Genomic DNA, 144,179 nt, shown 5'->3' with positions numbered 1-144,179 from the left:
TATTACTGATACTGACTGACTAGTACTTTCCATGGCTTTATTAGAATATTGTATGTTTGGGCATGTTTGAACATGTCTTGTGTCTCTGTGGGTGTGTGAGTTATCACACAGGAAAAATACTATCAGTTTATTTATTTAACGACTTATTGCTGTGCAGTAAGTGATGGCTTTGCAGGATGGCTGGGCACGTTCCTGACAGACTCTGCTAATGGCTCTCGCACATGAGTTGCCCACAAGCAGATGTAGGAGAGATATCTGAAGTGCCATTCTTCTCTGCCTCCCTTCATGGTGGGATATGCCTAGGATCGAGTTGGTAACTCTTTCCACACCTCCTAACCTGCAAAATTAAAGATAAATTGCTAAATTCAGTGACCCTTTAACCAAGCGTGGCAACTTGAATATTAAAATGATATGAGTTGATTCCTAAGAAGGTCCTCTTGGAACTGACAGCCCGAGGTTTGGCAAATATTTAACAGTCTGGAAAGCTTGCTCTAAAGTATGATGAACCGGACAATGTTAAAATTGACTTTCAATTAAAGGAACATGCCGAGTGAATCAGGACAGCTGAGAATTGATGCTTCCCCTCATGACAGCTAAAGTTAGGAACACTTGCAAAAAACTAAAGTTAAAAGTAACATTTATTTATTAGTCACAAGTAAGGCTTACACTGCTTACACTGCAATGAAGTTACTGTGAAATTCCCCTAGTTGCCACAATCCAATGCCTATTCGGGCCAATGCACCTAACCAGCACGTCTTTCAGACTGTGAGAGGAAACTGGAGCGCCGGAGGAAACCCACACAGACACGGGGGAGAACATGCAAACTCCACACAGACAGCGACCCAAGCCGGGAATCGAACCTGGGACCCTGGTGCTGTGAGGCAGCAGTGCTAACCACTGTGTCACCATGTCACCCCTGGGGCAGTTACAGACGCAATTCTGCAGAACAATACGTCAGAAGTTTTTTTTAGTTCAGAATTGAATGTAGTAACTGGGGTCGTGATGAACTTTACAAGACTGCATGCTCTAAAAGCCAGGTTGGCGCGGTTGAGAAGCTTTTTCCAGGGCACAGCAGGTAAATACCAGTGTAGATTTGAGCCATCATCCTTTTTATTATTCATTCACAAGATGTAGGCATCACTGACAAGGCCAACATTTAATGCTCATCCCTAATGACCCTTGAGGAGATGGTGGTGAGCATTATCTTGAATATAACTGAATAGTTGGCTCGGCAATTTAAAAGGACAGTTAAGAGTCAATCACATTGTTGTGGATCTGGAGTCACATGTAGGCCAGACCAGGTAAGGAAGGCAGATTTCCTTCCCTAAAGAACATTAGTGAACTCTACATCTGAAATCTTACCTCCGTTCACGCCGGTGGGATTTTCCCATCCCGCTGCAATGAATGGAGATTTGACTGGCCGCCAAATTATCTGACTTCCTGCAGCGGGAGCGTGGCTTGAACGGCTGGTAAGACCGCGGCATACACCTTTACCGTGAACTCTACAAAGTAGAGCAAGATCATGAGATATTGCATCACCTTCTGAATTGATGTATATTGTGTCATTGGCTTAAGCATACAGTTAGAATTAACCCCTTATACTACATCTCCCTGTAGGGGAAGGAAAATTCCTAGTAAGGTAGAGAGGATTTTAAACATTTAGACATTGAGACACTGACAGAACTATCAGCATTAAGCTAAATGCCTTTTAAAACAGACTTATGAGCCAACAAGAAAGCAGTTTACATACATATGAAATGCACGGAGAGATTCAAACACGTGATTATGATTTTAAAACGCATATGCTGATATTGTGAATGCGTTCATGTATCTTCAAGAATCATTGTTCACTTTAGCCAAAGGCAGTTTGCTGCGAAGCATCATGGTAAAGGGCATAAGGGTAAAGCCATATTTTAAGTGAATGTTAAAGGCCTGGGAATGTGCAAGATTTATCAGAAGAGTTTCTAATTGTTAGAACATTTAGAAGACTTAATCAAATTTCATGAATAGAGTTTATTCACTGTCCAGACAAGATGGATGCATGCCCAGACGTGGAGTCATGTGCTAATCTGGTTTGGCAGTGACCTTTAGGGGAACTGATGGGCATGTTCATTTGAACTTTGAGCTAGCATCTGAGGTTACTAGGCAACACAGGAAGTGGGATCAGCCAAGACAGGAGTTAGCTTCCAGATTTTACAAACTAATAAACGCCAGAAGGTAAGGTGCAATTGGCTAAGGTATATGTCAGGTGTTATTAATGACTACTGTAAACTAAAGATGGTTGGTTCAAAGTTAAGGAAAGGAGGGAGAATTTGATAAGAAAAGTGTATAATTGATCTGTCTTGAACTATATACGTCAGAATTCATTGGAGAAGTCAGGTTTCTCCATGTCTGGAGAGGCCTAGAACTCTTTGGTGACTTCTCTGAGTGACCGCTGGTCAAATAAAGTTACATCTTTAAAACTGGGACACTGGCTTTCGTGAGTTTCGTAGTGTCTGAATTTCTGACATTACCTGGCCACCTCAGAAACCCCACCAAAACTCCCCCTGCAGTCTCTGATTCTCCCCATTATTCTACATCCTCCCACAAGTCTCTGATTCTCCCCATTATATTATATCTCCCCCCCGCAGTCTCTGAATCTCCCCATTACACAACATCTGCCCACAAGTCGCTGACTTCCATTTCTTTTTTTTACAGGGACAATGGCAGTGGCAGTTTCACTGGTCTACCCAAATGGGTCTTCAGCTCCTTTGGAGGAGATTGGGGTTTTGAGTCCTCCATGTGATCTCTCAGGCTCTGCTGAACAGAAGAAGAATTTGTAGGTGATTCTGGTTCACCAATCTGGTAGTCAGTTTTCTGGATCCCTTGATGAATGAATTATCTCTTGCCTGTTCATTTGGGTAGATGATTGTTTTGATTGTGTAGAAGGTTGCTTCCGTGTGGCAACTCATTCATATCTGTTCCATTTTTTTTGTATGTATCTGTTTGGATGAGATGTGGAGTCCATTCAACCTCTTGTTCATAGTGAGCTTGCTCTTGGATTGAAACTGGTTCACTGAGGTTGGGCACGTTGTGTGCTTTGTGGTGTTTGCCATTATTCCACATCAGGCTAAAACAATACTTGTCCTTTTTCTCCCTCACTTAGAAGGTCTGGGATTCCATGTATTGCAAATATTTCCTTCAGTCCTTCAGAGGTGTCACCCTGCAGTTGCTTGACTTTTAGCCATCTGGACTAATAGTCTACTATGACCAAGAACATTTCACCTCTGTGTTCAAAGAGGTCCACCCCATTGTCTTGATGGAGAGAGATGTGATATCAACGGTTTTCTTATCTGCTTACAATGAATAACAGAAGTTATACAGTTTGATAATATCTCTTCCAATTATTTTGAGAGATTTGGCCACCAAACAGAATATCTTGCACTGGCTTGACATTTACTGATGCCCAAATGTCATTGGTGCAATAGTTGTAGCATATCGAATTTTTGAACTCTCAGAATGACCACCCTGTTATCATAGCTACATTAATGACACTGAGGTGTCCCTGTCCCCACTGTTCATTATACTGTCTGAGACTGGAATTGTGTAGCATGTATCCTGGCCACTCTTTGCTGCAGTGCTCACTGACCTGAACATGTTCTTCATCAGATTTCTGTGCATCTCTGATTTCATTTTGTTGCTGAATTGTTGCTGTTAGACTGATGATTGTTGTCAATGTGAAGGTTTCCACCTCTTGAACAAAAGCTACATCATTCTGTTCAGATAGTGCATTTGGGATAAAGGATAAAGTATCTGCTGTAGTCTGCTGTTTGCCTGGAACATACTCTGGCTTTGCATCAAACCTCATCATTCTCAGTCTCATTGTACTCATGTTTGCTAATTCCTTAGAATTTAAGACTGTCATGATGAGCTTGTGGTTTGTCTCCATCTTGAAGTGGAGACCAAGAACATAACCTGTAAACTGTTCACAAGCCCACGCGAAGCTAATACTTCTTTCTCTGTCACTACATATCTCTGTTCAGTTTCTGTTGGTGAACAGGTCTACGCTTTCTATCCATCTGTATCTGAAAGTGCACAGTTCCCAGACCTGTGGAAGATGCACCTCCATCCATAGTAGTGAGTAGCTCTGGGTCATACTGAGCTAAAACACCAGGTGTATCAGCATCTCTTTGATGTTCTCAAATGAACTCTGTTGTGCTTCCCCCCAGCACCATGTATGTATTGTCTCATCGCAACCGCTGATGTCATGACTCATTAACAAAGGCTCAATTTGGGCAAAATCTCTTCACCTTGGCTTACCATACCCATGAATGTCCGGAGCTCTGTCATGTTGCAAGGAGCTGGAAACTCCCCGATTGCTCTTGTCTTCCGAGGATCAATGCTGACACCTCAATATGACCAAGGGACTTGATAGCCAACTGTGAGAATTTGAGTGTAAGTCCTCCTTCTTGTAGGCATTGCAGCAGAGCTCACAATCTCGTGTCATGTTCAGTGGATCAGAATATCATCCATATGACTCTATCCAATCCTTCTAGGATGCTTGATGTTGTTCTATGGAAGATTTTTGGCACTGATGAGATGCTGAAGGGTTTTCTGTTGAAACAAAACCTCCCAAAAGGAGTAATGAAAGCTGTGAGGAACTTTGATTTTTCATCTATGAGTGGTTGCTAAAAGACACTGTTTCCATCTAGCTTCTCATTTTTGTTAACATTCATCCATGAATGTCAAAGAATGAACTTTGTGTTCAACTACTTTGTTCAGTTGTGTAGTATCTACACAAATTCTGAGCGTCCATTGGATTTTGACACTGGGGGTTATGGGGATAGGTTGAACAGTGGGCCTGGGTAAGATGCTCTTTCAGAGAGTTGGTGCAGACCTGATGAGCTGAATGGCTTCTTCCTGCACTGTAGGGATTCTATGATTCTTTACCTCCCACAATATGTGTCTACATTTCCTGCTACCTCGGAAAAGCAGCCAGCATAATCAAGGACACACCCCAGCCATACTCTCTTCCACCATCTTCCATTGGGGAGAAGGTACAAAAGTCTGAGATCACGTACCAACCGACTCAAGAGCAGCTTCTTCCCTGCTACCATCAGACATTTGAATGGTCCTACCATATATTAAGTTGATCTTTCTCTACACCTTAGCTATGACTGTAACACTACATTCTGCACCCTCTCCTTCCATTCTCCCCTATGTACTCTATGAATGCTATGCTTTGTCTGTGTAGCACACAAGAAACAATATTTTTCACTGTGTACCGGTACATGTGACAATAATAAATCAAATCAAATCAAAGATGATGAAAACAGCATTCACCAAATTCTGGCAAACAAAATTGTATAGATGGTCAGTGACTGTTGTGTACCATATCAAGGCAATAATGGACCTTTAAAAAGTCTTCATATACTCCACTTAGACAAATGGCAGGCCTAAAGAGACTTTAATAAACTACAGTTTTGAAGATGCAAATGAAGACTTGTTAACTAATTAGTGTTTCTGTAATGTGTAACTAATTGTTAGAAAACCATAAGGCATACGCTGGAGGGGTGAGAAGAGAGAAAATACACACGCTGCTCCTATTACAGAAGCCTGAGAATCCTCAAGAAATTAATATTAATTTCACAGTAAGACATCATTGCTAGGATAACGCTGTCTCGTCTAACTCAAAATAAACATCAGGTTTAACAGTTTGTCTTTTAAAAAAAATTATTTTTTCAAGGTACCTCAGAGGATTATGTTTGAATTTTGAAACGTAGTCAATATGATTGACTCCTCTGGCTCGTGAGTATGCCATGAGGTTGCCTCTGGAGGCAGACATCTTAAGATCAGTTCAATAAATCTTCTCATAGCAACAGGAAATGAAGAAAACCACTGTCCTTATACATGAAACAGGGTGTATAGAGTGGATAAAAATAGATAATTGAATCCTGCAAAAGGAGCAGAGAAGATGCTGAACACCTCGGAACACGGAAAAGTACAAATCTCTAAAACTCTAAAACCAGTCATAGCTAGGCTGTCGAGAAAGATCTGCTGAACAAAGCACAAAAGGAAAGAGAAAAAGAACAAAGGTAGCGGTTGCAAGTTAAAGTGTATTTATTCGTGTCACGAGTAGGCCAACATTAACACTGCAATGAAGTTAGTGTGAAAATCCCCTAGTCACCACACTCTGGCGCCTATTCAGGTATACTGAGGGAGGATTTAGCATGGCCAATGCATCTAACCAAGCACATCTTTGGACTGTGGGAGGAAACCAGAGCACCCGGAGGAAACCCACGCAGACATGGGGAGACCTTGCAGACTCCCCAAGACAGTGACCCAAGCGGGAATTGAACACGGGTCCCTGGCACTGTGAGGCAGCGGTGCTAACCACTGTGCCACATTACTGAGTGAGTAAAAATGGCTGCAGTTAGTTTTCTATCCCCAAGTCTAGTTCAATTGAAAAAATGAAGCATGGCAAAACTGGCAGTTTTTCCACTTAAAGCGACAAAACGATGAGATTTCATCCGACTCAATTAACAAGTCAGATCCCATTTGGAGTATTGTGAGCAGTTTTGGGCTCCTTATCTAAGGAAGGATGTACTGCCTTTGAAAGGGTCCAGAGGAGGTTCACAAGAATGATCCCTGGAATGAAGAACTTGTCGTATGAGGAACAATTGAGGTCTTTGGGTCTGTTCTCGTTGGAGTTTAGAAGGATGAGGGGGGATCTTATTGAAACTTACAGGATACTGCGAGGCCTGGATAGAGTGGACGTGGAGAGGATGTTTCCACTAGTAGGAAAAACTAGAACTAGAGGGCACAACTGCAGACGAAAGGGACTATCCTTTAAAACAGAAATGAGAAGGAATTTCTTCAGCCAGAAAGTGGTGAATCTGTGGAACTCTTTGCCACAGAAAGCTGTGGAGGCCAGGTTATTGAGTGTCTTTAAGACAGAGATAGATAGGTTCCTGATTAATAAGGGGATCAGGGATTATGGGGAAAAGGCAGGAGAATGGGGATGAGAAAAATATCAGCCATGATTGAATGGCGGAGCAGACTCGATGGGCCGAGTGGCCTAATTCTGCTCCTATGTCTAAATTTGAACAGATAAGAACAGCTACACTCCTAGGGAAAGACTGCTGCAAGGTACAGGACACCTGGAGGATCTCTTGGTCTTATTTTGACACAAACCACTTAAGGAAAAGCTTGGTCAAAGAGATCAGCTTTAAGATCTGCCACAAAGCAGAAAAGAATGTCTTAGGGGAGGGAATTCCAGAGTTCAGGAACTCCACAGCTGAAAGAAAAGCTGCCAATCGTGGAGCAAATAAAATGACGAAGCCAGAATTGCAGGGGTACTGATATCTATGGTCTGTTGGACTTGAGGAGGTTTGAGATGCTGAGGGGAAAGACCAAAGCGGGGCTGGAAAACAAAAATGGGAATTTTAAAATTGAGGTTTTGAGGGACAGTATCTCGGTGTTCATTGAAGGTGTTGCTATCTCCTTTCCTTAAAAAGAAAACAAAGGCCTGGATGCCACCATATCCCCCTCCCCCCCACACCTCCACCAAAACCACCCCCCCCCCCCAACCCCCACCATCCCCCCGCCCCATGTGGCATGTTTTTCCATGGCGAAAGCAGCTCACCTCTGGCTGTTGGCAGAATTTTCCAGTCCCGCCTAAGTCAATGGCCATTTGCTTGCCGGCTTCGCTGCCAGGGAACGGGCCGTAGGGTATCACCTTCGATGGGACTGGAAGATCCCACTGGTGGGAAGGGTTGGAAAATCCCACCCAAAGCAGTAAAGTTATTTTTGTTGTCCCCCCCCCCCCCCCCCCGCCCCCCCCCCCCGCCCCACCCCCCACCCCCCCTCCAAAACGTCCATCCCAGAAACACATTTGTTTTTTTCTTTAGCCAGTGCTGGTGCCTTCAGCTTTACATTCTGTTACCGCATTGTGTAGCCATGTTGTTATCCTTCTCCAGGGACCAGTATCCTCGTTCAATAATTGTATTTTAGAAATACAGCAGGAATTTTAATTAGCAGAGCATGTTCAAGACATTGTATTACAATCAAGTGATTTCCTTTCTGGCATCAATTAATTTTCACCGTCACTGAGAGCTGGGTATTCAAACGAAGAATTTCTCACTATCTTCAGGGTACACTGATTTTCTAACTTTGCCAAGCAGGAGGTTTTATTACGGCACGCCCAGATCTTGAATGGAAGAGGACATTTCAGGCAGCGGTACTGATTCCTGGATTATGTATTCTCCTCTCTCAGTATTGCTGCTGTTTAGCTCGATGACCTTGCACCCACAGATTTAAACAGGAGAAAGTTCTAGATTTCCACTACTCTGTGTTACAATGTTTGTCATATGGGACTTGCAAATGAAAGGACTTGGGAATAATAGGAGCCCGTCCATGCATTATACTTACATCACTTCGATTTTGCTTCGCATCTGAACACTCGACAACACCACCAATGCTACTCTGCAGTTCCTGTCCTATATTTAGCACTGCACAGTGTGATTAATTATACCCATGCGGGCACTGTGCTTTGGCACCAGGTGCTTTGGTACCTTGGAGCCTAGTTTCATACTGCAGTTCGGTCGCAAAAGAAGGATTGATTGAAAATTTTTAAATGGTATTAGCCTTGTTATATGCTGTTACTGCTCATTCACTATTTACAGCTGTGTTATTCAAGAGCTCCAGTCACGTCTGCAGTTGTGTCTAAAAGACTGATGTATGATGCACTGTTGCAGTTTCTAGATTTTGCCGTTTTCCATTTTTCTGATCTCATTGTAGCGGAGAAGAGATCAGGAAGAGAAATGTCCCCACTGGATCCGATCTGTAAAATAAAACCAATTGTTTTGGTTCTTTCTAAGTACAAAGAACAAAGAAAATTACAGCACAGGAACAGGCCCTTCGGCCCTCCAAACCTGCACTGACCATGCTGCCCATCTGAACTAAAACCCCCTACCCTTCCGGGGACCATATCCCTCTGCATCACATTCGCATTGTTCTTGTCTTCAGGTAATCTTGCAACTCTTAGTGATGGGTTTAGGAAATTTCATGTTTTGTCAAGCTGCACTCTGCCCCTTCTCCCCTGACCTCCACCAAACCTACTCCTAGATCTGGACTTTTATTATCCTTTCACATAGTTAGTGCATTGTGTCAGTAATTTCCAGAAAGGCCTGATACTGTTGATGTTGGTAGCACCTTAGTTGCGGTATCCTCAATGACAGCGAGGGAAGCCTGATGTGAGAAAGTGGGATTAGTATAGAAACATAGAAGATAGGAGCAGGAGGAGGCCATTTGGCCCTTCGAGCCTGCTCCGCCATTCATTACAATCATGGCTGATCATTCAACTCAAGAGCCTAATCCTGTTTTTTCCCCATAACTTTTGATCCCATTCGCCCCAAGTGCTATATCCAGCCGCCTCTTGAATATATTCTGATTGCTTCACTGATTAATCCTAATCCAAGTGGATGAGAACCAAGACTTTGAAAGAATTGAAAATGCAGAGGCTGAGTATGAGGGCATGCATTTGGTTCCATTGAAAATAAGGAGCAAGGGTCGCTCTTCAAACTGGACAATGGGGCATTATTTAATTTAAATGGTGGCAGTCTATCCTTTTGATTGATTAAATTAAATTTAGTTTGTGGTTTTTTTAGTTTATCAAGAAGATAGTAGTTATCATGGAAGAGAGTGAACACTTAATACCAAGAGAATGGGGTGAGGCAGTGACATAACGGTAGTGTCGGTGGACAAGCAATCCAGAGACCCAGGGCAATGCTCTGGGGACCCGGGTTCGAATCCCACCATGGCAGATGGTGAAATTTGAATTCAATAAAAATCTGGAATTAAATTGTCTATTGAGGACCATGAAACCTTTGTCGATTGTTGTTAAAGACTTGGTTCACTAATGTCGTTTAGGAAAGGAAATCTGCCGTCCTTACCCAGTCTGGCCTACATGTGACTCCAGATCCACAGCCATGTGGTTGACTCTCAAATGCCCTCAGGGATGGGCAATAAATACTGGCCCAGCCAGTGGCACCTACGTCCCATGACAAAACAAAAAAATTGTTGTGAGGCGAGATTGTGCCGTTTTTAATGATTGCAGTCTGTCAGACTCATGAATGTTTTAAAGTTTATTTATTAGCATCACAAGTAGGCTGACATTTGCACATTCTCCCCATGTCTGCATGGGTTTCCTCTGGGTACTCCGGTTTCCTCCCACACTCCAAAGATGTGTAGGTTAGGCAGATTGGCCATGCTAAATTGCCCCTTAGTGTCAGGGAGATCAGCAGAGTAAATACACAGGGTTACAGGGATACGGCTTGGTGGGATAATTGTCGGTGTAGGCTTGATGGGCCAAATGGCCTCCTTCTGCACTGTAGGGATTTTAAGATCTTTATGATCTTACATTAACACTGCAATGAAGTTACTGTGAAAATCCCCTAGTCGCCACACTCTGGTGCCTGTTCGGGTACGCTGAGGGAGAATTTAGCACGACCAACGCACCTAACCAGCGCGTCTTTCAGACTGTGGGAGGAAACCAGAGCACCTGGAGGAAACCCATGCAGACACGGGGAGAATGTGCAGACTCCACACAGACAGTCACCCAAGCCGGGAATCGAACCCAGGTCCCTGGCGCTGTGAGGCAGCAGTGCCATTGTGCCACTCTGCTGCCCATATGTTGAATACAGTGTGCTGTGAGCTGTTGCTGGAACAGAGTTCTGCAGTTTAGGTTCAGGTCTCCTTTGCCTCTTCTTTCAATTTCACCCTGTTGCACTGTCGATGTCAAGTGCCTTCAACTGTTTCAGACTTGCTGTCTGGAAATCTCACCTTAAATCCTTAACTTTGCTACTCCTGTCCCCGGCTTCAGACGATTTTACAAAGCCAACCTTTCTGATTATGTTTTTGGTCATGTTCCCCAATTCTTTGTCTCCTCAGCATCTGTCTTTTTGCTCTATGATGGGCTTCACAATATTCACAATTTCATCTAAATGCAATTTGTGGTTGATGGTTGAATGTAAATGCTAATTTATTTCCAGACAAAATCAGCAATCTTTTATGGAACATGTACTCAGTGACTATTGAAATTGTTTTTAGTATGGGTATCAGAGTAACACTGGCTGGCTTAACAATACGATCCTTTGACTTAATTTTCTGCTGATTAAATTTTTTTGCCAGCAAATTGTCATTATGCAAAAGCTCTTAGTGCAGAAAAGAGTTCCAATTTTCTCTGGTCACACGTACACAGAGTTTAATATGCATGGTTCAAAGTACTGCAATGGGATTAGTGGTATGAAATAACCTGCATTGCAAGATAAAGAATGGTTCACTGTTGTAGCTTGTACCTCTTTCTAACAGACATAATAAATTCGATTTTCACAGAATCGGGGAGAGTCTGCAGACATTTAAAAGCGGTGCCCAGTTCGATTCCATGATTTCCAGCCCTACTCCTGATGTCCTCAGTTTTCCTCAAGATGGGATAAGGCTGGTGCCGGTCATGAGCGCACACCCTGCACTTCCCACCTGTCCAGTTCCATTGCGACAACAGGCATCTCCTAGTTCCCACAATCCTTTGAAGTGGGGACAGCTGTCCAAGGAGTTGTAGTTCATGGATCCTCCGAAATGTCGGGAACCATGGTCTGAGTGAGGGAACATTTTGAAAGGTATGTTCAAAAGATCTTACCGATGACTCTTCACCCACTCCTCATGGCCCATCATACCCTCTGTGCCAAGCCATACCCCCCTGCCCACGCCCTCCCCCAACATCACTCACATACTCCATGCTAATCAATGGCACATTCATCTCCATTGACTGAGTATGAACTCTACAGAACTAATGAACCCGATAGTAACAATGACATATCAAAAAACTTTAAAAAGACAGTTCTTACAGTTTCTTCAGAAAACTGCTTTTATTACAACCCTGTACAAGTGTCAATCAACCAGACCATTAAAATATCAACTGTAGAAATTGCAAGCACATCGCACCTCTTTATCTTGTTTACAAATAAATATTGAGAACTGGATCTAAGAGAAAATTCTGTCAATCAAACAAAGTTTTCCCTTGGGTGCAGCTGTTCCAACAGACTAATGGATGGCTTATCGCTGAGTCAGGAATATATTATGAGGTTTGGCAGAGAGCCCAGAAATCCATTAGCCTGTTGAAACCCAAAGGAACATATTGCTTGATTGACAGCGGAAAGAAGAGTGTTAAATAATAAGTTAGAAATAAAGTATAATGCTATTCTATAATGGCAGGCATTTTTTTTGAGAAATAAAATATAATGCTGTTCTATAATGACAAACATTTTTTTGTAGTCCTGTATAATGCATTATAGTTGATCTCCTGTGGAATAGTTATTGGAGAAACGAACATCTCCCTCAGGTGGGTAGGAAGTGCAAGAGCAAGAACCTGGAAATACTAGATGTGCAGGTTAGGTTGATTGGCCATGCTAAATTGACCCTAGTGTCAGAGGGATTAGCAGCATCAATATATGGGTATAGGGCCTAGGTGGGATTGTGATTGGTGGAGACTCGATGGACCGAATGGCCTCTTTCTGCACTGTAGGGATTCTATGACTTGGGCATCAGGAGCAGGTGTGATGGCCTGAAAGTGCTTGTGTTGATCGAGCAAATATATAGATATGCAAGTAAAGTGAGCAGATATGTAGGCTGGCGAACACTTAAGCTAGCATTACTGGTGATGAGAGTTCTTTGCAGCTGACCTAATCAGAGTGGTCCCAATTTCCCCACTTTGTGACTATGAACTCAGAAATCTTGATCCAGCCTCCATACCTCATTTGTGATCACAGTAGTATGTTCACGAACCACATTCGTTCTCAATTATTGAGTTGCGCTGTCCAAAAAATCCAAAGTTTTGTGTTGTATTTGGTGAAGTTGTTGTTATTTTGCCCTGATAGGATGGGCCTCCTCTGGCCATGCTCCTCCAAACTCAGCGCCGCCCATGAGGTTGGGAGGACTCCTGACACTGAAGGATATTGACAGCAGAGTTTATTGTAGCTGATGAAACTACACCCCCCACCTTCCCAGAGAAAACAAAGTATACCTGTAATCTGAAGAAATGTCATCCGGACTCCAAAACATTTACATTGTTTCTCTCTCCACAGATGCTACCAAATCTGTTTCGTTTTACCAGCACTTTCTGTTCTTATATTGAAGACGGCTATATAGGATTTACAGGTGTTTGGCCGAGAGTTCATTTTAAGTCTAGGAGTATAACTACAAAACCAGCCTAATGTAATCCGACCAATAATCTGTTTGGAGTAGAGAACCTCTGATATTCGGGTAAGCGTTCTCCAAGGCGGCCTTCACGACACACGACGGCGCAGAGTCGCTGAGCAGAAACTGATAGCCAAGTTCCGCACACATGAGGACGGCCTCAACCGGGATATTGGGTTCATGTCACACTATTTGTAACCCCCACAGCCTGCCTGGACCTGCAGAGTTTCACTGGCTATCCTGTCTGGAGACAATACACATCTTTTTAGCCTGTCTTGATGCTCTCTCCACTCACATTGTTTGTATCTGAAAGACTTGATTAGCTGTAAGTATTCGCATTCCAACCATTATTCATGTAAATTGAGTCTGTGTCTTTATATGCCCTGTTTGTGAACAGAATTCCCACTCACCTGAAGAAGGGGCTTGGGGCTCCGAAAGCTTGTGTGGCTTTTGCTACCAAATAAACCTGTTGGACTTTAACCTGGTGTTGTTAAACTTCTCACTGGAGTAGAGAAAGCAAGGATATTTCGCCAAAAATTGCAATGCTGCACTGAATTCTTCAATAGACAAATACCATGTTCATGATACTTGGTGAATTTAATAAGAAAACAATTGGACAGAACAGTAGGGATTGGTTGACTGGAAGTTAAATACTTAATATAATTGGTATTGTGTTGTGCATTAATGCTGCATACCATCTACTCTGTTAATTCTATAATTCTGTTAGAGCTCCTCATAGATTAAAGTGTGTTGTATGCATTACTTGTGATCTGTTTAAAGAGAAATAGGCAGTTCAAACAAACCAATGAAGCTCGTCAAGCAGCTGGTAACAGGATTACAGTTTTAAATGAATTCATTTCATAATTGACCATCAGCGGTACATTGTACCCAGGCTTCTGCCCAATGATACAGATGTGTTTCTTTTTTAACTAGGCAGCCATGACTCAGATCCAAGGCAACACGGCTGGAAGAGGGTTTAAAATTCTTGTCTGCATTTGTATCTTTCCTGAAGTTGTCAGGGGAATGACATGCCAGCTTTATCCTTCATGAATATCCCAGAGGAAACTGGGAAAAGCAAATTTAAACAACGCAATTTTCAGGATAATTACCACCAGATTCTTTAATTTAGCTACTGATTAATTATGCTGTTCCCACTGTCACTTTTTTTTTTGAAAAATAAATGACAACGAAATCCATGGTGGCAAAATATGTTTATGCATTGAAAGCAACAGATCAAAAAAATTAAACACTAATGCAAATATTAAAATCAGCCCAGCAAAACATAATGCCACTAAAATGGTGAAGGCTTCTGTCATTTTCTTTGTAGCCCCAATGCTGCGATTAGTTGGGTCAAAATCCCAGAATTCCAGCCCCCAGCCCCACCCTGAACACTGCAGCGGGAGCAGCGACAAGGGCCACAGTCAAGGGGAAGGTTCATTCCAGGGTCATTAGGATCATGAATGCAAGCTTACCCACTTCCTGAATCCAACAAAGGAATAAAAACAATAAAATTATCCCACTGGCCATCCACTCTTAAATTTGAACTTTACCCGTGTGCTGTAAATCTGGTTCAGATTTGTTATTGTATGATTCTTGCATCAGTAAATCTTTTAACAAATTTAAATTAGGGCTGGGGGTTTATCACTGTAAATGGCAGCTCCAGACTTTAGCACGCCATGGTGAGGGCTGGAATTCTAAAGTATGTACCTGCCACAACAAAAGAAGCAGAGCTATCACAGACCTGGATCTTTGGACAGGAGTTTTTGATCGCACCTGCCCCGAGACCGAAAATTCGCACCCGAGGTCAATGGACCTTTAAACGGTCAGTCAAATTGTCCGTCTCATTCATGACAATTCCTGCGGCGAGTGTGCGGGAAAATTTACCTGTTTGATTCTAATAATGTTTTCCAAACACTTGTGATGGTTAACATAGAAACATAGAAACTAAAAACAGGAGTAGGCCACTTGGTCCTTTGAATCTGCTCCGCCATTCATTACGATCATGGCTGATCATCAAAATCAATATCCTGATCTCACCTTGCCCCCATATCCCTCGATGCTTTTAGCTCCAAGAGCTATATCTAATTTCTTCTACTTTCTGTGGTAGTGAATTCCACGCATTCACCACCCTCTGGGTGAAGAAAGTTCTCCTCAGCTCAATCCTAAAAGGTTAACCCGTTATCCTCAAACTATGACCCCTAGTTCTGGGCTCCCCCACCATTGGGGACATTCTTTCTGAATCCACCCTGTCTAATCCTGTTAGAATTTTGTAAGTTTCTATGAGATCCCCTCTCACTCTTCTAAGTTCCAATGAATATAATCCTAATGGACTTAGTCTCTCCTCATATGATAGTCTAGCCATCCCAGGAATCAGTCTGGTAAACCTTCGCTGTGCTCCCTCTGTAGCAAGGACATTCTTCCTCAGATTAGGACACCAAAACTGCACACAATATTCCAGATATGACCTCATCAGTGCCCTATACAATTGCAGTAAAACGTCCCTATTCCTATACTCAAATCCTCAGTTAAAAGTTAAAAGAAAAGATTTTAACTGCATGGTGAATAGTAAAATGTTGAAGTTATTATTTTCACTTAATCGGTTTTGGTTTAATCACCACTGTCAGCAAAAATAGTGATGACATGAAAAAATCAGGGAAATCCAATAAATTGGAATGTTTCCTGCTGGTTATATATGTATTAAAAAAAGACTATTGGAAAATGTAAGCTGCTTAAAGCAGGGACAGTTTGGTTATGCTGATGGAGCTAGCATTTTTGAGATCTTGATGAGTCTGCCAACTCTGAAAACAGACGTTTACCTAAGGCAAGTTGGTAACAATGAGGAACATAACATAAAAGGGTTTTGAATAAGGGGTTAGAGCTTCAAAGGAAGACAAGTTGTGAACTTTGCATTTATACTCTAATGGTAGACTTACGAAAAGAAGGTATTTAGGTTTGACTTCTGAAGAGGTTAGTTCAGATAAGGGAAGAACAAAAGGGAAAAACTATATCAGGAGATGATTAAACCTATGCAAGGGTAGCTGTTTCAGACCTACTCCACAACGAGAATATCTGTATAACTCCCAGCAAGCCGTGTCTATAAAGCCTGCCTTGGAAACCAATTGTTTTTTTTTAACCTCAGAAGCAAACTCCAAAGAGATATAAACTGCCTGGTGTGGTAACTGTTACTAATTTTTTTGAAATATAGTTTTAAAAAATGTATAAGATTTTGTGGTATGCTCAGGGCGAATTAGCTCTATAGGTAATGAAATAAAACTGTTTGGAACTAGGTAAAGTTAGAGACACTGGGCCCAATTTTACCAACAATTTGCGCCAGTTTTCGGGCGCGAAATCGCGGTAAATTTGGGCGTCGGGCCTTTAACGCGATCTGCACCTGAATCCAAGCAAATCGCGACTTTACCGACACCCGATTCGGGCGTGGATCTGTCAGGTTTTTAGTTCCTGTGATTATAATTTTGACATTATCTTCCAAAGGGAATTCCTCTAATTCTGTGCAATGTCCAAATGAAAACAAGATGAAAGAAAGGATCCAAGGCTGCTCCAGAGGCAGATTAGCTGCACCCAACGTTGCCCATGCAAATCACATTCATAAGTAGGGGCACATCTGCCATGGAATGTGAGAGAAGAGTTGCCAATACAAACTTCTTTTCACTATGGTTGATTTCCCAGATTTGGTAATCTCCTTGAATCTTATTTCTAACCAAGTTCCACCACGGGGACAATTCTTCCAAGTTCACCACTTGACTCTGAACATTTGAGCAACTGGCTCATGGCTACAGGGACATCAACAATCCAGTTACAGATCACAAATGTATTATACAGGTCACTAATTGCTCACTAGGACACTGTAGTTTAATTACCTTTCCCATAGATAATTAGGCAGCACAAAGAAGATGCTACATTATTTTCAGTTTGCAAGATTCTCCCAAGTCCATCCTTCCCCCATCCTCCCCCCCCCCCTCTCTGCTCGCTCTGCTGTTTTTCTCTTTCCCGCCCGGGCGCGCTGCTTCAGATTTTTTTTCGAACTGCGCATGCGCAGTTCAGAGCTCCGATCGTTCTGGCAGCGCTAAGCCCCGCCCACTGCGCGGATCAGACTGGAACCGGCAAAAAGCGTATGGGCGCGCTGCAAAGAGGATTCCGTGCTCGGATCTGCATTATGCCCGGATCCGGCCCTTAGACTCCAAATGGTAAAATCGGGCCCACTGTTTATCGCAATAAAGGTACTTATAATTTAGTTTATTGTCATTCATTTTATTGCTTCGTAAATATTTATTTTATTTAAATCACCACAAAACATTTGGGGCATTATTCTCTAGATTTCAAAACTTTTCCTCACATTATATCAAATTGCAAAATACAGTTGACACAGTTGTTTCAATTTTCCCTTATGGGATTTAGAATTACCCAGTGTTTGCAATCGGCTATGTTCTTAACCCCACTAAGAGTCCTTCTGCAAAGTGGAAGCATACAAAATTCAACTGCAAATATTAAACTATTCTCCAACCTTAATATAATCCCTATTTTAAAGTATCCAAGTACTAAATCTATGGTATAAATGCATAACAGTGTAGTTGTGAGTTACTTATGAAGCAAGTGAACCTAGTATTGCTGATTATATAATATATACATTGTTACAATCCCAGTTGATGTTACTACTGGACGGGAAGGTCCTAGAATGGAACCCTGACTCAAAAGACCATGGGCGGGATTTTCCGGCCTTGCTCACCTTGAAAACGGAAAATCCCACCCGAGGTAAACAGAACTTTCCCTGGACCACCACTCCAATTCCTGTGGCTGACAGGAATGTAAAATTCCAGCCCATAACTTTTACTTTTTTTTAGAAAACATAGATGAACAGTCACAGGATTGCCAATCAGATTTTAACAACAAAGAAAATAAGATAAGTTTGATATTAAGCAATATTCCTTTACTCCCACCCACCTTCACAAACGTACACAGATTTTAATAACATAGGTCACAAAGTTTGCTTGGAACTGAAGAATCATCATGTATTTTCAGTACTATTTGATTAAAACAAATTCTTTTTTTCTTCCACTTCACATGCAGCTAAATTATGGATTGATGGTAATGTTCTTCCCTCTGGCTCCCAGTTCAAGTCCCACTCCAGGTCTTGATGGCCAAGGAAGATATATTCATAACACGGCCAAACAGAATCAGTCTGTAAATCCTTCCAATACACCTGTTGGCAGGTAGTAAGAGAGAGAAGCGAGTGTATGTGAGAGAGGTGAGAGTTTCCTGGTCAGCCATATTACAGAAGACAATGGCAAACCACTGCGATACTTTGCCAAGCATAATGGTGGACTAAACCATTGGAAGTCCATGGTTACCTGAGCCCACTTAGGCCATGGTGCCTGAAGGAGGAGGAGGAGGACATGTTAAAGGTTTAATGACAAGACCGCTGTCATCATAAAACCTCATGATAATTGGGGAATTGAGCCAAAAAGTTTAAAATATTCTATAGGGGGAAAAGACAAATTACATTGCAATTAGCTATTTACTGTCAACACATCTGAGGTTAAATCAATGCCTGCGGTCCTACCACATGCAGTCGTCAATGGTGATGGGTAATTAAATAACTCAGAGGTTCTGCGGTGTGTCTGGCCTTTTTAAGTGTGAAAAATGTGGTCCTTCCAGCTTGCCCAATAAAAGACTGCTTTCACAATGCGTAAGCCACTAATAGGCACACTAGTTAGCCCATCAGCAAACAATACAGTGAGAAGCCACTTCTAATTAAATGACCTGGAAAAGCAGCAAAGTCAGTCACTGGCAAAGACAGAGTGAAGGCGACTTCATAGTAATGTGACCAGCAGAGCAATGTAGGCTGCAGCCACTGGGCAGAGGGGAGGATGACTCAGAACCCTGGGCAAGGATCGGGGAACAGAGGTCAGGGTGATGAGCAAAGGCCGTGGGGTGGAAGTGGTGGCTGGGAACTGGGGTCGAGGTGTGTGCGTGTGTGCGCGCATGTGTGTGTGTGTAGTGAGTGCGTGTGTGTGTGTGGTGAATGCGTGTGTATGTGCGCGCGTGTGTGTGTATATGTGTGTGGTGAGTACGTGTGAGAGGCAACAAGAGATGATTATGTGTGAAAGAGAGAAGTGAGTGCCTGTGTGTGTGTCTGTGAGGGAGAAAGGTGTTTGTGTGAGAGAGGGAAGTGTGTGTATGTCTGTTATGAGAATCCAGCTCTCCAGCAGTGTGGAAGGGGATTCCTAACCAGCTAATGAGATTTCTGGGCAGAATGCAGTCTTTCAGAGTACAAGAAATCAGTAAGGAGTTAAATGATTCTTCGACCAGCTAACAGACAGTTTTACACATATGTGAATGTAGTAAGACAATAAAAACAGGCAGTTATGATTTCAAAACATATATGCTGATATTTTATGATATTTTAATGTATTTCAAATGCATTGTTCACTTTGGTCAAGCTAAGTTACCGAAAGGCATGGTGGTAAAAGTTACTAGTTTAAAGCCAAAGGTCTGGAACCTTGTTAATCAGCAGCAGTCTTATCGGGAGGATTCCATAAGGGAACGAATGTTGCAACTATAATAAATTCATACATTCACTGTCCAGACACAAGGATAGATATGTCCCTGGACGCAGGAACACATGTCTATTCAACTTGGCAGTAAGCCGATGGGAATGTCCACTTTGATCTGACGGTGGCGTCTGCCACTACCAGGTGACAGGGATGTAATTAGTGCCAAGAAGGGAGATTACATCCGGACTTAGAAGGATGAATAAAATATCACCATGGTATTAAGTACCATATGGTTGGCTGAGGTATGTGACAGAGATTTGTACTGATGGATCACTGTTAAATGAAATTGATTTTAAGCTAATGAAAGGCAGAATTATTGATTAGAAAAAACTATAATTGATCTGTTTTTGACTATGTATTTCAGATCTTTCGGAGAGGTTCTGTCGCTCTGTTCCGGAGCTATTTAACCCTTCGTGAGACTCCAATTGGCTGTACATTTGTACTGTCTTGTTCTATGTTTTATGTTTAATAAACTTTGTTACGTCTTTTGCACAAAGATATTTGCCTTGAGAGTTTTGAATTGTCTTCGTCAAAGACACAATTGGCCACCTTTTAAAATTTCCCCACAACAAGCTCCAGGTCACCAGGGGACCAAATTCGCATCTCAATATGTCAACATCTTCATGCACAAGTTTGAACAAGAACTCTCCACTGCACAGGACCTTCAACTGATGCTATACATCAGATACATCGATGACATTTTCTTCCTTTGGATTCACGGCGAAGAAAAGACTCACCTGATGAAGGAGTGACACTCAGAAAGCTCGTGATTTCAAATAAATCTGTTGGACTTTAACCTGGTGTTGTGAGACTTCTTACTGTGCCCACCCCAGTCCATCTCCACATCATATAAGAAATAGATAATACTTCTATCATTTTGCTTTTGTATGTATGCACTTATCGCACATAAACAGCCATTATTTTGTGGTTTAATTCATCAACATAGTAAGAATGTTTCTTAGGGGTCCTGTCAGTATTCTTGGAAGGTCAAAAGGATTTTGTAGCTGGAAATATTTGGGAAACCCTGAAAGAACGAATCAGAGGAGGAAGATTCACAAGCATTCCCATTCTCAATGATAGCGGAGCCTGTGACTTCAGTGAAAAAGATGATGTTGAAACATTTTCAACTATTTTCAGTAGGATTGCTAAGGGGATGGTCCATTTTGGCCTCCTCCTGACTTTACCGGTATCACACTTATCACTCTCCAGCCAGTTTGATTCACTCCATGTGATATCAGAAATATAGCAAAGGCTATGGACCCTGATGACATCCTAGGTGTAGTGCTGAAGATTTACATTTGGGAACTAACTGCACCCTTAGGTAAGCTGTTCCAGTACAGCTACTGACTTTGCGGAAAATTGCTGTCGTTTATCCTGTCCATCAAAAACAGAACAAATCGAATCCGCCCAATTACCGTCCCTTAAATCTACTTTAAGACTTACCTGGATAGTCACATGAGCAGCCTGGGAATGGAGGGATACAAATGATTGGTCTAGTTGGACCAAGAAGCGGCACAGGCTTGGAGGGCCGAAGGGCCTGTTTCCTGTGCTGTACTGTTCTTTGTTCTTTGTTCTTTGTACTCGTAATCAAATGCATAATCACTGGCATTTTAATGCATTTCCACAATTAGAAAATAAAAATAAAAATTCTCATCATTTCTAGTTAACCTGCTGAAAACACCTTCCCCATATGGATCAACAACTAAAATTAGTTGAGTCACAAGCACTTTGGAAGTAAATTGTTGGCAGTATTACTGGGGACATATAACTTTCACGTTGGTTCTGAATAACTGATAACTCTGTTCATTAAAGAATTTATGAAGATGACCTTCCACTTTGGCTACCTGTAAGACCCCTATCAATAATTGATTTGGCTGCAGGATTAAGTTTTTTATGGAACTCCATATGGAGCAATGGGAGGGCAAAATAGTCAACCTATCAAAGCGTGTTGAATCATTCAGGTCCACGCACTAAACCCACAGAGATAGATTTTGTTTCCCTGCCAGCTCGGGGTCAAATGTGCATTATTCAATGCTCAACAGTGTTAGGAATGTATCCCTTTTGTTTGCATATTTCAAACACATTTGAATTAATTGCAAAACTGGTGTTGCATTTGGTCAACCCATTGGAACACAACATGCTTCATTTTGCTCAAGCTAATTTGCACACAAGGATTTCTTACTGTTCTGTAAAACCTGTGCCTCAGAGTGTTACTGAAGAATATTAATCAATGGACGTTATATTATGATGACAGATTGAATAGATTAAGCTTGTATTCTTTTGCATATTGGAGATTAATTCCAATTTTAATTTCCAATTCTCACTCCTCACCTGGTGATGCACTAAGGCGGATTTTTGTCTGTTTCCATAGCTAGCTACTCCTGGAACAGGTTGCTAATGTGTCACTAGAGGCTTATAGCCTGAGGGGCGCCATTCCACATCAAGCATGGCTGATCAGGAGTCTCAGCCGCTCTTACCGCCAGCCATTTGCATGTTGGAAGGATTTGCAAGTTGACACCCAACCTGTTTGGCTGCATTATGAACGCACCTTCCTTGGTTGAAGATTAAGGAGTGCTCCAATTAAGGTATTTATGACAATTGGAATTGATGGGTGAAACCATTGCCTTTGTTGGGTAAATCCAAAACAAGAGGCATAACCTTAAAATTTAAGCTGGGCCATTCAGAAGTACTGCTTGGCTATTAATTTAAACATCTTCCAAGCATTCAAGGTTAATGAGACAAACAAGAATAGGAACCAGCTCTTAATTCATTCAACAATCTCCCTTTATTTAGGTACCAACTTAAACTTAAACAGTTGCAACTCTTTCAACTCTTTAACTGAACCTCAATTCTTAACTGAACATTAACACGTTTACTAAACTTTAACTCTTAACTGAACATTAACTCTAATTATTTAAGTGAAAATAGATACTACTGGGTTTTAGGAAAAATTGGCCGGAAATATTCCGATTGTAGAATCTATCCTTGTGGTATTCTCTGAAGAACTTCCTTCAGAGCACACTTCTTACGATGGTGGATCTCTGTAGAGTTATTGCTGCAGACAAAAGCTACACATGTCTTTTATCTACAAATTCTTTCACTTGCTTCCAGAAGATTCTCTGGCATCCAGCCAATTGTGTAACTGGAAACTGATCACACAACTCAAACAACCAATGAAATTACTTGTAAACAATGCCTTTATGCTTAGTTCAGATTGCATGTAAAACTCATAACACAATGCCACCAAGTCTAAGTCGACTTAAACAACTTCCCATATTTGGCCAACACAGGAAGCTTCAGATCACAGTTCCCAGATCAGGTCCTGGCTTTGCAGATACTCTACAAAGTTAGAGTATCTGGCTTTAACTCTAAATTGACCAAAACTCCTGGTATGCTCTCAGCCAGAATAGCCATTTTAAAGCCAATATTGCCACTATTGCTGTAGTTGTTCTTTTTCCATCTACAGAAGTGATGTGAGAAAGCAGTTTTTTGCACAAAGCCTCCAGGGAAATATGGGGTGCACTTTGCCCCTTTAAGCCATTGAGGGTAGGCCAATTGAAAATTTCAAGATTGAGTTTGATAGATTTTAATTAGGCAAGGGCATTCCTCTTCATGAAACCAGGGCAGGCATATGGAGTTAATATGCAGATCATTCATGATAAAACGGAAATGGAGGAACAGGCTCGAGAGGCTGAGTGACCTACCCCTGTCCCTCAGCTGCCTCAGGGAAAGGCAATAATCAAAGAGAGATAGTGGTAAAATTAGCTGAACAACTCTTCTTTCCTGATAGGATTGCGAGATTAATATAGCTGTCTGCTTAATAGCCATAATGATTCTTAAGGCTTTTATTTGACAGATTTTATGCATCAGTAGTTCTTCTGCCTTATTCCCAATTTGAGTGGAACATTGTAAAGTGTGAACTATTTGCTGAAGGAGCAAGTTGTTAACAATAACTTTGGCTCGCAACTATTAGCACTGTGATAAATTGAATGTTTTTTTTCTGCAAAGGGATATTTGGAATTGACTTTGTCTGCAGAAGGGAGGGATTCTGAACCTGAAACTTTACAACTCCAACTATTTTCTGAAGGGGCGATCAAAATGTATTGATTCGTTTTGACACCCATTGACCCGGACACTTGCCAAGCATACGTTACGCTGACAGAAATACAAATATATTGGTGTCTCTCCTTGAGACAAGTACATTAGATTTGTCTTAATCAACCAAAGGTTGACGGTATAGAGAACATTGTCACAGTTATTGTGGTAGAGATCAGCTTTATTGTGCTTTAAAGAGGCAAAATCTGTCTCTGACTGCGATATCAATCATTCTAATTGCCTCTTTGACTGTGGATTGAAAATGCTTTTGAGAACGAACTGGTTCAAGATCAAATGTACAATGCACAGGATCAATTAATACTGTACTGAAACTCTGTTGCAAAATTACATGAGCAACGCAGAGTGTCAGCTCCCTGTTGCCGTGCAGAAGCTGTTATCATTAGTCGATATCTGTCCCTTGGAAAGATCTAGTCCTTGTGAAACTGCTGCAAACACCAGCTCACACTGCACCACACCTACATATAACTCTATATTACAAATGCAACTGCACTTCCAAAATTCAGTGAGCAAAGCTGACCATCAGCAAGCTCCAATGAATCCAGCTTCATTCGATAGATTTTTTTTCCTTCATTTGTGGGGCATAGGTGTCATTGGCTGGCCAGCATTTATTGCCCAAACCTTGTTGTCCTTGGAGGCAGTTGAGAGTCAACACATTGCTATGGATCTGGAGTCACATGTAGACTAGACCAGATAAGGACGGCAGATTTCCTTCCGTAAAGGATGTTAGTGAACCAGATGGGTTTTCTGACAATCAACAATGGTTTCATGGTCATCAGTAGATTCTTAATTCCAGATTTCTAAAAAATTGAATTCAAATTCCACCATCTGCTGTGGCAAGATTCAAACCTGGGTCCCCAAAACATTAGCTGAGTTTCTGGATTAATAGTCCTGCGATAGTACCACTAGGCCATCACCTCCCCATGATTAGACATGCAGAGGTGTCCATGATCCTTATCCCTGCTCACCCTGTCCATACCCCTCATAATCTTATATATCTCAATCATGTCCCCACTTGGCCTTCTCTGCTCGAAAGAAAACAACCCAAGCCTATCCAAACTCTCCTTATAGCTGAAATACTCCATCCCAGGCTACATCCTGGTGAACCTCCTCTATACCCCCTCTAGTGCTATCACATCCTTCCTATAGTGCGGTGACCAGAATCGTACATAGTACTCCAGCTGTGGCCTAATCAACGTTCTGTACAACTCCAACATAACCTCCTTGCTCTTTTACTCCATGACCCCACTGATGAAAGCAAGTGTTCCATACACTCCAGGCCCTTGTGATCACTTAGTCAGTAAACACTTACCATCAGCATTTCCGCAGCTTGGGTTGTACCGACTGATTGGTCGCCTTTTTGCTGTCTCCAGTCTCCAGGTAACCACCTGAACCCTCAGGAATCCTGCATATTAAGCATTTTCTTTTCAATTTCACTAATGATCAGTAATTAGCAAACTGAGGACTGCAGGTTAACAGCCTCCGAGCGGTTATCATGAGCAAGGGAATTCTCCCAGATATTTATCCCTCAAAATTCAGATGATCTGGTCATGGTCACAAGCTGTTTGTGGGATCTTGCTGTGCACAAATTGGCCGATTGCAACAGCTACACTTTAAAAATATTTCAGTGGCTGTACAGCACCTGGAAGTTTTCTGAAGTCAATGCAAAGTGTTTTATGAATGAGAATTATTTTTTCCTTGTTTCCTCCCTTGCTTGTCTGGATGGAAATCTATTTAAAGCGGGGAACAATGCTACTGATTGGTGTAGTGAGACAAATGGGTACAAGCAGCTCTTGTAGGAGAACTGAATCCATAAACCCCAAACTGAAATAGGAGCCAACTAATATAGAATCATAGAATCCCAACAGTGCAGAAAGGTTATTTGGCACATCGAGTCTGCACCAGCAACTATCCCACGCAGGCTCTATCCCTGTAACATTATGCATTTACCCTGCTAATCCCCTGATACTAAGGGTCAATTTGGCATAGCCAATCGACCAAACCTGCACATCTTTGGAGTGTGGGAGGAAACCGGAGCACCCGGAGGAAACCCATGCAGGCACAGGGAGAATGTGCAAACTCCATACAGACAGTGACCCAAGGCTGGAATCGAACCAGGATCCCTGACATGGTGAGGCAGCAGTGCTAATCACTGTGCCACATAATTGTATACAAAATGATTTAGAGATACCTTAAATGCCAGAAGGTAAATCATCACATCTTGCACCAGCTGGCACATGACAGAATTCATTCCATTCTTCAGAGATGAATTGCAAACACCATAGCAGCTTGTAGTCACAGAATGAGAAAAATGCCAAAAGACCAGCGAGGTGTTGGGGAAGGGTCAGTGAAGCAGCCTTTAAATTGAAAAGTGCCAAAGCAATAGTGTGTGACTGCCATTGTTTGGCACACTCCAAATACTTTGTCCTTTGGACAGAAAGTCAAACTCTGATTTTTGGTGATGGTGTTTGAGGGATAAATATCTGGGAGAATTCCCTTGCTCAAGATAACCGCTGGGAGGCTGTTAAACTGCAGTTCTCAATTTACCAATTACTGGTCTGAAGGGCCTAACGTTGCGAAATTGAAAAGAAAATGCTTAATATGCAGGATTCCTGAGGGTTCAGATGATTACCTGCAGAATGGAGACAGCAAAAAAAAACTATCAGTGGGCACAACCCAAGCTCATCTGTTGTTGGAAATGCTGGTGACAAATGTTTACTGACTAGGTGATCATGTGGAAATTAAGTTGTAATTCCAGCTATGATCAAATATTTAATTCACTTTGTTCTGCAAGATTAAGTCTGCTCACTTCAAATAAAGCACCATGGGGTTGCTGGGATTTGTGAAATTATAGTTAAAAGCAGTTAAAAACTGCAGGTGCTGGGTGTGGAAATAAGTTACAACAACATAGGCAGGCAACTCTATCAGGAAATATGGAAACAAGGCCTTCATTGAGGCCAGCGCTTGCGTATTCAGGATAAACGACTAATCTAAACCTTGTGTCAGTTTCATAAACACTGTGTTCACAGCCTTGACCACAGGATGAAAATAAGAACCTTTCAATAACAAAATTCCAAAGAGCCAGATACGGTGAACTATAACCGCTGCATTGTCTGTATGAATTGGGAAAACACCTTGCAATGCATTGCGCTGAATGTGTGTTCTCCTTGCTAGCAAGTAACTAAAGCTTGTAAGTTTGAGTACTCGCAGTACCTAGTGTTGTTTGTACCCAAGTTGACTATAGTGCCTGGTGTTGTTTATAACCCAGATATTCGGCAATCACAAAGGCCTGGAGCAGGCTTCAGGCTCATGGACATCCCTGGGTGTGTAAACTCTGCCCAATGAAGCTGGATTCCATGGAGTTTGATGTTGGTCAGCTTTGCTCACTGAAGTTTGGAAGTGCAGTTGCATGTGTATCTATAGAGTTACGTATAGGTGTAATGAAGTGTGAACTAGTGTTTACAGCTGCTTCACAATGTTTGAGAACCCAATGCTGAAATCTGTAGAACACTGTACACGTAATAGAGAGAGTAATTCACCTTCTGACTCCCCAAAGGCTGTGTCTACAAGTCAGGAGTGTGATGCAATATTCTCCACTTGCCTTGATGAGTGCAGATCCAACTTTACAATCATCCCACAGCACAAATGTAAAAAAGAAAACCAGTAAGAGACAAATGGAATAATTCCATTCATTGATGCTTATTTTTTTTATTCATTCATGGGGTGTGAGTGAGCATTGATGGCTAGGCCAGCATTCATTGCACAACCCTAATTGCCCTGGAGAAGGTGATGGTGAAGTGCCTACTTGAACCACTGCAGTCCATTTGGTCCAGGAAGCTTGGCACAAACCAGGACAAAGCAGTCTCCTTGATTGGCACCCCATCCGTCACCTCAAATATTCACTCCCTCCACCGCCACACAAAGTAGCAGCAGTTGTGTACCATCTACAAGATGCATGGCAGCAACTCACCAAGACTCCTTTCACAGCACCTTCCAAACCCACGACATCTACCACTTAAAAGGACAAAGACAGCAGATGTAGGAGGCACATCACCACATGCAAGTTCCCCCCCTAGCCACTCACCATCCTGACTTGGAAATATATTACTGTGTTCCTTCACTGTTGCCAGGTCAAAGTTCTGGAAATCCCTTCCGAACAGCATTGTGGGTGGTCCTGCACCATATGGATGGGAGCATCTCAAGAAGGGAGCTCACCACCACCTTCTCAAGGGCAATTAAGGATGGGCAATTAATGCTGGCCTAGCCAGCGATGCCCACATCCCATGAATGAATAAAAAAAAGCATCAACAAAAATAATTATTACATTTGTCCCTTGCTGTTTTTCATTTTTTTGTTTTTATGCTATTAGATGATCATGATGTTTAAACAACTATTACTCTGTAAGAAGGAAACAAGACAGATAAAATATAGTCTCAAAGCAAAATACTGCAGATACTGGAATCTAAAACATAAACAGAAAGTGCAGGAAAATCTCAGCAGGGCTGACAGTATCTGTGGGGGGAGAATAGAGCCAATATTTCGAGTCTGGAAAGTAGTGAAAGTAGTATTGTGATCTGTGTCACTCATTGCACAATGGGGTTAATTGCATGGTGCACATTGATGTTTTGAAGGGGATCTATTGGTGAATAAAATTGTGTCCTCCTGAGTCAAAGTCATGTCTTTGTATGTTGGCACACACTGTTGGATTAATTCAGCTTCCTTAAATATTAGCATAAATCCATTCGTCATTGATCCAAGATCAATGTTCTCTGGATGGCCTGCTTGTGGAGCCTTCCATCTGCTCCACAAATGAAACTGCAAATCTTTGTTGGCTTGAGATGCAAAACACCACATTGTCTGCCTGGCTGTATCTTTTGCCTTGTCTTTCTGAATTTTGCAATGGCAGAACCATGATTTAAAACCCCATAACAGCCAATTTTGTACTTTTGAATCCCGTTCAAAGATCTGAAGGGAATATTGGGACAGATTTCCAAATGTCAATTGTGTTATGATCCTCGTACAGACCAATAACTTTTAAAAAGAAATTTTAACTTATAGTAAATGGTTGAAACAAAAATCACACAATATGATTTCAAGCTTCAAGACTTTTACTGTAACAAACAATCTCAAAGCAATATTGACTAATCACTATTTCAGTCAGCAACCTATGCTCTAAACTACAGAAAAGATATCCATTTAATAGTTAAAAACAAAAATCTCCCTCCATGTTTATACTTTACTCTGTCCTTTAAGTGGACAGTTTCCAGTCAGGTAACTCCTGAACCCCAAACTAACTTTCACGGTGAGGGTTACCATGGATATTTGTTCCCAGTCAATGTTACATACTTGGTCTTTTCAATCCATGATCTCCCACCCATATTTTACGTATTGAAAAATAGAGACTGGCTGTCTCTATCACTTCGCTCTTTCTCTCTCCCCCAGATTCTTGCAGACTGACCATTGTCTATTATGCACCTTTCAAGAAAAACCTGGAATCCAATCCTATAATGGCTTCCTAAGGACTTCTCCTTTACAAAGGTCTATTGTCATGGCTATGTGAATCAGATGGGCCTTGTATCTAAGCAGAGCTGCTAAATAGCCTTCCTCTGGACCCAAAAAGTCATCCTATTTTGAAATTAGAGCGGTTTTATAAATGGTTACATTTTAAACTCACATTCCTAACACCCCTGAGACTTGAAGACCAACAGTACATACACTCTCTGTACAACTGTCCTGATCATTGTTTACAGGTATGAATGTCTTACACCTTCTTCCTTTAAAGAAGACTCTCTTTGTTAACCTTTAACCGTGAAGCCACCCAAGTTTCGTGTTGGGCAATCATTTGGTGTTGGGCAATCATGTGGCCCTCCTCAATCCTCTATTTACCCTAAATTAAAAAGACAGTTCCAAAACATGGGGCAGAATTTTGTGCTTTTCCATCATCAGGCTTTATGGCGGGGGGTTGGGGCGGGGGGGGTTTGGGATTCATTTTGGGTTCCATCCCATCCCAACTTCACAGTGATTTTATGCTGGAGTGGGCAAGGCCTTGGGGCCTTGGATGGGAAGCCCACTCTTGCCCTAACAGAGACCCTTAGGTGGCCAATTACTGGCCATTTAAAGGCCTTTTCTAACTCAGCCTGGCAGGAGGATTGAACTTACCATAAGAACATAGGGATTAGAAGAGGAGTAGGCCACTCAGTCTTTCAAGCCTGCTCCACCATTCAATAAGAGCATGGTTGATCTTCTTGTAAGTTCACCCCACATTCCTGCCTACCCCGACAACATTTCACACCCTTTTTAATCAAGAGTCTCTTGAGCTCTGCCTGAAAATTATTCACAGACTCTGCTTCCACTGCCTTTTGTGGAAGAGAATTCCAGAGACTCATGACCGTATGAAGGAGAAATTTACTGCATGCCCCCGTGACATGTTTTGTGGTGGCAGAAGTGGCCTGCCATTGGCAGGTGGTGGGATCTTCTTTTCCCACCTCTGTCAATGGGGTTTCCTGTTCTATGCACCCGCCGCCACTGGGATATCCATGGTGGGACTGGAAGATCCCACTGGCAGGAATGGCTTGAAAATTCCACTCTCTTTCCATAGCCATTTTAACAAGCTCTTTTTGCCTCAATTTGTACTTATTCAGTTCTTAACCGTACATTCAAAACTGAAATGTCACCAACAAAATAGATTTAAATGCACATTTTTTTTCTCAGTTGGTACACTGATGGGCGTAATTTGGTGGAACAGCAGCTTTATAGCAGGTTAATGTTGGCTTAAAAATCTAAATAAAGAAAAATTAACAAACAAGATACAAGTACATACAGATCACAATTTCCAAGTCCCCTCGCACCGATTCAGTGATGCATTGCAAGTCTCTCGTTCCTGCTGATGTGACTGATGCATTCTCTTTTAATAATATTGTTGATAGATGTATTCAATCGCAAACAGTGAGTTCAGTTGACTGAATGCCCTTTGTGTCTTGGCAAAGATATATTCGAGCTATAAAATGCAAATCATTCCCTCAAAAATCTCATATTTTAAACTGTTTCATTTTGATGCTATAAAATGGCCAATTCTAATTGTGCTTCAGTTTCTTCTAATACGTGATAGCACTTCAAAATTAGTCAGAGCTGAGTCAACAGTGATGAAGTGGAAATGATTGAGAGCTTCAAGTTTCTAAGTGGTCCAGATCACCAACAAACTGTCCTGGTCCCTCCATGCTGACGCTATAGTTAGGAGAATCAACCAATGCCTCTACTTTCTCAGGAGGCTAAGGAAATTCGGCATGTCTGCTACGACTCTCACCAATTTTTACAGATGTGCCATAGGAAGCATCCTTTCCAGATGTATCACGGCTTGGTATGGCTCCTGCTCTGACCAAGACCGCAAAAATCCTACAAAGGGTTGTGAACGTAACCCAGTCCATCATGCAACCAGCCTCTTATCCATTGACTCCATCTACATTTCCTGCCTTAGAAAAGCAGCAAGCATAATCAAGGACCCGATGTACCCCGGACATACTCTCTTCCACCTTTTTCCATCAGAAAAAAGATACAAAAGTCTGAGATCACATACCAATCAACTTAAGAACAGCTTTTCCCTGCTGCCACCAGACTTTTGAATGGCCCTACCTTATATTAAGTTGATCTTTCTCTGCACCCTAGCTATGATTGCAACACTACATTCTGCACCCGCTCCTTCCCTTCTCTCCTATATACTTGATGAACGGGGTATGCTTTGTCTGCATGGCGCGCAAGAAACAATAATTTTCACTGTATCCCAATACATGTGAATCAATAATAAATAAATAAGAGCACAATAATAAATCAAAGCTGAAGTGAGTCCTCACACTGTTGTGCATCAATGCATGGCTTGGAGTGGTAAGTTGCCCTTTGTGGTTTCCTGGCTAAGCCATTGAGTAAAGGTCTATGAATGGAAGAGTGAAGAAGAAAATGCAGCTGAACAAGTTTCACCTGACACTGGGCTCAAGAGTGGCGAAGATGCCACCCTGGGAACATAACCACCAGAATGCAACATGCTGCAAGGTGGTCCCATTGAGGTGAAGAAGTATGACTTCAAAAGAAGGAGGAGAATTGCTGATCTGTGTGGAATTTGGAGTTTTTCCCGGTGTAACTGTTTTGTGCACCAGGAGGGTTCAGCTTTTAAACTGATCTAAATGAATCTTAATTTCACTGGTTGTAGAATCTTTGAGCAAAACCCAGTCTGCAGGTGCAGCAGGTGATCAAGAAGGCAAATGGGATGTTGGCCTATATCGCAAGGGGGATAGAATATAAAAGCAGAGATGTCTTGCTGCATCTGTACAGGGCATTGGTGAGGCCGCAGCTGGAATACTGTGTGCAGTATTGGTCCCCTTATTTGCGGAAGGATATATTGGCCTTGGAGGGAGTGCAGAGAAGGTTCACCAGGTTGATACCAGAGATGAGGGGTGTTGATTATGAGGAGAGACTGAGCAGATTGGGTTTGTATTTGTTGGAATTTAGAAGGCTGAAGGGGGATCTTATAGAGACCTATAAGATAATGAAGGGGCTGAATAGGGTAGAGGTGGAGAGATTCTTTCCACTTAGAAAGGAAACTAGAACTAGAGGGCACAGCCTCAAAATAAAGGGGGGTCAGATTAGGACAGAGTTGAGGAGGAACTTCTTCTCTCAGAGGGTGGTGAATCTCTGGAATTCTCTGCCCACTGAAGTGGTGGAGGCTACCTCATTGAATATGTTTAAATCACGGATAGATGGATTCCTGACCGGTAAGGGAATTAGGGGTTATAGGGATCAGGCGGGTAAGTGGAACTGATCCACTTCAGATCAGCCATGATCTTACTGAATGGCGGGGCAGGCTCGAGGGTCTAGATGGCCTACTCCTGCTCCTATTTCTTATGTTTTTATGGTCATGCCACTCATCTCTAATGTAAGCTCATAGAAATGACAGAAATGTGCCTATTGATATGTGTTGTCAGATTCCAGGGCCTGGCTTCCTCCAATCCTTTTAACCCATGTTCACTGACAGCTCTATGTTGCTACCACTTCTTGTGCCCAAGGTGAGGAAATTTGAGTATTTGAGAGCAAGTTTCGAGTCTACACAGCCTGAGGGGGAGCATTCCTTTTACTTGTTGTATACTGATGCGCAGAGAACACCTAAATTACTTACATGTACTATTGACAGAGGGAGGAGGCAGCTCCTCAGCTTATAGGCGTGACGGAATAGTCTCTGTCAGCTTGAGGCACTCTGATGTGATACAACAATGGGTTTGATACAGACCAGTGTGCCTGAACAATCAACGTTAACTCCATTGTCACAAGCACTCTGTCTCACTGCACTAGTGTGACATCCCACTTATTATAGCTTCCATCCGAAAGAGGTGGCTATTTAGTGATGTTTTAATTTTGCACCAAAGAGAGAAAAATGCTGTCTTCCTGGAGCTTAAATAGCCCATGGCTTCCAAATTGAGAGTGATGTGCGTGTCCTTGGAGGGAAAATTGTCCCAATCTGCGGAGACATGTCTTCAATACCACCTCCTAAAAGGAGGCCCAACTCAGTGAGAAAAGTCAATTCAGGCCAGCCTCCTGGTGGATTTTACAATCTGCTGTACTTACAATTTTTTATGCATCAAAAATGGGTTAAATTCTTTCAACCTGGCAATGCCTGTTCGGCCTATCATTATGACGGGAAGCTGCACTCAAACGATAATTTAATGGGAAGTTTGTGATGTCGAGGGACTATTTAGTAAACTTATTAGAGGTGGCCCATTAAAAATTGAAAAAAGATCATAGTTAATTAATAGCTTTAAGCTTTTGTTTAGTAGGAAACTATGTGACCTTATTCATCGTATTTATAGCAGAGAAGCAAGGAGCTTTAATTCTGTATTTCTGGGACATTGTGCAGTCTCTAACTTTAGTTAATAGATTTACCAGGCTTTTGTCTTTACCTCATGAGAAATAGATCTAGAGGCTGTGACAGCTCAGTATAATTTGCTGGTTCATTAACAGAGAGCACCTTTTTCTACCATCACTTCAACCATTCTCCTAATAGCTGTGGGCATCTTTTCAATGACACCCCTGTTTGAAGGGCAATGCAAGATGGAAGCAGACAAAACTGCAAAGTAATTTGGTTACTTCAAATTAACCGTTGCAAGGGTGATTTCCAGTAACTTCAAGCACCACAATGTCTTTAATATTACGCCAATGTATCAAAAGATAGTTTTTTTGGAAAGAATCCACAGTAATTTGAACATGTACCATTCTGTACCCCAGCTGTTGATATAGGCAAAGGCTTTTGGAGCAAAAAAAACAGAAAATGCTGGAAAATGTAGTAAGTCTGGCAGGATTTGTGGAGAGCAGAATTGAGTTAATGTTTCTTAGCGCTGAATTGTTTCCATCCTGAATTGTGAAGAGAATGCAGAATAGATGGCAAAAATTCCTAAGTCCGTTGGTCTATTCCTTAAGTAACTTACATTTGTAGGACTTGTAAAAATAATTCCTCCTCGGCATACCCTTGCCTTCATCGGTCCTCTTTTGTGCTTTTATTTTTCTGACCTGTTTGCTGCGTTTGCTTTCAGTGCCTTATCAGCTGGATTTAAAATGCTCGCACTTCAGGCGATTTGAAGTTGCTTTCCAAATGTCCATTGTTCAATAATCTAATGGAGGGTCTCATGGTGCTACAGTGTGACATTTCCCTGCAAAGCGAGGCCTCTCAATGAAAGTCAGTAGGCATGACAGATTTCGCTAAATTATTTACATTTTCATTATGCATTAAACTATTCTTGATATTCTAGAATTTTTTTTATTTCCTTTCAACCCTTTGGTTATTTTTTTCTCTGTCCATTCTCTGACCACCCTTACAATCCCTTATGCTGCTCATTAAAAGTTTGGAAAACTATTTGTTTATGGACCTTGTCAGCGACCACTATGAAAGAACCGGGGGTACCCTCTCCCTGGGTAGAGTGTGCCCTGCTGTGCGCCCTACCTCTATTTGACATTTCCCTATGATTGCCATTGGAATGCTTTGCAACACAGGTCAGGAAAGATGCAGTTGTTTTTGTGGAGGTTAATTCTAAGCTTCTCTGTGACGCCGAATCTGCGCACTATGGACTGTTCCCAGGGATCCACAGCGAAATAAACATCAACCGCAGATTTTTTAAAAATTCATTCACGGGACATGGGCGTTGCTGGCTGGCCAGCATTTATTGCCCATCCCTAGTTTCCCTTGAACTGAGTGGCTTGCTAGACCATTTCAGAGAGCAGTTGAGAGTCAGCCACATTGCTGTAGGCCTGACCAGGTAAGGACAACAGATTTCCTCCCCTAAAGGACACTAGTGAACCAGATGGGATTTTCCGACAATCAAAAATAGTTTCATGGTCATCAGTAGATTCTTAATTCCAGATCTTTTTTATTGAATTCAAATTCCACCTGCCGTGGTGAGATTTAAACCCGGGTCCCCGGAATATTAGTTGAGTTTCTGGATTAATAGTCAACGATAATAACACTAGGCCATCGCCTTCCCTTGAAGGAGAGGGAGCATCGGCTCTGTGAAAGACTCTTTAACTCGTTTACCAGTGTTGCAGGCTGGCACATTCCAAGGTCCAGGACGCATCAAAGCTTGGGCAGCTGCTGCAGAGGCACTATGAGGAAAGGCCAGTGTCTACACCCATCAGCCACAGTACACCGACAGGATGGAAACTGGGTAAAACCCCATGGGCTGTATATCTGACATGCAATGGACTTTGTAAATGTTAAGTGTAATTGTAAATGCGGTGAGATTTGCTCTGCACGTTATGTAATGTCAACTTTGAGAGATCATGCAATGTACATTTATAAATTTTATGAATAAAATATATTTCTAGAAAAAGAGTATAATTAAATGTCCACAGTGGCGCAGTGGTTGGCACTGCTGCCTCACAGCGCCAGGGACCTGGGTTCAATTTCGGCCACGAGTCACTGTCTGTGTGGAGCTTGCACATTCTCCCCGTGTCTGCGTGGGTTTGCTCCGGGTGCTCCGGGTTCCTCCCACCATCCAAAGATGTGCGGGTTAGCTGGATTGGCCAAACTAAATTGCCCCTCTGTGTCAGGGGGATTAGTAGGGCAAATATGTGGGGTTACGGGGATAGGGACTAGGTGGAATTGCGGTCGGTGCAGGCTTAATGGGCTGAATAGCCTCCTTTTGCACTGTAGAGATTCTATGATTCTACATTTCTATGATCACAACCATTCGTATCGCAAAGGGTTCAAGAATGAAAGCACAACTAATCCCATAATCACTGTTCAAAAATTAAGATTGGGGAGGTCTTTCCTATGTTATGACCCCAAAGAAGAAATACAGTTTTAACCGGATGGATCTGGGGATGGGAACTTAGACCCATAACTTTTCGAACCTCAATTTAACATGTTTAGTAAGAATGCTGCCTGCATATTTTATCATGTCTGCATTTATTAAGATTACGATGTACACTATATGACTCATTTGAAATAATCACCAGAAACATTTTTCCTTTGTAATAATCACATTTCTTTCGTGTACTTCCCTTGTTCCTCCTGGGGACATTTAACTAAGAAGCAACGGCCTTCTCCGTAGGAAAGTGCTCTCGAGACAGTATGCACAGTAGCAGAAGTTGTTTTTGTAAACTGAGGAATGCAGTACACAGAGAAAGGTTGCCACACTGAAGGTTGGAAGGGCAGGCGGCGCCTGTGAACCAAATCAAAGCTCTGTGGGTTTCAAAGTGCAATACATGATGAGAGGCAGTAGATTGAACAGTGTGTTATGTAGTGTTGGAACCATAGCACAAAGCACACAAGCCTAATAAGTTTTGGCCTCTAAATAGGAAGGGAAAACGATTTGTGCAGTGGGTTTTCACTCTTGTCAGGAGCTGGCACCATGATTGATTGAATGCCACACCATGTACAATGAAGCTGAAGCTATTAAAAATGCAATTAAACAAACATGAAGAACGACGTGCCTCTCTTCATAAATCATAAAAACAATTTCATTCTTTCACATAGGTATTATGGTAAATGGCATTCATCCTTATTAAACTATTTTTAAAAATGCATTATGGATTAATTTAGCACCATTTACATTCCGTGCTTTCTTAACCTGCTTTTTCTTTCCCCCTAATTTAACACCACAATTAAGCCAAGTGAAAAAGGTGGTAGGGCCTCTTACACACTTAATTTAAATCGAAAGGGCAAATGAGCGTAAATGATGACAGAGTGTGCTGAGAAACCACTCGCCATTATTGCAAATGATGATTTGTATTCAGGCGACTAACGCTGCATAAAGTCTGCCATGGTTTTGGAGATGGAGATTGGTTTTGTTTTACGTTCTTGTTGGAAGGAAATTTTGCAGGATGTAAACTGCTTCTTCTGTTGTAATCAGTGTACGAACTTAGAACAAACATCTAAACGTCAAACAACACAAGAGGGTGCTTCAAGCCAAGTCAGTAATAGAAAGTGCCGAGTTTACGTATTTTCTGAGTTTGTGCAACGTTTTATTTTGATTTCTCAAATATTGGCTTTTTTCTTTAACAAAACCTATTTGTACTAAAGATTTTATTCAGTGCTCAGTCCAGGATGGAATGTACTCCCAAACAAAATGCTTCATGCACAGACTGGAGTGTGCTGCAGAAGCTGGCTTTTTTATACACAGGCTTTGAACCAAAGCAAGTTAGTACAGGAGGAAGGGGATCATGACCTTCTGTTTCAGTGGAGGTCTGAACAAGACTCTTCTGTGGATTTTTCTTTTGTTCCCTGATCACTCACGTTCCTCTGTAGGCTACAGTTCACAACGTGAGTGCAGCAAAATACATTCAATTGCTTCACCAATAGATTTGCTGCCAAAAATTGCATTTTCTGAAGTCACACATTCTAAAGCTGCGTATTGATTAGCAGTTAATTATGGGACATTCTCTTCCAGTGTACAGAGGAATTTAACCTGACTGGTATAGGGAATCTCTGATCAAATATCTCCCCTCATTGAATATGCTGAGTTGCCTTCAACGAGAATGGGCTTTTTTTCAACATTACAGGGATCATTTCAAGAAATGTCTGCAAGAAGAAACACTATTCAATAATAACTTTTTTTTAAAAACGTGTTGGGAATTGTACAATCAAACAGTTTGATGATTTAAATGCCAACTAGTTGCGATCTAAATAACAATATTGTTATTTGTAACACATTGTTATTGCAGACAGCTCAGTATTAACGCATCAGTTCTTTGATTTGAAAAGCTTTTGAAATGTAGACAGAGAATGGCTTTCCCATGGAAACAAGAAGGGGACCAAAGCAGCAAACGAGATTCAAGAAGGTAAATTATATCAGAGAGTTAAATAGAACACAGTCAAGGAAATGGGAGAAACTGATGGAAATAATGGGAGAGACTGAAAAATGAACTGGGAAGAGCTGACAGGAGTTGAGCAGAGGTGGTGGAGATGGAGTTGACATGGCCAGCTGATAGAAACGGGGGAGAAAGCAGGTACAAACTGAAAGAGCATTGAGGGAAAAGTCTGTACGATTAATGAAAATCTGTAGGAAGGCTGACAGGAGAGACATTAATGGAATTCAAAACATATATGGATTTATGTGTTACCATGAGATTTTCCTGTGATTTTTGAAACACTTACTTGGATTCTTAGATGAGGGAGAAACTACATCTAATTGTAAATGTGCAGTAATGCAAACAGAAGCCGAGATAGTAATAATGATATAATGATGGGTATAACTGTGCTGAAAGTGGAGCAGGTGGAAGAAAATTCTTACTTAATAATGGGCATCATTGGAAAAATAGTGTCAAGAAAATTGCCAAAGCAAATACGATGCCTCTTTAGTCTGTAAAATGTACGAATACAACCTTGCGATTTCTGAAATGTGTAATTCATGTTCCAAAACTTTTGATTTGAACAAGATCACTGAACTACTCATTTATCATGTGTGAAAATAATGTTGCGCTTTAAATAAAATTGACTTTGCCGCTGAGCCATTTGTAATTTATCTGCTATTCCTAAAAGTAAATATTTGCTCAGTCTTCAGCTCTACACTTCCACTGGCCAATTCCACATTTATAACCTCTCTTTCACACAAGAAATGTTAAAATGGAAACCGAATGATTAAATTTTCAAGGTGAGATACTCTTTGATTCCAAGAAAGAAAGACATGCTTTTACATCATGACTTTGCTCTTTGAACATCTCACAGTGTTTAAAAACGGTTTTTCACATCTAATCACTGTTGTAATATGGGAAACGTAGCAGACAATTTGTACTGAGCAAGCTTCACAAGAATGATCCCAGGAATGAAGGGTTTGTCATATGAGGAGCGGTTAAGAACTCTGGGTCCATACTCGATGGAGTTTAGAAGGATGAGGGTGGATCTAATTGAAACTTACAGAACACTGAGAGGCCTAGATAGAGTGGACGTGGAGAGGATGTTTCCACTAGTGGGAGAGACTAGAAGTTGAGGGCACAACCTCAGAGTGAAGGGACGCTCCTTTAAAATTGAGATAAGGAGGAGTTTCTTCAGCCAAAGGGTGGTGGATCTGTGGGACTCATAGCCACAGGGGGCTGTGGAGGCCAGGTCATTTTTTGTTGTAAGACAGAGATAGATAGGTTCTTAATCAATAGGGGGATCAAGGGTTACGGGGGAAGGCAGGAGAAAGGGGATGAGAATCATATCAGCCATGATTGAATGGTGGAGCAGACTCGATGGGCCGAATGGCCTAATTCTGCTCCTCTATCTTATGGTTATGGTCTTATGGCTTGCACAACAGTATTGTGAGGGTAAAAATAGTGGCCAGGGCTCCCCTGCCCCTCTTCAAGGCTATACCATGGGATCTTTTATTTTCAGTTTAAGAGGGCAGATGGGCCTTAGGGTGGAATTTTCCATTCTGGAGATCAAGTCTGTTGGCGGGCAGGAAACCTGGTGTGCTTGCCACTGGGTGGCAGGGTGGGTCCACTTGCTGACCAGATGATGGTCCTGCTGAAACACACTCTGTTGCGGGCTCGCATCCATGATGTAGATCACAGTGTCCTGAAGAACAGTGCCATCCTGGGGGCTCAGTTTCAGGATGAAGCCTGACCATTAATCATGAATGAGAGCTGCCATTTGAAGAGATGCTGTTGGCTGGATTAAGATCCATCCCCAGTGTGTAAAGCAGGAACCAGTAACTGATGATTCTGCTTCTTGAGCTGCCTTGCAACACTCTAGGCACACTGCTGTGAGCACATTGATGTTTGCAATGGTGATCCTGCCGTGAAATGCTGATATAATGCTTGAAAGGAGGGCAACGTGCCTACTTGTTTTAAATTGAGCATTTCTAATTGAACGCTGGAATCCCCAACCTTCACAGAACGGAATTCCATAGACTGCTTTTCCTTCCAAAGATAAGGTTCTTCGCAACTGTGACTGTACATTCTGAGATTGCTGTCCTACACTTAGATATTGAGGATAACAACAAATGTCTTAATGTCTACTCTGCATTGAAGGGACAGGTGAAATACGCTCAAATGAGCTGGTCTTAACTTCTATTTCCCTGGAACTGTGTCACTATAAGACACGGGCACGTCTGCTGGGTCTGATCTGTACAATGGCCTCTTCCCATGGGGCATCCTGATCCTCACCCTCTTCGATGTCATCTCTTTCTGTGTCCTCCTCATCCAAGGTGACTTGAAACTCCTCCATCTATCCATGTGACAACCCATCCCCCTTTGCAGTTCCAGAGTGTGTGGGGCACAGCAATCCACAGACCCACCACATCTCTTCACAAGTAAAGACTTCTGCAGCATAGTCATGCCTCCCAGCCAACTTGTTTGCAAAGTTAGTTTTCTAGGGTGTCATTCCATCGGGTTATTGGAATAGAGCTGCTCCATTTCTACTTTGAGGCCAGCGGCTTCTAATTTCTGTGTTTCCATCCACGTCCCTCCTATCCTCCTTAATCTTCACCATGTCTCCATTGCTCCGATCATGCTCCTGTTCCCCCTTGTAACCCAGAGGCCCATCTCATTGTTGCCAATATTCTTACTCTCCCCTAAAACCGTTTGTCCCCATGCCCCATGTTGGCCTCACCCCTCCCCATCTTGAAGACCTCTGCAGAGTGACATTCAGGGAACCCTTCCCAATGAGATGATCGACCACAACCCCCCCTGCATCTCCCTTCCCTACCTATTCCCAGATGACAGGCTGCAGATGTCTCCCCTGACATTGACAGTGCCACCTTCTCCCCAATATCAATCCACCAACCTCCAGGACCCAAATGTGTGAGGGGCTGACCAAGTCAGGCAGGCCTGAACAGACAGGCCTTCACCCTCCCTGGACCACGACCAAGACAAGGGTGCCAGGCACAGCCCTGTAGCATGGTCCACACAACCCCAGGACTGCCTTTATATTCTGCCCCAACAATGTGGTCCTCATAGCCCCAGGACTGACTCACATTTCACTCCCCCTTTCCTTACCTCCCACACCAACTCATGCGTCTGTGTCCAACACTTCCCTCTGTTGTTCCAGTCATATCTCTGTTTTCCATTCCCTCCATTCCATGTTCCTTACAACCACCACCCCACCTCACGCCCCAACCCTAGTCTAGTATCTGCCTTCACCCCTTCCCTTCCCACTGGTCTAGGCTGATGGTGAGCAGCCTTGGTGCAGAACTGGAGTAGTCAGAGATAGGGCAGCAGCACGGTGAAAGCTAAGTGAATGCTATGTGCATAAACCATGAGTGAAGCGAAGGTTGCCAGGTTCACACCACTAATATAAGGTGTGACGCTACTGTGCCTTGAAGAAATATATTTTAAATCATGTTCCCTGCAGTTTTAAGCAGGCCCAAAACTGCCTGATTGGATGTCCTTTTATTGCTGCTTAAATGGCTAAAATGGGGTTTTGTTGATTTTTAATCCTAATGCATTCTCTGGGCCTTTACGAACCTATTTGAATTTTATGGGAAGATTGATTGAGAGGTCAGGTGGGACTGTATTTTTGCTTCTCCCAAGAGTTCTTTACTTTCAGTTTTGGCTGCTGGCTGGTTAGAAGGAGTGCGGCCTCCTGGCTGAAGGCAGCGTGTTTGCCTCTCTCCCTGCTATCAGAAGTTTGGTTATGTTTGAAGCAGTTTTTCCTACCTTTCTGGAGTGAAAATTCTCCTGTGGGCATTGTGCTGGCGAGAGGTCAGCAGTAGCACTATCTCTACCTCCAGGTGCTGGGATTTCCAGAATGGAGGAGCCAGAGTTTCAATTCTGTATCTAAAGGACTAATTGACAGCAGGTACCGCTGAGCTGCAAAACCACATGAGCATTCTTATTTTCTGTGCTAAGCCTGTGACAGGTGTTTGGTTATAAGGATGTTTTTTAGTATTCGAACAGTGCATTTAGTTGTTAAAGTTCATAGAATATCATGAGTTTTTGTCTTGTTTGTAATTGGTAAAAGCTATTGCTAATTTTCTTTCTACATTTTAACTGTATTGTTAAACAAACTTTGTTTGATAAATGCTCCCTAGTGTGTCATTTGAATCATATCTGGAATGAGACAGCTGGGGTGGGATTCTCCCCCAAAAATTCTAAGTGTCAAATTCATGTAAAAACTGGAGGAAATCCCACTGCCTTTTTCAACAGGACTTCAAAATGAATCTTCCACACTCTGTGCACTGCAGAGTGTACTGGCGTGAATCTGGATTAAAGTCAGTGGGCGGGGCCTATTCCTGCTGGAGAGGGCCACTGCGTATGCACTGATCTGTCAGCGCCGAGATTGGGGAATGTGCAGTGGCCCTGCACTGTGAGTGAGCCTCCCGATCGCTGGCCAGCCCCATGACTCCCCCCCCACTTCTTTTCTGGCTGTGGCGACCTTCCCACACCCCGATCGCTGGCCTCCCAGATGCATCTGGGTCAGCTCCGACCCCAAACCCCTCGGCAGCCGATCCCCACCTCCCCCTCCCCAGCAGCCCTGATTTGCCCCCCCTCCCGGCAGCTGATCTTCCCAAACCCCCCTCAACCCCGCCTCCCCCCCTGCAGCCCTGATACCACCCCCCCTCCCCCCACCTCAGTACCTAACCTCCGGCAGATCGAACTCCACCCCCCCACACCCCGATAGCCAGCCCAGATCACTGTCCATGCTCCCTCTGCAACTGATTTCATGTGCAGAGTGGCAGTGAGACCCCCATCCCCACCAATTTCTCCCCCACAGCCCCCAATAGGCCAAAACCCATTGGCATAGCCTCATGCCTGGTGGGCAGCACCAAGGTGCCCCCTGGGCATTGATACCTTGCCTCTTGGGCAATGCCAGGGGGCCAAGGCTGGCAATGCCCAGTGGCACCCTCCCCTAACCACTGACCTCCCATGGGGCTTCCATGGCCTTCCTTCACTCCAGTGGGGTCGGGCCGCCAGGTCCCAGTTAGTGGGGAGCTGTTGTAAACCCCACTTGAGTGAAATACTCCTGGTGGGAGGGAGGGGGAGATGCTAATGGGCCCAGTGTCTTCAATCCCAGGCCTGCTAATAAGACGTAAATACTGATTTAAATAATCTATTCAGCTCTGCGCCAATTCCTGGTGCGGAGCTGATGACGCCGGAAATCTGGCTGCCGGAGATGCCCGGAGGCTGTGACGCCCAGTGGGAAACCCGCTACACGGCCTCTGCTTATGTCTCCGGGGAGAATCGCTTCCCCCCACTTATCTCACCCTAGCCACATTCAAAGTGCAAAACGTATGGTCTAGGCTGACTTCAAAAAATACCTTGGAGTTTCTGACCTGGATTGTAACAATGGTCATGAATCCGACTGGCCTAACTCTTCACCAGCATGGCAACTGAATTTGGAGTCAGAATGTGATTCCAGTGAGCTGGTTTTTAATGTGCATTCACATGGAAATGCAAACAGCCTCTGGCAACACACTATTATCCTGGACCACGAGTTCCTGACATTATTCCATCAAGAAACTGATTTTTCAGCTCCTCATGTATCGTCCACTCTGGTCCGTTACGAACCCCAAAGTTGGTGGGGTCAGAAAGTCCCGTCCATTGACTCTGATTTGGATTTAGAATAGATATAATCAGGAGCTCCTAGTTTAATTTAAACCTCCCCTCCTTCACCCATGGGACTGGGATTCAATATTTCTATATGATAAAGTATTGCCTTTCATTCCATTACGCGGCTTGTTTGATTTTGATACTGCTTATGTAAATCATCGGGGTATTCCAAAGCCAAACATGCAGCATAACTGGGACATTACACGGCTACAGGGACATGAACAGCTTTCAAATAGGGACATCACAGAATAATTTATCCTTTCGCAATGTGATGTGATATTTATACCTTGGGGATGAACAGGGAAAGGGAGATGCAGAGTCTGAAAGCAGAAGCGTTAGCGAGAGAGGTTCAAAAACATATGCTCGGTTGGGCAAATTTATAAGGATTTATTGGCTAACCAGTTTGGAGCCATAAATTAATTTTATTATAGTAAAAGAGCAAGAAGATTAATTAAATGATTTCTGAACAGGAAAGGAAAGTGGAGAGTTTTACAAGCAGCTCACAGCTGCAGTCATATGGCTCAGCATGTTACATGAAGGACCCCTTCCCAATAGCAACTCTGTGACATGGGACACTAGAAGTCAGCGCATTACAGGAAATCAGCCAGAGAAGGGGAGTCTTACTATCCATCCTATGCCCTAGGTCAGTCCCCTTCCAAAAGGGAAATCACAACACAATGCTGGGAAGATTTCAGATCTATATCTTGGTGCTTCCGAAATCCCTTGTAAGCTACATGTTGCTCTCAGCTTGGTTAGTTACATATGGAGTGGCACAGTGGCACAGTGGTTAGCACTTCTGCTTCACAGCGCCAGGGACCCGGATTTGATTCCCGGCTTGGGTCACTGTCTGTGTGGAATTTGCACGTTCTCCCCATGTCTGCGTGGGTTTCCTTCGGGTGCTCTGGTTTTCTTCCACAGACCAAAGATGTGCGGGTTAGATGGATTTACCAATTACCCCTACATGTCAGGGGGATTAGCTAGGGTAAATGTGTGGGGTTATGGGGATAGGGCCTGGGTGGGATTGTGGTCAGTGTCGACTCGATGGGCCGAATGGCCTCCTTCTGCACTGTAGGATTCTATGATTCTATATGAGCAATGGTAGACAGGAAAATAAAACCCACTGGTTCGTCCAAGCGTTAGTGTCACTGCTGATCGCCATGTTATGTCATGGGTTCATGTGTTGTGTCTCATTTATGAGATCTTGAGACTTGTATGTTTAAACATGAACCATTAATTGTTCATTTTGTCATGCATGGAGCTGTTTCTCTATGCAGGTTGCTTCCAGAGTCTTATTTCTGCGTCTTTTACCATGTGACTCTATACGTCATACAATGGGCAATGCTTTTCTCCAGTCCCACATTAACCTTTGCTCTGACAATGACCTTCACATTCAAATGGCATCCAGGCATATAATACAACATCTTGGTCCCGCACAAGTGTGTGGGGAGGCAATGGCATAGTGGTATTGTCACTGGACTAGTAATCTAGAGACTCAGGGTAATCCACTGGCCACTCGGATTCAAATCCCACCACAGCAGACGTTGATATTTGATTTCAATAAAGATCTGGAATTAAAAGTCTAACAATGACCATGAACCACAGTTGATTGTTGCTAAAAAAAAAATCTGGTTCACTCAAAGAACAAAGAACAAAGAACAGTACAGCACAGGAAACAGGCCCTTCGGCCCTCCAAGCCTGTGCCGCTCCTTGGTCCAACTAGACCAATCGTTTGTATCCCTCCATTCCCAGGCTGCTCATGTGACTATCCAGGTAAGTCTTAAACGATGTCAGCGTGCCTGCCTCCACCACCCTACTTGGCAGCGCATTCCAGGCCCCCACCACCCTCTGTGTAAAAAACATCCCTCTAATATCTGAGTTATACTTCGCCCCTCTCACCTTGAGCCCGTGACCCCTCGTGAACGTCACTTCTGACCTGGGAAAAAGCTTCCCACCGTTCACCCTATCTATCCCCTTCATGATCTTGTACACCTCTATTAGATCTCCCCTCATTCTCCGTCTTTCCAGGGAGAACAACCCCAGTTTACCCAATCTCTCCTCATAGCTAAGACCCTCCATACCAGGCAACATCCTGGTAAACCTTCTCTGCACTCTCTCTAACGCCTCCACGTCCTTGTGTCCTTCCCACTCATTACCTTTAGGGAAGAGAATCTGCCATTGTTACCTGGTTTGGCCGACATGTGACCCCAGATCCTCAGCAATGTGGTTGCCTCTTAAGTGTCCTCTGAAGTAATCTAGCAAGCCACTCATGGTTATTAGGAACAGGCAACAAATGCACATCATGGAATGTGGGCCCAGCCAGTGATGCCTACATCCCAGGAACAAATCAATTTTTAAAAAAGTGCACTCCCTATCCACCCAAAATATGTTGGTTCTTGGGAAAGGCAGAAAACCAGATGAAAACCCAATGCAATTCAGGAAAAAAGATCTGGCAGATTTGTCTTTGACTCTCTTGGGTAATTGAAACTAATGAGACCATTCTTGGCTCTGATTATACAGCATCTATCTTAGGTACAAGGAGATGACTGACCCAGGCAGAAATGAGCACAGCTCTCACTGAAGAAATTCAGTGAATTAGTACTTTCCACATAAATGACCACAGGCCTTCACATAACATGACAGCCACGTCCTCCCTATTCAATTGAAACAAATAGTTTACACAAATTAGATCCTTCACTATTTTATACATCTTAATCCTGGAGAGAAAGCAGTGCTCCCCCTGAGAGGGAGGAGGGCTGAGTGGGTGTCCGAGGGGGAGGGGTCTGAGGTGAGAGGGGAGTTGAGAGATGCCTGAGAAGTTGGGGTTGGCTGCTCAAAATGAGCTTGTCACCCGAAAGGTCCTGCCAAAGCCAGATTTTTATTGAATTCAAATTTCACCATCTGACGTGGTGGGATTCGAACCCAGGATCTCTGGGTTATTAGTCCAGCAACAATACCACTATGCCACTGCCTCCCTGTAGGTGGCGGGGGGGGGGGGGGGGGGGGCGGCGGGGGGCATCCGTTTAAAATTTGTAGACAGATGAAAAGCTTGGATGTGTATTAAACAGTGAAAATTCAGATCAATAAACAGCAGTGGCGAAATTCAGGTCATTGATGGACTGAAAAGTCAGATAAAATGAGGAGTGTAAAGGGATCATTTTGAAGTAAAAGTGAGGAGAGTCAATGCATGTTGAATGGTACAATGCCAAAGATGTTGCAGCTACAGAGAGACCTGGGATTCACATCTTCGAAGGTGGCAGGGCATGTTGACAAGGCTGTTCAGATGTAGGATCCTCGGAGAATAATCAGCATTGGGGAGGAGGCTGTTTATTTTCTCTCCCACTGCCCAGGGACAAAGTGGCCAATTACACATTTCAATTTCTGCCTCATCCTGACAACGGCGAGCTTAACACAAAGCAGAGATTTCCTTGCTTGAGTTTCACAACAGAGGGGATGCTTGTGGAATCAACTATGATGAGACCATTTCTGCGGATGCTGGAATCTGAAACAAAAACAGAAAAAGTTGGAAAATCTCAGCTGGCCTGACAGCACCCGTGGAGAGAGAAAAGAGTCAATGCCAGGGTTTTCCGGCTACGCTCGCCCCAAGACCGGAAAATCCCGCCCGAGGTCAAAGGACCTTTACGTAGACCTGTCCCACCCCGTTACAATTCCCATGGCCTGGCGGGATGGGAAAATTCCGCCCAATATTTCGAGTCTGGATGGCTCTTTGTTGGAAATATGGTTTTTGTCTCACTGGGGATGGGAGTGAATACCAAAATGTTACTGTGGTGTAGACAATTGCAGGATATCACATCGAGAATGTAAGATGGTGGAGGCCATTACTGTATCCAGCTTACCTCAAAGTCCCTGTCCCTCCATTACAATATCGGTTGATAAATTTTTCCAGAGGTTTTGCCTCTATTAACCTCTCCAGAAGAGGCCTATCAGACCACAACTTGACATTCACCAGTTTATAACCCTGTCCCCTTGTCCTGTAGTCACAATTTAACTGGTAAAATGGCTCCCAATTCACCCTTTCTACTTCACTGAACAATATCAATGATTATAATTGGCCCAGTTTGCAGCAAGAAGTGACTTCTTGTCGTAATTTGTTTATATGTGTATGATCTGTGACCATCTTGAAGTCCTAATCATAGCTTACATTGTTATTTGTAAAGTCAGGCCACTCCGTGAATGCACAATGTGGGGGCAATTTTGACCCCGCGCTCTGCGAGGGCGGGAATGGTGGCAGCATGTGCTCAACATCTGGACAGACTCGGAAAACGTGGTTTGTGCTGGTGAGTTTCCGAGTTCCAATCTTCCAGCCCCCTCACCGGTGGAATTGGGTGAAACGCATCCAGGGCCTCAGGAAGCTCATTTTAATACATTACCATGTCAGTAGCGAACACTCTCTCCGGGACTTTCCCTGTCACTGGATATTCAGTGGGCACCGGCGTACAATCACCCCGGTGCCATTTACAACAGCTCCACATAACCATAAACCTGGCACCTTCACCTCTGAGGGGGAATTCAGAGGTGAGCTCTCACGTAGCCAGCGTCCTCCGAGGGGGTTCACTGCTAAGGGGGCACCGGAAATGATATGGGGGACACAGATAAGTGCAACTCAGGACTGGGGATGGGAGTCCCAGAATCGCCATTTTGGGGAGAGGGGTCAGGAAGTGTCACTCCTAGGCCTTACTTTCCCTTCATTTCGGGATGCCCTTTGCTTTAAAGGGGTTGTGAAGGCTGGCAGCCAGCAGTGTGCTCCCATGTTGTTGCCAGGCATCATGGGCAGGGCACTGAAGCCATTGGCCAGACTCTGTGGGAGATTAATGATGATTTGCATTGAGGACGGAGCTCCTTTCATCCTCAGCGATATATCTGACTCCTGCCTGACAGGGAGCTTATCGCGTCATGCCAGTGAATGGCCTTATCACAGGGCTCAGAAACGTGCAGCGTCAGATACTACAGGCCCCAACCACGTCAGGGACCATGGTGCTCTCATCCATCTACAGCCGAGGTGGGCAGCCTGGCAGCACCTCAACAGCTCTTGGCCTTGTGACGAAAGAATACTGTTAAACATGAGTGAGGTGAACTTTGATGGAGGAGGGAGCAAGTGAGTTCACCCTTCAACATATGAGGTTGGGGATTGGCTCCATGGGGGCTGGGGGGTAACGTGCCAGCAGCAGTGCCTCCTTACCGCATTGCCAGTGTGGGAGGATCGCATTGCCATTCTCACACACCACAGGGATGAGGCATTGATGAGTGTGGTGGTCCCCCAAGCTCGGTGGCATGAACAAACAGGAGGCTCTGTGGGTGAACGGTGAATTTTAATGCCCAACATTCAATACAATAGTGACATATTGACGCTAGCGCCCATATTCACCCCTGCCCACTAAGTGCCTACAGTATTAATATCCTCACCCTCACGTTACGTCTCGGTGAATCCCCAGGATCCACAGTTGAGGTTGAGGCAGCCTGCTGACTTCCACACAGAGATGACCTTGGTGAGCATCCCCTTGGGGGCCGAGATGTTGACGGACCTGGCCTGTTTTTGGGCAACACGAATGTTTGACTACTTCCTTCCTCGGTGTCAGGGGCTGGAGGAGTGTCACTCACAGGGAGGGGGGTGTCAGATGGGCTGGAGACCCCCAGGGTCCCCTGGCCCCGGGCTGTACTCCTGCCAATGCTCTTCCCTTTTGGTTCCCGGGGCCCCTGTGTTCTTCCATGAGATTGAGGGCCAACTGGAGTGAGATCCAGAAGCTTACACTTGTGGATTCGCATCAATGCCTGCACCATGTAGTCGAAATCCTGCACCACAGTATGGACATCTCCTGCCATGGAGTGCATGTCCTGCACCAAGGTCTCCACTGCGGATGCCACCCTCACAGTGTAGGCCTCAGTGCGCTGCAGCGATGGCACTATCTCCTCGGATAGAAGGCGATGGGACTCCTCCGATCGGCCTTGCACTCCGAGGAGGGCTGTGTCATCCCTTCCTGGTACTCACAACTCTGCCTTTGCAGCTCCAGCAACCGTGGAATGATTAGACCCGGGGCACAACATCGTCAAGGGGCTCAGCAGAGTCCTGGGCACCGGCATCCCTCCGAGTGCCAGTTCCCTGGGACGTCACTGCCTCCACCTGCTGTGGATCTTCAGCTGTGAGGTTCTCACCAGTAAGTGACCCAGAAGCCTGCTTACTCAGTGAACCCACTGTGTATCAGTTGCGTGCAGGTGCAGCAGGTGGTAAGGAAAGCTAATGGCATGCTAGCCTTCATAGCAGGAAGATTTGAATATACGAGTAAGGATGCCTTGCTGCAATTATACAGGGTCTTGGTGAGGCCACACCTTGAGTATTGTGCAAGGTTTTGGTCTCCTAGTCTGAGGAAGGACATTTTTGCTATTGAGAGAATCCAGTGATTCTCATGTTTGCCTGTGGCCCCCACTTCACCAGCAGGCACGCTCTTCCTCCTCCCTGGCCAGCTCGAGGGCTCGCTTCTCAAAAGGCGTGAGGCTTCTGAGCTCCGCATGACTCCAGCTGACTGCAGCGCACACTCTTGTTGTGGTTGAGTTTGTCCTGCAATGACATGGATAGGGAGAGTCTCGCGGGAGTCATGAGATTGAAGATGATGATGAGGTGTGGCAGGCATGGGGCTTGAGTGGGAGCTGGAGTGTAAGGAGCATAGCAGCCACTGGGGGAAACATAGTGATTGTGGGAGGGAGGGAAGGCGGAACCTGGTGCCTGGTGTTGACAACCCTCAAGGTGGCTGAGTGAGAGAAAGAGTTGGGGGTGTGAGGTGTGTGCGAGGGGTCCAGTGGGAGACTAGAGGTGGTTCCCTTACCCTGGTTGAGTGAGGAATTTCATTCAACTTCTTCCGACACTGCTGCCCCAACCTCTTCTGGAGTGCTTTTGAGCTGACCAGGGCTGCCACTGCATCCCCAGTGAGGGTGGTGACCCTGCTGGAAGGCTGTCTCCTGGAGTGGGGGCAGAGTGTGTCCCACTTCTGCTCCACTCCATCCAGCATCCTGGTGAGGGGCCCTCTGACTGTTGACTTCTTGGCTGCCATTTCCTGCGGTCGTTGGGGAGCAAGCGCTGGGAGGTTGTTTGAACATAGAACATAGAACAGTACAGCACAGAACAGGCCCTTCGGCCCACGATGTTGTGCCGAACTTTATCTGAATCCAAGATCAAGCTATCCCACTCCCTATCATTCTGGTGTGCTCCATGTGCCTATCCAATAACCGCTTAAATGTTCCACAAGTGTCTGACTCCACTGTCACTGCAGGCAGTCCATTCCACACCCCAACCACTCTCTGAGTAAAGGACCTACCTCGGATATCCTTCCTATATCTCCCACCACGAACCCTATAGTTATGCCCCCTTGTAATAGCTCCATCCACCCGAGGAAATAGTCTTTGAACATTCACTCTATCTATCCCCTTCATCATTTTATAAACCTCTATTAAGTCTCCCCTCAACCTCCTCCGCTCCAGAGAGAACAGCCCTAGCTCCCTCAATCTTTCCTCATAAGACCTACCCTCCAAACCAGGCAGCATCCTGGTAAATCTCCTTTGCACTCTTTCCAGCGCTTCCACATCCTTCTTATAGTGAGGTTTGTACAGAACTCCCCAGTGCTTGCAGCAGTTAAATCATTACATTGTGTGCGACATGCCGCAGGAGCCGTGCAAAACTTGTGGATGTAAAAATTATTACTAATGAGGCATAAGATTTGGTCAGAAATCCCGGCAGCGCCATCAGTGTTTCTCACTCTAGAACCAACTCTCTGCCATTTTTTGGTAAGATTTCTCCTTAGACTCTTTGATCTCCTCCATAAGGATCACCTCCCCTTAATCGCTCCAAAGAAAAGAAAACTCAAAGCCCTGATATTTTTGTATCTGCTGCATGTCGGTGTTTCTGTGACCAATTATAACATGACTGCTACTGATCGTTGAGTCAGTTAACTCAACACAGAGCAGAAATCCAACAAGGTGTACTCCTGAAGTAAGTGTAAGTTCCACCATGCCGTCCATTTGCCCACTTGGAAGCAGCGAGCAACAATGCTAGTGAAATCAAAAGACTCTCAGTTACAGAATATATACTACCGACAGCACAGTTTGAGCAGAAAGCCAAAGTTCTTGTTCGAATAAAGGTTTCAAATGTATGTTGAACTGATTTTATACTAATCTCTTGGCCAGAAGTACAATTTAAATGTAACGTTTTTGTGCACTGTGTTACTGTTGTGTGATAACCCCCATGACTTGCATGGGGGAATCACTGATTGACATCTCTGTAGGATTCATTGAATACAAGCTCCCTGGGGATTGGTAATTAACTCACCAAGTGGAGCTCGTATACTGAGCCCTGTATAAAGCAGGCCCATGAGTGGGTCCATTATTGCTTAGTTCCGGTTGGGACCGGTTTCTGTTCACCACAGGCTTGTGGTTTGTGCTTTACTTTATTTTGTGTAATAAAGTTCTATTCCTTTACATATGGTGAAACTTCTTCAAGGGCATGGAGCTGGATTTTATGGCCACATAACAGGTGGTGTTTTTAATGAGTGGAACACGTACTAACTGCTTCATGCCCACCCCCAACCTGTTGTCTATAATTGGGTGGGAGAGGGGGAGGGGTAGGAAAACCACCCACTAAAGTTGCGCATCCTTAGGCCTATTGAAGTCCTTAATTGCCCAAATTAATTGAGCATTAATTTGCCTCCACTGTCATAAAACATTGGGCAGAGGCAGGTAGGCCAGAATGTGAAGGCCGATTTCTTTGAAAGGGCTTCTTTGGAAAGGAAGGGGGAGACATCAATGGATGGGGAAGAGATGAGGGGTAACCTCTGCACAACGAGGGGCACCCAACCTCCCTCCAGATGTCACTCCCCTTTTTGTCCCTTGCCGCTTGTTCTCGAAAACCTGACCCCACCGTCACCCCTCCATCGGCTCTTTGATCGCTGCCTGCCCTTAAAGGCCAGGACTTCCCATCTCCAGTCACCATTGCACTTGCTCCTGTGCCTCCTTGCAATCCCAGCAGTGCCCACTCCTGAGTTTTGGCACTGCCAAGGTTGCCGGAGCAGTCGGCCAATCTGCACCTCTCCCCCGCCCCCCACCACCGACCTCAGCAGCGACCCCACCCCAATAAAATCCAGCCCACGATCGATAATGCTGGACATGGGCTGCAATGTGGAAGGGGTTAGTGTGAAGCCACATCAAAACAACTTTTAAACAAATGATTGAGCTGCTCCAGATAATTACAAATATTAACAGTGAGCGAGGCTGGCATTTAGATTTCAGATGCATCTTACGGCATCCTGCAGAACTTCCAATTGGTGTGAAGGTAGAGGAGGTTTGAGTAAAATATAAACAATATATCACTCAAACCAGGACTAAGATATATAGATATATTGAACATAGACAAGTGGATGGAGTGCACAGATAATTAGCAGATGAAGTTCAATGGAGAGCAGCATGGTGGTACAGTGGTTAGCACTGCTGCCTCGGGGACCCGGGTTTGATTCCCGGCTTGGGTCACTGTCTGTGTAGAGTTTGCACATTCTCCCCATGGCTGCGTGGGTTTCCTCTGCATGCACTGGTTTCCTCCCACAGTCCAACGATGTGTGGGTTAGGTGGATTGGCCATGCTAAATGGCCCTTTAGTGTCAGGGGGACTACAGTGGGATTGTGGTCGGCGCAGGCTCGATGGGCCGAATGGCTTCCTTCTGCACTGTAGGGATTCTACGATTCTAAGATATCACGAACTTAATTTTTTCTCAGATCTCTGCCAGCAACAATGTAGTTCTTTGAAGTGGAATGAGAGCAGATGATAATGTCAGTCCCACAGTCCCAGAGTGCAGGCAGTTCGAGTACTGAGGAAATTATGAATTTGCAACATGCAACAAGCAAAATATTTAACTTAATGCAAAAGTTTCTTCTTGGAGACTTCCGAGGAGCTCCTTGCGAAACTGATTTTTGTTTGTGCGAGTGGTAATTGCTCAGGCTTCAAAGAAGGAAAAAGATCTGACATCGTTTGTAGCAGGCAGGGAAAAGAAAATCCACGTTTTTTGAAAAGAACCAACCCGTATGTTTTTGCACATCCACCATCTTACCCATTGGAGTTTTAAATAAAGTGAGTTTTATTTCAATAAATGACATTTTTATTCAGCTTTCATTTTCCTTTTTAAATAGGAATAGGATTCTTTCCCAAGCTTGTCATGAATGGTAAACTTTGATATCTACAATTTCACCATGATTCTTTTTGAATCACTTCAACTTCAATCAATAATAGTCCAGATCTGAGAATATAATATAGTATCACTTAAATAAAATCTCTGCTAATTTTATAGAGTTGATTTCGACTGCATGATTGGGAAGGGAAGGCATTATTAAATGCAAGGGTCTGACCTCAGTTCAAACGACTTAAATAGCTTGAGAGCTTTCATCATTTGATTTGTCAGAGCCTTCCAGCTATTCATTATTCTATTTCCACGTTATCTGTGCCTATATATTGTTTTGTTCAGTGAATTGCAACATTTTGAAAGCACGACGATATGTTTGTACAGTAGATCGGAAACGAGTTTTAAAAAAAAAATACATTCTAAATATGATAATTTTGTGGGTGATTAAATTTCATGGCTTTGTAATTTTCGGGAGCAAACGCAAAACATTGTTTTGTTTTTGCCACCAGAGAGGGAGATAAGACAAATGCTTTGTAGCAGTGCTATTAATTTCATACAGGCGCCTTCTGATAACATAAAGAGACAGATGCTTAATTAGTGGACCCAGGCCTTCAGGCAAACTCTGCTCCCACATGGTTTTTCATGAATATGAAGGAACTTTACAATCGACACTTGCCCGGATTCATTAAATTGATTTCTCTTATCCTACTTGTTTAATACCATTTGAAATATTTTCTGCTCTTGCTACCAAGGAGAAGAGATACTATCTCACTTCAGTTAAGAAAATATCAGAGCAAATTACTCCATTCCTTAAATCCATTGGCTTGCAGTTCATCTGTGAGCGTGTACTGTGCATGTGATATAGCAATGTATTAAAGCATCAAACACTCCAATTTTTTTTGCTTCTCTCTTTTTGAAGGTGTTATTCCTAATGTGTTATTCTATCTGAACTTAACAGTGAGGGATTTTTAAAAAACTGAGGCTGGAGGCCACCGTTGGGGTCTCGCATGCAATGGGCAACTTGTTGGAAAGTAGTGAGTGCCCACTGTCTTGGAGAATTTACCTTTGAGTGCTGACAGCTTTTACCTGTGTAGAGTTAGAGGGAGAGAGAAAGAGACAGAGAGAGAGAATTCACTCATGGTCTTGTTCCTTCATCATCTCAGTTTTTTTGCCAGTTCTGCAGAGGAAAAATGTGCTTATATACACAGAGGGGTGGCTTATCACATTCGCATCTCCCTCTAACAGGCCTGTGACATAAATATGGTCATGGCCAGGGTATTCCAATTCTAACTTGGTCAGATTACGGTGGTGAATTCTGCTCTCAGCCAAGATCCTATTATGCAAGTGATTATGTCTTCAGACTTAAAATAATCAATTCAGTATTTCCAGCCAGCAAATTCAAAACATCGTTTTTTTTATATGCAGTAAGGTCTGACAACATTTGTTTCCAAGTTTCTCCATGACATCTCCACTCCCTATTGCTGTAACCTCCTCCAGCCTAAAATCTGAAATCTCTGCAATCCTTCAATTCTGGTCTCCTGTGCTTTCCTTATTTGATTGTTCCACTTTGACAGCCATACTTACAGCTGCCCAGGGCCTAACCACTCAAAATCCCTCTCTAAGCCTTCTGTATCACTATCTATGACCCTCTTTTTAAGCCACTACTTAAAACCTACCATTGGCCAAATTTCTAGTCACTTCTACTAAATATCTCCCTATGGGTTTAAAATTGAAGTTTATTTATTAGTGTCACAAGTGAGCTTACATTAACACTGCAATGAAGTTACTGTGAAAATCCCCTAGTTGCCACACTCTGGCGCCTGTTAGGGTACATTGAAGGAGAATTTAGCATGGCCAATGCACCTAACTAGCATGTCTTTCGGACTGTGGGCGGAAACCGGAGCACCCGGAGGAAACCCACGCAGACATGGGGAGAACTTGCAGGCTCCGTACAGACAGTGACCCAAGCCGGGAATCGAACGCAGGTCCCTGGAGCTGTGAGGCTGTGAGGTCCCTGGTGCTCCAGTCTCCCACCTATCCCACCTATGTTTTTCCTATACACTCTATCTGTGTCCCTCATAATTTTATATGTCTCAATCATGTCCTCCCTCAGTCTTCTCTGTTCCAAGGAGAATAATTCCAGTCTATCCAGTCTCCCTTCATAACTAAAACTCTCCAGCCCAGGCTACATGCTAGTAAATCACCTCTGCAGCAGCCTTCCCAGTAATGTGGATTCCAGAACTGCACACAATACTCTAGCTGTGGTCTAACTAACTGTTTTATATAGTTCCAGCATAACCTCCCTATTATATGCCTCTGCTAATAAAGGCAAGTATACCATATGCCTTCTTAACCACTTTATCCACCTGTCCCATTACCTTAAGCGACCAGTGTATATGCACACCAAAGTACCTCTGATCTTCAGTACTTCCAAGTGTCCTGCCATTCATCGTGTCTTCCCTTGCCTTGTTTGTCCAAGAGCATCACCTCACACATATCTGGATTGAATTCCATTTGTCACTGATCAGCCCATCTGACCAGCCCGTCTATATCATCCTGTAATCTCAGGCTATCCTCGTCACTATTTACCACCCCATCAATTTTCATATCATCGTGTATTGATCAACCCTCCTCCATTCAAGTCTAAACCATTTATATAAACCACAAACAGCAAGGGCCTCAACACTGATCCCTACAGGATTTCTACACCCACATCGTCTCTCTCACTCGAAAACACTGACAAGGGGTAGGCGATCTCACCAAAAAAATTCTAAGTGCCTAACAAGTGTGAAAGCAGGAGAGAATCACCCACTAGACACAGGCTTCCAGTCAGAAAAACATCCCTCGATCATCACCCTCTGCTCCCTGCCACTCAGCCAATTCTAGATCCAATTTGCCAATTTTTTTTGGATCCCATGGGCACTTACTTTCACTTACCATGTGGGACCTTGCCAAAACCTTGCTGAAGTACAAGGAGACTACATCAAATGCATTGCCCTCATCAACACACATGGTCACCTCTTCAAGAAGTTCAATAAAGTTGATCTGACATGACCTCCCCTTAACAAACCATGCTGATTGTTCTTGATTAATCCCTGCTTCTCCAAATGACAATTAATTCTGTCTCTCAGAATTGCTTCCAATAGGTTCCCCAGCACCGAGGTTAGACTGACTGGTCTGTAGTTCCTTGGTTTATTCCTTCCTCCCTTCCCTGGAGATTTATCTGCACTTAAGCCTGCCAGACCACTCAGAATCTCCTCTTTGTCTGTGTTAATCTCTTTAATTGTATCATAGTCCTTCACCCAGATTTCTACACCCACATCGTCTCTCTCACTCACGAACACTGACATGGGGTAGGTAATCTCACCAAAAAAATTCGAAGTGCCGAATAAGTGTGAAAGCGGGAGAGAATCGCGCCCAGATTCTGGGCGAGCTCCCAGATGCAATGGTATGGCACTTAGAGAGAAAAAATCTCAAGTGTGATTCTCATCAGCAGGGGGAGTGGGCAGAGCATTTTCACACCGGGAAGTCGGCGGCTGAGCTCTAAGGGTGCTATTGCGCAAGTACCAATCCCACAGTACGCTGTGTATAAGTGTACACAGTGCATTGGGAGATCTGCCATTCTCCCCCCAGACATTCCCCCCATACATGATTGCCACCCTGGCCAATCCTTACCCCCCTCAATTGCTGCCTTGGCCAATCCCCACCTGCCCCCAGTTGCTGCCTCGGCCAACCGCAGCCCCATCTCCGATCGCTGCCCTGGCTGATCCCCATCCCCCTGATACAGGGTGCTCCCTTCTCTCTCCTCCAATGGAGCTCCACCCCCTGCCTTCCCATTATGGCCCTGTCCCATCACAGTCTCCTTCCCATCATGGACGTGCCCCTTTCAGGCCCTGGCCCCTTCACCTGCGTCCCCTTCAGGCCCTGCTGCCTTCAGGCCCTATCTTCATGCACTACCCCCTTGGCACTCCCAGTGCCCAATGGGCAGTGCCAGGGTGCCCGGTGGCCAGTGTCAGAATGCCCGGTGGGCAGCGTCAGGATACCAGGGTGGCAATGCCCAAGGGGCACTGCCCAGCCCTGCCCAGCCCTGCCCCCGACCACCCGGGGGGGGGCTTCTATGGCCTCTGTTTCCACCTGCAAGGCCATTGCGTCTGGTGGGGACCATACACTATCCTCATCTGTGAGGACCTTGACTGACAAGCAGGTAAGTTCAAGTGAGCCCAGATGATAGCGTCTGGAACTCATCAATTAGATTTAAATGCCCTAATTAATATTGAAACAGCTTCATGCTCTTTATGGGCATGAAGCCAATTCGCTGGCAGAATGGGGCCAGCAAGATCGTGAGAGGCACAAAGCTGGGCCAGAGGCGATGAAACAGCACTGGCAGAAATCCAAAGATTACGGCCTTCTGGGTCCTGTCTTTCAATTTACTTCTTAGATCCCTAAATTCTGCTTGCAGGACCTCATCTCTTTTTCTACATATATCCTTGGCACCAACGTGATTTCAGTCTGTTTGCCCTCCGCCTTCAGAATATCCTGCTGAATGTTCACTGAAAAGCCTGACCCTGGCACCAGGGAGCCTCTTTTGCAGCTGCAGAAATGCCTGTCTGTTCCCCTTACAATCGAATCCCCTATCACTATAGTCCTGCCGTTCTTCCTCCCCCTCTTCCTGTTGTGCAGCAGGCCCAGCCATGGTGCCATGATGCTGGTTGTCACTGCTTTCCCCTGCACAGTCAATTCCCCCAGTAGTATTCAAAATGGAATACCTGTTAGAAAGGGGGATGGGCACAGGGGACTCCTGCACTGCCTGGTGGTCACCCAAGCCTTTCCTATCTGTTCAGACTTCACCACCTCACTGATTGTGCTATCCATGACTTGTTCAGCATCACGGATGCTCCCCAGTGAATCCACTCTCAGCTCCAGCTCTGAAATGCGGTTAGCCAATAGCTACAGGTAGATACACTTCCTGCACTTGTGGTGACCCGGTCACTGAAGCTTGAATGATTTACCACATAGCATAGAAGGAGCATATCACGAGTATGAGCACTCCTGCCATGATTATTCTTAAACCTCTTATTTACTCCCTTTTTTAACAAAAAACTATGCCTACTTTTTCATAGATTCATAGAATCCTACAGTGCAGAAGGAGGCCATTCGGCCCATCACGTTTGCACCAACCACAATCCCACCCAGGCCCTATCCCCATAGCTCCATGCATTTACCGTAGCTAGGCCCCCTGTCACTAATGGGCAGTTTAGCATGGCCAATCCACCTAATCCGCACATCTTTGGACTGTGGGAGGAAACCGGAACACCCGAGGAAACCCACGCAGACACAGGGAGAATGTGCAAACACCACACAATGATACAAGCCGGAAATCGAACCCGGATCCCTGTGAAGCAGCAGTGCTAACCACTGTGCCACCGTGCCACTCCCTTATATTATTAACTTACCTCCCTCATGCTAACTTTATTTCCCTCACCCTACTTTGCTTAATTACATTGCTTTATTATAATTAGGGAGGCGATGGCCTTGTGGTATTATCACCAGACTATTGATCCAGAAACTCAGCTAATGTTCTGTGGACCTGGGTTCGAATCCAGCCACAGTAGATGGTGGAATTTGAATTCAATATAAAATATATGGAATTAAGAGTCTACTGATGACCATGAAACCATTGTCGATTGTCGGAAAAACCTATCTGGTTCACTGATGTCCTTTAGGGAAGGAAATCTTCTGTCCTTACTTGGCCTGGCCTACATGTGACTCCAGAGCCACAGCAATGTGGTTGACTCTCAACTGTCCCCGGAAATGGCCCAGCAATCCACTCAGTTCAAGAGCAGCTAGGGATGGGCAATAAATGCTGGTCAGACAGTGATGCCCATGTCCCACGAATGAATAAAGAAAAAATATAATGACCCTTACTTTCACTTATTTGCATTGCTTCTCAGTTCATCTCTTCTTCCAAATAAAAACCTCCCTCCCAAGATCAAGGGCTGGATCAAGCCCAAGATTGGATGCAATCTTGTCAGCTTGGATCTTGTTTGTCTCTCTTGTGGGGACCATGAATAGGATTCAATTGGGATTTGATTTTTGGAGCAAGCAAGGAATGGATTCAGGTTTGCCCGGTCCACTCTGAGCATGGACTTTGTAACTTTAAGAACGGAGTAAAAAATATGAAGAACTCCCTCACTTAGCAAACTGCCACACTCTTTTCTCATTGCACCTTGTATTGACTGCCTAAAGCACAGGTTGAATGCACTGGGGTTGTATCTCTCACTGTTAAATATACATGATTTTTCCCCAGCTGCCCCATCTTCGGAACACATCATAGAACATAGAACACTACAGCACAGAACAGGCCCCTCGGCCCACGATGTTGTGCCGACCTTCATCTGAAACCAAGATCAAGCTATCCCACTCCCTACCATCCTGGTGTGCTCCATGTGCCTATCCAATAACCACTTAAATGTTCCTAAAGTGTCTGACTCCACTATCACTGCAGGCAGTCCATTCCACACCCCAACCACTCTCTGCGTGAAGAACCTACCTCTGATATCCTTCCTATATCTCCCACCATGAACCCTATAGTTATGCCCCCTTGTAATAGCTCCATCCACCCGAGGAAATAGTCTTTGAACGTTCACTCGATCTATCCCCTTCATCATTTTATAAACCTCTATTAAGTCTCCCCTCAATCTCCTCCGCTCCAGAGAGAACAGCCCCAGCTCCCTCAACCTTTCCTCATAAGACCGACACTCCAAACCAGGCAGCATCCTGGTAAATCTCCTCTGCACTCTTTCCAGCGCTTCCACATCCTTCTTATAGTGAGGTGACCAGAACTGCACGCAATATTCCAAATGCGGTCTCACCAAGGTCCTGTACAGTTGCAGCATAACCCCACGGCTCTTAAACTCCAACCCCCTGTTAATAAAAGCTAACACACTATATGCCTTCTTCACAGCTCTATCCACTTGAGTGGCAACCTTTAGAGATCTGTGGATATGGACCCCAAGATCTCTCTGTTCCTCCACAGTCTTCAGAACCCTACCTTTGACCCTGTAATCCACATTTAAATTAGTCCTACCAAAATGAATCACCTCACATTTATCAGGGTTAAACTCCATTTGCCATTTTTCAGCCCAGCTTTGCATCCTATCTATGTCTCTTTGCAGCCTACAACAGCCCTCCACCTCATCCACTACTCCACCAATCTTGGTGTCATCAGCAAATTTACTGATCCACCCTTCAGCCCCCTCCTCTAAGTCATTAATAAAAATCACAAAGAGCAGAGGACCAAGCACCGATCCCTGCGGCACTCCGCTAGCAACCTGCCTCCAGTCCGAAAATTTTCCATCCACCACCACCCTCTGTCTTCGATCAGATAGCCAGTTACCTATCCAATCGGCCAACTTTCCCTCTATCCCACACCTCCTTACTTTCATCATAAGCCGACCATGGGGGACCTTATCAAACGCCTTACTAAAATCCATGTATATGACATCAACCGCCCTACCTTCATCAACACACCTAGTTACCTCCTCAAAAAATTCTATCAAATTTGTGAGGCACGATTTGCCCTTCACAAATCCGTGCTGACTATCCCGGATTAATCCGCATCTTTCTAAATGGTCGTAAATCCCATCCCTAAGGACCTTTTCCATCAATTTACCAACCACCGAAGTCAGACTAACCGGTCTATAATTACCAGGGTCATTTCTATTCCCTTTCTTAAACAGAGGAACAACATTCGCCACTCTCCAGTCCTCTGGCACCATCCCCGTGGACAGCGAGGACCCAAAGATCAAAGCCAAAGGCTCTGCAATCTCATCCCTCGCCTCCCAAAGAATCCTAGGATACATTTCATCAGGCCTAGGGGACTTATCGACCTTCAGTTTATTCAAAACTGCCAATACATCCTCCCTCTGAACATCATAGGTTCTAATTCTGAAAAGGAAATTCAAATATGTTAACATACATGTTCAACGAGATGCTGAGTGGTTGTAAGCTGCTTTTATACTGGTATACTTGCTGTGAATAAAGACTATTATATTGCAGTACCTCAGGCTATCCATCCTAAAAGTGAGTGAAGTGGACTGCAAGCATTTTCGGCTCCCTTGGAACACAGATAATCCATTAGCTCATACATCACATGTTAGTTAAAATCCAACGTGGTTCCATTTATCTTCTCTGATTAAATTTAGACATTTCCCCTCAGTTTAATTAACCCTTTTCTTGTGTGATATATAGGTCGAGACAACTGAAACATGTGCAGAAATGGATCTGCCTGGTAAAGGGCCCAGACAAACAATTGTAACATCCTGTATGGATACAGTGCTGCCATCTCATTTGGTCATGTAAATCTGAAGCATTATTGGTATCATCTCTGTAAGCAGGGCGGCACGGTAGCACAGTGGTTAGCACTGCTGCCTCACAGCGCCAGGGACCCGGGTTCGATTCCCAGCTTGGGTCACTGTCTGTGCGGAGTTTGCACGTTCTCCTCGTGTCTGCGTGGGTTTCCTCCGGGTGCGCCGGTTTGCTCCCACAGTCTGAAAGACGTGCTGGTTAGGTGCATTGACCCGAACAGGCACTGGAGTGTGGCGACTAGGAGAATTTCACAGTAACTTCAGTGTAGTGTTAATGTAAGCCTTACTTCTGACCAATAAATAAACTTTAATAAATAAACTTTAAACACGCAGTAATAAATGACAAACTGTAAAAATTCTGCAAACGTAAATATGAATTGAAAATATTGGAAAGGCGGATGGTTCAGTATCCAAAAATAAAGCACACAAGTTAATGCTTCATGTATGGAAAATTATTATACCATTTTAGACCATCTTCTCCTTAAGATACTGATCGATCAGCTGTAGTTTCATTATTTCCTGCTCGAAATGTACAATTTTCACTTTGCTTCTGAACGCGTCCAATATTCAGCACAATCAGTGATTTCTGTGAAGTGGCTTTGAAACCAAATTGACACCTTAGAATTCCAGTGTATCCCCCCACTAAAACCAATTTGGATCAATTTAGATTCCATTTCTGGTGCTGAGCTTATCTCTGTTGTTTACCAGTTACAATGAACAATATCACTTTCAGTCCATCAGTTTGTGGTGTCACCACTGAAAACTCACTGGCACTCCACATCTCATCACTCCTACCCAGCATTATCAGTGCCTAAAATTTACAGACCAAGTAATTTCTTGTTCTGTATAGATTGTAACCAGTTAAAAGGGAGAAGTAGCCGCTCCTAATCTAACTGGAAAGTCTATCAGTTCTTGTATCTTGCTCTCAGTACCTTCACTACTCTGGTCTTTAAATAATTTTTAATCTATCTTTGTCAACTGTTCTATTAATGAATGAATGAGCAATGATGGATAGGGAAAAGACCTCTGCTTCATCTAGCGTGTCCCACACAACTGCATGCTTTGTGCATCCCCATAGATGCTCTCCCGACCCCATCTGAAAACCTCTTGGGAAAGGGCAAAAGAACAGATTATTAAAAAAGCAACTGTGTGACAAAAAACTCTGCAACATTCCTGTCCAAACTCCTTAGCTTGTTGAAATTAGCTCTGGAGACCATTCTGGCAATGATTGATGCCTTAGAGTATCCATTGAGTTTCCTTTTTAACCATCTTTTTCTGAATTATTTCGTAGAATCCCTGCAGTGTAGAAGGAGGCCATTCGGCCCATTGAGTCTGCATCGACCACAACCCCACCCAGGCCCTATTCCCGTAATAAAACATACTTACCCTGCTAATCCCCCTGACATTAATGGATAATTTAACATGGCCAATCAACCTAACCGGTACATCTTTGAACTTTTCATTTCATTTCATGTGGATTTTTCAGTTCAGTTATAAGTGTCTTAATCTCTCCACCCCGCCCCCCCCCCACACTTCCACCAACATTCTTAAAGACATTATTTTCTGTTTGCTACTATTTTAAAGAAAATTTCAGATACACACCATTTTCTTTATATTATTAGAGAGGAGGACAAGAGGAGAATGGAACTTGAAGTGGTCTCGAATTAATATTTGGGCGCAAGTTGTCTTTCTGCATTTCATACCTAATTAAAATTTAAGGTCAGTCAGTTTGCTTTGGAGAGGCTTAGATATAAATAACATGACAGAAACATTCCTATTAAAGTCGGGCCAGTAGAATGACCATTAGACCTTTTCAGAGGACCAACACAGACATAATAAGCTGGAGCCTCTCAACACTGGAACCTGAATTTAAATCCAGTCTAAGCACATCTCTCCCTGACAGCTGCTAAAGCTTCTAAGGTAAATGGATTTTCACATTCTCAATTTACTTTCTGGTTGTCAGAGGTGAATAGAATAATACCGCCTGGAAGGACAAGGGCAGAGGGTGCATGGGAACACGATCAACCACAATTTTCCCCCAAAGCCCCACACCATTCTGACTGGGAAACATATTACCGCTCCTTCACTGTCACTCAGTCAAAGTCCTGGAACTCCCTCCCAAACAGCACTGTGGGTGTACCTACACCACGTGGACTGCAGCGGTTCGAGAAGGCAGCTCATCACCACCTTCTCAAGGGCAATTAGGGATGGGCAATAAATGCTGACCTAGCCAGCGATGCTCACATCCTGTGAAAGAACAATAAGAAAAATCTCTGCATTATGATTGTAATTGCACTTAACCAGCTGAGCACATTCGAACCAATAAGGATAATCAGCGGACAATGGCAAAAATTCAAAGAAATTTTTAAAAAATACTTTTCCAATTCAATCAAATCAAATCCAATTCAGAGTCTCAACAAGTTGAGACATTTCAGATCCAGGCTGACAAGACAGGGCGAGCGACCAAACCACCCTGCCCTGGGCCTGATCTACATGAGCCAAGTTGATTGGAGGAGGGGGAGGTTCCTCCTCCAAGACTTGAGCTCATTTGCATCTTAGCCAAAAGGCCGAGATGCCGCTTTAAAAAATTGCTTCATATGAAACATATGAAGCTTCAATGTAACCCAATGACCTCAACCAAGTGCAGCATCCCATCCATACTACACTTGATCTTAGCCAAAAGGCCGAGAAGCGATTCAAAGAAATATAGAAATGAATGATGTAGTGTGGCTTAAGTAGAACTTCACACTTTAGAAACAGTAATATTAATATTCAGCAATACACCCTGCTGGTCACTCTGGCTGAGTGTTCATCTCGATTTGAAAGGGTATTTGATAATCTCTGGAAAATGACTTCCTTCAAAGTGACTAAAGTACATTGTGTTTTCAATCCCTGCTTTATAGCCTAGTCATGGTCAGCAGGATGAAATGACGAATGCGTTTGACTGCTAATTTGGCTTTCAGAACAAATGAAGCTGTCAGTAAAACGGATTGATGGGCAATGGAAATAATGGCCAGTCTGGGTGTTAATGTCAGTGAAATTGTGGGTAGAGTGAGTTGACAGACACTTTTAAAGGCTGCCAGATTGGAATAACTGAATCTGTTAGATGGCCACTAAGCTGGATAGATACACACTTCAGGTGGTTTCCAGTCAGCTAGCTTGTATGAAACCTTCTGTAGATAAGATAAAGGTTAATTCCACAAGAGCAGAAAGAAAAATTGGTGAGTCTTTGTGCAAAGTGGTTCTGGGGGGGGGGGGGGGGGGGGGGGGGGAACAAAGCTCTTAGTTGATGGATAATTTATTCCTTTTATAATCCACTACAAAAGGGTTCATTGATTATTCTTGATAGTTTAGCTAAAATTGCATGATAGAAAGTAACTTGGGGAGATGATGCAAAAATCATGACTCTTTGAAGAAATGAATTAATTTCACTAATTTGTGTCTTTAGCTTTCTTAGCTCCTGTCCCTGGGCATTTCTGGTGATTAGTCATGTTCTATGCTGAGTTGATAAAAAAGATAACTATAGTCCTGGAGATGTACAGTATTGTCCACTTCCTTCTGATTGAACCTGTGGGAATTTGTCCTGTTTACTGTAAATTTGACTGATAAATAACCCAGAGAGGCTTTATTAGTTCACCTTTGCATTGGTATTCAAGCAGAATATTGTAGAATATGGTGTTTCTCATCATTCATTCAGCCTTCGCCCAAATACAAGACCATTTATTGGGAGAGGGATGGGGAATAGTTTCAGTAATTTACAGCTTTAAACACTTGGCTTCATTTTGCAAATGTATCGAGCTCCTATCCAACAGGCAACTCTACAAAGTCTTGCTTTATCCAACAGTTCAGTCCTTATTTTGTCACACTATATGTCATATATATTTTGAAACCAGAATATCATGAAGGTGGCAGAAACGTTATCTCCTTATTAAAAGAAGAATATGCAGGGACGTACCCAACAAATTGAGCAGGATCTGTGGAGAAAGAAACCAGTTAATGCTTCAGGAGGTGATGTCCTTGTGGTATTATCATTAGGCTATTAATCCAGAAACTCAGCTAATGTTCCGGGGACCCGAGTTCGCGTCCCGCCACGGCGGATGGTGGAATTTGAATTCAATGAAAAATATCTGGAATTAAGAACCTACCGATGACCATGAAACCACTATCGGAAAAACCCATCTTGTTCACTAATGTCCTTTAGGGAAAGAAACCTGCCGTCCTTACCTGGTCTCACCTACATGTGACTCTAGAGCCACAGCAATGTGGTTGACTCTCAACTGCCCTCTGAAATGGCCTAGCAAGCCACTCAGTTCTATCAATCGCTCAAGAAGGCAGCTCACTACCACCTTCTTAAGGGCAACTAAGAATGGGCAATATATGTTGGCTAGCTATCGACAACCAAGTTCCATGAATGAATAAAAAAAAGGGATGCATCTCATCTGCACAAGATTGATTATATTGTGGGAACAACAAGTCTCATTCTGACATATGTTGCCATTCCTTCATGTTGCTGGATGTCTATCCTAAAATGTCTGACCTGAAACCATCTTGAGTGTAGCACTGCCTCAAGTGTTGGGACCACTGAAGGAGAAGGCCAAACATTACTATCTCAGGATACAGGGTGGCATGGTGGCACAGTGGTTAGCACTGCTGCCTCACAGTGCCAGGGACCTGTGTTCAATTTCGGCCTCATGTGTCTATGTGGAGTTTGTACAATCTCCCCGTGTCTGCATGAGTTTCCTCCGGGTGCTCCAGTTTCCTCCCACAGTCTAAAGATATATGGGTTAGGTTGATTGGCCGTGGCAAATTGCCCCTTTGTGTCAGGGGGATTAGCAGGGTAAAATACGTGGGGTTACGGGGATAGGGCCTGGGTGGGATTGTTGTTCGTGCAGGCTCGATGGGCTGAATGGCCTCCCTCTGCACTGTAGGGATTCCATGATAACTAGGAGTGTCCAAATTCACCCAGCTCTTGAGAACAATTAAAGAATTGGCACTCTGATGCGCGATTGATTCACACGGGAGGCTAGGACGTACCCGGGAATAAAGGCTTTTATTCACAACAAGAATAGAGCATACTGCTTAACAATACTATCCCAGACTAAGGGCTACTAGGAAGTAGCAGTGACCTTTATACTCCTGTAAGAAGGCAGAGCCAAACGGAGTGTACCACAGAACAATGCTAACAGGTGGAACACCCCAACCCTAACCCCAACAGTAACAAGAGTAACATATGTACAAGTACCCATAGTGGTAACCATCTATGGTTCACCACACTCATAGATTTTGTTTCCTCCACTCTGTTGGGCATCTCAATGTACAAAAGTATAAAAACAATCTTACCTCCATGTGACTTTTAATTACCAATGCTTTGATGCCTGAATATACTAACCAATTATATGATGGAGAACACATTTGCCCTTAGTGCTGCAAAGGGTTTAAAGGTAGAATATTTAAATGGACGAGCCAGTTTCAGAGTGCATTAAATTGTCTTCAATAAACCTTATTAGAATGTCTGTTCTGTGCTGTACTGTTCTATGTTCTATGTCTAGTAGCCTGTACATGTGGCATAAGTGATACAAACTTCCTCAGCTCATGAATGGTCATTGCTCAGGCGATATGATTCAGTAATTTTTACTGCCCGTTTGGCGCAGGTTCCTTGAGAAACTGATTTTGATAAGAAAAAAGGCCTCAATTTCAATTTGGCGGTTAGCATCACTGCAAGTGACAATCATCAATATTGTAATTTTGTGCTGTCAGTTCCCCAGCAGATGTTTCACAGGTTTTAGTTGAGTGAGACACTATCAGATGTGTGTACCTTTTGATGGACATATTAATTTCAGTGCACAAAAGCCAGGAAAGCAGATTTAAGCAAAATGACCACTCACCTGTTAAAAGCGTTAGCTCTCTGTTAAAAAACTGCAATTTCACTGTGCCTGTTGAATGATAATCTGTGAGAGAAAAATGTAAATGACACCCTAATATGAGTTATTTAACAATTTTCAATTCATTGTTCGAGAATTTGTTATAAGGATGCATTAGGAACGCATTCATGAGGAACTTGGTGTTTGTTCATCCTATAGAATAGGGCGGCACAGTGGTTAGCACTGTTGCTTCACGGCGCCAGGGACCTGAGTTCAATTCCAGGCTGTCTGTGTGGAGCTTGCATGTTCTCCGTGTCTACGTGGCTTTCCTCTGGCTGCTCTGATTTCCTCCCACAGTCCAAAGATGTGCTGATTAGGTTGATTGGCCAAGCTAAATTGCTCCTTAGAGTCTCAAGATGCATAGGTTAGGGGGATTAGTGGGGTAAACACATGGGGTTTTGGGAATAGAGCTGGGTGGGATGCTCTTTCAGAGAGTCGGTGCAGATCCGATGGGCCAAATGGCTTCCTTCTGCACTGTAGGGATGCTATGATGGTGCCTCTGTATCTTCTTGCATTCAATGTAGTTGTAAGTCACATATCGAAGAACTATAAATGGGAATGGTAGAAATTTGCTGGCACTGATTCCTTGGAATTGTGTATCTGTTTTATTTGATTCATGTTCCATTCCCACTTGAAGAAATAGTAAGAAAGCAGTTAATTATTCTGAACATTTAGGGGCTAATTTATGGACTTCAGCAATCTCTGAAACGCCACCTGCTACAATTAGAATTATCACTAATTTAGATCCAGTCTGGAAAATGGGTGATAACGGCATTCACCTCAATCAAGTTATCTGTCATTGCCACTCATGCATAAATGTATTTAATCTAATTGTGGAGTGTTCTTAAGTTGTGACATGCGAACACTTCATCAACAATTGTCTCCCTTTTTGCAAGTTGCAGGCTGTGTATTGTGCAGTGCTAAAAGCATTCACAGGAGATGCCGCTAATTGCCAATCAGTTTAAAGCGTTTTCCTACCTAAAAACAGTATTGTCCTGGTGTTCAAATTATTGTACTGGGAAAATACTCATGGTGGTGAGATTGAATAAAGCCTGGAGCTATTGTTACTAAATGAAATCAAAAGAAAAACTTTGGTTTGAAAATGATCATAAAGCTGCTTAATCCCTCCAGGGTATGTGACCTGTAATTACACTTAGTGCAAGGAGATTTTAAAATGCTCCATTATCTTTCATGGAGGGAAACCTGCTGTCCTTACCCAGTCTGATCGATGTAACTCCAGCCCCATGCCAGCATGGCTGATTCTTAGCTGCCATGTAAAGTGGCTGAGCAAGGCACCCAGTTGTGTCAAACTTCAGAACAATTTGTGATAGGCAATATATACCAAGCTTACCTGCAATGCCCACACCCTGAAACTGGGCAAAACAAAACCCCAGAATATTGTTCCCAGCTAAAATTAATGGTTTCCTTTTTTTGCTATGTACTTGTATAAGTATAACTCCAAAAAGTTGCAATTACTCAATACAAAGCCTGTTTTCTGATGATCTCATTACTATAATGTAGTTTTATGGGTTCTTAATCTTATTATTACATTCTGTACATCTAAAAGAATTACACAGGCATTCCTGAATTCTAATACCCTTGTTTGCAGATGTTCTACGTTTTCATAGATCACTGTTACGAACAAAACATTAAATAGAATACTTTGTGAAAGCCCAGCCCATCACGCGAACCAGTCTCCCATCCATTGACTCTGTCTATACTTCTCGCTGCCTCAGAAAAGTAACCAGCATAATCAAGGACCCCACGCACCTCGGACATACTCTCTTCCACCTTCTTCCATTGGGAAAAGTCTGAGGTCACATACCAGCTGACTCAAGAACAGCTTCTTCCCTGCTGCCATCAGACTTTTGAATGGACCTACCTTTCATTGCTTACCTTTCATTTTCCCACATTATATTCCATCTGCCATGTTTTGGCCCACTCAATCTGTCCAAATCCTCCTGTAATCGCTTTACATCTTCCTCACAACACACTTTCCCACCTAGCTTTGTATCAATCACAAACTTGGAAATGTAACATTTGGATTAAACTGATTTGGATTAAACTGATCTTTCTTTACACCCTATCTATTACTGTAACACTACATTTTGCACCCTCTCTTTTCTTTCTCTATGAACGATACAACAAGAAACAATACTTTTCATGATATACTAATACATGTAACAATAATAAATCAAATCAAATCAATAAAATGTGTTAATTAAAACATGGGCAAGATAGGAAACATAGGAACACAGAAGCAGGAGTGAGCCATTCAGCCCATCAAGCCTGCTATGCCATTCAATATGATCATGGCTGATTGAACTTTCAATGCCTTTTACCCAGGCTAACTCTTTACGTTACTGTTAATCAGAACTCTATCATTCTCTACTGTAAGCATACTCAATGACTGAGCTTCCATAGCCCTCTGCGGTAGAGAATTCCAAAAGATTCAAAACCCTCTGTGTAAAGAAATTTCTCCTCATCTAGGTCATAAGTGGCATCTCCCTTATTTTGTAATTGTGTCCATGGGAAACATCTTATCTGCACCAGCCCTCTCTATTTTCTTAAATATTTGTAGGTTTCAATGAGATCACCTCTCATTCTTCAAAACCCCAGAGAATACAGGCCCAGTTTGCCCAATCTCTATTCATAAAACAGTCCCGCCTTCCCTGGCACAAATCTGTTGAACCTTCATTGCATTCCTCAATGACAATAATATATTTTCTGAAATAAGGGGACCAAAACTGTACACAGTACTCCAGGTGCTGTCTAACCAAACTCCCATAAAATTGAAACAAGACCTCACTACTCCTGCACTCAAACCTTCTTGCGATAAAGACTAACATTCCATCAGCCTTCCTAATAGCTTGCTGCACCTGCATGTTAGCCTTCGGTGACTTATGGACAAGGACACCCAGGTCCCTTTGTACATCTACACTTTCTAATTTCTCACCATTTAGGAAAAACACTGCACATCTTTTCCTTCTACCAAAATGAATTACCTCACATTTTCCCACATTATATTCCATCTGCCATGTTCTGGCCCACTCAGTCTGTCCAAATCCTCCTGTAATCGCTTTACATCTTCCTCACAACACACATTCCCACCTAGCTTTGTATCAATCACAAACTTGGAAATGTAACATTTGGTCGCTAAATCCAAATCATTAATATTTCACATTATTTCTATTCAATCTCTCCATCAACAAAGCCATATATGCCTTTTATTTGTAGGTTTGAATGAGATCACCTCTCATTCTTCAAAACTCCAGAGAATTTCTTGGAGGCCAAATAGTTTTGTACCAGTTTGTCCAATCTCTATTCATGAGACAGTTCATAAGACAATGTATTCAAGAGGTGGCTAATGTATTCAAGAGGTGGCTAATGTATTCAAGAGGTGGCTAGATACAGCACTTGTGGGGGACGGGATCCAAGGTTATGGGGAGAAAGCAGGATTAGGCTATTGAGTTGGACGATCAGCCATGATCATAATGAATGGCGGAGCAGGCTCGAGGGGCCGAGTGGCCTCCTCCTGCACCTATCTTCTATGTTTCTGTGTTTTATTTCCATCAACAGGATGACACAATTCCATTCACTGGGAGGCCAAATAGTTTTGTACTAATTCTGGCTGCTTACATTGAGCTGACAATGGCCCTGATTTGATAAACTTCCATTGATTTTACTTTCTCTGAATATAGATTTCTACATTGTAACCATTTGCAGGTGGATTGCAGTTGCCCATTTGTGAAAATTAGCAAAAGCTTTGTCAACCGAAGCCTGCCAGTTTACTTGCCTCGCTCGGCTCTCTATTTTTAGAACAATAATTCAGTGAAATTTCTTCTTTTTTTTTGAATGGGGATATTTTATGGAACCAACAAAAATAGATAGACAAGTTCACAAAAAAAAAATCAATGCACGCAGATTGCTATAATCTATCAGTCCATCACCTCGATGGACACCGTTGGGTAACTGGCTGTGCTGTTTAAAAAAATTCTTTCATGGGGTGTGGATATCACTGGCTGGGCCAGCACTTGTTTCTCCGTTCTAATTGATCTTGGGGCTTGCTAGGCCTCTTCAAGATCATGGCAAAAGAATTCCCTGCTCTTGGTTAAATATTACCACGGGATCGTTTCCGTTCACCAGCAGGGATTTTAGTTTAAGGTCTCATCTGAAAGAGAACACTTCCAATAGCCCTGCCCCGAAGCATCAACCTTGATTATGTGCATTATGTCTGGAGTAGACAGCAGGCGAGACTTCTACCATGACATTAGGGAAATAGGGTTTCACCTTTGCTGCCTTTATAAGTAGGCTACCACCAACTGTTTGTTTAAATAAATAAGGATATTAATCATGTCCTTGACATGTATAAATTATTAGTCACAGCTTGATCACTCAATAATCCTTTGTGCTGCCTTTTCTGGTTAAATTAAGATCTCAGTATCTGAGTAATAGAAATGTTCCAAATGTGTTCCATTAAAGCTGCCTTTTGATATTAGGAAAATACCACTTTGTGGTAACATGAGTTATTAGTGGGACGACTGTAAAATCAATTCCTCCCTTCCAAAATTGTTACTATCTATGTTTATGTGAACAAAGTCTGGAACTTGCACTTTTCCTCCAGTCCATTGGATGACAAAGGATTGCATAGAGAATGAGTTCTGCTCCTTGACAAAGTCCAAGGAATTTAAACAGCTCTTCAGAAAATAACGACACATATTTATAACAGCACTTCTTTTTTAAATGTAGGGAAGCATCCCAAGACTTTCTCAGAAGTATAATTAGACCGTAAAGTGACACCAAATCAAAGGGAATATAAGGAGTGGTGGCTAAAAAACCTGATCAGGAAAAGTGAAGAGAGGACTTTGACCATCTTTCTGAAGGGGATCAGGATTCTCAGATTAAAATGCAAGACTCTTTGTATATAATACTAGAATTTATCCTCAGCATCATTCAGTACCATCTGAAGTTGAGATGGTTGTAAATTTGGATTGTGGATATCCAGTTGTTCTGCTTTCTTGCTGAAAACGTTATGTCCTTTTCCACCTAACAATCATTTTTTTTATACATTCGTGGGACATGGCCCACACTAACTGGCTAGCATTTACTCACTCCCTTATCACACGCTATCCCTCCTGCTCCCTCTTCTCATTCTGTAAGTTTTCCTCACCTTGCTTCTCACACATCCTCTGTTCACTTTCTTGTCTCACATCTCTCTTTTTCTCACTTTTGGTCTCTCTGCGGAATGAATTTTCCCATTCCGCCTGCCACGGGAATCATGGCAGGCGAAGGGTGAACCATGGAAAAAGGTGTGAGAACCTCGGACGGGATTTTTCAGTTTCGGGGTGAGTGCGGCTGGAAAATCCCGCTGTCCTTCTCTGTTTCTCTATTTTCCTCTCAAGGATATAAATAGTTGTGCAGGGGTACAAAGGACAGAAGAGGAGGAGGTGATTATTTATGCACGGTGGCACAGTAGTTAGCACTGCTGCCTCACAGCGCCAGGGACCCAGGTTCAATTCCGGCCTCGGGTGACTGTGTGGAGTTTGCACATTTTCCCCATTTCCGTGTGGATTTCCTCCGGGTGCTCCAGTTTCCTCCCACAGTCCAAAGATGTGCGAGTTAGGTTGATTGGCCATGCTAAATTGCTCCCAGTTTCCCAAGATATGTTGTTTAGGGGGGGTTAGCATGGTAAATACGTGGGGATAGGGGCTGGATGGGATTGATGTTGGTGCAGGCTCGATGGGCCAAATGGCCTCCTTCTCATAGAATCATAGAAATCCTACAGTGCAAAAAGAGACCATTCGGCCCATCGAGTCTGCACTGACCACAATCCCACCCAGGCCCTATATCCCTACATATTTTACCCGCTCACCCCTCTAACCTACGCATCTCAGGACACTAAGGGGCAATTTTAGCATGGCCAATCAACCTAACCCGCACATCTTTGGACTGTGGGAGGAAACCAGAGCACCCGGAGGAAACCCACGCAGACACGAGGAGAATGTGCACAGACAGTGACCCGAGCCGGGAATCGAACCCAGGTCCCTGGTGCTGTGAAGCAGCAGTGCTAACCACTGTGCTACCATGCTGCCCTGACCGCTGCCTCTACACTGTAGGAATTCTATGATTCTATGGATTCTATGCCAAAGAGGATATATTTGTAGAGGAGTTTGATAACTTGACCTCAAATTGGAATTGGGTATAAATGAAGTGGACAAGTTCACTAAGATATGGAGTGCTTGAACTCGATATATTTGAGGGAAAGTTAGATAAATACACAAGGAAGATAGGGGTAGCAGAAAATGTCAATAAGGTGAGGTGAATTAAGGTGGGAGGAGGCACATGTGGAGCACCAGCATAAATTTGTTGAGCCGAAAAGCCTGTTTCTGTAAAGTTCTGTGTAATTCTACGTAGTGTGCATCAATATAGCTGGCCAGATTCCTGAGAGTGTATCACCTCCTCCCACATTGACCTGTAGGCCATATACTGAACATTCAGTCAGAATAGCATCTCCTACTAGGTGCATGACCTGAGAAGGGTCTTAAACAGGGCAAGCTGCCTCGTACTCATCTCTTCCAGCAGAATGCCCATTCTGCAGCATTGGAGGAATTGCTTCTCTGCCCCTTGCCTGGGGACTCTTCTACATCCTGCAACATTGTCAGTCCTTTCAATCTCGCTTGTGAATTCTGCCCCATATTGCAGCCTACATGGGTTGAAAATAAGTTGACCATGTTTGAGCATTGAAGAACAGTTGTATCCCTTTTATTTTAAGAATGATGTTCTGGAGATTGTGCAGTTCTCTCTTTATTGGACATCTTGCATAAGACTCAAGTTGCACAAGTGTATGTACATTAGTAGAATGAACTGACCTCATTACTCCATACTATTGTGGATGCAAATAACAGATTTTAACACGATGTATTAGATATAAAGTTCAGTGCAATGACTTCAATGACGTCCAGGAGGTTTGCCTCTTGGAGTATGAGCTCCCTGATTGGGATCATAATTGCCGGCTCAAACAGGGAGCATCACCTGTACATAAATATGGGAGTGTCAGGGTCCGTTGACACTCTGGAATCTGACTTTGTACCTGAAGCACTCTAGGAGTTGAATAGAGTTTGTAAATAAAGAGAAATCTGGTGAAGGGACACTGGCCTCTGAGGAGTTATGTCATCCAGTTTGGCCAAGTTTTCAACATCATTTGGGAGTGCATAGCACATGGTTAGTCACATAGGAATGCTGCAAGTAGGGAGCTGAAACTGGCAATAGGCTTTAGCAGATGACAATAGGAAGCCTATTGCCTGTTTCAGGGTGAACCTTCCACATCTGTGCAGAAGGTTTTGCCAAAATGGTGGGCAGTGCTTTTTTGGCACAAGAACGTTTGTGTGCATGATACCTGTCATGTTGAATGATTAGATGGCCTGTTTTACATTTGTAAATGGGTGTGTCTCCAACAAATTTCCACATCAGCATTGAGTTCCCCTCTGACCTCAAGGTTATTTCACGATTGACTCTTGAAAATTTGGGGTTGCTTTTGTTCAAACAGAGGAATTGGCAAGATGATTTGATTGAGCTAACTTAAGAAAGAATGGGACAGAATAGATACAAACAGGCTGCATTCCAGAGGTCTAGAATAAGAGAATATTGATCTAGGATGAATTGTAAGAGATTTAGGAAAGAGAGGAGAAACTGTTCCACACGGAGAATTATGAGGCTGTGCAATACATGACACCAGAGCTACTGATTGAACGGAAACCATGGCAACATTGAACAATGCGTTCAATATATGTTTGAAGGAAAGGAAAATAAAAAGAAATGGGACAGGACCAGGCAAGCGGGATGAGGATGACTGCTCGTGTGGAAGATATGCATGAGCATGGACTGGCTGGTGGAATGGCTTTTCTGTGTTGTAATTCTGTGTAATTAGATGTTGGATCTGAGTTAAGATTTCCATGCAATAAAGAGGAAATACAATTCTCTCTGAAGTCCGTTATTTGTGGCTGACTAGCAACAAATATTACAGATGTGATCAAAATCTGGCGCGTATTTACCACTAAATTCTCTACGGTTTGGGACACAGGAGGCCGTAAAATCATGCTCTTGTCTTTTGTTTTATGCCCCAGACAATTAAGCAGAGTCGTTTCTACTTACGGGGGGAGGACGGGGCAGTTGCGGTTGTTGGAGGAGAATCAACAGTATGAGCTTTTTAAGAAATCTTGGAAGGAATTTATTTGATGAATCGAGGGGACATTAGAACAGAGAAATGGTTTGAATTCTAAAATGGGTAAACAGGTAGCCAAACCAAAGTGAGGAAGAACACTCCTCATAGCCCTTAGAATAGGGTAAATAATTCCGTGACCCACCTCAGTGAGTGCTGTCTCCAGTGAAGCATTATCAAAGGAAACATCTTCCTAATTCTAAAGGGAAAATGTGATTGGTAGAAGGAAGATGGAACTATATGCCTTCAACTAGGGATGGGTAATAAATTCTGGCCAGCTAGCGATGCCCATGTCGCATGAATGAATTAAAAAAACCTGTTGTGGAGATGTCGGGCGTTGGACTCGGGTGGGCAGAGTAAGAAGTCTCACAACACCAGGTTAAAGTCCAACAGGTTTATTTGGAATCATGAGCTTTCGGAGCGCCGCTCCTTCATTAGGTGATGATCATCACCTGATGAAGGAGCGGCGCTCCAAAAGCTCGTGATTCCAAATAATCCTGTTGGACTTTAACCTGGTGTTGTGAGACTTCTTACTGAATAAAAGAGAAATGAGAACTGAATCACTCAGTCAGCCCAACTCAATATTAATGAATCTAACCTTCTACTCCTGGTGATGGTTTTAACTACAATATCAAAAATAAACCATTACCAATAAAATATTAAATGGCTGTAATTTAGTTTGCTTATGAAGCGGTTGGATAATTTCCTACGGCTTTGATGTAAATGTACTGCTGGTCCTCTGATCTTTGTTTTTTATTGAACTGTAAAATCCTCTCAAGTATATCTTATTAATTAATCTTAATGACAAAGTTCTTTTATCAACGTAACTTGTCAGATAGGGGTCCTGCTGCCGTGGTCAAAATGGGGAGTGACTTAATATAGCAGGCAGAGGTACCTGAGGCTGCATTTTTCCAGTGGCTGCTTATTAAGAAGAGCAACTCACCAGCTTCAATAGCGCCACCACTAGTAGTGGCTGCTACCAGGTCTGCGCCTACAGAATGAGGATGGCCATGTGTCCTCAAAGTCAGATAAGTGGCATTTGAGGGCATAAGGGCCAGTAAGCCAGGCCCCAGCAATGGTGGGGAGAAATTGCTGAGAGAAGGTGGCAGCACCGCTGTTGGAGGACTCGCTGTAACACCAAATAGTGTGAAAAAAGGTGTCTCCTGAAGTCACTGAGAAACTGCCAGGGTTTACCTGGTGGCCTCCACCAGCCACCGACAAGAAGCCAATAATTGGCCACTTAATTGTTTCACTTGATGCCTGGGTGAGCGGGCTGTTTGTCTTCCCTTCCTATCACCAGCAGAATGGCATTGTAGCAGGAAATGTTGGACATGCCACTCTGCACCTTCCCACGCCATTCTTCCTGCCTTCTCACCTCCCAGCCCTTTCCCTAAGGTCGGGTAAAATTTATCCCATTGAGGTAAAAGAATTTCTTTAAACACATTTTATTTGATCGATGAAGGGCCCGATTTTACCAAAACCTCACGCCCAAACGGTAAAGTTGGGTGTCGGGCCTATACCGCAATCTGCACCCGATTCCGAGCAGATCGCAGCTTTACCGACAACGATTCGGGCACGGGTCCGGCCCGCGCCCGAATCGGACGGCCCAATGATTTAAATGCATGAGCATGCATTTAAATCGACTTAATGAACCGCGCGCCCAACTCTACCGCCAAATCCCACTTTACCGTCTTCTGGCCCGTTCCGGATCCACGTTTTTAGCGACCTTCAGAATAAAAGTCCGAAGCGGATTTCTATTCTGCAGTGGAACCTCCGAAGCCCATCCTCCTCGACCATCCTTCGCGGACCCCCCCTGCTAACCACCCCAGCAGACCCGCACCTCCCGGATCAGACCCCCCCTGGGAGGCAGGCCCCCCGGGCAGACGCCCCCGGGATCGGACACCCCTGGGAGGCAGGCCCCCCTCGGCAGAGCACACCCCCAACCTACCTTGATCGCTGGTCTCCCTCTGCCATCCTTCTGTTAGCAAGATAAGCTGTATGTTCCTCAGTGAAGTTTAGCAGCCGTTCCAGTTTGGTTTTGGTTTCACTTCGAACATGTTGTTCTGGAGACCGTGATTTCCAGTAGAACCACCTTTCTTGCCAATCTGGCCCCACCATATCACGAATTACAGAGTCAGTATCTCAAATTTGGGTTTGCAAGGTTTCTTCCAGGAAATGGATAGCTGCATCCCACTGCTGTTTGTCAGATATGGAACGATCTTCTAAAGCATTGTGCTGGATGACTCGCAGACTTTCTTCAGCCTGCTCATCCCATCTGTGACGTTTTATACTTTCATCTTTAACAGCATGTTTTAGTTTGTCAAAGATATCATCATGGTCCTTCCCTTTGTGCTCTGACATAAGCAAATTCATCCTCCAAGGTTCCCCAAGCAACCTCTACTGCTTTGTGAGGCAACTGTTTGTCAGTCCACTGCTTGAGCTTGATGCCCACTGTGGTATTGAATGTGCCTGAATTCACAGACTGGGCAGCAGGAAGGTAAATATTCTCTATCACATGTGTAGAGACTCTTTCCCACAGTTTCCTTTGTAGAATCTCTTCCCCCCATCCATATTTTGAAATATTTTCCCAAATTTTTGACCGTCAGGTTTTTAGTTCCTGCGATTATAATTTTGATATTATCTTCCAAAGGGAATTCCTCTAATTCTGTGCAATGTTCAGATGAAAACAAGATGAAAGAAAGGTTCCAAGGCTGCTCCAGAGGCAGATTAGCTGCACCCAACGTTGCCCATGCAAATCACATTCATAAGTAGGGGCACATCTGCCATGGAATGTGAGAGAAGAGTTGCCAATACAAACTTCTTTTCACAATGGTTGATTTCCCAGATTTAGTAATCTCCTTGAATCTTATTTCCAACCAAGTTCCACCACGGGGACAATTCTTCCAAGTTCACCACAGGACTCTGAACATTTGAGCACCTGGCTCATGGCTACAGGGACATCAACAATCCAGTTACAGATCACAAATGTATTATACAGGTCACTAATTGCTCACTAGGACACTGTAGTTTAATTACCTTTCCGACAGATAATTAGGCAGCACAAAGAAGATGCTACATTATTTTCAGTTTGCAAGATTCTCCCAATTCCATCCTCCCCCCACCCCCCTCTCTGCTCGCTCTGCTGTTTTTCTCTTTCCCGCCCGGGCGCGCTGCTTCAGATTTTTTTTCGAACTGCGCATGCGCAGTTCAGAGCTCCGACCGTTCCAGCAGCGCTAAGCCCCGCCCACTGCGCGGATCGGACTGGAGCCGGCAAAAAGCGTATGGGTGCGCTGCAAAGAGGATTCCGGGCTCGGATCTGCATTACGCCCGGATCCGGCCCTTAGACTCCAAATGGTAAAATCGGGCCCTAAATCAGGACCAAAATGTCATCTACATTTATCGCTGGAGGATTACAAATTGTCATATCCATATTTTTCTTGTTCTTCCTCTTTTCTTCTCTTTTTTTCCCTCCTTGCTTAATGCCCCTTCATTCTCTTCCTTCCTTTCCTCCAATTGAAACCAAAATGCTTGCAGGCAATCTTACTAAGGACAGGCAGTTCACAAACTTGACATTTGTGGCAGTTGTTACATGGGAGAAAGCAATTTGCAGGGCACAGGACCAATGACAATGAATAAACATTTCTGCGGTGAGCTGGTTCCAATAGTGCACTGTACCAGATTGAAGTCTGGATTCCAGGGCTATCACTTACAGTCATTTATTAATGTCAAGTGCAGGTCCTATTTAGAAATAACAGCTCATTGGTCCAGCTATTCTTAGAATGTACTTGGAGGAACTGTGACACTTTGGAAGTCCTTGTGTACCAATGGCTAGAATTTCTACCCTGTCATCGGTCACCTTTCTGATGTACGCTGCTTATCACATTGCTAATGTACTGATAACTCTGGGAAGACATTCCTCTCCCCCCTTTACTCTCTTTTCAAGTCTCAGGAGTGACATTGACTAACTTCTGTCATTTCTTTGTGTATTTGTGTGTGATGTGTTTTTAATTGTGCTGTTACGATTATTGTTGATGTAAGTGGGCCTGCTGATTTTCTCTGTCTTTATTGTCTCCAAAATTTCAGTAATTTTCTCTTTTAGTTATTTTCTGTTTTGGTTTCCCACTTATCAAAAGCATTACATTTTTCTCTCTAATCATATTCCAGTAAAAGCATCCTAAAAGGTACAGCTGCAAACTATTCCACTCTTAATCAATTAGTGACACAATATCTGCCCATTTCCTTCTGCCATAATCATGCTCCAAACTTACAGAATCATAGGACCCCCACAGTGCAGAAGGTGACTATTCGGTCCATTGAGTCTGCACCGACGCTCCGACAGAGCACCTTACTCAGACCTTATCGGTGTAACCCCACGTATTTACCCCACTAATCTCCCAACTTACACATCTTGGGACAATTAAGCATGGCCAATCCACAAGCCACACATCTTTGGAATGTGGGAAGAAACCGGAGCCCCTGGAGGGAACCCACGCAGACACAGGGAGAATGTACAAACTCCACACGGACAGTCCTTAAGGATGCAATTGAACCCAGATCCCTGACACTGTGAGGCAGCAACGCTAACCACTGTACGGCCGTGCCGCCAAGTTGATCTGGAAAGTTTAACCCATCTGTTTCCAAAGCAGGAGGTCTCATTCCAAGAGCCAAAGGAGATTAGTTTTGGCACAAAATGGCAGAAAATGGATCAACAAGGTAATTTAAATTGCTCACGGGACAGCACCAACTAACATTTCTACACCACCTTCAGCGTGGAAAAATATCTAAAAGCCCATCATTGAGAAGGTGAAACAACTGCATAGAATAATTCTAAATAAGGAAGTGGTACTGATAAACATGGACAGGCACAGAGACCAAATGGCATGTGTTCTAGAATGTGAGGGACGCAGAGAGAAGGTAGCAAAAGGCTCTGACTACAATCTTTCAACCCCCTTCTTTGTGAAAGTTATGCGGAAGGTTACAGGCCATCTCTGAAACAAGACAATAGAATAAATAAGAACTTTCAACCAAACAACCCAATCTCAATAGCGGGTAAACCTTATGAGTCCTGAACACGAGAAAAATAACACTCACTTAAGACATGAATTAATTATGACCAGGAGGTATATAGACTTCTGAAAAACAAAACACATCTGACAAATGTAATAATTATTTGAGGAAATAATGGGATATATTGAAAAATATTAAAACAAATGTCCTAATTTTCATTAACTTATTCTTCAATTTTGCAAATCATTCTTAAGTAAATCATTATCCTGAGTGTGGGTTATTTTGCGTAGAACATGCAGCATCATTGCAAATACTTTGTTACATTTGTGACTTCTTCATTGTTGATTCAAGCAGGGACTAAAAGTTTGAATGTTATTTGCAAATATACAAATTTCAGAGGGCGAGATTTCTTGGACCGCTGCGCTGCTCAAGTAGCGTAACAGGCTGGGAAGTGTCAGCGGGAGGCCAAAACCGCCAGTCGTGATCTTCCCAGGCCATTTTTGTCCGCGTAATCAGCCTCATGTCGGGGAACAGCGCAAGGCTGATTACAACATGGAAATCAGGATTTACATCTATTTAGCAAGCACGGGACGGTATCGTCCGGGATCGCTAATGTTTCTCACCCTGCCGGTGAAGGTCCACACCAGCAGGGATCACCTATGTTCCCCAGCAATGGGGACCAGGTATGATGACCTCGCTGCTGGGATCAGAGGCCATTGAGGCCCCCCAGATGGTCGGGGGCAGAGGGAAGATAAGTAGGCATCGGGCAGTGCCAAGGGGTTGAGCCAGTCAGGGCAGAGCCAGACCGTGGGAGGGGGAGATGAGGGGGGGGGGGGGGTTGCTGCGGGGAGGTAGGAGGGGAAAGAAGGGGGAACTCTGCATGCGGAGTGGGAGCTGGTGTTGGTGCCGGTGCTTGAAGACTGGGTCCGGCCTCCGGCCATCGGGGAGTGGGGGTTTGGGGCTGGCAATGTTGTGGGGAGGGGTGGGGTTCTGGGCTGGTGATCGGGAGGCCAGCGATGCCTGGATACTGGGAGACCGGTGCATGTGCACTGGCCCCCTCAGCAGTCCGATGCCGGCCTCTCAGCTGAAATTAGGCCCCCTGCCCCTCCCCCCATCGACGTAAATCCCCTGACGACATCTGTGTTGCACAGAATGCCGGAAATTCATTTGACTTAGCTTGCCCAAAAAAGACGGGAAAAGCTCCCGTTTTCCTGCCTGTTGGCCACTTAGTTTTTCTTTCAGAAAATCGCTCCCAGAGTTTTTCAACCAATTAACTTTTTTCTTCAAAATCTTACTGATCAGAGTGAAGTTATTGAGCACAAATATCAGCTTTATTTGAATGATCGCAATTTCATTCTGTTTTACGCAATTGCTGTATCGAACAAAGCTTGACTAGGCTTCTGCCACATTAAAGGAGTAGGTCCAATGTTGCTATTGACATTACACCAGTAATAACTGTCCAAGAAATCTGTAGCACTCCACATATTGAAGTCCTGAGGTTGCACTGAGAAGCAGAATCAATCCTGCAGCCTGCTTTAAGGAGCTGACATTGGGATTAATAGTACTCCTGATTCTGAGTATGCAACACTATTAATCAGGTAGAAATATGGGAGAGAAATGTATCAAACAAGGATGCAAAGGCTGTCCATCAGAAGGGTCTGCTTTGAAACTATACTATTCTGTAACTAACCCTTGCTATATTTCATACTGATGCCCCTAAGATTCAAAGTTGGCAACAGTTACCGTGAAAGTTGTCCTTCTGGCCATCTTTTTACAACCATAATGACATTGCAAATCTCTCCGCCACAAATTGTTACCTTGACGTGATGGATTCCACCACTGGTGGTTGAGGAGATGGAGAGTTATTTAAAGGCATCAAACTGGACGGAGGGCATGAAACCAAACCAGAAAACTGGCTGGATTTTGTGGTAAGCATAATTATGAGGCTACATAAGAACATAAGAAATAGGAGCAGGAGTAGGCCACCTAGCCCCTCAAGCCTGCTCTGCCATTCAATAAGACCATGGCTGATCTGATAGTGGGTTCAGTTCAACTTACCCGCCCACTCCCCATAACCCTTCATTCCCTTAATGCTTAAAAATCTATCTATCTGTGACTTAAACACATTTAACGAGGTAGCCTCTACTGCTTCATTGGGCAGAGAATTCCAAAGATTCATTACCCTCTGGGAGAAGAAGTTCCTCCTCAACTCTGTTCTAAATTGACTCCCCCGTATTTTGAGGCTATGTAAGTGGAAATAACCTCGCTGCTTCTACCCTGTCTAGCCCCTTCATTATCTTATATGTCTCTATAAGATCTCCCCTCAACCTTCTGAACGCCAATGAGTACAGGCCCAGTCTACTCAATCTCTCCTCATAAGCTAACCCCCTCATCTCTGGGATCAACCTGGTGAACCTTCTCTGTACCCCCTCCAAAGCTAATATATCCTTTCTTAAATAAGGGGACCAGAATTGTACACAGTACTCTAGTTGCGGCCTCACCAGTACCCTGTACAGTTGCAGCATGACCTCCCTGCTTTTATACTCCATCCCTCTCGCGATAAAGGCCAACATTCCATTTGCCTTCTTGATTACCTGCTGCACCTGCAAACTGAGTTTTTGTGATTCATGCACAAGGACCCCCAGGTCCCTCTGCACAGTAACTAACTGCACAGTAACTAACTGCACAGTAAGGCTAACTGTATTCACCATTACTAATGTATAAAGGCCAAAGTTGACTGGGAACAGCTCCTTGCTGGTAAGTCTACAGCGGAGCAGTGGGGGCAAACAAAAAGAAGATGGGGAGAGTACAAGTCTAACATGTTCCCTAATAGGGGGAAATATAGTTCGGGGGACTCTGGATTTTTAGGACAATTCAGGATTGGTTGCGGAAGAAGAGAAAGGCTTTTGGCAAGTCCAAAGGGAGCAATTCAACTGCGGCCCTTGAGGAATATAGCAAGTACGAGAGGGAACTTAAGAAAGCAATTAGAAAAGCAAAGAGGGGGAGTGAAAAAGGATTAGTGAAAAGGATAGGGGAGAATCCTGAGATATTTTATAACTACATTAAAGGGAAAAGGCTAACCAAGGAAAGAGTAGGGCCCATTAGAGACCAAGGGAGCAATCTGTGTGTGAAGCCACAGGACATTGGAAGAGTGTTAAATGCATACTTCACTTTGGTCTTCACTCAGGAAAAGGAGAACGTAGGTATAGAATTCAGGAAAAGGGACCATGAGGAACGTATGCAATTTGACTTAAGAAATGGAGAGATATTGAAGGCACTGATGGGCTTAAAAATGGACAAATCCCCTGATCCGGATGAATTGCATCCCAGGCTGCTGCTGGAAAATTGTAGAAGCTCTGACACAAATCTTTAATTCCTCTCTGGCCATGGGGGAAGTTCTGGAGGACGGCTAATATGTTTCCACTTTTCAAGAAGGGTGGTAGAGATGAACCAGGGAATTACAGACTAGCGAGTCAGTGGTAGGGAAACTATTGGAGAAAATTCTGAAGGAGAGAATTAATATCCACTTAGAAAGGTATGGGTTAATTAGGGATAGTCAGTATGGCTTTGTCAGATTTGCCGAACAAATTTGTCAGAATTTTTCATAATTGTGATCTGGTGTGTGGATGAATGAAGTTCAGTTGATGTAGTTTCTATAGAATTTCGCGAAGCTTCAGACAAGGTCCCACATGGGAGAATGATTGAGGAGATCAAAGCACACGGAATTCAGTGAAACTTGGCGAGATGGATCAGGAACTGGCTTAGTAATAGGACTCAAAAGGGAGTGGAAGAAGACTGTTTGAATGACTGGAGGCCGGTGTCGTGTGGTGTACTACAAGGTTCAGTACTGGGTCCGTAATTCTTTGTTATATGCATAAATGATATGGATGAAAATGTGGAGGGAATGATAAGCAAGTTTGCAGATGGCAGCAAAATTGGTAGGGTGGTTAACAGTGAAGAAGATGGTTGTAGATTACAGGAAGATATAGATGGGTTTTTCAGATGGGTAGAGCAGCGGCAGATGGTATTTAACCCTGGTAAGTGCGAGGTGATGCACTTGGAAGAAGAAACAAGAAGAGGGAGTATTTTATGAATAGCCGGACTGGGAAGCTCAGAGGAACAGATGGATCTTGGGGTACTTATTCAAAGATCCCTGAAGTCAGCAGAGCACATGAATAGGATAGCTACAGTCGTGGCATAGAGTATAAGAGCAAGGAGGTAATGTTGGAGTTGTACAGGACATTGGTTAGGCCACAGCTGGAGAACTGGGTGAATAGGAAGCAGCTGTTCCCCTTGGTTGAGGAGTCAATCACGAGGGGGCATAGTTTTAGGATAAGGAGCAGGAGATCCAGAGGGGATTTGAGAGAAGGAAAATCACTGAGGGTGGGGGGAGTCTGGAATGCATTGCCTGGGATGGTAGTGGAGGCCGGAAACCTTACAACCTTTAAAAAATATTTGGATAAGCACTTGAAATAGCAAAACATTCGAGGATACGGGATTAGCATGACTTTATTGGTAGTTATTGTCGCTGCCACTTGATTGGCTGAAGTAACTTTTCTGCACTATGACTCTATGGGGGTAATCTTACCAAAAAAATTCTATGTGCCGAATGAGCGTGAAAACAGGAGAGTCTCAAACTCATTTTTCTGGCGCGAGGAAAAATCAAATCTTATCACAGTTAGAAAAAAAAGAGACAAAGTGTGATTCTTGCCAGTGAGGGGAGTGCACAGAGTCGATTCACGCTGGGAAGCTGGCTGAAGACTGCTAGAGGGAGCTATTGCGCATTTCCGTCATCTCCCAGTGCACTATGTACAAGAGGACATATGAATTGAGAGATGTCACTCCCCCCACTCCCTCTGACATTGCCTCCCCCACCCTCCGATTGTCCCTCCTGAATGCGGCCACCCCTGTTGGAAAGCAGCTCAGGTTCACCCCCATGCCTCCGCCCCCAAGTCAATCGCCTCCTGGTGATTACCAATTGCAGAGTGTGCAACTCCCATGCGTTGCCTCCCCTTCAGGCCCCACCCCTCCCCATAGGTTTGGCACTGCCCTGTGCATGGTGGGCAATACCAGGGTGCCCCATGGGCACTGCCAGGGTCCCAGGCTGGCACTGCCCAAGGGACACTGCCTGCCCCTGCCCCTGACCACCTGGGGGGGCCTCAATGGCCTCTGGTCCCACCGGCAAGGCCATCATGTCTGGTACCCATTGGTGGGGGACCATACGCGACCCTTGCCGGTGTGGGCCTCCACCAGCAAAGCCGTTAAGGCAAGTGAGCTTGGATAATTGCGTCCCGGGCTCACTAATAATCTGGAAATTAGAAAATGAATGTTAAAATCAGCCTCACACCCTTCCTGGGCACAAGGCTGCTTACGCAGGCAATTCAGTGCCAGTATCATCGCAAAAAGGCGAGATACCGGGTATGAACCCAATTTTTCGCTGCTCTCACAATCTTATTGGCTCGTCACGCCGATCAACCGGCATGACAATCCAGTAAGATCGTCCCCTATGACTCGGGGATCTTTGGCCATGCCCGCCCCAAAACCGGAAAATTCCCGAGGTCAATGGACCTTTGCATGGTCTGCTCCCTACCCACTACAATTCCCATGGCGGGCAGAATGGGATAATTCCCCCCGTGACTGTAAATCAAGTTGCAATTTGCATCAAGTGCACATAGATTCGCAAATCAGGATCTTGTTGTCCCAGATGTTCTGCTCCTGCAAAAGCTGTGTGATAATGATACCTTGCTGAGAGATTTGATTTGAAGTGGCGTAAGCTTGCTGAATTAGGCTAATATATATGCACCAAACTTATCAGGTAATGTTAGAGGTGGCCCAACCCAGTTTTTAATGGTCTGATAAACCTTACTACTCAACATCCAACCTCTCCAGCATGAAAAATTAATTTGAATACTTATGGAGTCTCATTCTTTCAGATCTTAATTATTGCTGAAGATCTTAAATTTTTTTAAAAACAATTAAATTGTGGTTTTACTTTTGTCTTTCTGTCCCCTTCCTTTCGCTTCAAGATCCAATATTTCTTACCCTCTTTTTCTGCCTTCTGTTTCTGATTTGACATTGAATTACATGTTCCAATTGATGCATCAGGTTCCAACTCTGCTGATCATTAATGATCTATTTAAGGCAACGCACAGTTCATACAGTTTCCAGATGCCTTGTACTTGGTGCTGCACTCTCTCAAACGTTAGCTACAAGGAACTTCCAATGCAAAAGTCATAAAGATATCGATGGGCAAGTGCAATGAATGGCTAACATTTATTGTCACCAGTGATGTCAAAATCTATCCCAAAATGTTGGAAACACAGAGCATGTCAGTCAGCATCTGTGGGAAAATGGAAAAGCTGCTAACTGAATTAAGAGTTTCCGAAATGCTTTGTTTCTAATATCCAAAGTACATTTTTCCACATACCTTTCAATGAGAATAGAGTTTAGACAACCCTCTTTGCTGCAGTTGGACTTTCAACTTTTTCAACATGCTGAAGTGAGGATGTGTCAAAGGGTGGTTAACTGATGTTGGTGAAGGGTAAATAGGGTGGTACAGCGGCACAGCGGTTAGCACTGTGGCTTCACAGTGCCAGGGGACCAAGTTCAATTCCAGCCTTGGGTGACTGTCTGTGTGGAGTTTGCACATTCTCTCCATGTCTGTGTGTTTCCTCTGGGTGCTCCGGTTTTCTCCCACAGTACAAAGATGCACGGGTTAAGTTGATTTGGGCATGCTAAATTGCCTTTTAGTGTCAGGGGGATTAACAGGCTAAAATGCGGGGCTAGTGTGTGAGCGGGATTGTTGTTGGTGCAGGCTTAATGGGCCGAATGGCCTCCTTCTGCACTGTATGGATTCTATGAAAAATCTTAAATTCATTTAATTCATGATGTAATTCGATGATTGCAATTCTCCCGATAGTGTGAATTCTGGAAACATCAGGTAACTATTTGACAAAAATTGACCTGCATTGGTTTGGTAGTTTTTTTTTGACCATGTATATCTGGGGCAGCATGGTGGCACAGTGGTTAGCACTGCTGCCTTACAGTGCTGGGGATTTGGGTTTGATTCCTGGCTCAGGTCCCTCTCTGTGTGGAGTTTGCACATTCTCCCTGTGTTTGTGTGGGTGTGCTCCGGTTTCCTCCTGCAGTCTGAAAGATGTGCTGGTTAGATGCATTAACCTGAAGTGTGGTGACTAGAGGACACAGTAACTTCATTGCAGTGTTAATATAAGCCTTACTTGTGACTAATAAATAAACTTCACTTTAAACACTTATTTGTAATGCAGTATTCTTCTATCTGCAACCAAGTCTGGCCTACAAATCCTTGTTTCTTGCTATTACACTTTTGTGCCAGGTTTTCATTATAAATTCTTGTGGCAACATTTATAATGAAAACTGTCTATGTTAACTTGTTGAGCTGTAATTGCACCCATCGCCTGTGTATAACATTCAGCATTGCATCTTCCAGCTACTCCACCTGTGGAGCTTCTTTCAAAAAGATTCTCTCATGCTCCAATTAATCTTGATTCTCTGCTCTCCAAATTCCCATCCTCCTGCTACAGAAACATAAATAATGCACATAAAAATAATGACTTTAATACAGGGATTGAATTACATCTGCACACTCTACTCTAACCGCATTTCATCTGAATTATATTTGGTCTGAGCTCCCTCTGACTATTTTCCTCAAACGCTCGAATCCCCGAAGATATTCATGTGCTTGTTCCAGGGAAAAGTACATCCAGCAGGCAAGCTAAAGAAGCCCCTTTCTTGTCAGCGCATCATGGGAGTTCCATTGTGTTGCTTTTCACTTATGACTGACAGTTTGTGATATGCCAAGAGACCTGGTCAGATACATTTGCTGGAATTGTGACAACAGGAGAAGCATTGAGCAACTTGAACATAAGTATAAATTATAATTTTGTACATGTTGGGGCCAAGAACAGTTGCAGTTTAGACTCTTGTGTTCTTGAGCAGGGGCTGAGAGTTCTCCATATTCAATACAGAGATATTCAATCTCTGTAATGGTCCCTTGCAGGTAGTGTCATAAATAGTCTCATAAATACTATGGTCTCTCAGTTATGTGGAACTTGAGACATGTATATTTAAACATGAGCTGTTTATTGTTCATCTTTAACTCCTTACAGATCCCACATATTGCCACACATAGGGGCCGATTTTACCAAATCGGGACTAAGTGCCGGGTCCGGTCGTCAAACGGATCCGCGCCCAGCAGCCACGCTCCAGCGCGCCCATACGCCTTTTTTCGGCGCCGGTCTATTGGGCGGGGCTTCACGCTGTTGGAGCGGACGGAGCTCCAACTGCGCCTGCGCAGTTCGGAACAGACCGCAGGCGGCGCGCCCGGGCGCGAAAGGCAAAGCAGCACAGACAGCGGAGAGGATGGAAGGAATTCCCTTTGGAGGATAATGTCCACATTATAATCGCAGGAACTAAAAACCTGACAGTCCAAAATCTGGGATAATATTACAGGACAGGGATGGGGGGATATACACTTTGAAATATTATCCCAGATTTTGGACTGTCAGGTTTTTAATTCCTGTGATTTGGACATTATCCTCCAAAGGGAATTCCTTTCATCCTCTCTGCTGTCTCTGCTGCTTTGCCTTTCCCTGGGGGAGGGGGGGGGGGGCATGGAGAAGGGGAGTGATGTGTCTGCCCCTGGGGGAGGGGGGGGGGGATGGAGAAGGGGAGTGACGTGTCTGCCCCTGGGAGGGGGGATCCCTCCTCCGATCCCTCCTCCGGTGGGGAGGAAGGATCGGCCGCAGACTGGCAGCCCCCCCCCCCCACCCCCCCAGGGGCAGACACGTCACTCCCGTCACAAATGTGCTGATGTAATTCAATGCAAACAAGTGCCATTGCTCTACTGTCATACTTACATGTTTCCTTAATGCTGCTTGGATCTAACTTCTTCAATTCTGGTCATATTTAGATAAACCTGAAACGGTTGGTTGTCAGGCCATGGTTACTTTCTCTCCTTTTGAGCTTTTGTAAATGTTTCCATTTTATGAACCACTTATAAATGTGAACCTGTTTCATGATTGTGCACAGGTACATCTTTGACTGTGAGAATTGCATTCCACTCTTATACCATGAGCACAGTGGAATCGTTTGCACTCTCAGTACCTGGGCAATGTAGGTAAAAAAAAGTCACCCCCAATATAGGGTCTCGATCACATTGATCAATGGATTTTTGCATTTGGCCCTAAGTTGTTCCTTTCAAGGATCCATTGTCATTTTTACCAACAAAAATATTTTAGTTCTAGATTACCTTCCAACTTCTTTTCATTTGGATTTCCTTAGGCTTTGGCACTCTGATTGTAAGAACGAGTGGGTAACATGCTGCTAGGACTCTGATTGCATCACCTTGTGACTCCCATGTCATAGACACATCCCAATTCAGCTATCCATTTAATCATCTAACTTCCACACTGCAATACTGATGCGTGAAACCACCGAATTTGGTCCCTGGTCCCTGTCACTAGCTCTGTTCCTTCGCTCTCATTTTTATCTTTGGCAACTGTCTTAAGCTGAGTCCGACAAAAGGCAACCTTGGTGTAGTTCTTGACCCCAGGATGAGCTCCTGACTACATCCCACTCCATCACCAAGATTGCCTACTTCTACGTCTAAACTGTTGTCGGGCTCAAACTCGGCCCCCACTCACTTGCTGCTCACTCATACCTTTTATTGTATTATGCATCTCCACATCATTATACTGTAAGTGTGCTTGGCAGAGCAAGGGTTAATGTGGGACAGAAGAATAGAATGGTATGATGTATAGAGTAACATGGTAAGGGACTCAGAGAACACTCTGGAAGCTGCCTACTTGCATGGCAACAGCACTCTGCGTGACAATATTTGTTTTCTGTTTGGAGTTAAAGATTAACAGTAAACAGCTCATATTTAAATATACAAGTCTCAAGTTCCTCATAACTGAGACACCACAAACAAACACAATCTGGTACTTCACAATGTCACCATAAAACACCTTCATTACATTGCTCTCCTGCCTGGCCTTGCACTTAGAATCATAGAATCCCTATAGTGCAGAAGGAGGCCATTTAACCCATCGAGCCTTCACTGACAACAATCCCACCAAGGCTCTATCCCTGTAACCCCATGTATTTACCCTGATAATCCCCCTGACACTAAGGGTCAATTTAGCATGGCTAATCAACCTAACCTGCACAACTTTGGAATGTGGGAGGAAACTGGAGGAAACCCGCTTAGACACAGGGAGAATGTGCAAACTCCGCACAGTTACCTGAGGGTGGAATTGAACCCAGAACCCTGACGCTGTGAAGCAGCAGTGCTAATCATTGTGCCACCATTCTGCTCACTTACCAATCTACATAAACTTACACCCATCCAATGCCCTCCTGCCTGTATCTTAACTTGCTCTAAGTCTCATTCACCACTCTGTTTGCTGAGCTACACTGGCTCCAGGCTTGACAAGTCCTCAATTTTGAAATCCTCACCCATGTTTTCCAATGCCTCCGGGGCCTTGCTCCTCCTTACCTCTGTAACCTCCTTCAGCCATACAAACCGTCAAGTTCTCTGTGCTCCTCCAATTAAAGTCTCCTGTGCATCCTTGAATTTAATTGCTCCACTCTTGACTGCCATCTTTACATTACCAAAGTTCTTGCTGTGGAATTCTTTCCCTAAACTTATTTTGTCTCTCTATTTCTCTCCCTTCCATTTTAAGGTGCCCTTTAAAAAGTATTACTTTGGTCATCAGCCCTGACATCTCTTGTGACTTGACGTTAACATTTTACTTGATTAAAGATTATTTATTAGTGTCACAAGTAGGCTTATATTAACAGTATGAAGTTATTATGAATTACACTATGAAGTCCCCTAGTTGCCACACTGTTCATTTACACCAAGGGTGAACTTAGCATGGCCAATGCACATAATCTGCCATCTTTGGACTTTGGGAGGAAACTGGAGCACCTGGAGGAAACCCATGCAGACACGGGGAGAATGTGCAGACTCCGCACACTCAGTGACCCAAGCTGAGAATCGAACCCAGGCCCCGGTACTGTGAGGTCGCAGTGCTAACCACTGTGCCGCCCATGCATTTTCTGAAGTGCTTTGGAACATTTTGCTAGTTTGAAGTTGCTATGTAAATGCAAATTGGCAATGAAGTGACCCAGGCTGATTCCCTTCCTTTGCTCACTATGTCCCTTCCTTTTCCTGGCTCATGCCCAAGATTCTCATTTAGATTGCGTGGGACTGCTGTAAAAATGACCTAACTATAATATTGTCTTAGTGACATCATGCTGAGTATATTAATGGATATTGCAATTCCCTTATGGATGACACTGATAACTTTTTTTTTCAAAACTTGGCAAGAGCAAACTTTTATCTGATTTGATAATAGATAATTTCTAAAAGGCAGCAAGAGCCAAAATTGAAAGTGAACTTGCCATAGGTTTATGAAACAAGACAGCCGGAACCATCCAAAGTTTGGGATTTAAATTGGAGTTTCGGTTGGTTCCCAGAGTAGGACAGTTGCCCAACGGAAGGTTGGACTTCCTGGGCCATTGCCATGCAATGTTAGAATGTAACCGGTGACAACTTTGTATTGGATGTAATGTGACCAATGGAAACAAGCTGTAAGGGTCAGCTGGCCCAGTAAACCATGGAATCAATTACAGAATGACGTGATGGTCAGCTGACCAGCTGACTCAGTATAAATAATAACCTGTTGGGAATTGTGGGGGACTTGGATTGGCCCAGGGCGAGGCCCCAAGTTTGGAGTAATGAAGTTTCTTTATTAAACCCTTTCTTTGATTTATAAGTTGGAGTAAGTTTTGCTATATTTTTATTGTCTGCATTTGAAGAGTTCCTTCTGAAGAAACATGCAATCCTTACTTGGGGACGTCTGGGATGGGGTGGCCCCTTGCGCATCTTTGGGGCACTCCCAGGTACAACACCCTGGAGCTCAGAATTGACGGGCTGTTGTTTTGAGTATCTCACTCGGAGCAGAAGGGGACAATTGATGGCGGTGTTCATAATTAGAGGGAATGAAGTAGAAGTGTTTCCCTTGGCATGCTGAGTTAGCAACCAGGGAGCACAGAATAAGGAGAACTGGTGAAGGAGCCGGAGGGGTGAATTAGTTTGTTATTTGAGTTGTTACAGTCTGAAATGCACAGCCTGGAAGGGTCATAGAAGTAAATTCAATAATAACTTTCAAAAGGAATTGCGTAGGTACTTGAAAAGAAACAAATTGCAGTGCGGTGGAGAAAGAGTGTGGGAGTGGGACTAATTGGATAGCTTTCTCTGATGCCACAATGAGCCAAATGGCCTCCTTCTGTGCTGTGAGACGGTCTCTGAAGATATACATTTATGAGGGAATTACATGCAACTGAAATGGAAGAAGCAGATGGTTTTTTAATCTCTTCATATGTGATGTTAAAATACAAATCATAATCCTTTTTCTAGGCCACTGTTAAAACCTTTCAATTATACATAAAGTATATATATATTGAAGTACATTTTATCGTTCCCTGTCACTTCTCGTTTATTTCTTCAATTCTAGAAGGATTGTAATACTTAAATGCTCAGTGCACAGAAATCACTAATTGGTTCATTTTGAATTTATAAAGTTGGCCTTGGGCCAACAAAGTGAATTATAATAGTTGTCTAGGAAAAGTGAATATCTTCCAACTGAGGCAGGCAGGTGAATTTTCTTCTCTCTCGCAGCACATATGCAGAGTAATGTAACCCTTCCTGTGCCCCTGAGCTATCAGCAGCAACAGTTTCCATTACAGTAAAATAGGAACTCCATTTTAGATGTTGACTAGTCACGTTGACCTTCCAATTCAATTTTTTTTTGTTTGCTGGTAAAACAGATCTTTAGGAACATTGGCAAGCAGCACCATTGAGTAAATGAAATCCAGATAATTCCTAATACCAAAGAATAGAACTGACTATAACGCAGAAGAGACAATTTACAAGAGATAAAAATAATGAAAAACCTCAGGTCCCCTGTGTTATGTTCTATTTGTTTTATGGTTAAGTGACTCGGGCATCATTTCATGAGGAATAATAAAGAAAAACATTGGGATTCTTTCGTCTCAACACACTGAGGCATGATGGAACTCCTGAGATGTCTAAGTCCTTTGCAATCAATTCACATTTTAGCCTTTGAGCTTTATTGACATTGCTAAGGCTTCTGTACATGTAAATTGGAGCTTGGCTTGGAATATAGTGTGATGGTGGTGTAGTGGTATTGTGACTAGACTAGTAATCTCGAGACCCAGGGTAATACTCTGGGATTTGAGTTTGAATCCTGCCATGGTAGATGATAAAATTTAAATTCAATAAAAAAAATCTGGAATTAAAATTTAATGATGACCATGAAACCATTGTTGTAAAAACCCATCTGGTCCAATAATGTCCTTTAGGAAAGGAAATCTGCTGTTTTACCCGGTCTGGCCTACATGTGAATCCAGAGCCTTTGAAATAGCCGAGCAAGCCACTCGATTCCAGGGCAATATAGGATGGGCAATAAATGCTGGCCCAGCCAGTGACACCCATATACAATGAATTTTTAAAAAGCACATTATAATGGGTGTATAATCTTCTTATTGCAGTTTTTATTTGAAGTGAGGAGCTCCCCGCTTTTTCAACATTATTTCAGTTCTGACTTTGATATCTATATGAAGCTAAATTTTTGTTCTGAATGTTAAAAGCAGTTCTTTTATTTTCAACAAAATTAGTTGTGTTATTGGCCCCTAACACAAACATTACAAAATGCTATCGCCATGGTTAGTAATCTAAACGATTGAAGATTGACACAGGAGAGCTCTTCATGCATTTGTTACCTACTGATCAATGCAGCTGCAACCACTACATCACACATTAACTTGAATCACTTCCTGTGATAATGCGTACCAAACTATTCACGTATTCGGCAGTATGCTAAACTGAATGGACCACAGACCAACATCACAACAATATCAATATCTGGAAACTACGTGCCAATTTTCTGGCCCAATTTGTTGCGGACGCAAATCCTGTTATGGCTGGAAACTCTTGCGAGAGGGCCAGAATGGGATTTGTGCCAGCCCCTCTCCCCACCAGTGACATTGTCAGGTTTGCACCTTGCAAGGGCTCAAACCTGACTTCCATCATTTTAAATAGATTTAACTAACGCCTTCCCTTCCGGGTTCACTGTATATTCCCCTCACCAGTGTGACATGGCAGGAATCATTACTGATTTTCAAAAACGGAGATCCAGCTGTGATGACCACATCAGGGGCTCTGAGGTGAGTATAATATCTGGGTGTGAGGGAAGTGGCTGGGCACTGCTCTGGCACTGCCAGGATGCATGTGGCAGAGCCTCGAGGGAACCCCATTGGAGGCTTTCTATTGTGTTATGTATGTGCTGGCGGAGGGGGGGTGGGGGGGGAGGATGCCTGCATTGCCGTAGGAGGAAGGGCAAGAGGGATAGCTGATGTTGGTGATGATGGGGGAGAGGGGTCTTTGACTTCGATACGAGAGATCAGGGCACCCTTTAAGCACAATGCCTCGATCTCCATGGAGCGGGACTTGTTGGCATTTTTAGTCTTGCCCCTCAGGAATGACGGCACAAAACACGCCATCATTCAAACACACAGACTGCCAGAAGATCTGGAGAGAATACCTTCTTTGTTTCCCTGGGGAAAAACACACCAGTTTTCAGTCAGAACCTGACACTTTGGCCGGAATTCTCTGGCCTAGCCTGCGGCTGGGATTCTCCGGTACTGCTGAAGGGACTGGGGATTCAGTTGAGCGCCAAATTCTCCCTTCTTGCTGGCAGCAGTGGCAGGGCATACCGGAGAATTCCGGCCTTTGCCATTTTTTTTGGTAAAATTCTGCCTGCTACATGTTCTTGCTTTACAATTAGAATGTGTATTTGATTGGAGCTCAGAAAAGGCTTGTAACATAGATGTGCAGATTGGAGAAATAATGGAATTGGTCACTGTGTTATTTTCAATACCTAGAGCTGTGTTGTTCAAATGTTAGTGCTCATACTGGGTATACTTGTCTGCACGAGTGCATCTGCAACAACACTCAAGAAGCTTGACACCATGCAGGACAAAGCAAACCACTTGATTGGCGCCACATCCACAGCCATAAGTACCATCTACAATGTGCACTCTGGGAGGTGGTGGTATAGTAGTACTGTCACTGGACTAGTAATCCAGAGACCCAGAGCAAGATCTGGGTACTTGGGTTCGAACCACGGCAGATGGTGAAATTTGAATTCAATAAATATCTGGAATTAATAGTTGAATGATGACCATGAAACCATTGTTGATTGTCAGAAAAAACCATCTGGTTCACTAATGTCATTTAGGGAAGGAAATCTGTCGTCCTTACCCAGTCTGGCCTACATGTGACTCCAGATCCACAGCAAGGCGGTTGACTCTCAAATGCCCTCTGAAATGGAGGACAGTTAGGGATGGACCATAAATGCTGGTCCAGCCAGTGATGCCCACATCCCGTAAACATGAATTTTTAAAAAAAGGGAACTCATCAAGGTTCCTTAGGCAGCACCTTCCAAACCTACAACCACGGCCATTTAGAAAGGCAAGGACAGCAGACACATGGGAACTTCACCACCTGGAATTTATCCTCTAAACCATTCACCATCCTGGTTTGGAAATATAGCGCTGTTCCTTCAATATCCTGGAACTCACTCCTTAACAGCATTGTTGGTGTATTTAAACCACATGGACTGTCGCTGTTCAAGAAGGCAGCTCACCACCACCTTCTCAAGGGTGACTAGGGATGACCAATAAATGCTGGCCTAGCCAGCGACGCCCGCATCTCAAGAATCAACTTTAAGTAAGTAAACATGGCTGCTATCTTACATGTACACCATGGTTTGGTCTGAAATGTTGTTCCTCCCAGAATTGTGTCATTTTTGCTTTCTCCAATCTTGTGCCTCAGGATGATCTTGAACTGACATTATCTCATCTATTCTCAATGCCTCATTGCGCACAGAACATCAAAAGAATATTCAGTTCGATCAGATCCACTCCTTCTTGAAGACAGCGTTATACTTTTATATTATATTTCCACGACATTTTACTTTCAGAGGAAAACAACCCCAGTTAAAACTTCAAATAATAATTGTCGGAAATACACAGAGGCCAGGATTTTAACGTGCCGCCCGCCACGGGAACCATAGCGGGCGGCGGGGGACGGACCACGTAAAGGTCCTTTGACCTCGAATGGGATTTTCCAGTTTTGGGGCGAGCGTGGCCAGAAAATCCCACCCAGAAGCTTTACATGACTACCAAAGCCAATCAGATAAAATGCCACACCAACACATTAGTGATCGAAAGGGTTAAGTTAGCTGTTTTCAATCTTTTAAGCAGCTGTCCTCGAAAAACATCTCAGTACTCGATTAACCTTGTTGATGACAGCCTGTATTGATTGGATACTTTCAGTGTTTGGTCGATAATTGCACCAGAATTTTATTCCTTTCCCATCTTTGTTAATGAACACTCATCCATCGCGCACATGTTCCGCAGAGAGCGATTCATCACTGTTACTAACCTTGCTGTTCCTCACAGGTGCTCCTGCCAGAATTTCACCACGAACAAATGTTAGTGAAAGACAAACTGTGCGTAAAGAACAAAACTTGGTAATCTGTAATCAGTTTTTTGCTTGACAGAGCATACCCCATTTCTGCTGTTGCCTGTAACGCTAAGCTGGTGGAGAAAAAAAAAATGACCCTAACAAGCCACAGATGTGAAGAATGTTCAATTACAAATAGCACAGTTCAGCGGTTAGGATGGCATCAGGCAATTTTGTGGATAATGTTTCCTATGCTCACAATAACATCGCTGAAAGCATTTCATTCTGGAGTGTAAGCTCTATGATATCGGGTTTTATGGTACACTAGTTATTAATTATTGGTACAAGGGGCTGCTCCTCTCTTATTTCCTGTAAATTTGAACTCCCCCCCCCCAGCCCCATACAGAAAATGCTATCTTCAGTGACAGATTACATTAACAAAAGTAATTGTTATAATATTGATTCCTGTTAAGTGTGAATAGCTGGGATGAAAGCTCAGTTCTCTCCAATGTACCACTGATAGCGCTACAGGTGCCTGACACAATTCACTGTCTCTATTAGTGCTCAGGAACACTGAATCTCTGTTCATTTCTAATGGGATCTTGCCTCTTTATTTGGGGTCAGCAAGTTTCAAACTGTGGAATCTCAACCCACTTACAAATTTGGAGCAGGAGTAGGCCACACAGCCCTTCGAGCCTGTTCCGCCATTTAATTTGTTCTCCCTGTGTCTGTGTGGGTTTCCTCCGGGTGCTCCGGTTTCCTCCCACAGTCTGAAAGATGTGCTGGTTAGGTGCATTGGCCATGCTAAATTCTCCCTCAGTGTACCCAAACAGGTACCTGGAGTCTGACAACTAGGGGATTTTCACAGTAACTTCATCGCAGTGTTAATGTAAGCCTACTTGTGACACTAATGAATAAACTCTAAACTTAAGATCATGGCTGATCAGATTGCAACTTCAACCCCACATTCCTGCCTACCCCCGAAAACCTTTCATTTCCTTGTTAATCAAGAATCTACCTCGCTCTGTCTGAAAAATATTCAAAGATTCTGCTTCCCCTGCCCTTTGAGGTAGAGAGTTGCAAACACATGATCCCTCTGAGAAAGAGAAAATTATCCTCGTTTCTGTACTGCTACTTTGCTTTTTATGGACATACTCCAACTGCTTTGGCTGATGAATTCATGAATTCATTGGACTGTGTGATAACTTTAAAAAAACTGTTTTACTCTCTGAAGGCCTGGTCTGACCTGTTTCCTCTGTATCAACGAATTAAATGTTGTTGGTGCTACTTACAAAGAAAAGTAAATGTGCATTGATGTACTCGTAGCAACTAAATACATCAATGTGCCTTCGCATCTTCAGTATTTACATATTGGCCACACAGCATTCAAGACGGACAACTTGATGTTTCAAAAGGTAATTTTTTTTACAGGAATTGTAAGAATAGGTGCTTTAATTAGTATTGGTTGGTTAGTGGCACAGATTCCACACTGAACATATGTAAGTGACTTATTTTATATCAGAAGTTGCATTCGGACTCAATGTATGTTATAGTTGATATCATAATGGGGCGGCACGGTAGCATAGTGGTTAGCACTGCTGCTTCACAGCTCCAGGGACCTGGGTTTGATTCCTGGCTCGGGTCACTGTCTGTGCGGAGTTTACACATTCTCCCCGTGTCTGCGTGGGTTTCCTCCGGGTGCTCCGGTTTCCTCCCACAGTCCAAAGATGTGCGGGTTAGGTTGATTGGCCAAGCTAAATTGCCCCTTAGTGTCCCGGGATGCGTAGATTAGAGGGATTAGCGGGTAAATATGAGGGTTAGAGGGATTAGCAGGTAAATATGTAGGGATATGGGGATAGGGCCTGGGTGGGATTGTTGTCGGTGCAGACTCGATGGGCCGAATGGCCTCTTTCTGCACTGTAGGGGTTCTATGGTTCTATGGAAAGTCTGTTGGAATCACAGAATTGTAACAGTGCAGAAGGCCATTCAGCCCATCGAACCTGCTCCGGCTCTCTGAATGTGCAATTCAACTAGTGCTGTTCCCAGTGCATTCCAGAACCTAATCATTCACTGTGTGAAAAGGCTTTTCCTCACCTCACCTTTCCTTCTTTTGTCAATTACTTTAAATCTGTGTCCTCTCATTCTCGATCCTTTCTTGGGTGGAACAGTGTCTCCCTATATACTTTTTCCAGTCCCTCATGATTGTCAATAGGTCTATAAAATCTTCTCTTATCCTTCTTTTCTCCAAGGAAAACAATTTCAACTTCTCAAATCTAACCTCATAATTGCAGTTCCTCATACTTGGAACCATTCTTGTGAATCTTTCCTGCATTCTCTCCAATGCCTTCATATCTTTCCTAAGGCGCAGCACCCAGAACTGTAAACAATATTTCAGCTGAGGATGAACTAGCACCTTATACAAGTTCAACATAGCCTCCTTGGCCTTGTATTCCATGCCACTATTAGTAAAGCCTAGGATACTGTACGCTATATTCACCACTCTCTCAACCTGTCCTTTCCACCTTCAATGACTAATGCATATATACACCCACAACCCCTTGCTCCTGCACCCCCTTTAGTTGTATTCTTTATCATTTATTGTTCTTCCTGCCAAAATGAATCAACTCACATTTCTCCGCTTTGAGCTTAATCTGCCAAATGTTTGCTCATTCCACCAAATTTGCCTTTTTGAAATGCTCTTGAAGTTCTACAGTTCACGACAATTCCAAGGTTCCTCCCATTTGCAAATTTTGAAATTGTGCCCTATACACCAAGGTCTAGATCATCAATAGATATCAGGAAAAGCACTGACCCCTGGTGATTTCCATAATAAAGCTTCCTCCAGCCCAAAAAACACCCATTAACCACTGCTCACTGTTTCCTGTCACTTAGCCAATTCCATGTCCATGTTGCTACTGTTCCTTTTATTTTATGAGCTCTAACTTTGCTCACAATGCTGTTGTGCAGCACTTTATCAAATGCCTTTTGGAAGTCCATGTATACCACATCAACAGCATTACCCTCATTAACCCTCCTGTTATCTCTTCAAAAAACAGATCAGGTTCACTGTGAAGCAGACCAGGAGGAGTGTGAAACAGATCAGGATTACTGTGCTCTGACGAAGGGTAATCTAGTTTCAAAATGTTAGCTCTATTCTCTCCCCACAGATGCTGTCAGACCCGCTGAGATTTTCCAGCGTTTTCTGTTTTTGGTTCAGGATCACTGTGAAGCAGACCGGGAGGAATGTGAAACAGATCAGCGTCACTGTGAAGCAGACCGGGAGGAATGTGAAACAGATCAGCATCACTGTGAAGCAGACCAAGAGAAGTGTGAAAAAGATCAGCGTCACTGTGAAGCAGACCGGGAGGAGTGTGAAACAGATCAGCATCACTGTGAAGCAGACCGGGAGGAGTGTGAAACAGATCAGGATCATTGTTACAACACAGGAGGCCATTGACAGCCGAAAGATTTCAAGGAACCAAGAGGAGAAGATTCTAGAAATCATGGGATCCATGGAAAGTTAGCCCATTGTTTAACCATCGTTCTTCTGACAACATTTGATTCTGATTTGTTTGTCCAGATCCATTCTTACCTCATTGAAGTTGTCTTTCTCCCGGGTAATTATTTTTACAATGGATTGTTATTTGTCCTTTTCCATGGACAGCCTAAACATTATATATTACAATGATTACTGTTTCCCAAATGTTCTCCTACTGTCCGGACAAATGTGAGGTAATGCATTTTGGAAGGTCTAATACAGATAGGAAATATACAGTAAATGGCAGAACCCTTAAAAGTATTGATAGGCAGAGGGATCTGGGTGTACAAGTACACAAGTCACTGAAAGTGGCAACGCAGGTGGAGAAGGTAGTCAAGAAGGCATACGGCATGCTTGCCTTCATTGGCCGGGGCATTGAGTTTAAAAATTGGCAAGTCATGTTGCAGCTTTATAGAAACTTAGTTGGGCTGCACTTGGAATATAGTGTTCAATTCTGGTCGCCACACTACCAGAAGGATGTGGAGGCTTTGGAGAGGGTACAGAAAAGATGTTGCCTGTTATGGAAGGCATTAGCTACGAGGAGACGTTGGAGAAACTTGGTTTGTTCTCACTGGAACGACGGAGGTTGAGGTGCGACCTGATAGAAGTCTATAAGCTTATGAGGGGCATAGACAGAGTGGATAGTCAGAAGCTTTTTCCCAGGGTGGAAGAGTCAATTACTAGGGGCATAGATTTAAGGTGAGAGGGTCAAGTTTTAAAGGAAATGTACGAATCATGTTTTTTACACAATGGATGGTGGGTGCCTGGAACTCTCTGCCGAAGAAGGTAGTGGAAGCAGATACGATAGTGACTTTTAAGGGGCATTTTGACAAATATATGAATAGGATGGGAATAGAGGGATACGGTCCCTGGAAGGGTAGGGGGTTTTAGTTCAGTCAGGCAGCATGGTCAGTGCAGGGTTGGAGGGCCGAAGGGCCTGTTTCTGTGCTGTAATTTTCTTTGTTCTTTGTTACTTGATCCACTTGGCCTACCTCATTCCCAACTCAGTACCAGCAGTGCCTCCTTTCCCATCGGACTGGACACAAACTGCGGTAAAAAATTCTCCTCAACAAGTCTAGGAACTCTCGCCCCTCTTTGTTCTTTACACTAACTGTATCCCCGTCTATATTCAGATAAATAAAATCCTCCATTAGAACTACTCTATGGTTCCTGAGCATCTGTAATTTCCTTGCAGATTTGTTTTCCTACACCATTCCTGCTGGTTTCACACTCCTCCCGGTCTGCTTCACAGTGATGCTGTCCTGTTTCACACTCTTCCCAGTCCAACTGAGTCAATGGGGAGTACGTTTATTGCATTCTATACTGCTCAGAATGTGATTGATAACAGCTTTAATATGTTTCACTGCAGAAATAAATCAAATGTTAGCCCAACAGAACAAAAAAGGGCTGTAATTTCAGTCTGCTCTAGGGGACCTTTTCATTACAACTGGAATTGATGGGAAATGGTTCTGACTCCTGACTTAACTGAATTTGCACCACAATTATCGTGTAAATGTAGCTTAATTGAAGATCTTTGATTTGACTCAACACAGGAGCAAATCATAATAAAACCCGGATGTGGACATTTCAATCCCTTTACACTCCAGGATCAAGGCTTCATTCTGGATTTACACTATGCAGGTGTGTGTAAATGCACCCTTATTCATCTTTTAGCTTTAAGTAACGCTTCAGAATTTGTGTTGCAGGCACATATATGGTTATAAGGTAATAACTCAGCTAAGAACTTCCATTGTTATATGTAGCAAAAATGAAGTTCAACTGTTTTATTCAGTCCTCAGAAAGCTAATCATTTCTGACAAATCAACAGGTGTAATTTTATTACTGAGTATTGCACTGAATGTGTATCTTGCGTTATCATCAGCTGCAGCCACTGTGGGTATTTTGTGCTGGCGTACATTATGTAACTGGAAGGGTAGCTTCACACAAGTGCAGCCTGTACACTGTAATGTGTATCTGTAGATAATTGGCAGCAAGTGAAAAGGTTGTAACCTAGTTTCAGGCCTCAGATGAAGCTACAGGCTAAGAAGAAACCTTGCATTATTTATAATTCTCATTTAAACTCCAAGGGAAGAATTGTTTTGTTCTGTCCTAATTACATTTCTCAAGTTATGTGCCCACAAAATAAAGCCTCTTTACTAATTACCCATCATGGAATCCAACAACATTTTTGACTTGTGTAAAATTATGATAATCATGAAATGTTACAGCAGAGAAGGAGGCCATTCGGCCCATCAAGTCGGTGCTTTTACTTTTCTTCACCTCAACCATTTAGATCATTCTTGAACTTCCCTCATCCAAAGTTTTTAAAGTTAAAGTTTATTTTATTAGTCACAAGTAAGGCTTACATTAACATGGCAATGAAACTACTGTGAAATTTCCTAAGTTGCCACACTCCAGCGCCTGTTCAGGTCAATGCACCTAACCAACACGTCTTTCAAACTGTGGGAGGAAACCAGAGCACCTGGAGGAAACCCACGCAGACACAGGGAGAAGGTGCAGACTCCGCACAGACAGTGAACCAAGCCGGGAATCGAACCCGGGTCCCTGGCGCTGTGAAGTAGCAATGCTAACCACTGTGCTACCTTGCCACTTGACGCTGCACAGTGAGCTGAAGGGTAATGTCAAGTTAAGCAGAAAAGCAACCAGCAGGATAGTACTTTCACAGAACAGAATTTCATAAAATGGAATAGAATCCCTCCAATGCAGAAGGAGGCCATTTGGCCCATTAAGACTGTCCAACAACCATCCCACCCAGGCCCTATCTCCACGTATTTACCCTGTTAATCCTCCGACACAAAGAGGCACTTTTGCATGGCCAATCAGCCTAACCTTCACATCTTTGGCGTGTGGGAGGAAACCGGAGCGCCCAAAGGAAACACACGCAGACACAGGGAGAATGTGCAAACTCCACACTGATAATCACCCAAGACTGGAATCGAACCCAGGTCCCTGGTGCTGTGAGGTAACAGTGCTAACCACTGTGCTGCCATGCCACCAAGTAAAGGAAAGTGGAAGCTATAGACCACAATATCAACCAGCAGTGATTACATTGAGGGGTTCTGATGTCTTTGAGAACTCCTTGAACTTCATTCTCTTGGTTTATAATGCAATCAGATACATTTCATTTAAAGGTCTTGTATCTGATTGCCAGTATCGATTATTGTGCAGGAAAGTGACTTCAGGATCTTTTAAAATTTTGTTTAATAAAAGCTATATATCTTACCTACACCTGGGCTGTGGTACATGATAATGGATGCTTTCTAAGCCTCTCCATTAAGTTCAAGTGACTAAATATCAAATAATATTTACCAGTTCCAATTTACCAGCTGTGCTGACCACTGTGCCACCGTGCCGCCCCATACCTTATGTATCACAGGATAGCCAGCTATCTCTTGTACTCTTTGTAGTGTTTAGCTGAAGCAAAGTCTAGATTTAAGAGTGTATACAATGTACGCTGTCACCAGGAGCAAAGACTGGAAGCAACTCTTCCACAACGAGCAAATGAATTATCTAACTGTCATCTGATACAATTAGACAGTACATTGATTATATATAGTCTATTGTCAATGCCCTCAAATGGCTTAAATAAGAAATTCGCAACTATTAAGAGTTACTGGATTGTTAAAAAGAGGCTTTGGACCGAGACCTTTATGAGAAATTTTCAACAAATTTTTCTTTGATTTTCAAACTGACCATTTCCTTTGTTTGAGGGTTTCAAGTTGATTCTGTAATTCAAGTCAAATTGGTTTTTTTTATATCTCAGAGAAAAGATACTGCAGTTACTTGGATTTTGAACATCTGATCACTCCAGATCCAACTCCAAATTTTACCAATCTCACAGCATCATTTTGAGTTCTAATTATTCTGCTCTGCTGCTGTATTGATGAAACTGGCAACATTATCACAAGCACTGTATACTGTAACAATAAACTTGGCATAGAAATCCAAACTGCTCCTTTTTCTGCCTGCTTGTGTACAATGGCTGGATTTCAAGGATTAGGCAACAAAACAGATTTTATTTAATTTTTATTGTAGGGACAGTTTTGAAAAAGAGTCATCCTGTCAGCTGCACAATCATTGTTCTGCAATATCTGGTGCTAATGGTTGCAAACAATTGAATCTACGTGGAATGGAAGCCTTTCTTAATTCATTCCCGGCATGCTAGTGTGTGATGGAACCCAGCAGGACAAATGGGTGCAGTTTGAAACCCCGTGGAACTTCTGGAAATGTTGATGCAGAATTAGACACGGTGGATTCAGAAAGAATGTTCCCAATGCTGGGGGAGTCCAGAACTAGGAGTCATAGATTCATAGAGGTTTACAGCATGGAAACAGGCCCTTCGGCCCAACTTGTCCATGCCGCCCTTTTTTTAAAAACCCCTAAGCTAATCCCAATTGCCCGCATTTGGCCCATGTCCCTCTATACCTATCGTACCCATGTAATTTTTTAAAAGACAAAATTGTACCTGCCTCTACTACTACCTCTGACAGCTTGTTCCAGACACTCACCACACTCTGCGTGAAAAAATTGCCCCTCTGGATACTTTTGTATCTCTCCCCTCTCACCTTAAACCAATGGCCTCTAGTTTTAGACTCCCCTACCTTTGGGAAAAGGTATTGACTATCTAGCTGATCTGTGCCCTTCATTATTTTATAGACCTCTATAAGATCACCCCTCAGCCTCCGACGCTCCAGAGAAAAAAGTCCCAGTCTATCTAGCCTTTCCTTATAACTCAATCCATCAAGTCCTGGTAGCATCTCAGTAAATCTTTTCTGCATTCTTTCTAGTTTAATAATATCCTTTCTATAATAGGGTGACCAGAATTGCACACAGTATTCCAAGTGTGGCCTTACCAATGTCTTGTACAACTTCAACAAGACATTCCAACTCCTGTATTCAATGTTCTGACTGATGAAACCAGCATGCCGAATGCCTTCTTCACCACTCTGTCCACCTGTGATTCCACTTTCAAGGAACTATGAACATGTACCCCTAGATCTCTTTGTTCTGTAACTCTTCCCAACGCCCTACTATTAACTGAGTAAGTCCTGCCCTGGTTCAATCTACCAAAATGTATCATCTCGCATTTGTCCAAATTAAACTCCATCTGCCATTCGTCAGCCCACTGGCCCAATTGATTAAGATACCGTTGCAATTGGAGATAACTTTCTTCACTGTCCACTATGCCACCAATCTTAGTGTCATCTGCAAACTTACTAACCATACCCCCTATATTCTCATCCAAATCATTAATATAAATGAGAAATAACAATGGACCCAGCACTGATCCCTGAGGCACACCGCTGGTCACAGGCCTCCAGTTTGAAAAGCAACCCTCTACAACCACCCTCTGACTTCTGTCAAGAAGCCAATTTTGTATCCATTTAGATACCTCACCCTGGATCCCGTGAGATTTAACCTTATGCAACAACTTACCATGCGGTACCTTGTCAAAGGCCTTGCTAAAGTCCATGTAGACAACACCAGCTACACTGTCCTCATCTACCTTCTTTGTTACCCCTTCAAAAAACTCAATCAAATTTGTGAGACATGATTTTCCACTCACAAAGCCACGCTGACTGTTCCTAATCAATCCTTGCGTCTCTAAATGCCTGTAGATCCTGTCTCTCAAAATACCTTCCAACAATTTACTCACCACAGATGTGAGGCTTACTGGCCTATAGTTCCCAGACTTTTTCCTGCAGCCCTTTTTAAACAAAGGCACAATATTTGCCACTCTCCAATCTTCAGGCACCTCACCTGTGACAATCGATGATTCAAATATCTCGGCTCGGGGACCCGCAATTTCCTCCCTCGCCTCCCACAATGTCCTGGGATACACTTCATCAGGTCCCGGGGATTTATCTACCTTGATGCGCATTAAGACTTCCTTCTCTGTAATATGTACACTCCTCAAGACATCACTATTTATTTCCTCAAATTCCCTAACATCCATGCTTTTCTCAACAGTAAATACTGATGAGGAATATTGATTTAGGATCTCGCCCATGTCTTGTGGATCCGCACATAGATGACCTTGTTGATCCTTAAGAGGCCCTACTCTCTCCCTTGTTACTCTTTTGCCCTTTATGTATTTGTAGAAGCTCTTTGGATTCTCTTTTGCCTTATCTGCCAAAATAATCTTGTGTCCCCTTTTTGCCCTCCTGATTTCTCTCTTAACTCTACTCCTACACCCCCTATACACTTCAAGGGATTCACTTGATCCCAGCTGCCTGTGCATGTCATGTTTGAGGATAAGTTTGAGAATAAGAGGTAAACCTTTTAGGACTGAGATGAGGAGAAATTTCTTCACCCAGAGAGTGGTGAATCTGTGAAATTCACTGCCACAGAAAGTAGTTGTGGCCAAAACATTGTGTCATTTCAAGAATAAATTAGATATAGCTCTTGGGGCTAAAGGGATCAAGGGACATGGGGGGAAGGCAGGATCAGGATATTGAATTTGATGATCAGCCATGGACAAAATGAATGGCGGAGCAGGCTCAAAGGGCCACATGGCCTATTCCTGCTTCTAGTTTCTGTGTTTCTATGCTCTGTCCTCTTGTGCTACCATTGATTGTCAATGGGGAGAAGCAGAAATGAGTGGCTCCTCCACCAAGCCCTCCTCCACACTCTTTTATCCTTCATGTGGGCATCACTGGGTGGTGAACGGCCTTCTTGAATTGCTGTAGTCTATCTGGTGTAAGTATGCCCACAGTGCTGTTCGGGAGAGAGTTCCAGGATTTTGACCCAGCGACAATGAAGGAACAGCACCTTCCAAGTCAGGATGGTGTGTTATTTGGAGGGAGCCTTGCAGCTGGTGGTGTTCCCATGCACTTGCTGCCCTTCTAGGTGGTCAAGGCCATGGGTTTGGAAGGCGCTGTTGAAAGAGCCTTAGTGGGTTGCTGCTGTGCATCTTGCAGATGGTACATACTGCTGCCAGTGTGCCTCATTGATGGAGGGAGTGAATGTTAAGATGGTGGATGGGATGCCAATCAAGCAGGCTGCTTAGTCCCAGGCTATTGAGCTTCTTGGGTGCTTTTGGAGCTGCACTCATTCAGGCAAGTGCAGAGTATTCCATCACACTCCTGATTTGTGCCCTGCAGGTGGTGGACAGGGTTTTGGAGAGTCAGGAAGTGAATTACTCACTGCTGGATTCCCAGCCTCTGACCGACCCTTGTTACCATGGCTAGTCCAGTTCAGTGTCTGGTCAATGGTAACCCCCAGTTGTTGATATTGGGTGTTTCAGCAATGGTAATGCCATTGAATGTCAAGGGGAGATGGTTAGATTTTCTCTTGTTGGAGATGGTCATTATCTGGTGGTGTGAATGAACGTTAGTTGTGTGGGGTGAAAGTTACTTGCATTATATTCCTTTTGAGTTGTGGATTGCCTAATGCATGATGCCATCAGTGATACTTTTAAAATGATCCAGAAGTATATACATCAGAAACTAATAGCACACAATAATATTGATTGCAGGTCACTTTACAACACATGACACAACTCAGTCACAGTGATGAGCAAGGTGCAGGATGTTGCTGCAATGGAATATTGCCAGCAGTGTTTTGGATCAATTAAAGTTCATGGAGGATCAGAGAGAGATTAGCCAGATGAACATCATGACAATTGAGTCATGAATGAGGGTTTCAGTGGCAGATAGGCTGAGCTAGAGATGGGTGATGTGAAAGAGGTAGAAATAGGTGACAAGATTATGGCGCCTTTGGGCAAAGCCAAATACAATATCTTCAGTCTTCCCACCATTTAGCTAGAGGCAGCTGAAGCTCATCCAACACTAGCACTCTGACAGTACACAGGGAGTGGAAGTGGAGAACTAAAAATAGAATGTAGTAGAATGGTCTGGCATAAAAAAGGTTAACTTTGGGACTGAGTACAATACTGCCCACACAGTGATATAAGAGAATACATGGACACGCATGTAGGGCTCAGTGTAATGTTGGACAGAGCTGTGTGTTGAAGCAAGCATGGAGACAGCTCCTAGCTTGGACCTTTACTGTACCTGTGTATATTGTTTCTAGTGGTTAATAAACACTATACCTTAACAGGCCTACTGAGCTACACCCAACTCCTTACAACAGAAGTTATCAGTATGCCTGTGGAAGTTAACTCCATGTTAGCAGATCATATCGCCAAGAATAATGAGGGAGAGGGCAAGGAGGTGACAGTACATTGGTGAAAAGGTGCAATTATTGCAGCTGGACTGGCTATGATTTGAAGAGAGTGGAACCAAGTGAAGGACGTCTAACAAAGCTAGAAAATGAGGAAGGTGACATTGTTGATTCTGTCAAAGGCTACAACGAGGACCAGGAGGAATAATGCAGTTACTGTGACAGAGGCTATCATTTGTTACTTTACAAGGGTCAGTTTCTTTTATGTTGGAAACTCAATTGAAGAGATTCAAATAGTCAGTTGTAAGTGAAATGGACATAGACCTGGGAGATCCAAACACAACCAATGACCTTGAAAAGAAGAGGGAAGTTGGAAATGGAAGCCAGGATTTTCCGGTCACACAAAGTCAACGGACCTTTACCTGGTCCACCAAATTTTCCATTCTGTCTGCATCGATTCCTGCTGTGGATGGGACTGGGTGTCAAAGGGGGAAGGCTGAGATTTTAAGTGTTTTTTTGCTTTGGGAATGAGTTGATAGCAGCAGCTTGGAAAGGGAATGGGGCAGTGCGGAAGGAAAGTAAGCTACTTCAAACAAGAAGATACCAAAGATAAAAGTTAGCGTCGTTTCCCCTGGTGGTCTTAAAGCAGGGCACTTATTAAATGGTTCCATCAACCATTCAAGCCTCAGCAAACATAAGTGCCTATTTTAGATGAACACAAAACATTGGGAGCTATATATAGGCAGCACGGCGGTACAGTGGCTAACACTGCTGCCTCACAATGCCAGGGACGCAGGCTCAATACCAGCCTCAGGTGACTATTTGTGTGGAGTTTGCACATTCTCCTTGTATCAGTCCAGCTGCTCTCAACTGTCCTCCAAGGGCAACTAGGGATGGGCAATAAATGCTGGCCAGCCAGTGATGCCCATGTCCCACAAATGAATTAAATAAAATTCTGTTATAATATCGTTTCAAGTTAGCCATAAAAGAGTTACTTGTGTTTTTGCAGATCTTCATTAACACTTTTCTCTGGAGGTCTCAGTTTCTCTCTATATTTTGTGGTTGACACTTTTCCCAGAGCTGAAGGAAATTGTCAAATACCACCTGTGCTTTCAGCTCAGTTTATAATGAGGATATCAGCATTAAGCTTTACATGGACAATAAGTTACGGAGATAGGGCCTGGGTAAGATTGTTGTCGGTGCACTCTTGATGGACCAAGTGGCCTCCTTCTGTATGATTCTATGATATCGATTGTTTTTCAATTTAGCATTACAAAAATAACTGCATGCGTTTTAATAATTTTTAATCTAGTCATGTCTCTCATTAAATTTGGCTCTTCCAAAGTAACAATTCCTTGTCTTACAGATCTTTCCATTATAGAACATAGAACATTACAGCGCAGAACAGGCCCTTCGGCCCACGATGTTGCACCGACCAGTTAAAAAAAAAAACTGTGACCCTCCAACCTAAACCAATTTCTTTTCGTCCATGAACCTATCTACGGATCTCTTAAACGCCCCCAAACTAGGCACATTTACTACTGATGCTGGCAGGGCATTCCAATCCCTCACCACCCTCTGGGTAAAGAACCTACCCCTGACATCGGTTCTATAACTACCCCCCCTCAATTTAAAGCCATGCCCCCTCGTGCTGGATTTCTCCATCAGAGGAAAAAGGCTATCACTATCCACCCTATCTAAACCTCTAATCATCTTATATGTTTCAATAAGATCCCCTCTTAGCCGCCGCCTTTCCAGCGAAAACAATCCCAAATCCCTCAGCCTCTCCTCATAGGATCTCCCCTCCATACCAGGCAACATCCTGGTAAACCTCCTCTGCACCCTCTCCAAAGCCTCCACATCCTTCCTGTAATGTGGGGACCAGAACTGCACACAGTACTCCAAGTGCGGCCGCACCAGAGTTGTGTACAGTTGCAACATAACGCTACGACTCCTAAATTCAATCCCCCTACCAATAAACGCCAAGACACCATATGCCTTCTTAACAACCTTATCTACTTGATTCCCAACTTTCAGGGATCTATGCACACATACACCTAGATCCCTCTGCTCCTCCACACTATTCAAAGTCCTCCTGTTAGCCCTATACTCAACACATCTGTTATTCCTACCAAAGTGAATTACCTCACACTTCTCCGCATTAAACTCCATCCGCCACCTCTCGGCCCAACTTTGCAACCTGTCTAAGTCTTCCTGCAAACTACGACACCCTTCCTCACTGTCTACCACACCACCGACTTTGGTGTCATCAGCAAATTTGCTAATCCACCCAACTATACCCTCATCCAGATCATTAATAAATATTACAAACAGCAGTGGCCCCAAAACAGATCCCTGAGGTACACCACTTGTAACCGCACTCCATGATGAATATTTACTATCAACCACCACCCTCTGTTTCCTATCCGCTAGCCAATTCCTGATCCAATTTCCTAGATCACCCCCAATCCCATACATCTGCATTTTCTGCAGAAGCCTACCATGGTGAACCTTATCAAACGCCTTACTAAAATCCATATATACCACGTCCACTGCCTTGCCCCCATCCACCTCCTTGGTCACTTTCTCAAAAAACTCAATAAGGTTAGTAAGGCACGACCTACCTGCCACAAAACCATGCTGACTATCACCTATCAATTCATTACTCTCCAAATAACTATAAATCCTATCCCTTATAATTTTTTCCAACATCTTGCCGACAACAGAAGTGAGACTCACCGGTCTATAATTCCCGGGGAAGTCTCTGTTCCCCTTCTTAAACAATGGGACAACATTCGCTAACCTCCAATCTTCTGGTACTATACCAGAGGCCAACGACGACCTGAAGATCAGAGCCAGAGGCTCTGCAATCACTTCTCTTGCCTCCCAGAGAATCCTTGGATAAATCCCATCCGGACCAGGGGATTTATCTATTTTCAGACCCTCCAGAATATCCTGCACATCCTCCTTATCAACTGTAATACTGTCTATTCTACTCCCTTGCAACCCAGTGTCCTCCTCAGCTATATTCATGTCCCCTTGCGTGAACACCGAAGAGAAATATTGGTTCAATGCTTCACCAATCTCCTCCGGTTCCACACATAACTTCCCTCTGCCATCTATAACTGGCCCTAAACTTGCCCTAACCAACCTTCTGTTCTTGACATACCTATAGAACGCCTTAGGATTCTCTTTAACCCTATCCGCCAAAGTCTTCTCATGTCCCCTTTTAGCCCTTCTAAGCTCGCTCTTCAACTCCCTCTTAGCCAATCTAAAGCTTTCTAGTGCACTACCCGAGTGCTCACGTCTCATCCGAACATAAGCCTCCTTTTTCTTTTTAACCAACAAAGAAACTTTTTTGGTGCACCACGGTTCCCTAGCCCTACCAATTCCTCCTTGCCTGACAGGGACATACCTATCACAGACTCGCAGTAGCTGCTCCTTGAAAAAACTCCACATGTCGGACGTTCCCAGTCCCTGTAATCTCCTAGTCCAACCTATGTTTCCTAATTCTCTCCTAATAGCCTCATAATTACCCTTCCCCCAGCTAAAACCACTGGCCCAAGGTTCATGCCTATCCCTTTCCATCACTAAGGTGAACGTAACCGAATTGTGGTCACTATCACCAAAATGCACACCAACTTCCAAGTCTCGCACCTGGTCTGGCTCATTTCCCAGCACCAGATCCAATATAGCCTCACCTCTAGTTGGCCTGTCTACATACTGAGTCAAAAAACCTTCCTGCACGCTTTGAACAAAAACTGACCCCTCTAACGAGCTAGAGCTATAACAATTCCAGTCAATATTAGTCAAGTTAAAATCCCCCATAACAATTGCCCTATTACTTTCACTCCTAAGCAGGATTGACTCCGCAATCCTTTCCTCAACCTCTCTAGAACTTTTAGGAGGTCTATAAAAGACTCCCAACAGGGTGACCTCTCCTCTCCTATTTCTAATCTCCGCCCATACTACCTCAACAGATAAGTCCTCATCAAACCTCCTCTCTGACACTGTGATACAATCTCTGACCAATAATGCTACCCCTCCCCCTCTTCTACCTCCTTCCCTACTTCGACTAAAACATTTGAACCCCGGGACCTGCAGCATCCATTCCTGCCCCTGCTCTATCCATGTCTCTGAAATAGCCACAACATCGAAGTCCCAGGTACTGATCCACGCTGCAAGTTCACCCACTTTATTGCGAATACTCCTGGCATTGAAGTATACACATTTCAAACCCTGCTCCACCCCACCTCTGCAATGCCGTGCATTGCAGTCCCCATCCATGCATCCCTCACTTTCAGCCCCACTACTCAGGATCCCTCCCCCCCCCCGAATCAGTTTAAACCTCCCTGCATGGCCTTAGCAAATTTACCCCCCAGGATATTGGTCCCCTTCTGATTAAGGTGTAGACCATCCTTCTCATAGAGGTCACACCTTCCCCAGTACGAGCCCCAATTGCTTAAGTACCTGAACCCCTCCCTCCTGCACCATCCCCTCAGCCATGAATTCAAACCTTCCCTCTCCCTATTCCTCTCTAAACTATCCCGTGGTACAGGCAAGAGTCCAGAGATAACCACTCTGTCAGTCTTGGCCTTTAGTTTCCACCCCAACTCCATAAATCCCTGCCTAATATCCCCTTCCCCTATCCTCCCTATGTCGTGTGTCCCCACATGTACAATAACTTGTGGTTTATCTCCCTCCCCCCTAAGAGTCCTGAATACCCTGTCAGACACATCCCGGACCCCAGCCCCTGGTAGGCAACACACCAACCCTGAGTCCCTACCTTTAGTTCCGACCCTCCTATCTGTCCCCTTAATTGTGGAGTCCCCAATCACAAGGCCCAGTCTTTTACAGCCCCTAACCACCTGAGCTTTCTCACTCGGCTCACCCCCAGAGATCTGCTCTCTATGCTCAGTTGATTCCTCCTCAACTGTAGCCTCCAGCACCGAAAACCTATTATGGAGGGGAACCGCCCCAGGGGATTGTCTTCCCGATTGCTTCTTACCCCTCCTCCTGGCATTGACCCAAGCCTCATTTCTAGGAGTTACTATTTCTCTATAACTCCTATCAACTTCCACCTCCGCCTCCCGAATTATGCGGAGTTCCTCTACCTCCCCCTCCAGCTCCTTTACACGCTCCTCCAGAAGCTGCAATCTAATGCACTTCTTACAACTAAAATCTCCTGAAACACTACTGGATTTCCTCACCACATACATCCCACAGGAGATGCAGCATACTGCCTGAACTGCCATCCCTGAAGCCATTACCAGCAAGAAAGAAAGAAAACAAAAAAACTTCCCACACTTATAATTAGGTTAGAGGAGGATGGAAGGGTGGGATCCTCTACCAGTGTAGAGGATCGGGTATCTCCTCTGCACCAATTTATAGGGCTAGGGGCCCGAGAGAAAAAAAAAACTACTACTGAGGGGGAACCACCCAGGTAACTGACTTTTAAAGTTAAAATAAAAACCCTTCCCAGACTCCTTTGCTGCCCACTTCTAGTTATAATGTCCATTCTCTCCTACTTCCAGATTGCAACAGCCCGGCCACTGAGACAATGTAACCTCCCATTCTGATTCACCATTTTTAATAATGGGGGGAAGATTCACCATTATAAATAGAGAAAGAGTTGCATCTATCACCTGTCTGTGTCACCAGCCATCAGGTAGCATGCTGTCTCTCACACACACACTCACTCACATTTCTGTGCCACTCTAGAAGAAATAGTATTGAAAATAGAAAGCTATTCTGGGGCTTGACCTGAACACCATCCAAGACTAATCAACCTCTAATTGATAAGAGAGACACAGAAAACATCTTCTAATTGACTTCAGGAGTCACAGTCAAAAGAAAACTGTGCCTGATCTCTGATCTCCAATTGATCTGCAAAGAGCAATCAGCATATATTTCATTTTAAGAATGAAACACTAGCAGCAGAATGGTACACTATGGCTTATTTTTTGTTCTTGAGATGTGGGTGAGTACAATATGCTGCCTCTTGATAAAGGATTCCGAGGAGTTGCTGGGGTAATAGGAATTGACATGTGAAATGCTATTTCCATGATTGCAAACCAATTGTACCATCATGGAGTGGGAGCTGCATTTGTAATTTATTTTTCACTGGATGTGGGCATCGCTGGCTATGCCAGCATTTATTGACGATATCTAATTTCCCTTGAGGAGGGGCAGCATGATGGCACAGTGGTTAGCACTGCTGCCTCATAATGCCAAGCACCCCCATTTTTGATTCCCAGCTTGGGTCACTGTCTGTGTGGAGTTTGCACATTCTCCCCGTGTCTGCGTGAGTTTCCTCTGGCTGCCCCAGTTTCCTCCCGCACTCCAAAGATGTGCAGGTTAGGTGGATTGGCCAAGCTAAATTGCCCCTTAGTGTCAGGGGTCTAGTAGGGTAAATACGTGTGGTTATGGGGATAGGGCCTGGGTGGGATAGTGGTCAGTGTAAGCTCGATGGGCCAAATGGTCTCTTTCTGCACTGTAAGGAATCTATGATTCTGAAGTGGTGATGAGCCATCACCTTGAACTTCTGCAGTCAGTACGGTCTAGGTACACCCACAGTGCTGATATTCAGGATTTTGATCCAGCAAAAGTGAAGGAACAGCGATATAGTTCCAAGTCAGGACGGTGAGGGAACTTGCAGTTGGTGGTGTTCCCAAGCATCTGCTGTCCTTGTCCTTCTAGGGCTAGAGGTTGCGGGATAGAAAGATGTTGTCAAAGGAGCCTTGGTGAGTTCCTGCAGTGTATCTTGTAGAGGGTGCACCCATGCAGCTGTTATTGTGTGCCGGTGGTAGAGGGAGTGAAATTTTAAGGTGACGGATGGGATGCCAATCGAGTGGGCAGCTTTGCCCTGAGTGGTTTGAAGGTTCTTGAGTGTTGTTGGAGTTGCACTCTCTAAGCAAGTCCAAAGATGTGCAGGTTAGGTGGATTGGCCATGCTAAACAGTCCCTTAGTGTCCCTAGATGTGTAGGTTAGGGGGATTAGTGGGATAAATGCGTGGGGTTACAGGAATGGGGTGGACCTGGGAAAGCAACTCTGTTGGAGTGTCGGTGCAGACTTGATGGGCTGAATGGCCTCTTTCTGTGCTGTAAGAATTCTATGATTCAATTGAATTGGGTTGCACTGAAGATGCAATCACATGTAATCAATTGCTATTGATGCTGCTTTTCAAACAGAAAATGGAAATCATTGACCAGGCACCACGAGGTGCAATTATAATCCACTCGCAGGGCAGGTATACCAAAGGAGTGAGTGACATTTCCGATTTATACTCAGTGTCTCCTTCACCCTTATTCGATCAGTGTGTGCTCTGACATTCTGCCGTCAAATAACTTCTGAATTCCTTCACCAACCTTTTCTCCAAATTTATACGACAATACATTGATGCTTCATGCTGACTCCACCAGATGTTAGCGTTATCTCAGCATTGGACCTTAGACTTTAATGTTGGGCTGCCTCCTATACCCATTTGTTATTAGATAATTAATGAGTCTAATAACTGCTCATGGAATCAGGCCTATGTGATTTCAATTGTTCCTGTATCCATTCAAATGTGCATTTTCACTGCTGTTGCGGAACAGGATCTATCATTTCTAATTCCACTTTTTTTAATACAATTTTTCTCTTTGCCTTTCCTAGATCTTTTTCCATCATTTTGTCTCCTTTCACTTTTCCCCTTTCAGGAACTTTGTCCTCCTAATTCTCTAGCCCAACTCTTTAAAACTTCTTCCCCACTTGCTTTCTTCCTGCCGTCTCATTGACACCCTTTTGGAAAACCCTACAGCTTCTATCTGTGCCTCTCTTCAATCCATCGAAAGGCTCGTCACGACACTCAATGCTGGCTCATTATGACAGCAATCCCAATTGTCCCATCCTACCATTTCACCAACTTTCCACCCAGTGTACCTCCTCAGGGCTAACCTTCCCAATCCCATTTTTGTCCAATTCATCCCTCTTACTGCAGACCAAGATTCTGCCCATAGAACAGCTCCCAGCACCCAGCAGCCTCCTTGGCCTTTCCCTTCAAAACATCATAGAATCATAGAATCCCTACAGTGCATAAGAAGGCTATTCAGCCCATCATAGAATCGTAGAATCCCTACAGTTGCGAAGGAAGCCATTCACCCTATCGAGTCTGCACCGACCACAATCCCACCCATGCCCTATTCACGTAACCCCGCATATTTACCCTGCTAATCCCTTGACACTAGTGTCAATTTAGCATTGTCAATCAACCTAACCCGACATCTTTAGACTGTGGGAGAAAACCGGAGCACCCGGAGGAAACCCACACGGACATGGGAAGACCCGAGGCCAGAATTGAACCTGGGTCCCTGGCGCTGTGAGGCAGCAGTACTAACCACTGTGCCACCGTCCATTCACTTCTAAACAGGCAGTTACCATCCTTAAAGTAATTGTGGACAATTGCATTGACATCATGCCCTTGAAGGGAACCTGGCTTCTATTTACCGTAATTATGCCTCCTGGCCTGGCTTCCAGCACTTGCCCCACCAAGACTGTCATGGTAGGTTATGGCTCTGGTCACCAGGTCACACCTTGGCCTGACTCTCATTCATAAATCTAACTGATTCACAAATGTCACTATCAGGTCCTGCTCTCATCAGCTAAACCTGCTCCCTGTTCCTGGATTCTCCTGGAATTTAAAGATAATCCCCAACTTCTTTTCTCAGCTGCAAACTGCTTCTTTCTACCTCTCCACCCCCCCCCCCCCCCCCCCCGCCCTTTGTCCTCCATCCTCACTTCTGACAATAAGTGAAAGAACATCATGGGCTTGTCTGTCTTCAAGATTGAGACTCGATAAGCTGCTTCAGCCACTGACATTCCTTCCAATAGCTCATCAGCTTAAACGTCCTCTAAAGATCTCCCTCTAAATTCACATCGTTGTCCATAGTTTCTCTCCTGCTTCCCTGCATGCTCTCTCTAAGCATCTTGTTTATGAGACCCACATACTGCAGCCTCAACCTATTCTCACTAAACTACTAACCACCCAGTTCCTTTGCTGCTATTCATGTTTCTCGATACTGTTAATGATTCTCTCACTCTTCAAGGTCTTGTCCCTTTTTCCTTTAAATCTGCTGCTATAACCCCTCTCCTTAAAAGACTGACCCGTGGTCCCACTGTCCTTGCAAACTACCCACCCAATCTCCAAGCTGCTTTTCCGCTCCAAAGTCCTTGAAGGCGTTGTTGTCTCCCAAATATGTGCCCATCTTACCCGTGTTTGAATAACTCCAGTCAGGTTTCCGTTTCTGCCTCAGTATTGAAACTGTCTTAATAAAGTCGCAAATGGTATCCGATGTGACTGTAACAGAGGTAAGCTATCCCTCTTAATCCTTGCGTCCTTCTTGACTTGATTGCAGCCTTTGACAGGGTTGATCCCATCATCCTCCTCCAATGCCTCTCCACTGTTGCCCAGCTGCGTGTGACTGCTCTCTCCTGGTTCCATTCTTCTTTATCTAGTTGTAGCCAGAGTGGATTCTCTTCCTACACTGTTATCTCTAGTGTCCCTCAAGGGTCAATGCATGGGCCCCTCCGATTTCTCATTTACATGCTTCCATTTGGTGACACCATTCTTAAACAGCATTACTTCTCAAATGTATGTTGATGATACTGCTGCAAATATTTAATTCATATGGTTTGGAATACAGCTTTTAGTTTTAAGAGTTAAAATTTTAACGATAGAAAGTGGTGGCATCTGGTTAAGAAACTGATAAATGAACCTAAAGTGAATGCAATTCAATCACACTTGGAGTTTATTACAATTGAAAAGTTAAAATTTATTCATTCATTACAAGTAGCTTACATTAACACTGCAATGAAGTTACTGTGAAAATCCCCTAGCCACCACACCCTGGCACTTGTTCAGGTACACTGAGGCAGAATTTAGCATGGCTAATGCACCCAACCAACACGTCTTTGGACTGTGGGAAGAAACCCGGAGGAAATCCATGCAGACACGGTGAGAAGGTGCAAACTCCACTCAGACAGTGACCCGCGCCGTGAATCGAACTTGGGTCTCTGGCGCTGTGAGGCAGCAGCGCTAACCACTGTGCCACCGTGCCGCCCCATTGCTGGGACCATGTTGACTTAAGAAGTTGACAGCTAGAAAACTATGTTCATGAAAAGGCATGTGGGTTTACTTTTAAAAATAAATAGAGACTTGTTGTTTGTAGTTAGTCCAAAAAAGGATGTTATTCATGCGGTTTCCCAGAGTAAAGGCAAGCTTTGGAATTAAACTAATTAGATTACTTTGCATTTCCGCCTAGCAACAAGTTTTGTGCGTCACGTTCCCATGGAGATGGGTGGAGCGAGGTGCTTTGTTTTGATTTTATCTCTGTGAATTCAGTTAAGGCACAGCCAGCAGCCAAGACTGATCGATATTTGGAGAAGCAACCAAGACATTGCGTCAGCTCTGGGTCTCATTTAGCTTGTAGCTTCTAGGAAGTCAAGAGATAAAGCCAGACCAACACCTGACGGAGAGTAAATGTTAGATCTGCCATGCATGATACCCTACATATGGGAGCTGCGAGTCAGTATAAGACAATGTTGGTCAGGGGAAACGTGAATGCAAGATTTATTTCGCTGGAAGCTAAAGGAAGAAATCTACAGTCATCCTCAGTAGAAGACAGTTAACCTTGTTGCAGTTAGAGCTCTGGAATTAATTCACTTGATTGCAGTTTGTAACTACAGAAGCAGACTATTGAAAACGAAAAGTGTTTTCTGATATTTTAAACAGGAGTTGTAGGGGGCAAATGTGGGATATTGTGGGAAAATGAGTACCTGACCACTTTGGCAGGAAAAATAAAAAAAACAGAACACTATTTAAATAGAGAGAGATTACAGAACTCGATGGTTCAGAGGGGTTTGGGGGTCCTGGTACGTGAATCGCAAGAAGTTAGTAGGCAGGTAGTGGAAGCAATTAGGAAGCAAATTGAATCGTGCAAAGGGAATGAAGTATTAAAGGAGGGAACCTTTGCTGCAGCTGTAAAGGGTCTGGGTGAGATCACATTTAGGGCACTGTGTAGAGTTGTGTGGTGTGGGGGCGGGGGTGGGGCGTGCAATCTGGAACCCACGTTCGCTGTCCATGGAAATGGCAGCAAGGCCTCAAGATCTGGCAAAATCATGGTCATGGGTGTCGCCAGTGATGTGATCAGGTTCAACGCCCATAGCAGGCGTGAACCTGATTGAAATACATTTTATTGCATTTATATGTCATTAACTCCCCCATCACCATATATATTCCAGCCATGCCATGAACCATGACGTCTGTGCAGTATCATCAGGTTCACCCAGACGTGAACCTGTCATGGGGAACCCCCTCGGAGGTGTAATGGTGAGTATAGTTCCTGGGGGAGAGGGACTTGGCCAGGCAGTGCCCACCTGGCAATGCCCCCTGCACTACCCCTTGGCACAGGGTGCACTGTCAGTTTGGCACCATGCCAGCCTGACAGTGCCCACCTGGCAGGGCCAATGTGTGCCAAGGGGCAGTGTCAGGGGTGGACTCCAGCAGGAGCCTCATGGGAAGGGGGGATTCATTTATTTGTGGTGGTGGGGGGAGCAGACATGGGAGCTGGGGATGCCGATGATGATCGTTTGTGAGGAGGGGGGAGGCTCTGATATTCGGGTGGAAAGGCGGGGTGCCAACGTTGACTACTGAGGGGCGGGGTGGGGGGGGGGGGGGAAGTCATTGTTTGGTCTGATTGGGGTGCCCAACATGGTGTCTTTAAACCTTGGAAACATGCCATATTTCTCGCCGGAACCAACACTCTGCCTTTTTATGGTAATATTTTGTCCGTAATCTCCTTATTTGAAAAAGATTGCATTAGAAGCAGTTGAGAGAATGTTCACTGTATTCATTCCTGTGATGAAGAGATCATTTTATAACAAAACAGGTTGAACTGGTTGGGCCTAGAAGACTAAGAGGTGATCTTGGTAAAACATAAAAGACCCTGGGGGGACTTGACAGGGTGAATACTGGGAGTGTTTCCTCTCATGGGAAAGACTAGAACAACTGGGGGACCCAGTTTAAAAATATGGTGGCTTCCTTTTAAGACAGAAATGAGGAGAAACCTTTTCTCCCAAGAGTTATTGGTGTTTGGAATTCTCTTCCCAAGGAAGCAGCGGAGGGTGGATCATTGAATTTATTCAAGGCTGAGTTAGATAATTTTCAGATAGATAAGAGAGTCAAGGGTTATGGTGCTGCCAGCAGAATGGAGTTGAACAACAAGCAGATCTGCATTGATCTTATTGAATTGCGGAGCAGGCTCGAAGAGCTGAATGGCCTGCACCCCCTTCTAATTCCTGTATTCCTATGAGGCCCATGCTTGAATTGTCGAAAGCTAATTAGTGGTGAGATCAGTAAAGAAATTGGAGGGTCATTGTAATAATTCTGGTTTATCAGTTAGGTAAATAACAACTGCAATGTTGATCTACATGCAACTATAATACAGAGTCTTGCAGCCTCATGGCTGCCAGTCAGCTCCCGAGAAGGTTCTAGAACCAAAACCTGAGCTCACCAGGGCAAGCCCCCACCCTGCTCTCAGATTGGTTCCCTGGGTCATGTGACCCTTACTCTGCAGAGTGACCCTTAAAGGGACAATCACACAGTCACTGAGCCAAAGGCCAATGAAACGACGCCAAATAAATCTTGTACTTGTGGAATAGCTGGAACACTGGACAGGAATCAGAGTGAATTTCGAAGAATGGTGCCATAGCTTTTGAGTTTGTCCCAAGAAAAGTGAATAAACCTTTAAGATTTTGTAAACTAAGGAAACCGTTGTGGTGAAATTAAAGGTAGAACTGAGATTAAAGCATTTGTCTTTATGAACTATATTATTAAGAGAAGACTGTCACTTTGTTTAATTAGGTTTGATATTCAGTGAAGTTTAATTTTGCTTAAAGAGATGAAGGGCGGGTTTTTCCAGCCACGCTCCCCCCAAAACCGGAAAATCCCACCTGAAGTCAACAGGCCTTTGTATGGTCCCCCCCCCCCCCCCCCCACCCCTACAATTCCTGTGGTCGGCAGGATGGGAAAGATCCCCCTGAAATCTTGTGGTTTGTTTCTGTCAGTGAGTTGATGGGCATTTAATCTTCTTTCGTCAATAACAGTCCTCAACCAGATTGTAACAACACTCAGCTCTACCTCACCACCACCTCCCAATTCTGCCAGTGTTGTTCAGTTAGCAGACTGCTTGTCGAACACACAGTACCAGATGAAATTTCCACCAATTAAATATTGAAAAGGTCTTTCATCTCTGCTCCAAACTCCATTCCCCAGTAACTATCTCATTCCCCTGCCTGACAGCTGTTTGAGGCTGAATAAGACTGTTTGGAATCTCGGTGTCATTCTTCTTCGTGAGCTGAGCTTCTGATTACATATCTACGCCAGTGCTATGATCGCTTATTCATCTGTAACATTGCCCAACTCTGCCCCTGCCTCAGCTCATCTGCTGCTGAAACCTTGGTCTTTGCCTTCATTACCTCTGGACTTGTCTACTCCAATGTACCCCCGACTGACCTCCCAAATTGCACCCTCTCTGAACCTGGGGTCATCCAAACCTTTGCTGCCTGCATCCATATTCAGAATAAATCCAGTTAACCCATCATTCCTCACTGACTTGTATTGTCTCTCAATCAAGCCATATCTTTATTTTAACATTCTCACTCTTGTTTCCAAACCACTCCATGGCCTTACCCCTCCCTATCCCTGTAATCTCCTGCAATCAGCTGCAGGGATATCTGCATTCATCTAACTCTGGCCTCTTGAGAATTCCCAATTTTAATCGCTTTACAATTGGTGGCCGAGTTTTAACTTAAAGCTCTGGAATTTTACACCTAAACCTCACTTTCTTCCTTTCATACTTCCATGAAAGTCACCTCCTTGACCAAGCTAAGACTACATTATGTTGGTGAGTTGCAGATCTTGCTTTATAAAGTCTCTGTGAAGTGCCTTGGGATATTTTATTATCTTAAAGGTCTTGTGTAAATATCTGCATCAGTAGTAGAATCAGGTCACAGTATTCCAGCTGCGGCCTCACCAATGCCCTGTACAGGTGCATCAAGACATCCCTGCTTTTATATTCTATCCCCTTCGCAATATAGGCCAACATCCCATTTGCCTTCTTGATCACCTGTTGTACCTGCAGACTGGGCTTTTGCGTCTCATGCACAAGGACCTGGGGGTCCTTGTGCATGAGACGCAAAAGCCCAATCTGCAGGTACAACAGGTGATCAAGAAGGCAAATGGGATGTTGGCCTATATTGCGAAGGGGATAGAATATAAAAGCAGGGATGTCTTGATGCACCTGTACAGGGCATTGGTGAGGCCGCAGCTGGAATACTGTGTGCAGTATTGGTCCCCTTATATGAGGAAGGATATATTGGCATTGGAGGGAGTGCAGAGAAGGTTCACCAGGTTGATACCGGAGATGAGGGGTTTGGATTATGAGGAGAGGCTGAGGAGATTGGGTTTGTACTCGTTAGAGTTTAGAAGGACGAGGGGGGATCTTATGGAGACTTATAAGATAATGCGGGGGCTGGATAGGGTGGAGGCGGAGAGATTCTTTCCACTTAGTAAGGAAGTTAAAACTAGAGGACACAGCCTCAAAATAAAGGGGGGTCGGTTTAAGACAGAGTTGAGGAGGAACTTCTTCTCCCAGAGGGTGGTGAATCTCTGGAATTCTCTGCCCACTGAGGTGGTGGAGGCTACCTCACTGAATATGTTTAAAGCGCGGATGGATGGATTCCTGATCGGTAAGGGAATTAAGGGTTATGGGGATCAGGCGGGTAAGTGGTACTGATCCACGTCAGATCAGCCATGATCTTATTGAATGGCGGGGCAGGCTCGAGGGGCTAGATGGCCTACTCCTGCTCCTATTTCTTATGTTCTTATGTTCTTATAAAAACAGTGTCACATCTGGACTAGAATTCTCCAGCTGTTCATGCCAGTGGGATTCTCTGGTCCCACCAGCAGCGCACCCCCACCTGCGTGTTTTCTGTTGATGTAGGGTGACGCCATTGGGAATTCCCATTGACAGCAGTAAGACCAGAGAATCCTACTGTCAGCAAACAACGTGCCACCTCCCGCCGATGGGAAACATGCAGCTGGGAGGCCGGAGAATTTCGCCCCTGATCTTCCTGGTATACCAATGGGTAGATTAGCTTAAAACTAACCCAATGATACCTATGACCTTAACATTGTAAGTGTATAGTGAATGTTGGAAGTTGTGGACAAGTTTTCAAAATCTTGCCTGGAAGGAGCCCATTTCATAAAAGATCAATAGAACCATAATTTTCACAGCTACTGGCCAAACCATCTCTGATCTCAAATGAGTTTGCAACTCCATGTGGCTGAGTTGTATCAATCATCATGGAGACATAAAACTTTTCAAAAGGAACTTGAACTTCCAGTTAACATCTGAAAAAATGATATATCAAGATTTTACATTTTAAAACTCTTACTGTAACAAATGACTAAAAGAACTTATTGAGAATGCATTACTTCCTTGTTATAGGCAACTTATACTTTAACTACATAAGTGATATGTCCCTTGTATATTTATCACTCATGTTATGGTTCAAGTCAGAAACTCCAAAGTATTCTATGGAGCCTGCATGGATCATAAGTTTTGCATCTTGAATTTGGCTAGGATAAGCATGAGATGTTTCACTGCAGGTATGATTCAAGTGACCCACTAGGGAGCTTTATCAAACAAAGTTTATTTATGATTGTAGTTAACATGTATAGTAAGAAAATTAGCAAGAACTTTTATCAATTATAAACAAGAAACACACAATCATGATAATGTATAACCTTCAACAAAGATATCAACAATGTTCCAATCAAACCAATCCCATAGGCAAAAGACCCTCTTCACAGGTTTAACACAGCACAGATTAATGCTCACGTGATACTGGAAATTGAGTCCTTTGGTTGAAGTCTGCAGTTCTCTGGATTCACTCCAAACAGTTTGATGGCAAAACAGCTCCCCAAAACGCCAGAGAGACCCTGGTCAAGCCCCCATCAACAGCAGGTTTTCATTCTTCAGGAAAACACAATATTGTTTTCAGCCAGGGAGAGAGGGAAAATATTTCTTTTTAGCGAGCTACCCTTTCTAAAACTAAAACTCAAACCTGCAGCTCCAAACTGAACATGACAAAAAATTGTCCAAAAGCACATGAGCATCCTCCTAACAATGCAGGATCGTAAAACTAATCCCTGAGAAAACACAAACAATCCAATTTGAGCCCTTTAAGTAGCAATAAAAGGACATTTCCATTCAAGCCAGGAACAATGACACCACTGAAGCTATGAGAGCTGCAGAAATATGTTTTTATTAAAAACAACTTTTCTTAAAGGTACACTAATGTCACACCCATCACATGAATTACAGTCCTTTTAGCAAAGAGACCACTGTTACTCCCAGCTTCTGATGGGTTTCTGTGTCCCCATTTCACAGAGTAGTAATTTTGAGTGATCATCTCCAGTGCTTTCTTCAGTATTTGCAAAGTTTCTTAAATCTACCACCAGCAGTAAAGCCTGTTCCAGTGATTAATCTTCAGGGCTACAGGATGCATCTCTTCAACTAGAGGTCACCTCCCTCCCACATCTGGCAATGGTAGCTTCCAAAAGTCAAGCATCCTTTTCTCTCTTCTGACCACACAGAACCTATGTTGTCTGCCTGTGATATTCATTAATTTGTAGGGAAGCCTGTAACCTGCTCTCAAAAATGGTTTCCTCTGCCCTTTTCCCTATGGCAACATGATAGTGTCTTCTACCCTCTGCCCATGACAACCCCCTAATGAGTAGGGGTTAACCTATTAGCCTAAATAGAGGATTGGTTAGCGAACAGGAAGCAGAGAGTGGGGAGATGTGGAGCATCTTTGGGTTGGCAAGCTATAACTAGTGGAGTGCCACAGGGATTCTAAGATCTCAGCTATTTACAATCTGTATCAATGAATTGGTTGAATGTATTGTTGCTAAGTTGCGAAAATGACAAAATGTTTGATTTGATTTATTATTGCCACATGTATTGGGATGTAATGAAAAGTATTGCTGCTTGCGTGCTATACAGACAAAGCAAACTACTCATTGGGTACATGGGGAGAAGGAAAGGAGAGAGTGCAGAATATAGTGTTACAGTCATGGCTAGGATGTAGAGAAAGATCAACTTAATATAAGGTAGGTCCATTCAAAAGTCTGATGGCAGCAGGGAAGAAGCCGTTCTTGAGTCAGTTGGTATGTGTTCTCAGACTTTAGTAACTTTTTCCCAATGGAGGAAGGTGGAAGAGCGTATGTCTGGGGTGCATGGGCTGCTTGATTATGCTGGCTGCTTTTCTGAGGCAGTGGGAAGTGTAGAGTCAGTGGATGGGAGACTGGTTTTTGTGATGGATTGGGTTGCATTCACAACCCTTTGTAGTTTCTTGCAGTCTTGATCAGAGCTGGAGCCATACCAAGCTGTGATATATCCAGAAAGGATGCTTTCTATGGTGCATCTGTAAAAATTGGTGAGAATTGTAGTGGACATGCTGAATTTCCTTAGCCTCCTGAGAAAGTAGAGGCGTTGGTGGGCTTTCTTTCCTGTAGTATCAGCATGGAGGAACCAGGACAGGTTGTTGGTGATCTGGACACCACAAAACTTGAAGCTCTCAACCATTTCCACTTCATCCCCATTGATGTAGACAGGGGCATGTCCACTACTATGCTTCCTGAAGTCAATGATTATCTCCTTCATTTTACTAACATTGAGGAAGAGATGATTGCTGTTGCACCAGTTCACCAAATTCTCTATCTCTTTCCTGTACTCTGTCTCATCATTGTTTGAAATCTGACCCACTATGGTGGTGTCATCAACAAACTTGAAAATGGAGTGGAATTTGACCACACAGTCATAAATGTATAAGGAGTATGGTAAGGGGCTGAGGACACGGCCTTGTGAGGCACCGATGTTAAGGATAATCATGGAGGAGGTATCATTACCTATCCTTACTGATTGCGGTCTGTGAGTTAGGAAGTCGCGATGGATCAGCAAAGGGATATAGATAGATTAAGTCAGTGGGAAAAAAATTTGCAGATGGCGTTTAGTGTGAGCAAATATGAACTTTCAACTTTGCCAGGAAGAATATAAAAATATATATTATTTATATATTATTAAAATGAAGAGATATTGCAATACAGATAGATCTGGGTGTCCTGGTCCATGAATCACAAAATGCATGCAGGTACAGCAAGTGATTAGGAAGTAAAATGGTTCAGTTCTGGTCTCCTTAAAGGATATAATTGTGTCCGAAGCAGTTCAGAGGAGATTCATGTGACTGACTCTTGGGAAGACAGGGTTATCTTATGAGGATTGGTTGAACAGGTTAGATTCTTGATTGACACGTGAGTCAAACGTTATAGGAGGTGGACAGAAAAGTAGAATTGAGACTATGACTGCAAGCACACTCAGGATTGTACAGAAAATGCTGCCCAATATCAATTCACATCCAACAGTAGACGTTTTGCTAGAATCTTCTTGCTAGAGGCAACACACTTTCTCTGGTGGTACAAATTCTTGTGATCATTTGAAATTTGGCATTCTTGTGATTGTCCTGATGTGTGCAAGATGTAAAGCTTCAGCAACACATTTCTCTTTTGGGTGAAATTCTGAAGTCATTTATGACTTAATTAGCTTTGCGGTAGCAGATAATATCTCATGGCGATATGAACTGTACGTGCTTGAACACTGTTAACTATTGACGATAATAGTCCTATTAGTTTCCTGTGTCACTTTGCAATGACAATTTTATATCAGAGCTAATGCTACATGACTAGCTGTATTGCTCCATTGGGGGCTCTTTCCCTGCTTTTGACTTCACGAGAGATCTTGCAAACGGAATTATAATATTTGTTAATCCTTTTTGTTTACATTCTTGAATCAAATATTTAATTTGATCTTAAAATGCATTTTTATTTCAAGGGCTAAATAAACAAATTAGGTTGTAAATTTTTAAGAAACCTAAAGATACTAACGTGTCAAAACAGTGTCTGAAAGTGGCGTCCTGCCACTGAACGTGCTGTAAGGACCTTTGTGTAATGGAGCAAAACCAAACCAAACCAGGGATAAAATGTGATTTAGAAAGATAAGTGACTGACTTCTTCATGCAAATACAAAATTGAAAAGAGGGCTCTGGTTATGAAAGTCAGGGCCCACCATGGCAACTATTCAAATCCTAGTTTATTTGTCCTTATTGTTGAGTAAAACTGAAAATATTTGATCCATGTATGTGCATATATATTCATATATTGTAAACTGCATTTGCCTTTCGAGCAATCAGCCTTTCATTGTTCCAGCATCCCCAGGAAGGTGGCTATGATTTGGACTTCCCAGTGTCTTCAAAGCAGTTTATTGCTTGTAAGATGTGTGATGTGCGATTGATTCACACGGGAGGCTAGAACGTACCCGGGAATAAAGGCTTTTATTCACTACAAATAGAAGCACACTACTCAATAATATTATCCCAGACTAAAGACTACTAGGAAGTAGCAGTGACCTTTATACTCCTGTAAGAAGGCGGAGTCCTGGGCGGAGCCAAACGGAGTGTACCACATAAACAGTAATAACAGGTGGAACACCCAAACCCTAACCCCAACAGTAACGAGAGTAACATATGTACAAGTACCCATAGTGATAACCATCTATGGTTCACCACAATGTGTGAATAAACTGATGTGACATGGTGACAACTGGCATTATGGCCTTCCAGTGGCAACACATTTTTAAATCCATGCCAGGCTTAAATATGTGGCAGGTTGATGTTTAAAGGCATTTGCATTCTAAATATTCTTAGTATAAAATGTTCCCTATGTGTGTTGTCTCTGCAGGCAGAATCTTATGATAGATTTTCTCGATAAGACCATACGACCATAAGACATTGGAGCAGAATTAGGCCATTCGGCCCATCGAGTCTGCTCCGCCATTCAACCATGATGATCTTTTTCTCATCCCCATTCTCCTGCCTTTTCCCAATAGCCCCCCATCCTGCATGAGTCCGCAGTACAAGCTCTGGCATGAACCTCCGGGAGGCGGCCTTCTAATTGGATGCCTCTTTTTTCCATCTCTCCTGGGTTCCTTGGGCTGCAGACTTAATATGGAGATGCTGACGTTGGACTGGGATAAGCACAGTAAGAAGTCTCACAACACCAGGTTAAAGTCCAACAGGTTTATTTGGTAGCACAAGCTTTTGGAGCGCTGCTCCTTCTTCAGGTGAGTGCGGGGTAGTGTTCACAAACAGGGCATATATAGACACAAACTCAATTTACAAAATAATGGTTGGGAATGCGAGTCTTTACAGGTAATCAAGTCTTAAAGGTACAGAAAATGTGAGTGGAGAGAGGGTTAAGCACAGGTTAAAGAGATGTGAATTGTCTCCAGCCAGGACAGTTAGTGAGATTTTGCAAGCCCAGGCAAGTTGTGGGGGTTACAGATAGTGTGACATGAACCCAAGATCCCGGTTGAGGCCGTCCTCATGTGTGTGGGACTTGGTTATCAGTTTCTGCTCAGTGACTCTGTGCAGTCGTGTGTCGTGAAGGCCGCCTTGGAGAACGCTTACTCGAAGATCAGAGGCTGAATGCCCGTGACTGCTGAAGTGTTCCCCGACAGGAAGAGAACACTCCTGCCTGGTGATTGTCGAGTGGTGTTCATTCATCCGTTGTCATAGCGTCTGCATAGTCTTCCCAAAGTACCATGCCTCGGGACATCCTTTCCTGCAGCGTATCAGGTAGACAACGTTGGCCGAGTCGCAAGAGTATATACTGTGTACGACAATGCAGAATCGCTGAGCAGAAACTGATAGCCAAGTCCTGCACACATGAGGACGGCCTCAACCGGGATCTTGGGTTCATGTCACACTATCTGTAACCCCCACAACTTGCTTGGGCTTGCAAAATCTCACTAACTGTCCTGGCTGGAGACAATACACATCTCTTTGACCTGTGCTTAACCCTCTCTCCACTCATATTGTCTGTACCTTTAAGACTTGATTACCTGTAAAGACTCGCATCCCAACCATTATCTTGTAAATTGAGTTTGTTTCTATGTATGTCTTGTTTGTGAACACAATCCCTCACTCACCTGAAGAAGGAGCAACACTCTGAAAGCTTGTGCTACCAAATAAACCTGTTGGACTTTAGCCTGGTGTTGTGAGACTTCTTACTTGTGCTGTAGACTTAATCAGTGGCCCTGGGCTGAGGATAGCTGTGTCCCACTGCCAGTGATGGGTGTCCTAAAGGAGAGAGCTCCTCAAAATGGGGGCATCCTTGAGTCTGAATAAAATTCCAGAAATAGATGAGAGGTCACATGACACCAGGTTATAGTCCAACAAGTTATAATCCAACAGGACCTGACGTCACCTGACGAAGGAGCAGCACTCTGAAAGCTTTTGATTTCAAATAAATCTGTTGGACTATATAAACTGGTGTCATGTGACCTCTCATCTTGTCCACCCCAGTCCAACACTGGCATCTCCACATCAACTCCAGAAATAGAAGCCTGAAACTGGTAGGGGCATTAGGGTGAAGGGGAAATTCCTGCAGAGGATCTGTTCTGGCCACTGCTGCAGCCTTCCATCCACACATCCCGTCTTTGGAGCGTGAAGCCTCTGGCTCCAATGATACCCAGCCTGCTGTCAGAGGGCATCCACAGAGCTTTTGGGGGCTCTGCATTCAGCTGGAGCCTGCTTTGGTGCCAGTAAGATCCCACTGAAGTGTCTCCCCCTCTCTCTCCATCCCCTCATCCATCCCTGAATTGCTCATTGGTTGCCTGCTGTTCCTAGGCAGGTAACCGCTGTCAATGTTCATCCGTCTCTGGCAAGATTGCTGGGAGATGGCAACATGTCGGGGCTCCAACCCAACTTCCAGATCCACCTCCATGGAACCAGGAAAATCCTGCCCGGTTTGAGCTGTTGAGAATTGAGATCAGTTAGTAAAGCCTGAAAGAATTCCTAACCTTTTCAGTTGAGAGTAAATCTCCTGAAATATTCTGTGCAATCTTATGAGGGTGAGGACTGCAACAAGACGATTAATTTCCTGTCATTTGTTGCCCATGGAAGTTTTGGGAAGGGAATACAATTTGTCCAGGATTGATGACACCACTGGGAGCCTACTTGGTTAAGCCAACAAGATGGCGGGAATAATGGAATCGCTATGTAAATCTGCAGAGGGATGCCTGAGATTTTTCAAAAGTCATCCAACTGATAAGTGGTGGAGGTTGTAGCAGGTAGGCACAGGGTTTGAAGATGAATGCAAGTATGTTTGAAGGACCTGCAGCATGATGTGACTTGGGTCAGCGATACATTTTTCCTCATTCTACAATGCCATGAAGTAGGCAGTATCTTTCTCAGAGTTGCTGCTGGTTCACTCAGTGTAATAGCAATGTGCATCAAAGCCTCATTCAGATTCATTATTCATACTTATACTCTGGATATAAAAATACTCACTGACATTTTCATTTGGTATCACACGTAAATAGCAGGACCCTGCACCTGGAGCTTGTTGAATTCTCCCAATAAGAAATTATTCAGACTCTTTTTGGTTTCAGGTCATTCACTGCTAAAACAACTCAGGGTAGATTTTAACAATTGGACGGTTGACTGGCAGAGCAACCGCAGCTTTTCCTTTTTATTAGTGCTTATTAATATTTAAAATCCTAATTTAAAAATTGGTTAAAACCAGGAGTTGTAACTGGCTGCTGTACCTTTAGCTTATGCACATCAGAAAAATGTACTTTTTTCCATTTCATCAGGTTCTAGCGCATCTTCCCATATGTTAATCTAACTTGCAGTCTTATTCTTATTTGAATGAAATCAGTGTTTAGAGTGAATTAAAGTAGTTACTTAACCCTAGCTGTCTGTTCACAAGTGAGAGATGGATGGAAAAATGTTCCTGTGTACTTAAGAAAGAAAGTTAGAGAAATACAAGATAGTGTGGGATAGTTAGATCTGTAATGAAAAGTAGACATGCACCAACTTATGCAACTGTTTAGACAGTCTAGTGAGAAGGGAGACATTTTTTTTCTTTAACTGTGTTGGATAAGAAAAATGTTCACTTTTCCAAGGGTCAACTAGAAGCACTTTTCTATTTTTTTTATAGAATCCTACAGTGCAGAAGGAGGCCATTTGGCCCATCGAGGCTGCACCAACCACAATCCCACCCAGGTCCAATCCCCATGCATTTATCCTATCTAGTCCCCCTGACGCTAAGGAACAATTTAGCATGGCCAATCCACCTAAACCGCACATCTTTGGAGTGTGGGAGGAAAATGGAGCACCTGGAGGAAACCCACACAGACACGGGGAGAATGTGCAAACTCCACACAGACAGTGACCCAAGCCGGGAATCGAACCCAGGCGTTGTGAGGCAGCAGTGCTAAACACTTTTCTAAACACATTTCACTCAACCAGAGAATCACGGCACTAGCGAACATTGCGCCACCTCCTGGCGCTGTAAAACACGCGCACAGCAGGCTGGAGAATTCCACCCCTCATTTTTAGGTATGCCTGGTGCAGATCCTGACATGCCTTCCTGCACTCTTTATTGAACCAAGGTTGATCCCCCAGTTTGATGGTAATAGTAGAGTGGGGGATATGAGGTTACAGATTGTGGTTGAATACAGTTCTGCTTCTGATGATAGTCCACAACGTCTCATGGATGTCTAATTTTGAGTTGCTAGAACTGTTCAAAATCTATTCCATTTGGCAAATTACATTATTATTTGGCATTCTCTTCCACAGAGAGCAGTCGAAGTTGTGTCATTGACTATATTCAAGGCTGAGTTGAACAGATTTTGATCTACAAGTGAGGAAATGGCTATTGGTGAGGGTTATTTTTGATCTCACGGCATTAAGGAATATGGAGAGTGGGCAGGAAAGTGGAGTTGAAGCCCAAGGTCTGCCATGATTATTCTGACTGGCAGTGCAGCCTTAACGGGCTGTATGCTCTTTTCCTGCTCCTGTTTCTCGTGTTCAGTGGTGGGCAGGCAGCAAAGTGGGGCTTCAGATCAATCTTATTGAAGGTTGATGCCAGTTTGATGGGCCAAAGGGCCTAATCTTGGACTCGTTTATTATGGTCTTAGATACAACATAAGGCTTTTAAATTATGGGGTTCCCTCCTGTTTGGTTCTGTTTCATTTTACGCACTGTTTGCGGTGGCACAGTGGTTACCACTGCTGCCTCACAGTGCCAGGGACCCGGGTTTGATTCCTGGCTTGGGTCACTGTCTGTGCAGAGTTTGCATGTTCTCCCCGTGTCTGCATGGGTTTCCTCTGGGTGACATGCTGGTTAGGTGCATGGGCCATGCTAAATTCTCCCTCAGTGTATCCTAACAGGCACCGGAGTGTGGCAACTAGGGGCTTTTCACAGTAACTTCATCGCAGTGTTAATGTAAACCTACTTGCGATTAATAAATAAACTTTAACTTTTTGAGTGTGTTCTTAAAAAAAGTCACATCCTGCACTGCTGAGATGTTCCAGATATGTAAAAACTCACCAGTATTGCAAGATATGACTCACGTTTGTTATAAAATAGCCATGCATTAAACAAGTGATAACTAGCCGAGGCTCTTTAACTGCACTCAATCTATCCAGTTTAATACCAACAATTTTCAATGGAGTTTTAATCACCCAGGCAGTGTAATGCCATTTCTCATTTTCCAGAAAGGGTGATAGATTGTACAATTAAACAGCTGACAATGTAAGTCAATGGAGTGAAAGATAGCACTGAATAAAATGACCTCGTTTATACTGTAATTAACATTTACTATGCTTTCTAAACTCATCTCATGGTTACAATGAAAATTTGGTTGTTCCAGTCATTATGGAGTAGGACTAAAGGATGCAAATTTTGTCAATTTGGATTTTAATCTATCATTGCTCCTTGAACCTTTTTTCATGGAATCATGGAGAGAGAAGGAAGGGAGGCTTTGCCTTCCAGCAACAAGTGAGAATCCTTGGGAAATGAGGTGTTGCAAAGAGAGTTAGGGCACCATGTGCACAGATCATTAAAATATCATAGGCAAAAAAAGTTTCACAAGAAGGCTAATGAAATGCTGACCTTTATATCTCGAGGATTAAAATACGATGGAGTTGAAGCCACGCCGGATGAAGCGCTAGGGGGTAAGCACAACTGGGGTATGGCGAACAGTTCTGGAAATCACACCTTATGAAGGATATATTGGAGGGAATGTAGCATAAATTTACTGTGATGCACTCTAAGAGGTAAGTAATGAGGAGAGATGACACAGGGTAGGACTGGACTCCCTGAAGTCTTGAATGATTAAAGAGTGAAGTTGATTGGAGTTTTCAAGACATTAAAGGTAGAGAGAAATCTATTCTGCTGTTACTCCAGGACCAGAGGACACAGCCTAAAATTTAGAGGCAAAGCTTTTAAGAGTGACATTAGAAAATAATTCTACAATTCGACATGTGGGGCGGCACGGTGGCACAGTGGTTAGCACTGCTGCCTCACAGCGCCAGGGACCTGGGTTCGATTCCTGGCTTGGGTCACTGTCTGTGTGGAGTTTGCACGTTCTCCCCGTGTCTGTGTGGGTTTCCTCCGGATGCTCCAGTTTCCTCCCACAGTCCAAAAGACATGCTGGTTAGGTGCATTGGCCATGCTAAATTCTCCCTCAGTGAACCCAAACAGGCGCCGGGGTATGGTGACTGGAGGATTTTCACAGTAACTTCATTGCAATGTTGATGTAAGCCTACATGTGACTCTAATAAATAAACTTAACTTAGAATGTGGATCTCTTTTCTGCAGATGGCACTGTGCCAATTGATTTTAAATCTGGGATTGATAGATTTCTGTTTATCAAAGGGATTAAGGGATATGGGGTGCTGTTCTCCCATCCCGCCGCACTGCCTTTTTAGCTCAGCAGGCCGGGAGACACAAGCGGAGGCCATTTCATGGGCTCCGCGCTGGGTGCCATGGTCTCTGTGCATCTCCTAGCGCCGGATTTCATTAGGCAGCTCCATGCCAGAAATCAGCACAGAGCTGCCTAATGAATTCAACATGTAATTTAAATCTAATTTAAATGCTACGCGCAGGCCTGGGGCTGAAGCCTCTGGGCCCACAAGCCTCTCCCCAGTGCCAGGAGTATTGCACTCCAGCGGGATTCAGTACGCCCCCCCCCCCCCCACTTGGGGTCGGGCACCGGGGGGTACCCCCTGGGCATTGCCACATTAGCAGTGTCAGTTTGGGCCCCTGGCACTGCCCAAAGGGCAAAGTGCCAATGCTGAGGGAGCAGTGGGCGGGGCCAGATGGGGCAGGGCCTGATGCAGGGGTGGAGCCTTGGGGGGGGGGGCGATGCATCTGGGGGTGATTGGTTGGGGTAGCTGCCACTCTGCATTTGGGCAGAGCGACAGCGGGAGGGATGCCAGCGATCAGTGCTGGCCATCAGTGCTGGGGATAAGGGGGCGGACTGCTGGGAAGGGGGTCGGCACTGTGGTGGGGTTTGGCACTGCGGGGGTTTGGGGCAGTCGGTGGGAGGGAGGAGGGGTCAGATCGGGGATGGATCGGGAGATCAGGGCAGTGGAAGTTTGGGTGAGGCAAGGCTGGCCCGGGCACGTTCGGGGGGCCAGCGATCGGGCCATAGCGGGGTCGGAGGTGCAGTAATCCGGGGGTCACGGGGCGGGCAGCGATTGGGAGGCCGATAGACAGGGGTCACTGCGCATGCACCGATCTCTGCGCTGACAGATTGGCGCATTTGCAGTGGCCCGCTCAGCACTACGCTGCCGGCCTCTCCAGCGGGAATAGGCCACGCCCGCAGCTTTTTGAACTGATTCTCACTCGTGCACTCAACAGTGCTCAGAGTGTGGGAGATTCATTTTGAAACTCCCACTGAACAAAACCAACGTGATTTACTCCAGTTTTTACATAAATTCGACACTTAGAATTTTTGGGGGAGAATCATCCCCATGGAGTTAGGCTGCAGATCAGCTATGATCCCAATGGATGGCAGAACAGGCGCTTGGGGTGTGGGTGGGTGGGGGTTGTGGAGGGTGGGGGGAGTTGTACTTAGAGGTGTATTCCTGCTCCTATATTCCAATTTAGTGTGAGTATTCGATCTTCGTCACATTTCTTCAATATGTGCAAATGAACCATCACCTCCCCCCTTCATCTCAAACATCACTGCTGCATTGATGTGTTCATTGTGGTTTCATGTGAGCAAGCCACCCGAGCCTGTAGACCCTTGGATTGGGAGGGAATTAAGATTCTTTTTTCTGTCTGAGGATTGAAGTAGAATTGTAACTTTGGGCTTAGAATTGTTGTCAAGATAATTGTGAGGTGAATGGCGTTCACCTTTATTGATGTGCACACCACAGCAACTTCAGGAAAGGTCAGATATGCTATTAACTGTGGAAAAGAGTTTCCTTCTGCTCCTCCATTAGCTTCACAGAAGCAACACATTGCTGCGTGTCTTCCCATTCAATTGCATTGAGCTGCATGAAGCTCCTATACCAGCACTGTGTTGCATGGATAGTCATGCCACTTCAAGCCAAAGAATCCTTTTACCAACATATTTAACATTAATTGCTGCCTGTCAGCCTTTCTAGTCCTTAAAATGAACAACTGTTGGTGTTTGAAGTTTATTTATTCGTATCACAAGTAGACTTACATTAGCACTGCAATTAAATTACTGTGAAAATCCCCTAGTCGCCGCACTCATGCGTCTGTTCGGATACGATGAGGGAGAATTTAGCATGGCCAATGCACCTAACCAGCACATCTTTTGGATTGTGGGAGGAAACCCACGCATCCACGGGGAGAACGTGTAGTCACCACACAGACAGTGACTCAAGCCGGGAATCAAACCGGGGTCCCTGTAGATCAACAACCTCACTTTAATTTTTCCCTTCAGATTGTCAGTCTATCATGCTAAGCCATTTTGTTAAATAAGGTTTTGCTCTATACCCGTGAACACTTTACATTTCCAGTGCTCAAGTTGACTATAACTTATGAATTATTTTATTGTATGTGAGCTCTTGGCTCAGCATCATTTGCAGAGGTATTTCCCTCAGTCTATATCTTTTCTTCCCTTCATGGATACTAGACCAATGAAAATCATGGAAAAAAAAACTTGCATAAACTTACTTGCACGTATGCGTGCATATTCAATGCATACAGAGCAACTATAGTTCATGGAACACTGTTCGCCAATGACTGAAGCGTAAGTAGTGATATTGTACAACTCACCTTCCATTTGCATTATGCAGGCATCAGCAGTCAAATTGCTGGGGGGGTGATCGGTGGTGGGCCAAGGGTGGAGGAAACTCTGCAGGGGGATGTGATCAGCATGAAGGGGTTCCCCCAATGTCTGTTGGGGATTCCCAATGTTTGTTATGGGGGGTGGGGTAGTTGTGCAGGAGACCCTAGAGCTCAGCAACCAACTTCCCCCATCTGAAACTCTCCCGTTTTTCTCACTCACGCATCAATTCGAATTTTTTTTGTAAGATCACGCGCCCCCGCCCTTCCCACTGCATTCTGCGGCCTTGTTGCCATGGGTGACCTTACCAAGGGAAAAGGGCTCTCATCAACATCGCTCAAGGGATTGTCAGAGTGCTCAAGACTCTCCACCATGTCAAGGTGGTGAATCAGGGAGGGCGTTAGATATATTTGTACATTGCTCATCTCACCTAATTAGCACTCACTGAGCTCAGTTCAGGTTTGATTGGCTGCAGCAGTCATTGCTGATGGTATAAGCGTGGTTATCATCCACTTAGACACTCATGCCACATTTCATACTGGCCGGTTTAGGTGGAGTTTAATTGTCTTCACTGTCCAAACTGCAGTTAACACTAAACCTCATTACTATGGAGATTGGTTCCTGAAATTCAAAATGTTTCTCTTTGTCCATTAGATTTTTTCCCATATGTTTAAAGGGCAACCCAGCAAATTCAATTAGTGAAAGATCTGTTACAATTCTACTGTAATAAGACTTTGTGTGTGTCCCATTGAGCAGACAGTTAAAGTCAGCAACAACAGTTTATACCAGCTATTCGAACACAGGCGATTGTCCATTAGCATTGCCTCAAGACCAAGTGCTCCGGTAATTTATCTGTCCTCATTCCCGATTGTGGGAATAACTTCAATGCAACAACATCTTGTGTACACTCCGTCATACGGGATTAATGGAGACGCAGACTCTTCACAAATTGTACAGAACTTGCCTGCAGGTTAACGTGCGTTGGAAGTGCGTCATCAATGCCACAAAACAAATAACCCAGCTACATCCCAGAAAATGCACCATCTCCTTCCTCTAATTCACTTCTCCTCCAACTCCCATTCCCATGCATAGCCTCCCTGAACTAGCAACAGGAAAATGTGTACATGAAATTCACCATCATGTTGCAACTGTGTCTTTTTGTAACTGTCCTGTCAACAAAATAAATACAGTAGGTATCATTTTTCTGGGGTTTTCTTTTCAAACCTAGGGTGGGATTGTCTCTCCCTTCCCACCAGCTGGATCTTCAGGTTCCGCTGAAGGAGATCCCCCGCAGCGGGTTACCCGGTGGGCGAGCCACGCCAAACGGCAGGACTGGGAAATCCCGCTGGTATCCACTGGCGAGTTGCTGCCAGAAAACATGCCGTGGGAGGAGGAAAACTGGAAAATGCTGCCCTAATTTCGGTAGATGTGTCAGCGTTGGCTTCATGATATAAATAGTGGTCAAGGCCTAATGTTATAATGATAATTTTCTGTTATCTAAATTCATCATTTGTACACCAAATTTGTCCAGATAGAATCATATCCATCACATATAGAACACTCACTTCCTCTGAATTGTGCTGATTTAAATGTGTTGCGGCGCAATGATTTGGTTGAAAATATTACTATTTTGATCTACTAGTTTTAAAAATTCGAATTCAACCATAATCCAAACTTTTCTTGTTAAATATGTGGTTTGATAAAACCTATCCTTTGTTCATGATGAAAGCTAGGCCACACTTGGAATATAGTGTTCAGTTCTGGCCGCCACACTACCAGAAGGATGTGGAGGTTTTGGAGAGGGTACAGAAAAGATTTACCAGGATGTTGTCTGGTATGGAGGGCATTAGCTATGAGGAGAGGTTGGAGAAACTTGGTGTGTTCTCACTGGAACGACGGAGGTTGAGAGGCGACCTGATAGAAGTCTACAAGATTATGAGGGGCATGGACAGAATGGATAGTCAGAAGCTTTTTCCCAGGGTGGAAGAGTCAATTACTCGGGGGCATAGGTTTAAGGTACGAGGGGCAAGGTTTAAAGGAGATGTACAAAGCAAATGTTTTACACAGAGTGTGGTGGGTACCTGGAACTCGCTGCTGGGGGAGATAGTGGAAACAGATACGATAGTGAGTTTTAAGGGGCGTCTTGACAAATACATGAATAGGATGGGAATAGAGGGATACGGTCCCCGGAAGGGTAGAGGTTTTTTAGTTCAGGCGGGCAGCATGGTCGGTGCAGGCTTGGAGGTCCTAAGGGCCTGTTCCTGTGTTGTAATTTTCTTTGGTCGTTATTCTTTGAAAAGGGTTCACTTTCATCAATGTATGTGGACACTCTGGTCCCTCAGGAGACATAAATGAAGAATAAATAGGATTGTCATCTGTACTTCCTCTTTATCAACTTTTCTCTATTCCTCAATGCAATGTGTTTAAATGAGTTTGAGAACTGCAATAATAATTTGACAGGTCCACCTTCAATATCATGAACATATGTGATGTTGATACTACTGCATCCCAACTGTCAATGCTATTGTTCAATCTTCACTTTGGTTAATCCATTCTTCCTTTCCCTTTTATTGTCATCTTTTAGCAACGTATTGAATAATTCATTCTCACTTTGTTGTTCTGCCTGATCCCATTCTACCTTTCCCATTCCTTCATGAGTCTTTCCACGCACAATTCTTACACGCTGCATTCTTTATTCAATCTAAGCCTCCCTCAGTTTACAGGTTAATTTATAATTCTACAGTTCAAACACTAAAGAATGTTGATGTCAGCTCATTCTGAAGCTTGGACCCAGGTAAATGAACAAATCTTCATCAATTACAGCCTAGTGGCATTACTCACAGATTAGTCTCAGCTTTCTACTTCTTAATCAACCAAATCTCTTTGATTTCGAAGCAGAATTCACCTGTCTAAATCTTCAACATGATCATTTAATTCATTTTCCCCATCCTAACTTTGGTACTTATCACACTGAATTGTTTCCCCACCATTGCTTTGCCCTTTCTTCCTCATTAACCTTTGGTACCTGTTGTTCTTGTTGTTATTATGATGGAAAGCACCTATCACTTTAAGGGATTGGCTAAACACAATGTGGGTTCATTTGTTTGCACATAAGAACATACATACATGGATAGAAAACGTGAAGACATCAGCAGCAGAGCTGTGTGTGCTGTGTTCTGCACACAGGCCAAAGTGAAACTAAGACTGGACCATATGTCACACTTTCCCTTTAGTGAAGGCATGCTGATATCCTCGAAGGCATTTTGGATGTCCAACAACATTTGGGGGCACAGGTGCATAGCTCCTTAAAATGCCACAAATGGGTGCAGAAAAGTCAAGAAAGCCAATGGAATGCTGGCCTTCATATCTAAAGGGCTGGAGTATAGGCATGCAGATATAATGCTGCAGTTGTACAAAACCCTAGTTAGACCCCACCTATGGTACTGTGAGCAGGTATGGGCACCGCACCTTAGGAAGGATGCTTTCGCCCTGGAAGGTGTTCAACGCAGGTTTACAAGAATGATGACCCCGTCATTGTGCAAACACCCCCCTCATCATAGCCCCTCTCGGGTGCCACCTCCTTGGCACTGCCTCTCGCGCATTTATGGTGCCCAACCGGGCACTGCCAGTGTGTCAGGTGGGCACTGCCTGGCCATGCCCCCGACCACCCAAAGGCTCCAATGACCTCTGAACCCCCCCCCGGCGTGGCCATGGTGCCCGGTCCCCGCTACCACAGAGCAGTAGTGATTCTTGCAGGCGTGACGTTATGCTGATGAGGGCAGAAGCAGCCATGCCAATCCAGGTAAGTCCTTTTAGCTCCTGTCATTTTTTGTTAATAGGCTTTGTGCCCTTGGGCGCCGTGAAGCCATTTTTATTGGTAAAAAGGGGGTCAGGTGTGAATCGGAGTTTTGGGCCTCCCGCACTATCTTCTCAGCTAGCCGCACTGATCGACCAGCGCGGGGAGCCATTAGGATTACGCCCATCCTATTTTACATTAAACCACATCTGCTCTAGGTGCAGATGCTTGAAAAGTTCACAACAATTTCTCACAAAATGCACACAGACTTTCCACACATAATGAGTTGAAACACGTCAGACTTTAGGGCTCTGTTGCATCTCAAACACTTGCAGCTGAGATATTGTACAAAGGAATTTGCTGGAAAATGACACAAAAGTGTTAGATAAGAGGATAATAATTGGTATTTTACCTGACCTATTTTAAACTTCATATAAGGCAGATCACTCTTGTATCTTTGAAAGCACTAAGCCACGAAGCAGCATCATATTTAGTTATTTTACAGACATCGCAGTGCTTCTGTGAGTCATGCTGCCAGAACGATTAAGGATGAAAGAAAGTTCTCTGTTGGGGCCTATTGTGTAAATATGAACTGTAACTGAAGAGTAACAGGAATATATGATTGAGGGAGTGTGATCTTTAAGATGAAAAACAGTAGGGGCTGATTTTGAGCCCGCACTCTCCAACTGTATGCACAAAATCCAGAGAGCGTGATTTGCGCAGGCGAGTTTCTGAGTTCTGATGTTCCTGGACCCTCGCTAGTGGAGTGACCAGAAATACGCTGCAGGACTGCAGAAAGCTCACTTTAATACATTAGTCTGTCATTAGCGAGCACGCGTGCCAGCACTTCTCTCCTCACCTGATATTCAGCAGGCGTGACGTCATGCCAGCGACAATTATAACTCTACATGAGTGTGAACCTGGTGCCTTCACCTTCGAGGGGGGTTACAGAGGTGAGCTCTCAGGCAGCCAGCACCCTCCGGGGTGCGCACTGCTCAGGGGGTACTGGAGAGGACTTGGGGGACACAGGTAGGTGTAACTCGGGGCCAGGAGTGGGAGGTTGCAGAATCGTCATTTCGGGGAGAGGGGTCGGGGGGGTCACTTGCAGGCCTTCTTTACCCTTCTTGTCAGGACACCCTTTGCTCTGAAGGGATTGTGAAGGCTGGTGTGCAGGCAGCGCTTCCCGTTTCCTCCTTCCTAGGTTCCTGTCCATATCACAGCTAAGGGAGTGCCTTTCCTTAGCGGGGACTGGTAAGAGGGTGGGAAGGACAGAGCATTGCCATTCCCGCACCCCACAGGGATGAGACATCGGGTGAGCGCAATGGTTGTCCCAATGGTGGCATGAACAGAGAGTGGGTGGATACTCTGTGGGTGAATGAAGCAAAATTTAACATTCAAAATAAAATGGTGCCGATTGTGATGACACTGCCTTTAAGAAATGTATTTATAACATGTTTCCTTTGAGAGGTTTTAAACTTCAGCTCTGATTACAGTGCCGAGTTGTTTGCTCCAGGCAGCCCATCCACTGAGAATATAGAAGCATAAGTGATCCGAGATATTGGGGTGTTCGTTTTAATCTGAGCTAATGCAATTTTTTGGGTTGTCCCCTGTGGTTCAAGTAGGGTTTGATTAGGTTGATTGACAAGAGTGCGTCATGTGCTAATGGGAGGAGCTAGGCTTACAGAGAGACAAACAGGCAGTTTTTGTTTAGATTAGCAAGGAGCAACAGTTCTCTCTTTTTCTCTCCAGAGATTGAAGTCTGAGACTTGCTGGAAAATAGGTATCTCTCTCCAGAGGGTTTCTGGAGGCCTGAGGACTAGCAGCCCCTGTACCAACAGCTAAGCCTGTTGTTTGCTAACTGATTTTGACGAGGAGTTAATGTCTGTGAGGAATATTGCTTAAATTGGAGCCAATAGAGATAGGCTAGCAGTTAAGAATTGTATGCTGTCATGTTCAAGTACTTCAATTGGTAACTGTATTGTTAAATAAAGTTTGTTTTGATAAAAGCTTCCTAGTGGATCAACCGAATCATACCTATAGTGAAACACCATGGCAGAGATTCTCCCCAAAACATTCTAAGTCCCCAATTTATGGGAAAATAGGAGTAACTCCTGCTGGTTTGTTTAGCGTGATTTCCAGAGCGAATCTCCGACACGCCATGCATCACAGAGTGCCTCAACGGGATTCACTCGGAAAATCAGGGGATTGGGCCTATTCCTGCCCAAGAGGCTGGC

The 144,179-nt window shown here is 43.9% G+C and overlaps 1 non-coding gene and 1 pseudogene across 1 annotated transcript; both read right to left on the bottom strand.

Annotated features, from left to right (window-relative positions):
• Positions 1–62,918: 62,918 nt before the first annotated feature.
• On the bottom strand, positions 62,919–119,357 carry LOC144502049 (dynamin-like GTPase OPA1, mitochondrial; annotated as a pseudogene).
• On the bottom strand, positions 64,955–65,149 carry LOC144502083 (U2 spliceosomal RNA). Its single transcript, XR_013499248.1, has one exon. It is a non-coding gene; the product is annotated as a U2 spliceosomal RNA (small nuclear RNA).
• Positions 119,358–144,179: the final 24,822 nt, after the last annotated feature.

This window comes from Mustelus asterias, chromosome 12, assembly GCF_964213995.1.
Source record: "Mustelus asterias chromosome 12, sMusAst1.hap1.1, whole genome shotgun sequence".
Lineage (NCBI taxonomy): Eukaryota > Metazoa > Chordata > Chondrichthyes > Carcharhiniformes > Triakidae > Mustelus > Mustelus asterias.
This window is presented reverse-complemented; position numbering and strand designations above follow the sequence as displayed.